Source organism: Pseudophryne corroboree, chromosome 6 (genome assembly GCF_028390025.1).
Source record: "Pseudophryne corroboree isolate aPseCor3 chromosome 6, aPseCor3.hap2, whole genome shotgun sequence".
Taxonomy (NCBI): domain Eukaryota; kingdom Metazoa; phylum Chordata; class Amphibia; order Anura; family Myobatrachidae; genus Pseudophryne; species Pseudophryne corroboree.
The window spans coordinates 538,127,727-538,269,401 of record NC_086449.1 but is presented as its reverse complement, the minus strand read 5'-3'; the positions used below and the strand labels follow the sequence as shown (position 1 = coordinate 538,269,401).

The 141,675-nt window shown below is 42.6% G+C and overlaps 1 protein-coding gene and 2 pseudogenes across 1 annotated transcript; 1 reads left to right on the top strand and 2 right to left on the bottom strand.

Annotated features, from left to right (window-relative positions):
• Window positions 1–38,641: 38,641 nt before the first annotated feature.
• Window positions 38,642–110,337, bottom strand: KERA (keratocan). The gene is made up of 3 exons (XM_063930499.1): window positions 110,282–110,337; window positions 107,894–108,783; window positions 38,642–39,971 (listed from the first exon to the last, which is right to left on the bottom strand). The coding sequence occupies exons 2-3, from the start codon at window positions 108,774–108,776 to the stop codon at window positions 39,802–39,804; spliced, it is 1,053 nt and encodes a 350-aa protein (XP_063786569.1). The 5' UTR covers window positions 108,777–108,783; window positions 110,282–110,337; the 3' UTR covers window positions 38,642–39,801.
• LOC134939067 (5S ribosomal RNA) lies at window positions 83,335–83,453 on the bottom strand (annotated as a pseudogene).
• Window positions 84,301–84,419, top strand: LOC134937593 (5S ribosomal RNA; annotated as a pseudogene).
• Window positions 110,338–141,675: the final 31,338 nt, after the last annotated feature.

The following is a 141,675-nucleotide window of genomic DNA, read 5'->3' as shown; positions in this document are numbered from 1 at the left end:
TATATTATAGTAAAAGAGGATCTATTTGCCTCATACTGTAGCTTCCCTTGTACTGTATTTGGGTAAATAACATGTGACGAGGTATCTCATAGAATGACACGTCTCTTGAAGACACAAGCTGGTGCTTAGTACTGCACACTTATCCTATTCATCTTCAATTCCTAGTACTTCTAGTTCAGACATTATCAATTCATGTGCCAGTATGCACTGACACACAAACTCAATTTCAGTAGCTTTAAAGAAAGAAAGTCTTTATGAAGCAGCTTTAGGCATGAGGATATGAAATTCCTCTGGGAAGAGAGAACAGTACAAAGCTCTCATTTATGTCAGATTCCCAAAGATATTTATGCAGTGCACCCATCAAGAGTAGGCTGCTGGAATTACCTATTTCCATTGCAAAACAACCTATGCTGTAATAAAATATCTGGGCTAAAAGACTTATGCAGTATGTCAAAATGTAAAATAAAAACACTTCATTTAAAATAAATATCTATCAATACATATTCATCAGCTATCATTTATGTATATATATATATATGTATATATATACATATATATATATATATATATATATATATACGCATACATTTACATTATATACAGTTTATACATTTATTTAGTGTATTTTTATGAATGAAATCACTTATCACCAATAGACATAACTACAAGCAAATCTGTTTCAAGGGTAATATCAATAACATTAATGACTAAAGTTTGCTATGTTTTCACAATTAACTAGCAGAAATCAGCAGATGGATAAATGATTTTCCAGCTTTTTTGATAATAGGTACTTTGTTTCTGTGCCTAAAGGCAAAAAGATATTCAGAGTTTACACAAATATATTTTTCTATTTCAATATCACGTAAATATTCTAATACATTTCAAGAGCACAAATTATGTACACAAATTAAAGTAGGATTCAAATATTATCTAGGTTTAACAATTTAAAATAAAAATTATATTTGTTTTCTAAACATTGGTGCACTTGATTAGGTGCCACCAAGTATTTAATATGCGAAAATAAATGACTGAACAAAATATGCCAGTAACAGTAATTCATATAATGAGACAGCAGGAGTGAAACTTACCTTGGCTCCTGCCTTTTGGAATGGCAGCAGGTTAGTTAGAATGCAGTGCAAGTGATATGTAACCTGACCAATTGCAAGTCATATCTCAGTCTAAAGGAGGGTGGTACATCGACCTATGTAAGTATCACATGGGAAGTTATACTATAGGAGACCTCTTTGGATTTATGCATGCTGGAATTAGTAGTATTAATGGTCTAATGTTTAGCTTGAAATGTGATGTCCACTCTCGTAGGTATTGAAATTGTTTTTAAAGCACCAGATGTCTCAGTTTATATTGACACATGAATACCCTCATTGTGGCTGTTTAACCAGAGATGCTTGTATAGATGTAATTTAGTTATAACAAGATTGTATGAAAAAATAGCAGCAAATGTGATCTTGGTTCAGTAAGATACTGTAGATGTTTCAACATTAAAGACTCGTAAATTGCAATTTTGTTGTGTTATATTGAGAATTGTAAACATGCTATACATAAATATAACTGATAAAGGGATTCCATTTTAAAATGTTATATTCACTATTTATTTAAAAACGTTTCAGTTACACTGAGATCTGTGCTGTAACAGTGGTTGCTTAACAATGATGCGCCTTTAAGTCATAGAAACTACGCTGTGATTCAATAATTTGTTAATTCAGATTAATCACAGATCTGCACACTAGGAAGATAACTATTCACAGGTAAAGATTGCCAATAACAAAAACCTAGACTGCCCTGAAAAAGACAGAGCCATGCACATACAATAGACAGTCACACATTTTGGGCATATTTATCACAATCTGCATTTTTAATGTGGATGTGATAATTTTTTTCACCTAATTAAGCAATGTGAAAATTCATATTTTCATACAAATTTACCATGTGTCTCCGATAAGAGCCCATCCCAGCGAAGAGCTGGAAGCAGAATGATAGCTTACACTATCATTCTGCTTCCTGCTCGGGTCCCACACAGCCAATGCCCATGTGATATAGTAGCCATAGGCTCAGTGGCGGAACTAGCGAGCGGTGGGCCCATGTGAGACAAAATGCTTTGCCCCCCCCCCCCCCCATCCCATCCAAGTCCACCCCTCACCCCTGGAGAGGATCTGGTGAGGGGGACCTGCTCAGGGCCAGAGAAATGGATACCTAGCAACAGTGCCGTAACTAGACATTTTAGCACTGTGTGCAAGAAATGGTATCGGAGCCCCCCTACTACATGCAAAACAAGGGCAGTGCACGCCGAAGGCGCGCCCAAAAAATAGGGGCATGGCTTTGTGGGGAAGGGGTGTGGCCACAAAATAATACCAATTCAAATAACGATGCACAGTAGTCTCCATTATTAAAATTACACCACACGGTAGCACCACTACACTAGGTAGAGCCCCTTTTACACCTTACGGCAGACAGATTCCCCTTTTTACACATTGCGGTAGACTTCATCAACCTTTTACACATTACGGCAGACAGCGTCAACCTTTTACACATTACGGCAGACAGCGTCAACCTTTTACACATTATGGCAGACAGCGTCCCCTTTTCATTACGGCAGACATCGTCCCCTTTTTACACATTACGGCAGACAGCGTCGCATTTTTACACATTAAGGCAGACAGTGTCCCATTTTTACACATTACGACAGACAGCGTCCCCCTTTTTAACACATTATGGCAGACAGTGTCCCATTTTTACACATTACGACAGACAGCGTCCCCATTTTTACACATTACGACAGACAGAGTCCCCATTTTTACACATTACGGGAGACAGTGTCCCATTTTTACACATTACGACAGACAGAGTCCCCATTTTTACACATTACGGCAGACAGTGTCCCATTTTTACACATTACGGCAGACAGTGTCCCCATTTTTACACATTACGGCAGACAGTGTCCCCATTTTTGCACATTACGGCAGACAGTGTCCCATTTTTACACATTACGGCAGACAGCGTCCCCATTTTTAACACATTACGACAGACAGTGTCCCTTTTTTACACATTACGGCAGGCAGCGTCCCCATTTTTACACATTACGGCAGACAGCATCCCCATTTTTACACATTACGGCAGACAGCGTCCCCATTTTTACACATTACGGCAGACAGTGTCCCATTTTTACAAGACAAGAGATGCAAACTCAATATAAAAATAAATAAATAAAATAAATAAATTAATAAATATATATATATATAATTATACATATGCAACACAATTAAAGACATTTAAAATAACGAATTCCTACCAGGGGCTGTTGCTGCACATAGGGAATGACCAGCAGCTCCTGCAGCACCAGCATTTTATTACAATGCAGGAGTACGTGTGGAGGAGGAGGCGCTGGAAAGAGGAGGAGATAGGAGAGCATTCCCTCCTTTCAGAAGCAGCCAGTGAGACCAGTAGGGTTTGTATGAGGGAGGGACGGCCCCTCCTCCCTCTCCGGCCGGGACCCCTCCTCCCCCTTCAGCCGAGCTGCCGCAGGCGCTGACTGTGATAACACAGGCGGCGGGCGGCAGCGTAGCTGGTGCCCCTGGTCTATGTGTGACACGGGCGGTGGGCGGGAGGGTAGCTCGCGGCCGCGGCGGCATGATACAATGAGTCATTGTGACTCATTGTAATGCCGGCGGCAGTGGGCCCCTTGAGTGCGGCGGGGCCCCAGTGCAATGCACTGGCTGCACTGCCAGTAGTTCCGCCCCTGCATAGGCTACTATAGACTAACATCATCTGCAGACGGCGTTAGCGGTTGGGACCATGCACCAGGAATGCAAAACTTGGTAAATCTGACTGCATAGCAACCCCAAGGGACACCTAGGAGGGCTATATTTGTGGTCAACAATGGAGGGATCGCATCTGTGGGATCCCTAATAATTGCGGGTGTCTCCCCAACATGGCTGTTTTTGTGGTTTATCCATCAAATATGGATTAATAAATATGTTGCTGTGCAAGATAATATTGTCACTGGTTGAGCAGATCTGTGATCAATATGGAGGACCAGACTATACTGTACATATCTAATAATCACTCTTGGCTGGATTTAGATTTCACACACTTTATAACTTTGTTATGTTAAATGAGTTTGGTCAAAAAGATTGCAGGGCTAAAATGTATTAAATTCTATCACAGGTTTAATGCCGCCCAAACAGCAGAAAGACCCGGACGGAGTCTCCCCCCCCCCCCCCCCAGTCAATTTCTTTAAACCGCACTCTCCCACGCGTACGACTAAAAGCACCTCTTCTACCGAAAAACCTCATAAGCTATCTGCTTTGAGCTCTCCCTTTGAGCCCTCTCCTACAGCTCCGACTACTCAAGGCAGTATTGGAGATGATGCTCCGCTAACGGTCGGATCAATGAAACAGCTGTTGGCTTCCTTTAAATCGGACATCTCAGCAGATTTCAGATCAGCGTTGCAGGTTTGTCAGCAATCCATAGATGAAGTAGGTCAATGCACTGACCGGTTGGAAACCAAATTGGAAGAAGTAGTTTCATCCCACAATGGGCTTATTGCCCTCCATGATGATATGCAGTCGGAAATCACTGAACTCTGCGCTAAACTTGGAGACCTTGAGGATAGATCGCGCAGGACAACAATATCAAAATACGGGGCATCCCGGAATCTGTTGCGGCAACTGACCTGCTTGAGTTCGTTACGGATGTGTTCACTAAATTGCTTCCGACAGTTACAATAACAGACTTTCTACTGGATCGGATTCACCGTCTCCCTAAATCCAAAAATGCCCCAAGAGACACTATAATGCGGTTTCACTATTACCATATCAAAGAGATGGTACTTCGTGCAGCCCACCAGTCACACTCTGCCCATCAGACTCCTCCGAAGACATCCTTGGTGATCTCCAGATATTCTGTGATTTATCGGCTGCCACGTTGGCGTCTCGTCGTTCCTTTTACCTGGTGACCAAAGCTTTGAGGAAGGCTGACATTCCCTATCGCTGGGGATTCCCAACCAAACTAATCTTCAGGAAGAATGGGGCCACGCATGTAGTCTCCATGCCTGCGGCAGGCTCCCAACTTCTCTGTTCCAGGAATTTGGAGAACGATTCTTCTGTAAAGGCCACAGATCATATAATCTCCCCCGATTGGGCTACCAAGACTCATCCTCCGTGATGGCAGAATGCGACATGTGTATTAGTGTCGATGTAGCTCAACCCTGATGTCCATTACGGTCGTATGTTTTGCTACCTTACTTCATATTCTGCACATCCTACTCGCATATATTATCTACATATGTTATGTGTTTATTTTAATTTCATTATGCTGATAGGTGTGTGTTCGGCCACAAGGCTGATTTACCGGTCTCTACCTATTAGGTATGTGTTCACTGGTGTTTCTTATGTTTTTTTCTTTCTTATTTTTCTGGAGTGTTCTATGTTACTGTTTGCTATATTGTTGACTATATTAGACCCGCGGTCTCAGTTATGTTGCTCAATTAATATTCAATCAGCCCGACAGGTGCGGGCGCTATAGTTATAGCCTGATTTGGACCACGGAATCTTTCTGATTTCGGAGTGTAGGGGGTGGCTGTTCTGGCCACCACCTTCTATGTGTCGCTATGTTAGGCGGCCCCAAGTTGCGCCCGCGAGGCACTCAACCTATTTTTCCCTTCCTTTTGCTTTTGTTTTTGCCATTTGCCGTCCCTTATGTCCCCCCCACATTGCAATGTGTATAGCAAATGTTTACCATTAGACATGTTCTTCAGTCCACATCTTCAAATCAGTCCATTGTCCCAGCATTCTCTCCTCTACCCACAAAATGGTTAATGTAATATCCCTTAAAGTTAAAGGCCTCAACTCCCGAATAAATGGAGGCTTGCTTTAGCTCATTTTGCCAAACTTAAGGCACAAGTGATTGCCTTGTAGGAAACTCACTTTATGGCATCCTCCCCCCCTCGGTTTTTGAACCACAATTTCCCAAGCTGTTACACGTCTAACGGGCCTAAGAAAAAGGCTGGAGTGGCGTTTTTATTCTCCCGCTCGTGTAATTTTGTGTTGGATAAAAAATTTGCTTATGCTGACGGCTGCTACCTGATGCTTACTGGGATGTTGAATGACGAACCGGTAACATTGGCGGTGGTTTATGTCCCTAATGTCAAGCAAACCGCATTTATTAGGAAATTCTGTACTACCCTTCAATCTTACCTCAGTGGAGCATTATTGCTGGCCGGAGATTTTAATTTGGTCCTAGACCCACGTTTAGGTAAGTCATCTACCCGACGACCCCTGCAAACCCTTCCAACTCGGGATCACTCGCAAACATTTAGACGCATACTACAAGAGTATGGCCTGTATGATGTTTGGAGGGCACAGAATCCTAACTGTAGAGATTACACCTTCTATTACCAAGTTCATAGATCATTCTCCAGGATTGACTTGGCGCTGTCAGACAAATGGACGTTACAACAAATAAAGCGGGCCGATATATTGCCAATCCCTTGGTCGGACCATTCAGCCTTAAAATTACATTGGGTTGTGACTTCCCTTCAGACTTCCCCTCGACCGTGGCGCCTTGGGGAGTACCTACTCAAGGATAAAGAGGCCAAATCTGGTATTTCTCAAGCCTTATCCTCCTACCTAGAATGCAATGATCCAGCTGACACATCTGTGCTTAACAACTGATGTGCACTAAAGGCAGTAGTTAGGGGCTTAGTTATCCAAGCGGCAGCTCGACATCGAAAGTTGTTGCGAAAGCAACAAGATGATGTAGAAGCGCGCTTAGCAGACCTGGAACATAGACTCAAATCCTCCCCCGATAATAAATCACTCTATCGAGAGCTGCTCCGCGTTAGGGAAGAATGGAATATCCTAACCCTAAAAGAGGTGCATAAGAACCTCTTTCGGCTGAAACAAAAGTTCTATACCCACAGGGATAAGGCGGGACGAATGTTAGCCAGAAAGCTGAGAGGCAAAATGGCAGCTGAGAGAGTTAAGGAGGTTTTTAATGCTAAAGGCTTGAAAGTCTCTGATGCCAGTAGATAAATAGTAGCTCCCTGCGCACAGCTCCACAATGAATGCAATGCAATCAACTCAGTATAATAAATAAAAGTATTTTATTTAAATAATTGTCTTCGTTAGGCTTTTATATGGTACACTGAATTATACAGCTCCTATGTCATATATATGTGTATTGATTAATATCATAAATACTCCTACTGTTAATATCTATAACCTAGTACCGGTACACTAAACAAGGACATACATACATATATAACGTAGACAAAAACGTTATATATGTATGTATGTCCTTGTTTAGTGTACCGGTACTAGGTTATAGATATTAACAGTAGGAGTATTTATGATATTAATCAATACACATATATATGACATAGGAGCTGCATAATTCAGTGTACCATATAAAAGCCTAACGAAGACAATTATTTAAATAAAATACTTTTATTTATTATACTGAGTTGATTGCATTGCATTCATTGTGGAACTGTGCGCAGGGAGCTACTATTTATCTACTGGCATTTCCTAATTGGGCTGACTTAGTGCAGCCGTGCCCCCAGCTGCATTCTTTCCACAGGTGTCCATCACACAGAGAGCACAGTATCACTTTTTCTTTATCCAGTTTTGAAAGTCTCTGACCCTTCGGACATAGCCAATGCCTTTGCAGAGTACTATTCAGCCCTATATAATCTCCGCTCTCACCCTTCTACCCCGCAACCGACTAGTTCTGAGATTGACGCTTTTTTGAGTACACTGAATTTACCCAGCTTAGATCCCCAATCCCTTCAATTGATGGAACGCCCCTGGACCTTAGAGGAGATTAGTCGAGTAATTGATGGCCTCCCGTCAGATAAAGCCCCTGGCCCAGATGGCTTTACGAACGGGCTTTTTAAATGTTTTAGAGATACCCTGGCCCCAGTCCTGAGGACGGTTTTTGATGAGGCTACATCAACTGGCTTGTTTCCATTGGAAATGCTGGAAGCCAGAATAGTAGTTTTCTCCAAACCTGGTAAGAATCCAGTTATGCTATCCATCTATCGCCCTATAGCCCTCTTAAATTCAGATGTTAAAATTTATGCAAAATTAATAGCTAATAGATTAAACCCGCTATTATCATCCCTTATTAACCAAGACCAAGTGGGCTTTGTTCAGAACCGCCAAGCCCCCGACAACACCAGGAGGATTATAGATCTGTTGGACGCCTTCTCCGAGTCGGTGGATCCTCTTTTGTTACTCTCATTGGATGCAGAGAAGGCGTTCAACAGATTACACTGGGGCTATCTGAAAGCAGTTTTGGTAAAATTTGGTATCTCTGGTAGGGCCCTATCCTCAATTACTGCACTCTACTCTGTTCCTTCGGCTACAGTATTTATAAATGGTATGCTCTCTCCCATATTTACAATTTCAAATGGTACTCACCAGGGTTGCCCGCTATCCCCTTTGGTTTTTGTATTGGCCATAGAACCCTTGGCGGAGGCTATCCGCATTAACCCCAGGGTGAGAGGTCCGGCTCTGTATGGTCATATGTACAAGATATGTCTCTTTGCGGATGATGTCCTTCTCACCATTGCCGACCCTCACAATTCTCTCCGGGCCCTCCTTGACGTCTTGCAGGCCTAGACTTTGGTCTCTTATTACAAACTCAATGCATCTAAAACAGAAGCGCTCCCGATTAACTTCTCCGCTGCTCTTCTCGACCAATTGAAGTCTCAGTATTCTTATGCCTGGCAAGTAGATTGCCTGAACTATTTAGGCATCCATATTTCCCCTAAAGTTTTGGATATTATTGGCTGTAATTACCCCCCTCTTTTGACTAAACTAACAATGTTAACGAAAGACTGGATGTTATATAACATATCGTGGTTGGGTCGCATAGCAGCTTTGAAGATGGTCCTGCTCCCCAAACTGCTCTATCTATTTAGGACTATCCCCATCCTATTATCTAATGCCCTATTGACCAAATTTAATTCTGTACTAATCCGATATGTGTGGAGAGGCAAAAAAAACGAGACTAGCTCATAAAATTTTGTCCTTACCGAAATCGAGGGGTGGTTTAGCTTTTCCCGATTTACATTTATACCAGATAGCGTGTATTTTGGCCCCATTGGGAGCATGGACTGAGATGGATGCTCCTAAAATATGGGTCTCCTTAGAAAGGGGCCTCTTATCTCCTCTCACTTTATCTAGTGTTTTGGGAATGCCCGTTACTGAGAGGTCGAATCTATTTTTGAGATCGGCTGTGGTGCAATCCACACGTAAATCTTGGCTGACCTTGGTAGGGATATTACCGGAAATCTCTCTCCCCACACTAGATTTCCCTCTGGAAGGAGTGGCAGGTCTAGTTCCGGATTTATAATTTCGCTTGTGGGTTTCCCAGGGGATTAGGACTCTTCAAGATGTAACGGAAGGGGGTATTTTAATGTCATATGCCCAACTGCAATCTAGGTTTTCTCTCCCCAAGGGAGATTTCTATAAATATCTTTAGCTTCGACACTGGTTGCAGAGTGTACCTACGCCACATGACAGATTAATGCCGATCCCCAAATATGTTCACTCCCTGATTGTGAGAACTGACCGCAAAGGTACAGTCTCCAGATGGTATGCCCTTCTCAACTGCCCCCCCTCCTTGACTAAAGTCACAGGTGAAGTGGAGACAGAGGATGAATGGCGTTTGATATTTGCCTCATGTGCTCATTTGTCTTAATGTGTGTCACACATAGAACAGTTTTATAAATTAATACATCGCCAATATTTCACACCGGCCCTCCTCCTTTCCATATGGCCAACTACCTCTAATGGTTGCTGGCGCTTATGTGGTAATGTTGGGACGCTCATACATGTGTTTTGGTTATGCTCTTCGGTCTCGACCCTCTGGTATCATGTTTTGACCTCATCTCTAAGATTGTGGGCTTTCCAATATCTCCCCAACCTACATTTGCCCTACTACACCTCTTTCCCGGGTATATCCCTCCTCACACTAGATATGTCTTGGGCCACATTCTATCCACCACAAAGTCGCTATTGGCACGCAAGTGGCGCTCCATGGTGACACCTATGGTTTCTGCTATTGAAGCCGCTGTTCAGTCTCATTTTGAGTTTGAGATGGCAGGCGTAACTTTTACTTCAGGAAACGCCAAGCAAACTGCAAAATGGGCAGTATGGTGTGAATATAGGAAGACACGGCCCCCTTGATACCGTTTACCCTACCTTGATAGTATACTTCCAATCTGGAAGTTGTAGGACCCTGGTCATACCATCCATGTTTATGGTAGCATTACACTTCGGAGAGACCCTTTTGATTCGCCAATTTTGGGACAGTTAGCCTTTGTTACTCCCAGATGAGGTATCTCCGCTAGGAGATGATATCTGTTGTATATTGTACACAATTACCCCTTGTGGTGTAGACTGATATGAAGTATCGAATTATTGCTAAGAACTCTATTTGTCTGTTTTGTCATACCGCAATGTCTGCTCCCTTTCCCCTCCCTACTTTATTTCTGTAATCCTATTCCCCCCCCCCCCAATTTATTTGAAAACGAATAAAAATGAATCTTGAAAAAAAAAATTCTATCACAGGTTGAGTCTTCCATATAAAAAATTCTGAAATAGTGGCACCTTTGCTTTCTAATGGTTCAATGTACACAAACATTTTTTATGCACAAAAAATATTATATAATGTTATCGACAATCTATGTGTATAAGGTGTATATGAAAAATAAATTCATTCAATGGGGTCCCATCCCCAAGATATCTAATTATGGCTCGCAAATATTCCAAAATATGGAAAAGTCCGATATCCAAAATAATTCTGTTCCCAAACATTTTCTATATGGGAGACTCAACCTGTATTATTTACACATTAATGCCAGATCAGAAAGAAAATATCTAAAAAATAAAAGGCACTTTTCCTTCTATTTCAACTGTAGTGTTGTACTTTACAATACATGTTTCTTCATCATCTACACAGGGTTATGAGTTCACTCTGCAAAGGCCTCGGGTATGGGTCGTTGGGTCCACACAACTTAGGTCGACATTCATTAGGTCGACCACTATTGGTCGACATGCATTAGGTTGACAGGGTCACTAGAAAAGAAAGAGATCACAAAACGGAGACCGTTTGTGATAACCCGGTGCTGTAATAGTGTAAATAGTTATATATTTGAGATGTTTCAGCAGCTAAGCATAAACAACTTGCCAGGTTGCAACGTTAAAATCTAGAGAGAAAAAAAGGAGGGGAGTATGCTTTGCGCTTGAAACAATATATCAAAAATTAGATGTGCAGTCGGACAAAGAAGATAGACTCAGTACAACTTCAAAATGATAATAAAAAAACACTTTTATGGTATCAATTAAAGCAGAGTATGCCACATATAGAATGAATTAAAATAATACCCGGCTGTACAAACACTGGTCGGGTGAGTTCTGTGTGACCCCCGCTGTGGGGCCTAACAACCGTTCCCAGTAGTTTGTTCACGGCGGCTAAATCCATCTAAATTGAACATTGCTGCTATATTTATAATTAACAAAACCTTACCGGGAAAGACGGCAACTACCAGCTGTAATTATAACAGGAAATAAAGCACACATTATTACTCCTCGTGTATTTCATTTAATGAGGACCCTGTTTCTACACTAACGCAGGAACCAGCACGGGAGCATTAATTACAGATTGCACCTTTCCTTTAAAGAACTATATTAATATCTGAGACTGTGAGACTGTCAATTATCCCTGCGGGAATTACAAACCCAAAATAATACACTGGGACGCCAGTGTTGTGATTTTTTTATTATCACCATTTGAATATAATCATTTAACTGTTTTATTTTTATTCTTATGTTTATTTTTATTTTCAGTTTAGTTTATCTAACAAATTGTAAAACTGTCATTATTTTAATTCATTCTATATGTGGCATACTCTGCTTTAATTGATACCATAAAAGTGTTTTTTTATTATCATTTTGAAGTTGTACTGAGTCTATCTTCTTTGTCCGACTGCACATCTAATTTTTGATATATTGTTTCAAGCGCAAAGCATACTCCCCTCCTTTTTTTCTCTGACAGGGTCACTAGGTCGACATGGTCATTAGGTCACCATGTACTAGGTTGACAGGTCAAAAGGTCGACCTGAGTTTTTTAACTTTTTTTGGTGTAGTTTTCTTCGTAAAGTAACCGTGAACCCCAATTAGTGCACCATGTCCCCTCGCATGGCTGGCTTAGCTCACAATGCTTCGGGCAAGGTGCCTCACTCCACTACCACTATGCTCGGCACAGGTTACCATTCCCAATCATAGTCCACGTGGATCATAAAGTATGAAAAATTCCCAAAATTTGAAAACATTTAGAAAAACTAATGTCGACCTTTTGGACTGTCAACCTAGTACATATCGACCTAATGGCCATGTCGACCTAGTGACCCTGTTGACCTAATGACTGTTGACCTAAGTGGTGTTGACCTAATGACTGTATCCCAAGGCCTCATGCATACATTTTTAATTTATTGAACTGCTTAATAAAGTTTAATGTCAAAATGTAAATGATCATTTGTTAGCCTATCCCTTGCAATAAAGGAATGTCTTACTTTCATAAATATTTGCTCTTTGATACCATAGGTGACTTTGTGCATGATTTATACTGCGCAACATATAAATAATTAAAATGGGAACCTGAGACTACTGGAAAAAAAACTCAAATTAGTAATATTTTCCTTCAAACAAATCAGTTCCACAAGAGCTTAAGTGTGCATGTTGGAAACAGATATCAAGATTTTATATCTTAAAATGTTATGTTAATTTTCAAATAAATTGATTATTTTGCCTTACAGGGGTCTCAGGGTATGGATGTTTCTCCTGGCTTCTGACAACATTGTCGCTTCCTGATAGTCCTGCAGAGCGCAAGTATAATAACACATGTAAATCCACTCGCTCTGTGATAGAACATACATTTGGGCGATTAAAATCTAGTTTCCATTGTCTTGAAAGTTCGGGGGGGGGACTATGTTGTATAGTATTAATAAAATTTTAGACATTATGGGTTGCTGCGTGTTGCTTAATCTGTGCCTAAATCAACCACCTTATCACCCACATCACACAGAGATAAAGTACAGTATGTGACTGTATTTGGCCTGTATACTTTCACTAATATGTCAGTGGATTAACACATTTGTAAGTTATGGCAGCTCCAGATGTGGGACTGCAGCACAGTCCAAAGTTCATATGTGGAAGCCACACCAACTGCCAGTGAGTTAGTTTGGGCTGACAGTTGGTGGCAGTTGGTGTGGCTCCCCTGCAGATGTGTCCTCATACATCTAGTCTTGCCATGCCATGGCATGACTCTGTAGGGTGAGTGTCTTTTTTGTGACATTTTCCCATAAAGTGCTTCTTATTTACAAAATGACTGCGGCTGCATGTGACTGCACCTGTGTGTGACTGCAGCTATATCTGTATACAAAATGTGATGCTACGTAGCATTTCATATGCAGTTACAGCCACAGACACACACAAAATATAGTCATGCTGCATATCATATTAATGTGTGTAGTGATGCAAATTATGCATTTTGGGCACAAAAAGATGCCTGACACTAACAGAGTTGCATGGGACTTGTCAGCTCACTCACACCAGGCATCTCTTGCTGCGTGGCATATTAAGGCAAGATGTATGAGGACACATCCGTGTGTTGGCATTGCGGCAGAGCAGGTGTTCCGGTGGTGTACTCTGTGTGGAGATACTGACTGTATTGGCAGTGTGGGAATGCCAAAGGTGTCCTCTGTGTGGGTGTGCCGGTGGTGTTAGCAGTGCAGGGATGCTGGTGGTCTTCTCTGTGTGGGAGTGCCAGTGGTGACAGCAGTGTGGGGGCACCGGTGGTGACCTCTTTGTGGGAGCGCTGGTGATGTTGGCAGTGCAGGGGTGCTGGTGCTGTCCTCTGCACAGAGGTGCCAGCAGTATCCTCTGTGCAGGGCTGCCGGCAGTGTTAGCAGTGCGGGGATATTGGCGGTGTCCTATGTGTGGAGGTGATGGTGGTGTCAACAGTACAGGGGTGCTGGCGGTGTCCTGTGTGCAGGGGGGTAGCAGTGTCTGGTATCTTTACCGCTGGGCCCATTGAACTCTATGGGCAAACACTAATTGGCTGAGAGCCATGACATATGGCTCTCTCACACAATCAGTGGTAAGCCCATTGAATTCAAAGGGACTGGCATGCAAGATAAAAACACACGATCTGACAGTGGGATCTCTAGGTTTTGCCTTGATTTGTGACCCAAGGCAGGCAGGAAGATCCGAGCCAAAGCTTGTATTGCCTCATATCCCGGAAGTTCTGGTGTGTTTGGTGTTCATGGAAACCAAACTGCTTATCTGTAACTTTTATTATACTGAATGTGCAATAATCAGGCCAACGTAATATTAAATGCTACAAAATTAGCACAAGACAAAGCTTTGTATTTAGCATAGTTTTACTATTGTTTTTGGTCATCCTAACAATTTTTCTAATTATTATTAAAGAATAACAAAATACGAAATAATTAATTGATTTTATTAAAGCATATAAAATAATGCTAATGTAGTTTATTTGCAAACATAATAATGTAATGTACAGTATCATATTGACACAAAGTTTATTGATTGCCTTTTTTTTATGTGGATAGCTAGGGGAGGATGAGGGGTGGCAAGGAATAGTACTATCACATCTACTATAGGTTTAGGGCTGTGGTGGTGTTCCATCCTTTTCTGCTTCCAAAAGGGTCAATTCTTGGGAATTGAGGCTCATTACACTGTGAGGCAAAAGAAAAATATGAAGTCAGTTTGAGTGAATAGTAGAAATACAAGAGGACACATAGCAGAATGACCAATTGTGGTGTCTGGATCTAAAAAACAAAGTTGGTAAAACAGCAAGGGCACCCCCAAAACACAAAAAAATTAAGTTTAACATTGCAATATGCAGTAGATATGTTTTGTGGCACAAGTGGAAACAGGATGAAGTATGATGTTTGTTTTATCATCCAAAAGACAGACATTTGTGGAGTTGAGCACTAGGGATGAGCGGGTTCGGTTCCTCGGAATCCGAACCCGCCCGAACTTCACGTTTTTTTACACGGGTCCGAGCGACTCGGATCTTCCCACCTTGCTCGGTTAACCCGAGCGCGCCCGAACGTCATCATCCCGCTGTCGGATTCTCGCGAGGCTCGGATTCTATCGCGAGACTCGGATTCTATATAAGGAGCCGCGCGTCGCCGCCATTTTCACACGTGCATTGAGATTCATAGGGAGAGGACGTGGCTGGCGTCCTCTCCGTTTATAGAGAAGAGAGTGAGACAGTAGAGAGAGACACAGTAGTAATTTTGGGGAGCATTAGGAGGAGTACTAGTTACTTGCTGAAGTGATAGATAGTGTGACTGTATATTATCTGACTTGTGGGGGAGACACTGACAGTGGGGAGCAGTTAGAGTCTGAGAGCAGGACTCAGGAGTACATATAACGTACAGTGCACACTTTTGCTGCCAGAGTGCCACACTGCCATTGTGACCACACTGACCACCAGTATAATATATATTGTGATTGTCTGCTTAGGAGTACTACTTGCAAGTTGCTGATAGTGTGACCAGTGACCTGACCACCAGTCACCGCCAGTTTAATATATATATATATATATATATATATATATATATAATTGTATATAATATATATATAATATTGTATACCACCTACCCGTGGTTTTTTCTTTTCTTTCTTCTTTATACATACTACTATAGTAGCTTACTGTAGCAGTCTGCGGTGCTGCTGAGCTGACAGTGTCAAGCAGGTCCGTCATCAGTCATTACATAATAAATATATATACCTGTCCGGCTGCAGTACTAGTGATATTATATATATATATATTGATTTCATCTCATTATCATCCAGTCTATATTAGCAGCAGACACAGTACGGTAGTCCACGGCTGTAGCTACCTCTGTGTCGGCAGTCGCTCGTCCATCCATAATTGTATACCACCTACCCGTGGTTTTTTTTTTCTTTCTTCTTTATACATACTACTATAGTAGCTTACTGTAGCAGTCTGCGGTGCTGCTGAGCTGACAGTGTCCAGCAGGTCCGTCATCAGTCATTACATAATAAATATATATACCTGTCCGGCTGCAGTACTAGTGATATTATATATATATATATATATATATATATATATTGATTTCATCTCATTATCATCCAGTCTATATTAGCAGCAGACACAGTACGGTAGTCCACGGCTGTAGCTACCTCTGTGTCGGCAGTCGCTCGTCCATCCATAATTGTATACCACCTACCCGTGGTTTTTTTTTTCTTTCTTCTTTATACATACTACTATAGTAGCTTACTGTAGCAGTCTGCGGTGCTGCTGAGCTGACTGTGTCCAGCAGGTCCGTCATCAGTCATTACATAATAAATATATCTACCTGTCCGGCTGCAGTACTAGTGTGATATAATATTTATTGATTTCATCTCATTATCATCCAGTCTATATTAGCAGCAGACACAATACGGTAGTCCACGGCTGTAGCTACCTCTGTGTCGGCAGTCGCTCGTCCATCCATAATTGTATACCACCTACCCGTGGTTTTTTTTTTTCTTTCTTCTTTATACATACTACTATAGTAGCTTACTGTAGCAGTCTGCGGTGCTGCTGAGCTGACAGTGTCCAGCAGGTCCGTCATCAGTCATTACATAATAAATATATCTACCTGTCCGGCTGCAGTACTAGTGTGATATAATATATATTGATTTCATCTCATTATCATCCAGTCTATATTAGCAGCAGACACAGTACGGTAGTCCACGGCTGTAGCTACCTCTGTGTCGGCAGTCGCTCGTCCATCCATAAGTATACTAGTATCCATCCATCTCCATTGTTTACCTGAGGTGCCTTTTAGTTGTGCCTATTAAAATATGGAGAACAAAAATGTTGAGGTTCCAAAATTAGGGAAAGATCAAGATCCACTTCCACCTCGTGCTGAAGCTGCTGCCACTAGTCATGGCCGAGACGATGAAATGCCAGCAACGTCGTCTGCCAAGGCCGATGCCCAATGTCATAGTACAGAGCATGTAAAATCCAAAACACCAAATATCAGTAAAAAAAGGACTCCAAAATCTAAAATAAAATTGTCGGAGGAGAAGCGTAAACTTGCCAATATGCCATTTACCACACGGAGTGGCAAGGAACGGCTGAGGCCCTGGCCTATGTTCATGGCTAGTGGTTCAGCTTCACATGAGGATGGAAGCACTCAGCCTCTCGCTAGAAAAATGAAAAGACTCAAGCTGGCAAAAGCACCGCAAAGAACTGTGCGTTCTTCGAAATCCCAAATCCACAAGGAGAGTCCAATTGTGTCGGTTGCGATGCCTGACCTTCCCAACACTGGACGTGAAGAGCATGCGCCTTCCACCATTTGCACGCCCCCTGCAAGTGCTGGAAGGAGCACCCGCAGTCCAGTTCCTGATAGTCAGATTGAAGATGTCAGTGTTGAAGTACACCAGGATGAGGAGGATATGGGTGTTGCTGGCGCTGGGCAGGAAATTGACAAGGAGGATTCTGATGGTGAGGTGGTTTGTTTAAGTCAGGCACCCGGGGAGACACCTGTTGTCCGTGGGAGGAATATGGCCGTTGACATGCCTGGTGAAAATACCAAAAAAATCAGCTCTTCGGTGTGGAAGTATTTCAACAGAAATGCGGACAACATTTGTCAAGCCGTGTGTTGCCTTTGTCAAGCTGTAATAAGTAGGGGTAAGGACGTTAACCACCTCGGAACATCCTCCCTTATACGTCACCTGCAGCGCATTCATAATAAGTCAGTGACAAGTTCAAAAACTTTGGGCGACAGCGGAAGCAGTCCACTGACCAGTAAATCCCTTCCTCTTGTAACCAAGCTCACGCAAACCACCCCACCAACTCCCTCAGTGTCAATTTCCTCCTTCCCCAGGAATGCCAATAGTCCTGCAGGCCATGTCACTGGCAATTCTGACGATTCCTCTCCTGCCTGGGATTCCTCCGATGCATCCTTGCGTATAACGCCTACTGCTGCTGGCGCTGCTGTTGTTGCTGCTGGGAGTCGATGGTCATCCCAGAGGGGAAATCGTAAGACCACTTTTACTACTTCCACCAAGCAATTGACTGTCCAACAGTCCTTTGCGAGGAAGATGAAATATCACAGCAGTCATCCTGCTGCAAAGCGGATAACTGAGGCCTTGGCATCCTGGGTGGTGAGAAACGTGGTTCCGGTATCCATCATTACTGCAGAGCCAACTAGAGACTTGTTGGAGGTACTGTGTCCCCGGTACCAAATACCATCTAGGTTCCATTTCTCTAGGCAGGCGATACCGAAAATGTACACAGACCTCAGAAAAAGAGTCACCAGTGTCCTAAAAAATGCAGCTGTACCCAATGTCCACTTAACCACGGACATGTGGACAAGTGGAGCAGGGCAGGGTCAGGACTATATGACTGTGACAGCCCACTGGGTAGATGTATGGACTCCCGCCGCAAGAACAGCAGCGGCGGCACCAGTAGCAGCATCTCGCAAACGCCAACTCTTTCCTAGGCAGGCTACGCTTTGTATCACCAGTTTCCAGAATACGCACACAGCTGAAAACCTCTTACGGCAACTGAGGAAGATCATCGCGGAATGGCTTACCCCAATTGGACTCTCCTGTGGATTTGTGGCATCGGACAACGCCAGCAATATTGTGTGTGCATTAAATCTGGGCAAATTCCAGCACGTCCCATGTTTTGCACATACCTTGAATTTGGTGGTGCAGAATTTTTAAAAAACGACAGGGGCGTGCAAGAGATGCTGTCGGTGGCCAGAAGAATTGCGGGACACTTTCGGCGTACAGGCACCACGTACAGAAGACTGGAGCAACACCAAAAACGCCTGAACCTGCCCTGCCATCATCTGAAGCAAGAAGTGGTAACGAGGTGGAATTCAACCCTATATATGCTTCAGAGGTTGGAGGAGCAGCAAAAGGCCATTCAAGCCTATACAATTCAGCACGATATAGGAGGTGGAATGCACCTGACTCAAGCGCAGTGGAGAATGATTTCAACGTTGTGCAAGGTTCTGCTGCCCTTTGAACTTGCCACACGTGAAGTCAGTTCAGACACTGCCAGCCTGAGTCAGGTCATTCCCCTCATCAGGCTTTTGCAGAAGAAGCTGGAGACATTTAAGGAGGAGCTAACACGGAGCGATTCCGCTAGGCATGTGGGACTTGTGGATGGAGCCCTTAATTCGCTTAACAAGCATTCACGGGTGGTCAATCTGTTGAAATCAGAGCACTACATTTTGGCCACCGTGCTCGATCCTAGATTTAAAACCTACCTTGGATCTCTCTTTCCGGCAGACACAAGTCTGCTGGGGCTCAAAGACCTGCTGGTGAGAAAATTGTCAAGTCAAGCGGAACGCGACCTGTCAACATCTCCTCCTTCACATTCTCCCGCAACTGGGGGTGCGAGGAAAAGGCTCAGAATTCCGAGCCCACCCGCTGGCGGTGATGCAGGGCAGTCTGGAGCGACTGCTGATGCTGACATCTGGTCCGGACCTGTCAACGATTACGGACATGTCGTCTACTGTCACTGCATATGATTCTCTCCCCATTGAAAGAATGGTGGAGGATTATATGAGTGACCGCATCCAAGTAGGCACGTCACACAGTCCGTACTTATACTGGCAGGAAAAAGAGGCAATTTGGAGGCCCTTGCACAAACTGGCTTTATTCTACCTAAGTTGCCCTCCCACAAGTGTGTACTCCGAAAGAGTGTTTAGTGCCGCCGCTCACCTTGTCAGCAATCGGCGTACAAGGTTACTTCCAGAAAATGTGGAGAAGATGATGTTCATTAAAATGAATTATAATCAATTCCTCCGTGGAGACATTGACCAGCAGCAATTGCCTCCACAAAGTACACAGGGAGCTGAGATGGTGGATTCCAGTGGGGACGAATTGATAATCTGTGAGGAGGGGGATGTACACGGTGATATATCGGAGGATGATGATGAGGTGGACATCTTGCCTCTGTAGAGCCAGTTTGTGCAAGGAGAGATTAATTGCTTCTTTTTCGGTGGGGGTCCAAACCAACCCGTCATTTCAGTCACAGTCGTGTGGCAGACCCTGTCACTGAAATGATGGGTTGGTTAAAGTGTGCATGTCCTGTTTATACAACATAAGGGTGGGTGGGAGGGCCCAAGGACAATTCCATCTTGCACCTCTTTTTTCTTTAATTTTTCTTTGCGTCATGTGCTGTTTGGGGAGTGTTTTTTGGAAGGGCCATCCTGCGTGACACTGCAGTGCCACTCCTAGATGGGCCAGGTGTTTGTGTCGGCCACTAGGGTCGCTTATCTTACTCACACAGCTACCTCATTGCGCCTCTTTTTTTCTTTGCGTCATGTGCTGTTTGGGGAGTGTTTTTTGGAAGGGCCATCCTGCGTGACACTGCAGTGCCACTCCTAGATGGGCCAGGTGTTTGTGTCGGCCACTAGGGTCGCTTATCTTACTCACACAGCTACCTCATTGCGCCTCTTTTTTTCTTTGCGTCATGTGCTGTTTGGGGAGTGTTTTTTGGAAGGGCCATCCTGCGTGACACTGCAGTGCCACTCCTAGATGGGCCCGGTGTTTGTGTCGGCCACTAGGGTCGCTTATCTTACTCACACAGCTACCTCATTGCGCCTCTTTTTTTCTTTGCGTCATGTGCTGTTTGGGGAGTGTTTTTTGAAGGGCCATCCTGCGTGACACTGCAGTGCCACTCCTAGATGGGCCCGGTGTTTGTGTCGGCCACTAGGGTCGCTTATCTTACTCACACAGCTACCTCATTGCGCCTCTTTTTTTCTTTGCGTCATGTGCTGTTTGGGGAGTGTTTTTTGGAAGGGCCATCCTGCGTGACACTGCAGTGCCACTCCTAGATGGGCCCGGTGTTTGTGTCGGCCACTAGGGTCGCTTAGCTTACTCACACAGCTACCTCATTGCGCCTCTTTTTTTCTTTGCGTCATGTGCTGTTTGGGGAGTGTTTTTTGGAAGGGCCATCCTGCGTGACACTGCAGTGCCACTCCTAGATGGGCCCGGTGTTTGTGTCGGCCACTAGGGTCGCTTATCTTACTCACACAGCTACCTCATTGCGCCTCTTTTTTTCTTTGCGTCATGTGCTGTTTGGGGAGTGTTTTTTGGAAGGGCCATCCTGCGTGACACTGCAGTGACACTCCTAGATGGGCCCGGTGTTTGTGTCGGCCACTAGGGTCGCTTATCTTACTCACACAGCTACCTCATTGCGCCTCTTTTTTTCTTTGCGTCATGTGCTGTTTGGGGAGTGTTTTTTGGAAGGGCCATCCTGCGTGACACTGCAGTGCCACTCCTAGATGGGCCCGGTGTTTGTGTCGGCCACTAGGGTCGCTTATCTTACTCACACAGCTACCTCGGTGCAAATTTTAGGACTAAAAATAATATTGTGAGGTGTGAGGTATTCAGAATAGACTGAAAATGAGTGGAAATTATGGTTTTTGAGGTTAATAATACTTTGGGATCAAAATGACCCCCAAATTCTATGATTTATGCTGTTTTTTAGGGTTTTTTGAAAAAAACACCCGAATCCAAAACACACCCGAATCCGACAAAAAAAATTCGGTGAGGTTTTGACAAAACGCGGTCGAACCCAAAACACGGCCGCGGAACCGAACCCAAAACCAAAACACAAAACCCGAAAAATTTCAAGTGCACATCTCTATTGAGCACCCCAGACATACAGTATAGCTTAGTACAGGCATTTTTCATGAAGACTGTAAAACATTATTTGAAGATTTTCACCTAAGATAAACTACTTACCTGTGCAACTTTGGAAATGTATTAATAACTATACATTTGTAAAATTAAAAATGTATAAAACACATTTCTCTGATAGAGAACATGCTAACCCTTTTCATAAATTTTTGTAGATACTCACCAAGTGGCTGCACACATAGAGCTGTGTGACCCTTTCGGTTGGTGCTCCACCCCACTCCTCACAGAAGAATGCAGTGGTACTTACCTGGCTGATGGTGAACCTACTTTTGAGGTGGTTGGGACACTTTGCTCTTCCCTTGATCACTTTTCCCTGTTATGATATACAGATGGAGCCACACTAATTGTGTGTGAGGCAGACTCCCGTGCACGAATGGTACGTCGTAGATGTGCACGTGCCCCATTCAAAGTGAATGGGAGCGTCTCTGTGTGCTCGCCAGCATACCTGGGCGCAGGTGTGCCCAGGCACACCGGGGGCGCTCCCGCCTGTTGTGTAGCAACACTGAGCATAGCTCCATCTGTATTTGGAGTGAGTTTATTTTTGAAAAAAATAAAATGCTTTCCTGGAAAAAAAATTGATTTTTAAACTTTTTTTTTAAACATGTTTTTTTTGAAGCATCCCATGTATACAAAGTATACATTACAATAGTGCAATAACAATGGGCAATGACACCAGCAGAAAATGAAATCATAAAAATACTATCTCAACATATACAATTCACTAGTACAATAACAATAGGCCATGTCCCCCAGTGAATAATAAAGACAATAAAATGCCATCTGTAAATATAACAGAATCTTTACAGGAGACATGTAGCTACAATTATAAATACAGCAGCTGGTGGAGTAAGATTTCTCCATCAAAGTAAAGCATCATACAGTATATCAGGTTCAAATAATGAATATCAAGTATATATACATATATATTTATTGAGGGTTCCATCTCTCATCTCTCCTCACACATCCTTTTGGGGGCCCCCTTCTCATTAGCACAAAAAGTAGCCAAAATAGAATAGGGGGTCACCAGTCACTTCCCAAGAAGGTACCATGAGGTATAGTTTAGGCTTCTATACATTTGACCTTTGATTTTGGGAGATAGTGTGTCTATAAAGCTCTCCCACATGTCAAAAAAACTTTTCTGTTTTAGATTCTTTGTCTAGAACCACCTCCACCCAGTGCATTCTGAAAAGATAAAAGAAAAAAAGTTGCCTTAAAGTTGAGAATGCATGTGCAACTGTATGGTTCCATGTTTGAAGGATGGCCTTACGGGCTGCTGCTACCACTGCCATCAGCAATCATCTACCCCCAGGGGTAATACAGGGATGAGCATGGATAATCCCAAGGACTGACCATTTAGGTGTAAGTTGTAGAAAGTTTACTAGGAAAAGCCTCTGCATATGCCTTTACCTGCAGCCAAAACCTCATATTGAAGGGTCATTGCCAAAAACAATGATAAAGTCTGCCATTGGCTCCGCACACCTGTAACAATTATGTGTAGATAACTAACCCATGACAAAACCCCTATGAGGTGATAAATAAGTTCTATATAGGATATTTAAAGACATTTCTGAGTACATTGTAGACGGCATCAATTTACAGGTGTGTACGTAGGCTTTAATCAAATTTTCTAAAGTTAAATGTGGAAAATTAGTGAGTCAGTGTGATAATCACTGTGATGAGAGTGAATAGTATAATTTCTCTTGGAGATGGGAATATTATATAGAGATTGCCTTTCCGATCAAATGTAGGATTAATAGCAAAGTGTCCATGGGGTTCTGCCAGTCTGCTTCTGAGAAAAGGACTGTGGTACTAATATAATGTTGAGCCTGAAGGTAAGACATGGGATAGGCCTCCAGCTAAACTTAGCCACCACCTCCTGAAATGATAGAGACTTCTTTAGGGTATCATGCACAAAATCTCCTATTGTAGCAATACCATTCACTCTCAAATATTAAAGGGGAAATAGGCTTGACCATTTTAAAAATCAGGATTAGCTAGAAATGGGAGAAACAAGAACCTACAGCATGTGCATCAACCTATACTTACTGCAAATTTATGGGGTACTCCAGAGTAACAGGCTATCTCTCAGGTGCACTGGAATGTCCTAATCATACAGATGTAGGAAGCTGATGAGGTCCCTCTTCCTCCAAGAATTCCCTTTCCAGGAAAAGATTAGTATATCCATCTTGGTTGTGCAACCAATCCAGGAGGTATCATTATATTGAAGCATAGGAATATAGTGTAAGATAAGGGAAGTTAATACCCCCATTCACAGCAGGCTGAGGTAATTTAATTAGACTAATCCTAGGTCACTTGCCATGACAGATACATTTATGGTAGACATAATTAATATGTTGCTAATCTTTCTGGGGTATAATGAAATGTAAAGCTTGAATTAAATATAAAAGTCTTGGGAAATAAATCATTTTAATAAGACTACTGTAGCTCTCCCTTTGTATGACAATGGGAGATGTCGCTATCCCTCCAGCTCAATTAACATGGCCCGTATAGCAGGGGTAAAATTAAGGATATACAGATGATGAGGCAGTACGGATGGTGTAATGGTTAGCATTACTGCCTCACAGCACTGAGGTCATGGGTTCGATTCCCACCATGGCTCTAACTGTGTGGAGTTTGTATATTCTCCCCGTACTTGCGTGGGTTTCCTCCGGGTACTCTGGTTTCCTCCCACAATCCAAAAATATACTGGTAGGTTAATTGGCTCCCTACAAAATTAACCCTAGCGTGAATGTGTGTGTGTGTACATGTGGTAGGGAATATAGATTGTAAGTTCCACTGGGGCAGGGACTGATGTGAATGGCCAAAATATTCTCTGTAAAGCGCTGCGGAATATGTGTGCGCTATATAAATAACTGGTAATAAAATAAATAAATAAATAATAAATGAGGATTACCGGGAATCTTTACTCCCAAATAAGTGAAGTGATTCGACATCCAGGAAATGGAAACATCTAGTGCACAATATCCAGGAGAACTAGAGGATCCCAACCAAAGTGCAGTAGATTTAGAAAGATTAACTGATAATTCATAAACCTCTTCAAAGAACGTTGCAAACAAATGGTAACAAAAAAGGTAATATACAGGTGCTGATATGGTTTGTAATTTTTAGCAGCTACTTAATATGAAGGTAGTCAATCTATTATATACAAAGGAAAGCAACAAAATGAAGTAGCACTCGTATGTAAGATAAATATAATTTTAAAATGACATACACTTGGATGAATGTGATGAATATTTAATTATTAAAAAACATTAAAATTCATACATCACATTTCTTACTCCACACAAAATTATAAAATGCTGTAGTTAAAAACGTATGTGACAATCACCTCACCCATATACTTTACGTGTTTATATAAGTAAGTAGTCAAAAAGCAAGGGTTCATGATATATGCCTGTTACTATGGATGCTTCTGTTTCCATTGAAACTTTTTCATCTCAACTAATAGTCCCACCACACTGTTTGGATCAATCCATAATAAACTCCATTGGAATTGGAAGCATCCATAGAAACAGGCATATATCAGGAACCCTTGCTTTTGGGACTATTGACTTATATGAACACATATATGGGTGAGGTAATTGCTCTCAATTGTGACAAATACATAGAGAAGAACATTGTCTGCAAATGCAGAAATTTTAATTTCCTTGGTGTCAATCATAATACTCCAAAAGTGGACAGAGTTTTGCAGTAATCAATATAAATGATCAATAGCCAAATTAAATAATAGGGGGGACAGTGGACACCCCTGATGGGTACCAAGATACATAGAAATTTGAGAGCCTTTACCTCCGTTAATAAGAAGGAAAGTGAAGGGGGAATTGTATACATTTTTAACCACGTTGGGTATGTTATGCCGGGTGCTGGGATCCCTGCAGTCAGCATACCGACACCAGGATCCCGGCAGCAGAATGCCAGCGAGAGGCAAACGCAACAAAACCCCTTGCGGGCTCAGTGGCTTGCTGCGCTTGCCACAGGTTCTATTCCCACTCTATGGGTATCGTGGACACCCACGAGTGGGAATAGACCCTGTGGGTGGGTATTCCAAGTGCCGGCATTATTAGCATTCTGGATCTCGGCATCATCATGCTGACCGCCGGGATCCCGAGTGCTAGTAATATAACTGCATCCCATTTAACCAGTCCAATGAACTCAGGTGCAAAATTCCTTATTGTGAATTACCCGAAGGGTAGATTCAGGTGCATATGGGTGGGTTTTTCTAATGCTGCTGCTGAAGCGTAGGCATTAGTCAGACCTACCAACCATAGACAAATATACAAAAGAACTAGCAGCGCTTAGATAGACATACTGAAAATTGAATGAATGGATGGATGAGGGAATGAACAGATAAAAAAGTATTTATTACAATGATCTAAAAACATGCATGAAAAATGCTGCCACAATCACCACTGATAAAGTTTACACCCTCCCCTATTCGGTGTAAATTGGAAACAGACAATATGGGAACTTTAGAGCACAGTTCAGCCTGGACGGATATTACCACACTTTCACCACTGGAGGTGCAATCCAAGAAGATGCAGAAGAGACTTTACATAGGTTCCAAGAGTCCTCACCAGTCACACGGTGCCTTTTAGATGGAAGTGGAGTCCTGTCCTGATATGGAAGTGCAATGTCCAAAAAAGTCTTTTAGTTCCTTAGATCCAAGTATAGAGGGAGGGTGGAATGGCAGTTGAGATGGTCAGGGTGAAGTAGCAGGTACCTCCAACGCGTTTTGCTGCTCCTGGACAGCTTTTTCAAGGTCCTTGAAAAAGCTGCCCAGGAGCAGCGAAACGCGCTGTCTGCTTCCATATCAGGATGCGACTCCACTTCAATCTAAAATGCACCGTGTGACTGGTGAGGACTCTTGGAACCTATGTAAAGGCTCTTCTGCATCTTCTTGGATTGCACCTCCAGCAGTGAAAGTGTGGTAATATCCGCCCAGGCTGAACTGTTCTCTAAAGTTCCCATATTGTCTGTTTCCAACTTACACTGAATAGGGGAGGGTGTAAACTTTATCAGTGGTGATTGTGGCAGCATTTTTCATGCATGTTTTTAGATAATTTTAATAAATACATTTTAATAAATTTAAGTTCTTTTGCAAAATTCCTTATATTTTAAATAAATGGGGCCAAAGGACTTTGTCAAAGGCCTTGTTAGTATCTAAGCTTAATATGGTATTCTGTGAGTGGGCAGCATTGGAAGATACCAAGGTTGCTGCAATGGCAGCATGGATCCCTTTCAACTAGTGTTGATTCTCCACAAATCCTAACTGGTGATTAGTAAGCAATTGAGGAATAAAAGATTGTAGCCTATCTGCCATATTCTTAGCTAGCAGTTTAATATCTCTATTTAATAGTGTCACAGGACTATAGCAATCTACTGTACTAGTTCTGGATCCCTGTCAGGCTTGGGCTAAAAAATTGTTTGGGCCTCATTTAAATAAGGGAACGAGGTGGCATTACGTACTATATCATTAAACAACTCTACAAGAGTCTGGGAAACTTGAGGGGCTAATATTTTATAATATTAATTTGTCAGGCCATCAGGAACTGGAGATTTATATAGTTTTAGCTAAGACATTGCAGCTTGAACTTCCTCGAGTGATATGACCTGAGCTGGGATCTCATTTTAAAGCTCAGTGAGAGGAGGAAGAGCAGCATCTCAGAGAATCTGCACATGGTTATCAGAGTCAAATGGTAGCGCCCCATACAGCCTAGAGTAATAGGATTCTAACTGGGTTAAAATATTAGACATAGTGGAATCATAGGGCTGTATTAAGGCTGGTGGGGACCCAGGAGCAAAACATTTGTGGGGGGCCCCACTAGTACTAGTGATGGCAATTCATGAGAGTGCCCACACCGCATTGCACCATGGCAGTCTTACCTGGATGCTGCAGCATTGACAGGGACAGCGTACCACCGCACCACCGTACCAACAACAGATGTGGCTGGCTCACAGGTCACTGTCTCATGGGATTTTACATCCCTATTCCACAAGACTCACTCTACACTTAGGACACCCTATGTGGCCAAACATCCCAGCCACCGGATGGGACTCTTTCAGAATGTGCTGCCTGACTGACTTCACACAGCACTGTGTGGAGGCCCATAATGTGTGGGGGCTCTGGGACAACTGCCTTGTTGCCCCTCCCTTAATCTAGCTCTGGGAATTTACCACCTGAGTGTTAGGGTCTCTAATGCCAGGACGTAGACATAGTGGCCAAGAGACAACCTACCTTATTTCCCCAATGATAATACTTACAATTGGAGAAGACCATGTCTTGTTTAGCCTGAGAAAGTAGAAAGTCATCTAACATTTGCTGAGCATGAGTATAGGCTGCTACATGTTCCGCAAAAAGGGGTAGCATTATATTCCTTTAGGGACTTCGTTAACTCTCCGGGTAGGAAGGAATATTATGCCGCCTTATTTATTTTTTAAAAGCCTGCATGCACAGTTGGCAAGAACAATGAGAGGCAGCCAGTGTACATTGGCCTAACCATTACCAGAGCAGACAAGAAATGTTGCTATGTATAGGACTAATGTAAAACCGTTTACAGATTGCAACTTACAGTATTTGTATTGCATTTACTGATGGAACAAAAATATAAACCTGCCTTTTTCTTTAACACTAATAAAGGTAATGCTTTCTTTCAAAACCAACCAAATACAAGATGGGCTACAAAAAAACAAAATGGCTTTGTGGATATATTTTCAAATGAGACTATTTGTCATTTCCAGGCCAACACAAAATACACATTACTATTATTAAAGCACTATGCAGATTTGGGGTTAAATACAGATTTGTTCCAAGATAAATTTGCAAACACACAGGGCACACTAATCGAACACAAGAAAGGATAGCATTAGCTGTTCTTGTGGGGCAATTGTGTCCTGCACATGAAGCACCTGAATCTCTTCTGGAGAAAAAAAAGGCCTGCAGTGGCTCTAAGCACTGTAGCCAGTCCTGCTGGTTGGGGGTGCGGGGCAGCTCCACTCTGCTAATTTGGCCTAGACTCTGTGGCCATTTTACGCTTCACATGATGGTTTATGCCATTGAAGCGCTTTTTGGCCACCTCCACAGTGTGCTTCAGTGTGCTGGAGCAGTTGACCTTCTCCATGATCTGGTGCCACAGAGAAGACTTCTTCAGACTACTGGTCCTGGATAAATAGCAACCAAAGAGGAAGTCATAATGGCGCATGACTCCCTTGACCAAGGCTACACTCTTTTCATATGTAATGCGCACATTGCATCTACGTTTTGTCTTGCCCACAGACATCTCATCATCATCCTCATCCTCCTCCTTCCCTTCTGTGTCAGCCACAGGCTGCTGCACAGATAACTCCTGCACATTCGACTGCATCTCCTCAGCCCTCCTGCTCCCACTCTACTCTTCCGTCACCAAAAAAACTTAACACTTATAAATGAAGGAATATAATTAACCCCTCCACCACCACCTCTTTCCTACACACTCCCACACCACAGACACTCACAAATAATGACAAGAAAAAACTTAAAAAGACAAAGGACAAAAACAAGACACACTTTCAAAATGACAAAGACCACATAAAAAAAGACACCTTATGATCCCAGGTGCATTTTGAATGTCAGGGGGTGGCGCATTTTTTACATTTTGCACTGAGAGTCAAAATGTCTAGAAACGGCCCTGTGGCCAGCAATACTCGTCCCTGCTTGTCTAAGGAAGAACATCAGTATCGGAAGGACCACCAACTCTGTCTATACTGTGGAGGTCCTGTACATTTAATTCAGACATGTCCTGTCTGTAAACCCAGGAATGATGTCCAACACCTTACAGAGGGTCTGGCTTCAGTTCACTCTGGTCCTCTTTGAGTCCCTGTTGCCAGTGCCAGGGTACAATCCCAAATCCTGTGTGTTATCAGCCAGATAATTCATGTATCCACCCCAGGGGGGTGCACTGAATTTATATATATGTTTTGTCTGTTGAGGTAGGTTATTCTTGATTAAGGCACTGAAATATAATGCTCACTTAGCCTAAAAATACCCTTTAGTTATATTCAACCCAAATATATTCACCTCTATAATGATAGCGCTTCCTACAGTTTACTGTATTACATTGGAATAATGAGTTTAATTAGAATATTATCATGAATATACAGCACCATGATTTAGGGTTAACAAATTAAATATGTGCTTACTATGGTTACAGAGCTGTTTATAGGATGAATGGAGCTGACCATAATACCATACTATTCTCCCCTCTTCCCCTAAGCAAAATAAAGCATATCATCATATTTAATAATCCCAACTGAATCATCTATACAAACTATATTCATCAGCAATAGAGTGTTTTACACTTAGTAACACTGATAAATATTAACATAAGTAACATAATGAGGTACAGTTATAGGTTGAAGTTACCTTGATGAGGGGGGATCTTCTAGTTCACTTTCTTCTGACAGCAGCTCCGGATTCTGATTATATCCCAACAGAGAGATAAAGGTTGCCACTCCCCAAACACAGTAAATAAACACTTTTCTGAAAAGTTTTATTTTCTTTATTGAATATTATTTGCTCCTCACTGATTCCTGACACCAACTCTCTCAATTAACCAAGCATACAGTATAGTAATATCATACAATTTTATTCAAGAATATAGTGCTAAACTAGCAATAAACACCCTGTGGTGCATTCACAAAGCCATACTTTTATATATTAGCAACGTTTCTTTTACCCTAGAATAGTCACCTGGTCTCTCTAATTACCGTTATCTAAACCTAACCTTAATTCAGGCTCTTTAGTGGAAAAACAATTGGGTTATTTCTTAGTAATGGCCATCTTAGTTATTGTTAGGACTATGACCTTATTTTGTATCTGGCCTTCAGTACCTCTGTGCTACCAGAGATGCTACTGTGACATTTGGACATTTCCTCCTAAATGCAGGAGTTATTTGTCTTCCCTTTTAATCACTTGCACCTGCTTCACTGCTGTTTCCTGCCCTTTACCATGCACCTGGAGGGTCATTAATTGTTGCTGGATTGGGTGTAGTATGGTATGCCAGCTGTCGGGGTCCCGGTGCACAGCATACCGGTGCCGGAATCCCGGCCGCCGGCATACCAACAGCGTGGCGAGTGCAACTGAGCCCCTTGCAAGCTCGCTGCACTCGCCACGCTGCGGGCACGGTGGCGCGCTCTGCGCACCACGCTATCTATTCTCCCTCCAGGGGGGGTCATGAACCCCCAAGAGGGAGAAACGGTGTCGGTATACTGTGCGCCGGGACCCAACAGCCGGCAAACTGATTATATCCTCTATGTTCCATCAAGCAGCCTGTACAGTCTTTCTGATCTATGTTGACTGTTAATGTTTTTTGGATCTGCCATTAATGTATCTGTTTGCAATACCGTGACACTTCTGTCTGAATTTATGTTATTGTCTGCAAGAGTTTTGGACTCCCATGCATGTTCCTGCAGGCTTCCATTTGTGCTAAGGTAATGTACTTCTGCAAGTCCCCTGATATTCCTCCATTTGGATGTTTCTGAATCTATGTACTATACCTGTGAACCACTGCTTCTGTCAATTTAAAGAAATTTGCTCATTTATCAGATTATCAGCCTGCTGTATGTTCTGGATTCTGTTTTTGCCATTCACTACATTATCATTTTGATATTGTTTCCCTACTACTTTCTGTGGCTTGTGGTTCTGCTGCACTCCATGGATTTTCATAACAATTATCCTGCAGGTATGCCAATGTGTGGTACGGTTCTCCAGAAATCTGAATCCACCCAAATTTTGTGGATCCAAATCGAACTGAAACCCAGTCCAGATCTCCCGAGGAGATCTGATCAGAATCAAGTCTCAATTTTGGACTCTAAATCAGAAATTTGGGTTTGGATTGCAAAAAGGACATTACATTTTAGCTGATTTTTTGCTGCAACTAACTCTACTAAACATGTTCCTCACTGGCACATTTAAATCTACTCCTAAAACGTATTTAGTACTGTACTTCTGTTTTTGTAGAACCAGAGGTCTGTATTTTCTATTCTGTAGGTCTAGTGCAGTGGTCGGGGAACAGGAGTAAATTACCCCAAATGGGGTAAAAATGAAATTCCTGGGGGTAATGGACGGTCGCGCTGGTGAGACACAGCCCCGTCCAGCACCGGCTGGCTCGCGATGTGACGTACTGATGTCACACCGCGCTCCCTCCTGCCCATCCTGCGCTGTGCTCCTGGCCACCCTGTGCTGTGTTCCTGGCGATGGTGTGACATTCTGACATCCCTTCACGCCCCCTCACACCCGCACGCCCGTCCTGTGGTGTCCTGTCCTCCCGCCCGTGGCTTGCCAACCCACACACAGAACTTGAAGTGTTCTGTGGCTGACCACTGAGTGAGTATCGCAGGATCAGACAGTGGCCCACATAACAGTGGGAAATTCCCACTGACATTACTGAGGTGAGGACATGACCATCTGTCTCCTAAAATTTGTGTCCTCCCCCTTCCACCCTCATCCATCTTTCTTATATTCATTCTGGTGTTTTGAGGAGAAAGTGTTAATGAACCCATTCATTGCCAAAAAATAATTGGCAGAATTTTTTTTAAAATAATTATATATATATATATATATATATATATATACTGTATATACACACAGTATCTCAGAAATGCCATATAAACAGTGATAACCAGTATTTATGCACATAATATATGATTTCCTTCCTTTGAAATCAAGGGGGTAACGTTGGCGTATATAAATATATTTTGGGGTAAAAGGTAAAAAAGTTCCCTGACCCCTGGTCTAGTGCTTCATCAAAAAAAATCTTGTAATACTTATCTATGAACTGCAGCAGATCATCCGTTGGTACCATGTTTTTTAAGAATGTTAACAACTCCGATGCTTCCAAAATAGATCCAAGTTTTATTGTCCCTACTACAATTTCTTGTTACCCTAGTTGGAGTTAGTTTGCAAATAGTTAACTACTGTAGGTAGACTTTTAGTAGATTAGATTTTGAAATTAAACAGGAAAAAAGGCTGTGATAGACTTGCCAGTCTTGAATACAGTACCTGAAGCTTCTCATTGTCCCCAGGATCTTGAAAGGCTCCCTAGAAGGCTTCTGTACTTACGTGCAGGCTCTGGACCATGAGGCAGGATGATCAGCTGCTGTGCCATTCACAGTGATTTTCCAAGAAGACTCCTAATTTTGTGTCTAAAAAGGAATATCCCTAACAAGAGCTAGAGACACGTCCACTGGCCACATGTATGACATAACAGTAAAATAAAATGTATCAATGGTCAAAAATGTGATCACAATTGGATGCGCTTTAGATACAGTATGCAGCCAGACCGTAATATCCTATTTGAAGGGTTCCCCGTCACCTTCACCAAACACCAAACCAAAAGTACAAAGAAGGATAAACTTATCTGGCGCTACTGATAGGTTAAAGGTCCATACGAATAATCCTTCAGTGCATATCAATCATGAGGATTTGTATCCACCCAAAAGTAAAACAAAGTTACATATAGTGAAGTACAGTTTTTAATTCTGGTTTCAGGTAAATAACAGTTAAAATGAATTATATATAAAAGCTCCACACACAACTACATGAATAAAATGAAAGTCTTAATGACTGTGATTGAATGAATTACCAGAAGCAAAGAACTGACAAATCAGTTCAATATCAGCATATGTGTAGTGGGTTCCGGATTCCCACAGATCTTATATCACCGCTGAAACCGCTTGCCTGGACTTCACCTCGTCACTGTCACCTCGACCACCAAGTATCGATGTCCCTGCTCCAACGCGTTTCCACCTCTCAACGCACGTGCATGTGAGACCTAGCCTGGAAGTACTTTCAGGCAGCTCCAACCTTACCTTGCCTTGTCTTGCTTTGTCCTGCCTTGCTTGGAATCCAGAGGTCTCCTGTAGCTAAGTACTCTTGTTATCTGTACCTTGCCTTGTCTTGCTTTGTCCTGCCTTGCCTGGAATCCAGAGGTCTCCTGCAGCTAAATACTCTTGTTATCTGTACCTTGCCTTGTCTTGCATTGTCCTGCCTTGCCTGGAATCCAGAGGTCTCCTGCAGCCCGGAATCTCCTTGAAAAAGACCTCAGTTTGAGAGGTGGAAACGCGTTGGAGCAGGGACATCGATACTTGGTGGTCGAGGTGACAGTGACGAGGTGAAGTCCAGGCAAGCGGTTTCAGCGGTGATATAAGATCTGTGGGAATCCGGAACCCACTACACATATGCTGATATTGAACTGATTTGTCAGTTCTTTGCTTCTGGTAATTCATTCAATCACAGTCATTAAGACTTTCATTTTATTCATGTAGTTGTGTGTGGAGCTTTTATATATAATTAATTTTAACTGTTATTTACCTGAAACCAGAATTAAAAACTGTACTTCACTATATGTAACTTTGTTTTACTTTTGGGTGGATACAAATCCTCATGATTGATATGCACTGAAGGATTATTCGTATGGACCTTTAACCTATCAGTAGCGCCAGATAAGTTTATCCTTCTTTGTACTTTTGGTTTAGTAAAATAAAATACTTATGCATTCAGATCTGTGTTGTCTAACATTGTTACTTTAAAGATGAGTTAAAGTACTTTTTTGAAAAGAGATTGATTAATAAGTCAGTTTCATTATAGTATGAACCTAAAAAAAAGACGAGGAATAATTCATGACTACAACCATGCATTGGATCAACAGTCATTTTCTTCTAGCACACCTCCTCCTTTTAGATACCATAGAGACAACAAAGTACAAGAAAATGGCTACTGAGCTCCAGTAAACAGATGTAATAATTAATCAGAGTTCCCCCTAGTGTTTCCTCTGTGGTTGGCAGAGAGTGGTGATACCATCACTTTGGGCCTAATTCAGATTTGATTGCAGCAGCAAATTTGATAGCAGTTGGGCAAAACCATGTGCACTGCAGGGAGGGCTAGTATAACATGTGCAGACAGAGTTAAATTTGGGTGGGGTGTGTTCAAACTGAAATCTAAATTGCAGTGCAAAAATAAAGCAGCCAGTATTTACCTTGCACAGAAACAAAATAACCCACCCAAATCTAACTCTCTCTGCAAATTTTATATATGCCCCCCCCCCCCCTGCAGTGCACATGGTTTTGCCCAACTGCTAACAAATTTGCTGCTGCGATCAACTCTGAATTACCCCCCTATGTTCTGTGCACCCGGCCTTGCTTCAGGAAGAGTGTCTGCATCTCTCAGTCTAGAACAGAGGTTTTCAAACTCGGTCCTCGGGAGCCCACACAGTGCATGTTTTGCAGGTCTCCTCACAGAATCGCAAGTGAAATAATTAGCTCCACCTGTGGACCTTTTAAAATGTGTCAGTGAGTAATTAATACACCTGTGCACCTGCTGGGTTACCTGCAAAACATGCACTGTGTGGGCTCCCGAGGACCGAGTTTGAGAACCTCTGGTCTAGAAGATAATGCAGTATTTAAGGAGTTACCCAGATAATTGGCAAGTATGATTAAGCTTCTCTGAATTTACCTGTTAATTCTCAGTTTTGTGCAATTTTTGTTGTGAATAATATGCTGATTTAAGGAGATAATGTAGACAGAGATAAAGTACCAGTAAATCAGCTCCTATCTGCCATATAACAGGTTGAGTTTGAAAAATGACAGATAGGAGCTGGTTGGCTGGTACTTTATCTCCATCCATCCATCCATCCATCCATCCATCCATCCATCCATCCAAAGCTTAGTAAATAGACCCCATAAATTAAGTGTTATCTACGAATATCTACATCTTACTTTCCAATATAAATTATCATTAGTACTAAATTCACATATAGCTGCAGCCCTAGCTGAAAATGTTTTTATTTATAAGACCACTATTTTCTTAGTACTTTTCTCCCATATAAATTTGTTATGTGTATTGGACCAAATATTGTAAAATTTTAAATAAATCATATACACCACACTACCAATTTAATTAATTTAGAATGAGCAGTCATTTATTCTGTGCTGACATGTTTATTTTTTTAAATAATTTTTCTGAAAAGTTTCTTAAATTTACTTTTGTGTTACACACAACTGGAATCAGGCTATGGTTCTATTTAAAAGTATTGGTTCCACATTTGTTTTTCACCAGTTTTGTGTTATAAGGTTTATAGTGGTCTGTTTATTAATAGTCTTAATGCATAAAAACACATGTATAGGTGACATTGTAACCTTATTATTTATCAATCTTAACTTTGTCTTCTTGCAACTATATACTGTTTATTTAGATTATAGAAACCTCATTTTAAAAAAGCAATTCGATCATTTAGGAACTACCAGTCAGCTGGGTTAAGTCTGGTGTCAAAGCAGTCATAGAGCAGTAACTGAGACAACTCCCTTCGACAAAATATCTTAAACGGTGCATGTTTTGGGTAGACCCAAAATGGATCAAATTTATGAAAATTGCCCTTGAGACATTTAGAATGTTGACTGATCACAGGTTCATTTATTGAAAGAAAAGTATGTATTCAGCATAGTGTAATATAACATAGGCATCCCATGAATAATATAACATAGATACAGTACTGCACCCAATACTTAATATAGCTCTTTTCTTCAGCTTACAATTTAGGGATGTATTACATATGCCATTATTTCTCTGTAAAGGTGTATATATGTGGCTGTCATATATAAGCCTTTACAGACAAATAATGGCATATGTAATACATACCCAAATTTCAGCTTATATAGTAAAACAAAAAAGTGGAGTACATAATAAAATTGGTTGAGACTGAGAGACACACGGGGTATAAAAGACTGGGAGACATAGGGGTGGGTGAGGAAGGGAGACAAAGGGGGTAAAAGACTGAGAGACACAGTGCATAGATGAGGCGGAAAGACACTGGGGGAACTAAGGTTGAGATACATGGAAGATGAGGTTGAGAGACACAGGGGGATGAGTCGATAGCTGACCAGCCTGTACTTACCGGGGAGAGATGAGTGGCCCCAAAAACATGAGTGTGACATACCCCAAGATTTCTGTTACCAGCCCTGCGTAGCACACACAGGCTCCAGTGTCTATGGCGGTCCACACCATATACACTGTATTAATGGAATTTGCGTTAATGTCGTTAATCATGAATTGCTTCGAACGCCTAATGTTAAGTCATATCAAATCTATTTTTTCTGCTAATTTTGATCCTTTTCAATTTGCCTATAGGCAGAACAGGTCTACGGATGATGCAGCTTTGACTGTTTTACATCAGGCGCAGAACCACTTAGAGAAGAACGGGACATATGTTAGAATTTTATTTGTGGATGTTGGTTCTGCTTTTTATACAATAGTACCGGCATCTTTGGTTCTTAAGCTTTTTAATTTAGGCTTAAATGAGTTTATGTGCAATTGGATTTAAACATTTTTGACTGATAGACCTCAGGTAGTGAAGTTAGGCAAATTTGTGTCTGGCAAAGTTCAGATAGGAACTGGTGTTCCACAGGGGTGTGTCTTGAGCCCACTATTATACTCGTTATTTACGTATGATTGTTTTTCAGTTTCTGAGTCTGTTAAAGTGGTGAAATTCACAGATGACACAGCTGTTGTTGGCCTGATAAGTAAAAATGATGAGGTAGCCTATAGATACAAAATTGTATGTTTATTAGAATGGAGTAAAGAAAATTGTTTGATTTTAAATACATCTAAAACAAAGGAAATGCCAGTAGTAGACCGTTACTTCCTGTATTTTTAGATGGTAAGCCAATTGAGGAGGTGGCTTCATTTAAATTCTTTTGCATGTATATTGCTAATGACCTAACTTGGTCTTTAAATTGCACTTTGTTGATTAAGAAGGCACAGCAGTATCTTTTCTTTCTAAGGAGACTTAAGGCCGTCTGTCTGAGTACGAATACGTCAGTTAGGTTTTATCAAAGTATCAAGGAGAGTGTTCTGACATATGGGATTACAGTGTGGTTTGGGAACTGTACAGTATCTGAACGAATTGCCCTAGAACGTGTGGTTACAACTGTTAGTAGGATTATTGGGGTGTCATTGCCCTTTATGAAGGATTTTTATGTAAATAGAGTGTTAAGAAAAGCCAGATGCATATTAGCTGATGCTAGTCATCCAAATTATTTGGTCTTTGAAAGATTGCCAACCCTAAAACGTTTTAGAAGTGTACATGCACACACAAAGCGCATGTTTAACAGTTTTTTTTTCCAACAGCTGTTCGTTTGTTAAACGAACAAAAGGATTAGGGACAATTTTTAAATGAAATATGTTTATTGCTTGTTCCATTGTACAGAGTGTTCATACAGAAATGTCATTGACATTTCATTGCTGTTTTGTTAATGACAAATAAAGTATATTATTATTATTATTATTATTATTATTTACTCTCCTTGTGGCCATGGGCAACATTTTCTGAAGACATTGTGCATAGACGGCAGACTCTGGCACAGTGACAGAGTCTGCAGCTCATGCATCTGCATAATATCTTCCAGCAAGGAAGGGGCCCACAAAAACTGTACAGGGCCCCATTCTGTGTTAAAATGCTCCTGGTTTTATTTTTTTCACACTAGCCACACTATTTTGAGTTACCTCCTAATAACCAGGTAAAATTATTTGATCCATGTAACTGTGCTCAACTTTAAATATCTATTGATGTTGCCAGTGAAGGAGATCTTCCTTTATATTGAAATGTTGCAATGTGATCTATAATAGTTACAACATATCAAGATACTTTACATCATCTTTTTAAATGTATTGTATTAATCAGAACATGCACTCAATATATTTTTGTATATTTTTATGACATTTTTACAGATTTACATTACAATTGTGGTGATAAATATATATATATATATATATATATCTCACAAATTATACAGAGTACGTATACTTTGACATTATTCTACTGTTAAATTAAATGTGGTACTGCATAGTATCCATGTAAACCAAGACTAAGAACACCTAGTCAATTAGTTTCAAGTTGCATTAACAGTATACGTTTTATTTTATTCCTTTTTTAAATATAAGAACATGGTAAGTAGTACCCTAAAGAAATTCTACAAAGATTTTACAAAAATGCAATAAAAAATCCTATACAGGTTAAGTATCCCACATCCAAATATTCCAAAATACGGAATATTCCGAAATACAGACTTTTTTTAGTGAGAGTGAGATAATGAAACCTTTGTTTTTTGATGGCTCAATGTACACAAACTTTGTTTAATACACAAAGTTATTAAAAATATTGTATTAAATGACCTTCAGGCTGTGTGCATAAGGTGTATATGAAACATAAATGAATTGTGTGAATGTAGACACACTTTGTTTAATGCACAAAGTTATAAAAAATATTGGCTAAAATGACCTTCAGGCTCTGTGTATAAGGTGTATATGTAACATAAATGCATTCTGTGCTTAGATTTAGGTCCCATCACCATGATATCTCATTATGGTATGCAATTATTCCAAAATACGGAAAAATCCCACATCCAAAATACCTCTGGTCCCAAGCATTTTGGATAAGGGAGACTCAACCTGTATTAATATATGAAAGTCATAATACTGTATATTGTTAAGAGAATTGAGAGGTTTCTATGTTTAATTAGGTTTAAATGAGATCTAATTTTAAAGGAGAACTCTAAACATAAATTTTTCAGTTAAATGTATCACTAACATCCCAACTAGTATAGGGATCCCATCATCCAAAATAGTGCTGTTCACGGGTTAGTCATTTACTTTGGTCCTACACCTGCTCTGTTATTAGAGCGTTAGAGTATGTTTTTTGGACACTGATTGAACACATCATCAAGCTCAACCAAAGCTATCCAGGTGCTGCAGTAGTGTAACAGCAGTGGCTCCATTTGTGAGCATGTAGAGGATATCCATGGTTTGTGGCCTCACATTTTTACTAGTGGGGGGAAACTGAACTTTGCAAAAAAGTATTAGAGTTCACCTTTAAAATTTATACAAAAAAAGTCACCTGAGTAAATGGTAAAAGTTTAAGTTGATCTAATTCTATTTTGCTTGAAGTAGCTCAAATACCTAAATGACTACAGCTTGAAGAAGTCTAAAGCAAATGATAAGGTCAAGTGGGATTGGAGGCTGAATTTCATTTCCGTCCAGGCGCAAATAACGGAGACGAGGTCCATGTGGAAAATGTGGGTCAAATGGTTCTTTAACTTCATTAGGGCAGATAATTGTTCCACTTATGTCTGCAAAACATAAGTAATTTTGATAAATGCAAAGTTTCACAAATAAGAATTGTCTGATTAACATTTGCTGTGTATCACAACAAGCCATTTTTTCCAGTGGAAATTGTGCTCCCAAATTTATGCAAATACAGAATACCATTACACTTATGTGAGCAGCAAAACCTTTATGATTGTTATCCTATCGTGATAAAGTAGTAATACTGTATATTCAGCAGCACCATACAGAAGGGAAATACTGTAAATGTACATTAATAGCAAAGCAAGTTCTACTTTGAGAGAAAAGGTGAAATTACTTCAGTCTCTAGAGATTCTTGAAAAAATGAAATTGATACAAAAGACACAAGTGCTTGTTTTGTTCAGTGCATAAGCCGCACAAATCACTATCATCCATACATTTTCTATAAGTACTTAGCAATGCTGAATGGTTCTGCTCCAAAGAAATAAAACTCTTTGAACAAGAGTATTGTACGTTTTTTTGTAATTTGAGTTCTGGTAGTGAAGATTAGGTCCTCTGTTTATCATTTATGAACAGGAAAATAAGTCATAGGCACTGTTCAAAAGTTATTATTCTATCTTTTGTGACGTTATTCACATATATTTTTCACAGATGTGCTTGTTTTTACAGACACAAACAGAGACTAACACTACAGTATAATATATTGAACATTTTTGGCCCTTTGATAGAAGAAAGTCGCTTGATATAGACAGAACAACAACAGTTTATCAAGAATGCTATACAGGTCGAGCCTAACATATCCAAAATTTTGAAATGCAGAATATTCCGAAATACAGATTTTTTGTGCGTGGCTAAAATAGTTATACCTTTTTTTTTATGATGGTTCAGTATAGACTTTTTGTAATGTATACATTTATTAAAATGCTGTGTAATATTATCTTCAGGCTTTGTGTATAAGGTATATATGAAACATAAATGCATTTTGTGTTTAGCATTAGGTCCCATCTCCAAGATATCTCATTAGGGTAAGCAAATATTTCAAAACACAGAAAAATTCAATATCCAAAATACTTCTGTTTCCAAGCATTTTGGGTATGGGAGACTCAACTTATATTTAAATTTACATACATTAATACCACCTTAGAAGTTATAGTACCCCAACCAGTAGTTTCAATGGGATGTATTTTATGCCATCAAGGTATATTTTATAGTGGCACACTTTAACAGTAATTGTCACACAAGCAACAAAGAATATCCCAAACTCCCCTTTCTAACACCATTAGAGGAAATATGAATAAGGTTTTACGTGAACTGATAAAATGTATTGGAAAAATGTATTACATAATGGTGTCCATGCATATACAGTGTTTGCAGTTATGGTTTTACTCTTGCAGATATGCACATTATGTTATGGAGAACAAAGACTCAAAATATTCTCTTAAACAACTATACAAACTCAGAGTACAATATTGATATGGTCCTTAAAAACTTTTGGCAAATAGACAATTTGCACAAGAATGTCCTATCTCTGCATTCTTTCCGACTCACATGCCATCGCTAGACATTGCTAATGAAAGCATTACCCTTTTAAATATTGGGCCAGAAACTCCGGTTTTTACAACCAAACAGTTCATAAATAAACCCCATGATCCCGTCATATAGAAAACAAAGTAATGGTCACACACTACTAATAATTTAATAAATAGTTCCTCGTAATGCCTCAATTAAATAATGAGAAAATGAGACAGAGAAAAAATACTGTCCACATAAAAAAAATTAGGCAAGCCAAACTTGTAAAATTAATAAAAGAAACAAAAACAATATTTTCTCAAAGGACAAAATAATCCCATTCAGTATAAAAACATTTAAAACAAGAACATGAACAAGGACAGGATGAAGGGAGCAGTATGGTGAAATAAAGAATTGGTAAGGTATGGCAGGAGAAGAAACAAATTGAAAGCTGAATCAATTTTTATGGATATTACATACAGTAAGAGTGGGCAATCTATTCAGGAGCTTGTAAGTATCACTTCATCTAGGTCCCATGCTAGGCACACAAATCTTGTCATTTAAGTTCCTTGTAAAGAACCAGAAAGCAGATGTTGAAAGTACTGATTTTATTATTAACTTCTGTGTATGAGAATATGGACTTCCATCAAATCCAGTATACGGTAGTAGGGGTTTTGGATTTTCAGAGATTCTAAAAAAGATCCGTAATGAGAGGATATCTCTTTTGACGGGATCAATACGAAATCCCGGCGGTCGGAATCCCAGCACAATCCCGACAGGGAGGCGAGCGCAACGCAGCCCCTTGCGGGCACGGTGCATTACTACGCTCGGCACACTAATTTATTCTCCCTCTATGGGTGTCGTGGAAACCCACAGAGGGAGAATATGTTGGGATTGTGCCGGTCGGGATTCCGGTGTCGGTATTTCAACTGCCGGGATTCCGTCCTGCGGGATCTTGACCGCATCCCCTTTTGACTGTTATTTCATTTTGTCCTCTACAGTATATGTAGGGGTGAAGTGTCCGTTCTTGTTTTTTAGTTTTGTTATTGATTTAACAAAGAAATATACCTCTCCTGTTGGAGAGATGGAAGGTCAGATGAATCCTCCTTCTACAGTAGGTTCTCCATAATATTCTCCTGGCTTGAACAGAGTGCAACTTCTACAAAGGGAATGTAAAGGTTCCAGAAAAAGGTCAATCTTATGGCCTCCAGGTTTTGAGGTGGAAGAACTTCTGCTTCTTGTTTGAAACTCATCAAAGAAGACTGCACCGTAAGGAGGAAGAATAATGCTGAAAGCATTTGATGACAATGGGCCTGATTTAGAGATGTACAGTATAAATGTTGAAAGCAGATGCAGTGGAGCGATGTTTTGCTTCTGCGCATGTGCCAAAACCGTATTTGGCACTGGGATTGATTAGAATTAGCACAAGCAGATAGGATTTATTCACATAATCAGTGACAAGTAGTCAACATTTGGGAAGGTAACGTGAGGTGGTTAAAAACCGCAGGTGTATCGGGACAATTGTGTGTGTGTGTGTGTGTGTGTGTGTTTATATCTTTTTGATGGAGTGGCTATTGTAGGGGAATCAGAAAAATGAGGGAGAACTGTATCCAGATGGGAAAAGATCAAAGCAAGCTACAGTATCTCCCATATTGTCAATGATATCTCATCTACAGTGTCAGCCCTAGAAGTATCTTCATGTTGAATTCCTTCTGGCTTCTGCTCCTAAACTTAACTTGAATCCTTCTGTAAAGTTCTTTTGGGACTGCAGAGACTTTTACATTGTATTTTAAAATAAGACCATAGTTAGAGGATCAATAAATAGGAAAATGTATTTCACTTTTTCAAGGAGATTTGTTTCAATTGTTCATTCTTTGAGGTTTTGGACCTTCTGTATTATAAATGGAATATAACAAAATGTAAATTGCTCATATCAATTAGAAAATAAATTTCAGGTGCGTGAAAGGGAGGAAGTAGTCTAAGTTAGAAATACATTGGGAATTAACCCCTGGTGTCCCCCAGCATACCAAGCTGTACCTGTACCTGTACCAAGACATGAAAGACTATATATATAATAGAAATTCAAAGGTCTTAGGGCCTAATTCAGACCTGATCACTAGCAGGCGATTTTTGTACTGCTGCGATCAGATAGTCCCCGCCTACAGGGGTAGTGTACTTTAGCTGTGCAAGTGTGCGAACACATGTGTAGCAGAGCTGTACAAACCGATTTTGTGCAGTGTCTGCACTGCCCAGGACTTACTCAGCCGCTGTGATCGCTTCAGCCTGTTCAGGACCGGAATTGACATCAGACACCCACTCTGCAAACGCTTGGATATGCCTGTGTTTTTCCAAACACTCCCAGAAAATGGTCAGTTGCCACCCACAAACGCCTTCTCCCTGTCAATCTCCTTGCAAACGCCCATGCAAATGGATCCTTCGCACAAACCCATCGCTAGGCGGCGATCCACTTTGTACCCATGTGATGTGCCTGTGCATTGTGGTGCATACGCATGCGCAGTTTAAACCTGATCACCAGCTGTACAAAAATACAGCCTAGTGATCAAGTCTGAATTACCCCCTTAGTTACATACATTTGCAAATAGATGATAAAGCGACCAGGTCACGACAATGCTCCCCTGATGCTGGTTGTCCCTAACTCTAGGTCTGGGCCCGTGATGCAGAACCTCACAAACCGTACAAAGGCCAGCTACGCCAGGGCAGCACAATACGAGAAGGTAAAGTGTTAGTACGTGTATCATCTTTTTAACATTTTGAGGAAGTAGCCTGCTACGCCGATCGCGTACAAGGATCCTGCCTGTGCTGAAAACTCTCTTCGAGTACACACTGGTGTATGGGCAGCTTAATTAATGCAAAGCCAGTTTGTATACGGGCCTCCAAGTTGCCTTTTTTTTCTTCTGGTAATCAAAGGGACTCTAAGACATGCCTATTTGTACAGTGTCATGAAAATAATCCTCCAGCATTCCTTGGTTGGTGACTGTATCAGATGGAGTTACAGTAGAGGTGTCACTAATGTTGGGCAATTCTTTTAGAACTGATCAGATGTCAAAATGTTGGGTTGACTTATCTGCATCACCACTGGGTCTTTTGGGAAAGTTGATTTTTTTCTGGCTGCTTCTGAAGAAATTGAATGAGGAGACATTGTTGTGCAATGCGACACTTGAGCTGCCAACTAACTCACCGGGAGCTCTTTGCATCTCTTAAGATCTCGATTTGTTGGAAAGAAAAACACAGTGTACGACTTAAACCTAGTATCAAGCATGGTTGCTAAAATGTAGTGATAAGATTTAAGGATATAATAATAATAATAATTTTATTTTTATAGCGCTCTTTCTCCAACAGGACTCAAGGTGCTATTGGCAACCCATGAATCCTGGTGAAGCAAATAATGGACTTGAGCTGCAAGTTGGCATACTTTGCGGATTCGCTTTGTTTTATCACCTCTTTCAATTTCTCCAGCTGATTTTCCAAAATCCTAATTAGGAGAATACATTTATTCAAGATAGCAGTGTCAGCACTCACTTCACAGGTGGCTGCTTCAAAGGATTTGAGCACTTTGCATAAGACAGAAAGTACTATCCAGTGTGCTGGGCTACGGTACATTCCCCCTACTCTCCCAATGTCATGGCTTGTTTTATAGCTATGGATGGCTTTTTGTTGTTCCTCCATCCGCTGGAGCATATAAAGGGTGGAGTTCCACCTTGTTACCACCTCTTGCTTCAGTTGATGACAGGGAAAATTAAACTGTTCTTGCAACTGCTGCAACATCTTTCATGCTGTTGTTGAATGCTGAAAATGTTCCAAAATTGTTCGGGCCACAGACAGCATCTCATGCACACCCCTGTCATTTTATAAAAAGCCCTGCACCACTAAGTTGATCATGTGAGCAAAACAGGGGATGTGTTGGATTTCACCCAATTGTAATGCTCTCAAAATAATTGTGGCATTATCAGATATCACAAATCCTTAGGAGAGTCCAAGTGGGGTAAGCCATGTTTCTATGACATTCCTTAGTTTTTCTAAGAGGTTGTCAGTGGTATGCCTCTCATTGAATCCAGTGATAAACAGAGTATCCTGCCTCTGAATGCACTGGCGTTGTTTGTTAGACACTTCTTCTGCAGAAGGCAATGCACCCACCCAGTGGGCTGTCACAGTCATGTAATCTTTAGTTTGCCACTACCGCTTGTCAACATATCTGTGGTAAAGTGGACAGTGGGTACAATGGCATTTTGTAGGCTAATAATTAAGTTTTTTTTAATGTCCTAGTACAGTCGAGGAATGGCTTTTCAGCTAAAATGGAACCGAGATGGAATTTGGTACCGGGAACTCAGGACCTCAATTAACAAAAAATCTGCTGCATTAATGGCAGATATTGGACACAGATCTAATACTAGTATAGCTGTGATGGCGTAAGTGATCCGCTGTGTGACTGGGTGAGAGCTGCCATACTTGCTTCCACTTGCAAAGGATAGTTCACAGTCAATTTATTTTTTACAAAACTACTAGTAGTCTTCTTGGTCCCCTTCTGGGATGAAGAACCACCCCCAGCAGCAGCAGCAGCAGGCCTAGCGCTCATGGATTCTTCTGAAGAATCCAAGAATGAGGAGGAGTTCCTAGCCTTAACAAATTGGATGCAGGACCACGTCTGATGATCACTGAGGATATAGAGGATGAAGGTATTGGCGGCGGAGATTGCAGGTGCTGGGATCTAATTTAAAGAAGGGAGCCAGCTAATGCTGGACTGCTTTTTTAGCATCAGCTTTTGATGTTATCAATAACTTGTCATGAGCTTGCTGCAGAAGAAATCACAGGGTGGAGATTCCAAGATGCTTAACGTCCCTACCTCTACTTAATGTGGTTCCATAAAGGGTACATATGGCTTGACAAACGTTGTCAGGATTTGGGTATAAATAATTCCACACACCCGAGGTGGATTTGTTGGAGTGTGATGTAAGGTTGGCATCGCGATTTCACCTCCTGACAACCTTTGCTGGTCCTCCTGTACCTCATTCATGTTTGAGAGGGGAATGCCCCCTTGCCTCCCATACTCCGGCACCACTGGACTGTGTAATACTGTGGGTGTCATTGTGGGGAGGGGGTGGGGGTGGCGTAATATAAGAGATGCTATTGCAGAGGGGGGTGTAACATGCGGGTAGAGATCACAGAAGGTTGAATATGCAGGGGGATGCTGTCAGTCATGGGGGTGTGAATCTGAATGAAAAGAAGGAGCTCGGCTCTGGATTAATAGAGGAAGCCATTATTTGGCAGCGTGCAGTGCCTTCCATTGGCCAGCGACCCTAGGCAGCTGCCTAAAGCTAGCTAACGGTGGCATCGACCCTGTGAATCTTTTCACTGGAGAGTTGAGTATACAGATGGGTCCATGTTTATATTGACCTTTAATAGGATTAACTGAGACTGGTCACTCAGACTTAATCCCCTGCTGTAATGATTTAATCCCCTGCTGTATTGTTCTCTGTATTGTATTGCAGCTGAGAACAATAGATGAAGTGTTTATGTTAAGAAACCATGTTGTGCCTAGGCGCAGCAAACTAGCCAAGATAACCATGGACCCATCTGTACATAAATTATACATGAATGGACCCCACATCTAGTAACCTGGCAGTTAGGAGCTGAAAGGCTAGTACTATATTTCTCTCCACTTTATCACTCTTCATGGCTTAGTACATCTCTCCCTTTAGTGTACATCTTATTGCAAGAAATGGAAACCATAATCCTCAAGACAGTTTTCTATAAAAGTTATAAGGCTCCATGGAAGGGCATAACTTTGTCATAGTCACCTGGAGGCAAGATAGAAAACTTCTCCTCTTCCGGGTCCACCCATGCCACGGCGGCAAGAGTAGGGAGTACATTGAGAAAGCTGTACCAGAAGCTTAGCCAGGGCTGTAATGAGACATTTTGTATCTATCTCCAAGCCTTAATACATCTGCCCCCAGCAAGATAGTACAATTGGTTCCGTTGCGCTTGGCCTTTGAAGTACCACATAATCTTTCATCCACAATGTTTTTATTTACATATATTACAAAATGTAAAGTTAACATTATCTACTTGAATACTGATCTCATTATTGTAAACACTGGCATTTTTATAGGATGAGGGCACAACTAATATTTTGGCATGTCACATTAAAGTAGAAAGTCTGCTGCATTTATTCTGTATATCTGAGATGTGTCTTCACTGTTAAGTTGATCATGTATGGAGAAGTGAGTAGCAGAGACACAGACAAACTGTTAGTGCGGACCCAGCTTTAAATATTGCAGGGAGAGGGAGATTTCTCAAAGCTTTTAGAGAAATAAAGTGGAGAGAGATAACGTACCAACTAATCAGCCCTATCTGTAATTTTTTTTTAAACACAGCCTGTAACATGGTAGTTAAGAGCTGATTGGCTGTTACTTTATCCATTTACACTTTAGGTCTCTCAACGTATTCAGAAATCTTTCCATATGTCATCCACCAGATTTACTCCTCTCCAAATATCTCATACCTCTTACCCATTCATTAGCGCTGTACACGGTACCTCTTCCTCTCTACTACTGACAAATAACATCCCTCAAAAATGTACAGTAGTACCCCTCACTCACCACCACACATGACCCACAGAAATACTTATGATTCACCAGACCTCTCTTTGAAATATCCCTCACCAGCCACTACTACCTGATACCATACCCCATCTACAGAAATAGCCATTACTCTCCACCTCTCCCTATCAACAAACCTCTCCCAGAGAAATACCCATTATTCACACCCACTCCCTGACACCATATTAAAGCTCACCCACACCACTCCTTGACACAATACCTCACCCACAGAAATAACCATTTCTCATCAGGCCTCTCTGACACCATTCCCCAATTATTGAAGTACCCCTCACTCAAAACCATTTGCTGATACCATACCATACCGTTTGATATATATTTCCCCCTCACTCACCTCCCCTCCCTGTCACCATACCATACCATTTGATATATATTTACACACCACAACTCTCTGGCATAACACCTCAAACACAGAAAAACCCTTACCAAAAAATAAAATAAAAATAAAAATGTATAAAATTTTTATCTCCTAAATTAATTAGTCTTATTATTCTAATCTCTGCGAGTCAGTCCTCCCTGAGACACCGATGAGTTACAGAAGGGGACGTAATTTGCGCGATTTGCTGGTGCACACCGATATTTCCAAGTTTCCCAAGCCTACAGATTTCCCAGGAGTGATACATTTATTTCTAAAAAAACCTGGTTGTTATCGGTGTTTGGGTTGCACTACTTGCACCCACATGCTGACAGGTTCAGTGTTTACGTTGCCGTTAACCAACAGAAAAATCTACATCCGACACACAGTGACCTGTACTTCCACATTCATCATTTATTTGATCATTTGCCCGTGTGGCCTTTGCTACGTGGGCAAAACTATCAGGACCCTAAGAGAACGCATGGCCCTCCACCGTTCCGCGATTAAGGCTGCACTGTCTGGAAAAGCCTCTGATCAACCTGTAGCCAGACATTTTTTTGAAGCTCAACATACTTTGTCTGGGCTTAAACACATCATCATTGACGAGGTTCCCAAATCTTTACGGGGAGGCGATAGAGAGGGTCAGCTTCTAAAGAAGGAATCAACTTGGATTTTCAAGTTGGGCACCATGCACCCCACGGGTTTGAATGAAAGAATCGTGTGGAGCACCTTCGGCTAAGTGACATTTGTAATGTTCACTATGTGGGCATCAGTATTATCGGCATACTATAGATCTGCACTTTGGGGACAACATTGATTGTATGTTTCAATCACAGTGAAGTATTCCACACTTGCCACACCTGTATACATGTCTTATGGTGTGCGCTGTTCCGTTCTATCCCTCTATACTTTGATTACCCTCCACACAGGGCGACCTATCCTGTACAACCTCTGGGCATAACTGCTTTACTCCTATTTTCAATATACAGTCTGGAGTATTTAAATTTACTTTTATATGCTTGCACCCTGCCTATCCACTGTGACATTATTCACTCATTTGGTTTCTACTTCACAGCGGTTCTTCTCCGGGTGTTTACTGTCTCCTTGACGTCGCATAGCAACCTGTCTATGTGACGTCTTTCAGACGCGCTGACGCGTCATCACTCGGCACGGTCCGGCGTCCACGGCAGGTTCCGGAGCGGCTGCACTTTCCTTGGGTCGGTGGGTCTCCCTCTATTTAAGGTGAGTTTTTCATACTTCTCCACACGCTTCCACACATCTTGAAAAAGGGGTTAAAATCCCCGAAACGTCGATGTATTGGCTTTGATGTTTCAATAACAACCAGCTTTTTGACAAGACCTCGAGTGCCGCAGACTCTTTTATTTATTATATATATATATATATATATATATATATTTTATCGCTGGTGTAGGCCTAGGTCTACAAAAATTGCAAAGAAATTAACGTAGTTAAGAACATAATTATATATATTGTAATTATAATATACTCTACAGAATGTGAATGTGTTCTGTTTACTCCTACTGTTCAGGCCTTAAAGTAAGAATTGTATTAGAACTGCACAAATATTGCTGCACAGTTGATCATTCCACTTCCCCCCAAAACTTTTACCATGCAGGACTAATTTTGCATATAGCGCACAAAGGGGGACATTTACTAAGCAGTGATAAGAGCGGAGAAGTGAGCCAGTGGAGATGTTGCCCCATCAACCAATCAGCAGCTCTGTATAATTTTATAATATGCAAATTACAGATGTTACTTCAGTGCTGATTGGTTGCCATGGGCACTTCTCCACTGGCTCATTTCTCTGCTCTTATCACTGCTTAGTAAATGTCCCCATAATACCCTGTGTGTTTCTGATGGCTTTCCAGGCACCACTGCCAGCCACTTAACTTAAATTAAAGTTATTTTTTTTAAATTAGACCCTTATTAGCAGGTAGAACCTGGATACAGAGTGAGATGGGGTATGTGAATTCTGATTGCACCTAAAGGGTTAATGGCAGTGTGAAGATGCTGGCCTCATATGCTGCAGTATAATGAGAGTGCAGCAAGAGCTGTTTTTCTCATTACAGTGTCTATAGGCTCAGCCTCAATCACAGGGGGTCAGAGGATGGTGTGCTGAGCCCTGATTGGAGGGATATTACCGCTGTAGTTTTGATAAAATAGTTCTAAGAACTCCACAGATTTGGAGTTTACTACAGTTGAGCACAAATTGTTTTTAGAACTGCACAATATATTAGTCCCTTGTCCTACATAATTCCCACAACAGCATGATGGGAGCCACACGCAATATTACTCTGTTGTGCTGATTGAAGAGCATGCTCTTTCCATTATAATAAAATGTATATTTTATTTCTTACTTGCCTCTGTTTCAATATAGTAACTTTGGGGGAGCTTTAAAAGAGTGCAAGTGGAGGTGTTGCCCATAGCAACAAATCAGATGCTAGCTATCATTTGTCTAGTACATGTTATAAAATGATAGCTGGATTCTGATTTGTTGCTATGGGAAGCATCTCCAAGTTTATTTTTTGTAGAAGGTTAGATATATCTCCTCCTTATTTATTTGATGCAGGCTAAGGGGAAATAATTAAACAATCTGATTGACAGTTGCGCATTCTTAAAATCTCTGGACACACGAACATGCAAAATATGAAGATCAATTTCAAAAAGTTGCTCAAACATACATTAATAATCTGCAAGGAAGCTCCACTGAGATATGTCTAAAAGGAACCTTAAAAATTCAATTCTTTTGATATTTGCAAAATAATGTGGTTACTATTCATACCATGAAACATACTACAACAATGATTGCTCCAGATTAACTACAATATGAATTAAAACTTCTAAATTATTCCTAAGAATGCAAATTCTTTCTCTTACACACAACATCCTCAGTGGTTCCCAAATCTTTTTGAATATGTAGAGTATGAGAATTTTTTTCATGGCACCCTTAAGCCTAATGTTTCTTATTGTATAATTCAGAAAAACATATTAAATCAAGTAGATTGAGTTTATATGTCATCCTTAGGTTCAGCCATGTGGTAAGGGACAGGATTTGCTTCTGTTTGTCCACATATTTTATGATTGGAAGCCACAAGTTCTGGTGCTGCTTATTACATTTATTACATTTTCATTTGTCCTGGACCATCAACCCAGGCTACTGCCTTAGAAATAAAATATGTATAAAAATATTTAAACATTATCAAACATGTAGATTAAATCAGTACTGTTCAATTCTACAACTAAATCCTAAAGCAGTAACCCTTGAACATGCCTTGACTAGGTTTACGACAGTTATTATTCATTATGAATAATTTTACTTGCTTGTGTGACGTCCATACACTTTGTTTTTAGTATTTTTTTCCCTCTATTCTTTTTATTCAATCTGACCAGGTGTTGTTTTCATAAAAGAAAGTATGAAAGGAGCCTGGGGCACAAAGGATATCAAAGAGAACATCTCCCGTTGAGCCCTGTCAGACATGAAAAGATGTATATAAGAGGAGAAAATGACACATTTTTTTCTTACTTGTATCTGACAGATGTTAATGCTGATGGACTACTAGAAATATCTTCTTTTACCCCGTGGGATATGTTAGCAGGTGGTTATGTTAAAGACTTGTTGAAAGGTGTAAATTAAAAAAAAAAGAAAAAATATTAGCCTACAGTACTAGTTAGAAATACTTTATCACACAAGATATTTACAAGCATTGCAAAGAATGAGGCCACAAACATTTGATAACTCAGTTTGTGCCAGGAATTGCTTACAGAGAGCTGTAATAAGATGGATGCAAGATCTCATAAATGGTTCATCAAGAGATTGAATCCTGATATCTATTTATTGAAGTGAGGATATTTGAATAAAGCATTTTTTATTTTATCATTATAATAGTTAGATGTTAGTTTGGGCTTACTATAAAATTATATACAAGTTGAGTATCCATTATCCAAAATTCAAAATCCCACATTTTTGTAATTAGATTTACGTGCTGTCCTGTAACCAGTATTTGCATCTAGTTTAAAAATGTCCCGTCCATTGGCAAATGGCAAATGAGACATCATAAGAGATGTGTACTATTCTTGTCCTCTGAGTAGATAACACCACAGTAGGTGTAATGAGACTTTATGTTGATGTGACGGGGACAAAGTTCAATTGCATCATGTTTGTGCACCTCTATGAATACAGTAGGTAGTAAATACTATACCACCATTAACTGATTTCTGTAGAGGCTGATTTAGAGTTGAACGTACAGTATGCCTGTTTGTGGAGTGTATCTTGAATTCCTACTCTGCGTGCTCAATGCAGTCGTATGTATATCAGTTGCATCTCACTTTCTACCAAAGAGGAGGCATGGGGACCTTCTCACAAGTGCAAAGTTCAATGAAGGCATGTTTATGCAGCAGGCCATATTGGTCTGCATGTAAGCAAAAATACATATCTTGGCACCTTGTATAGTGCACATTGTTGATGATGATGACTAGTAGCAAACTACAGGTTGATGCGGTGGCATTGCATAGGTGCCCCCTGTATTTACAGGACTAGCACCAGGCTCATATTAGTAGGGGGGGGGGGGGTAAGGCCACAGCCAGGGGACTCACTGATGGTGTTCCCTAACCAAAGCATCCATCCCACCCAACTAGTCACCCCAGCCCTGGGATACCTAAAACTGGAGACCCCCCCAATAAAGGGTTCCCTCCTCCTGACGATCCCACAAGGCTAGGATGAAGTTAGAGTAAAATAAAATTGTCTTATACAGGAGAACTAAAGGTCCCAGCAAGCCTCCCCTGCGTGACATTACTTGGAAAACCACATGTACCATCATGCAGGGCATTAAGGGCCCACAGGTACCTATAGTCTGTGTCATTTCTAGTGGCGGGCAATGAGCATTACGCAACCCTGGGAATGAGCATGACACCCAGAGCCATTACCCCTGGCAACAAGCATTACTCCTTGCAATGAGCATTACACACCCCAGGTAATGAACATGACACCTAGAGCAGGAGCATGGAACCCCTGGCAACAAGCATGGAACCTAGAGCATGAAACGATTATGAGTAGGTAATTTAAAAGTAATTAGAAGCCCTAGTGCATAATGTATCATGGGCATTGTGGTGTGTGGCATAATATGGTGCAGGGGTCAAAATATGGGCCCTCATTCCGAGTTGATCGGTCGCAAGGCGAATTTTGCAGAGTTACACACGCTAAGCCGCCGCCTACTGGGAGTGAATCTTAGCTTCTTAAAATTGCGACCGATGTATTCGCAATAATGCGATTACTAACTACTTAGCAGTTTCAGAGTAGCTCCAGACTTACTCTGCCTGTGCGATCATTTCAGTGCTTGTCGTTCCTGGTTGACGTCACAAACACACCCAGCGTTCGCCCAGGCACTCCCACCGTTTCTCCGACCACTCCTGCGTTTTTTCCGGAAACGGTAGCGTTTTCAGCCACACACCCCTGAAACGCCGTGTTTCCGCCCAGTAACACCCATTTCCTGTCAATCACATTACGTTCGCCGGAGCGAAGAAAAAGCCGTGAGTAAAAATACTTTCTTCATAGTAAAGTTACTTGGCGCAGTCGCAGTGCGAACATTGCGCATGCGTACTAAGCGGATTTTCACTGCGATGCGATGAAAAATACCGAGCGAACAACTCGGAATGAGGGCCATGGTGCAAAGGGCATTACTGTGTGGTGCTTAATATGGTGGAGATCTGTTGGTGCAGGGTCAAACACTGGGGTGTAAGGTAATCTTTTCCTGAGAGGCCACACCAATTTTGGTGAGACCACACCCATTACAGTGAAATCTCACCCCCATTGCTGGGAGCACTTGTTTTTTTTTCACTTTTCACTATACCCTCTGAGGAAACGACTGCATCTACAGAGCCGAGAAACGCGTCAGAGAACAGTGATCATCTCCAGGTCTGCGGCAACCATGTTTGGGTAGTTACCCTGAGTACCAGTGGAATACATCGATCTTACCATTGACTCCATTGCTGCACGGATCCCAGACGTCACACATTATACAGATTGCTATTCAGACTATGAGTCAGCAGCCGGCCGGCTGGACGAAATATTCAGCGCATTCCAAATGCAGACAGGATAATGAGGACTAAGACTGAGGGCCAGATGCATCATCGCTTGGAAAGTGATAAAATGGAGAGTGAAAAAGTACCAGCCAATCAGCTCCAAACTGCCATTTTTCAAACACAGCCCGTGACATGGTAGTTAGCACCCTATTGGCTGGTGCTTTTTCACTCTCCATTTTATCACTCTCCAAGCGATGATGCATCTAGCCCTGATTCCCTTCATCACCATTATTATACAAACGCCTTGTTTACAGCACTGTGAGTAATTCAGGCTCCCAGAGCCCGTGGTAAAGTCGATACTGTGTTGCCGTCTTACCAGGTGATTCATTACCATTTATATCTTCCAAAGAGAAGAGACAATGTTTTCAATGTAACATTCCCTTGGAAACCTACTAATCACATGTAATGACTCTGGTCCTGCACCAATTCTTGTCAGGAAGGAATGTTCAAAAGTGGTCTTTTGTCAGAGACATCAGTTTGACATTAAGCAAATCTTTGCCACTGGATATCCCACTTTTTTTTAATCTATTTTAATTTTATTTTTATTGCAATTTTATGGGCCTTTTTTGTGTGTGTTATGCATATGCAATTTGTTTTAAACAGGTTATAGGATTAAATATTGTGGTTATATATCTTTTACACTCTTTTCTTCTCTTTCCTCTTTTTCATAATTGACATAATTGGGTAACAGCAACCCTCTTTCTGAAAGGAGCCGCAGCAGGTTCATTTAACCCATTAACAGAGCCACCAGATTTTTTTATATATTTTTCCAGGAACACGCGTGCCTTTGGCGCGTGCAAAATAGTCTGCTGTATGTACTGTATATCAGGGGCACATTTTAGATTGTCTATTGAGGGGGCACATTTTTATACTGTTCGCACTGGGAGTGAAATTGTCTAGAAACAGCCCAACATATAGTCCCCCTGTAAAAGAGTTATTAATGTAACAACAGTATACACACACCTTAGTGAACTTTAATACATACACTCACTCTCATATACTGTGTACTCAACTTGCACCCACTGCCGTTCGGTCCTCTTCTCCAGTAGAATCCAGCTACATGTAAAACAAAAAACATACTCGCCTAACATTTGCGTAGGTTAGACCTCTTCACCAGCAGCATCCCATGGCCACTAAAAATAAAAAAAAGGATCTCCTGATCCATGCCGGACACAGAGGAGCTATATGTGATGGTTTCCATCACTTGTATAGTCATTGCCATTACAGGCCCTGATTGGCTGTGTGTGGCTGTCTCTCAGTCAATTTGCACTTCTCCATAGACTTCAATAGGCCCATTGAAGTCTACAGGGAAGAGTGGATTGGCTGAGAGTCAGCCACTTACAGCCAAACAGTGCCCTGTTACCATGGTATCGACAGCTGGTGGATCCTGTCACTTGCAAGGGTCCCATCACTTGCAGAGAAAAGCTTTATGTGTATACACATATAGTTCTTCTATGTTCAGCATGCATCAGGAGATTTGTTTTATTTTTACTTTTAATTGCCCTGGGATGCTACTGGAGAAGGGGATCAGCTGGTGGCAGGGGCAAGGTGAGTGTATGTATTAAAATGTTACTTTCTGTACTGTTGATATTTTAATATTTCTTTTACAAGGAAACCTTACACATTTTTCCACCATAATTTAAGAATGAGGTCTAGTTCCAAGAATCTGGTGCTGGTTCATTAAATAAGGGGGGCCTCTATGCATTATGGGACTAATTCTGAATTGATCGCAGCAGCAAATTTGTTAGCAGTTGGGCAAAACCATGTGCACTGCAGGGGGGCAGGTATAACATGTGCAGAGAGAGTTAGATTTAAGTGGGGTGTGTTCAAACTGAAATCTAAATTGCAGTGTAAAAATAAAGCAGCCAGTATTTACCCTGCACAGAGACAAAATAACCCACCCAAATCTATCTCTCTCTGCACATGTTATATCTGCCCCCCCTGCAGTGCACATGGTTTTGCCCAATTGCTAACAAACTTGCTGCTGCGATCAACTCAGAATTACCCCCTTTGTCCTATGTATTTTTTGAACCAGAGCTGGGTCAAAGAGCCTGGGGCTGGTTATGCAGAGAAGCACTGCACAGATCTCACTGATCACAACGATCACACGGATCTCACTGATCATACTGATCACACTGATCTGTGCAGGCTTTTCAAAACATGCTGCTCAGGGGGACAACTATTTGTAAAGTGTACTTTGGCCTGAGTCTGCCTACTTCTCAGGTGTGTTTGCAAACTCGATTCTTGGTTACATTTATACCCCTTTCACACCAGAAATGCAGGGCCTAAACCCGGGAATTCTGCCACGGGCTCATGCAGGGACATTCCCTGATTGGGTCCGTTTATACCAGCATTTGGAGCCGAGACATCCCGGGGCTGCACCTTTCATACTGAACCCGGGATGGCCCTTCATTTTCTGAAAATGGGCGTCTCAGAAAAAAACATAAGACCAAGAAGTGCCCTGAATAGACAATCAGCATCAGCAGAGGCAACCCGGGAAGGTGGGACATGTCCCTGCACCATTCACACTGTCCAGATTCCAGGGAAGATCCCGGGACCAACCCTGGTCGATTGCAGGGTTGAAATGCGGGGACAGAAATCCCGGGATTTTGTCCCTGTACCCTTTCACACTGAGTAATTTCCCGGTTGATGCGCGTTCATGTGTTTTAACCCGGGAAATTTTGGGCTGTGTGAAAGGGGTATAAGTGTACTGTGGGTTCCTATGGAAAGTACTTTCGATATTGGTCGATGGTATATTTGATTGTATTTCACAAGTGTTATGAAGTTTGAATCAATGCAACACTCCCATATTTGGCTTTCGTATCTGTCCATGTTTTAAAAAATTAGCAAATACTGTATACGATTACCAAATACGATTCTTAAGTTCAGTATGAACTTTGTGATGTGTGTATCCAGCGGCATCATGCACGATGGGACCTGGCGGGGGCAGAGATGGAGCGACCTCAGCAGCCATGCTGCATTCGGTACCATGGCCCTCACTAATGACATCACTCATCAGCCAAGCATGTAGGACCGACAGAGGATGTTGCTGACGATCTGTGGGAGCGCATATTTTCAGTGACATAGTGGGTACACACTAGACGATGCACTCCAATTTGCTGCATCGGACCACATATCGTCTAGTGTGCACCCAGCTTTAGTAAATCTAGCCCCTGTGGTGTGGGATTGGAGACGTACATAATAGCACTGCTGCTGTTTAACATTTTCATATCTAACCTTAGGGTACTGTATCTACCTCTGTCATATACACAGCTTCTTGCCATGCGCCTATAATTTCTATTATTGCATTATCAGTTCAGTATAATTGTTATTTACAATTGTAATTATTGATTCCTGCATATAATAAAGAGTACATTTTGTGGTAATTACTGAGTGCTAGCAGGTCCATAAACCCATGCAGATAACGCATGTAGTGTTACTATATAGGTTCTGATGCCTGATTGTTAATTTATAAAAGCACATACACAAATAGTGTACTGTATATCTGTCACTGTGTATAACTCCAGATTGGCAGGATATGAGCTGGTTTACACCGAATCTTCCTCATTAGCATGTATTTATACCTGCCCTCTGGCAGATGTAAAATAAACACTTGAGTTACATTATCATGACCACCAGCTAATATACAGACTAACCGATTCAGAGCCCCATGCGCAGCAGAGTACACTGAACTGTCATTTTAGACACACGTCTAGTAGCCCCCAGGTTCATTTTGACAGTGTTACAAGAGAGGGGGGGTTCCGCACTTACCCACTTTTCTAAATTAGTGTTATTTAAATATCAGGTACCATATAAAGAACCAACGTTATACAGTTATACTCCAAATGGGTTAGTCTAATAACTCTGTTGGTGGTGCACCCCGACGTTATAAATGTAACTGGCAACAAGGAAAGAAAAGGAAAAATGAAGAATTTATGTAGTTAAAACATCAGAAAAATCTGTTATTGGTATGCATTAAAAACAGGTGTGGTTTCTATACATCACGACACTTGATGCTTTATACAGGTACACAAAATCAAGACATACTGTACGTTGTGATACTGTAAACAAAACATGAATGTTGCACAGCAAGCAATCTTTTTGATATATAATGATATACAAAAATTATTTGGTATGTAACAGCCAATTTTGTGGGTGGCTCTCAGTAAAAGTGTAAATCACTCTTTTTTATGGCTGTATTTTTTTGTCATGTGCAGAAAAAACATATAGTAATAATGGACAAAATTACATAAACTTTTAAAATGAGGCGAAATTTCTTTTGGTTTTGGATATCTGAGTAGTTTTAATAATTATTATATAATTCCTAGATATATACGGTATCCCAAATATATATTAGAGATGTGCGGCGGGCACTTTTCGTGTTTTGTGTTTTGGTTTTGGATCTGGATTCTCGCTCATGTTTTGGATCTGTATTGGTTTTGCCAAAACCATCCTTTCGAGTTTTGGTTTTGGTTTTGGATCTGAATGATTTTTAAAAAAAACATAATAACAGCTAAAATCACAGAATTTGGGAGTAATTTTGGTCCTACGGTATTATTAACTTCAATGACATTCATATCCACTCATTTCCAGTCTATTCTGAACCCCTCACTCCTCACAATATTGTTTTTAGGCCAAAAGGTTGCACCGAGGTCGCTGGATAACTAAGCTAAGCGACCCAAACGGGCGGCACAAACACATAGCCCATCTAGGGGGGTAATTAACTAAGACGGGAGTTCTATGTAAGATGGGATGTTGCCCATAGCAACCAATAAGATTTTATTTCTCATTTATCTAGCTCCTTCTAGAATATAATACCTGGAATTTGATTGGTTGCTATGGGCAACATCCCATCTTAAACAGAACTCCAATCTTAGTAAATTTACCCCAAGGAGTGAACACCAGTGAACAAGCCTACATTTGGTGAAACGGTCCGTCTAGTAAAGGAATTGGGCAGCGCGCAGCCCCTACCCACTCTATGTGGTATCCTGATTACGTAAGCGCCCACTTGGGCTGTCAAATATTTATTTAAGCTTACTATTCTTATATACTGGTAATATGCTAGAAAACCTGCTTATTGGGGATTTTTTTACTTATTACTGTGCTGAATTTATTTAACACACAAACAAGATATATTGAAACACTTTTATATCTATATTAGCTGGAGGTTCATGTGCCTCCCCTAAAGGGAATTGCCCCTTTGTACTTTTTCTTTGCAATATGTGATGTCAGTTATTGGTTTACCATAGTAAGATCTTGATATTATTTTTTTGTAGTTTGCTGCCAAGTTTCTTGCAAGGGCCATGAATGGTAACCCATTTACCCATTTGTATGTGATTTGCTGAACTACATCTATCTGCAAGGACTACGAATGGTTACCTATCTTATGTGATTTGCTAAACTACAAATCTGCAAACTGGTCAAACAGTTAAGGGGGGTACTCACGGAGCGATATTCTAAGCAATCTGACTAGATTGCTTAGAATATCGGCAGGATCGCTCCGTGTGTAGCCCCCTCGGCGATAGCGATGCGCGGCCCCGCACATCGCTATCGCCGCTGCTAGATTGGCCTGCATGCAGGCCAATCTAGCGGGTCGCTCACTTCACCCGCTGGGTGAAGTGAGCGGCCCCCCCCGTCTCCCCCCGCACGCTCAGCACAGATCGCGCTGTGCTGAGCGGCAGGAGAGATGTGTGCTGAGCGGTTCGCTCAGCACGCATCTCTCCTTGATCGGCCCGTGGGTACTGGGCTTATGACTATTCCTTTCTTAATCCAATAGATTAAGATCACCAGGGTATCAATCCCCTTCTTTCCATTATTTCTTATACTTACTACTCTTACACATCTGTGCATGTGTGCTCTCTCATCCAGTAGAGACAGACAGGTACACAGGCTTCCCTGGACAGCAGAAGTACACTTTCCTTTTTCAAGGAACAAGTACTCTCTCATTCAGCAGATTACTGCCACACTCCACTGGATACGCCCAATCTTGTTTGATTTTGGAAGCAAATCTTTGGTAGGCCTGGTTAGTACTTGCCCGGGAGACTACCAAGGAATACCAGGTGCAGTAAACACACTTGCTAAACAGCATAAGGAAGAGTTCCTCTTCTTCTACATTTTTCTATATCATAACTAAAAAATAATTTTGTTTCTGATATCTGTGAATACTAATTATAACCTGTGTTCTATCTGTCTACTTCTGAAATTGCAAAGCGTCAATACCCTTTCTAAGCAGAATAGCGGTCATTACATATTCTGCTGAATAAAAAGCCTATGGGGACACCTTTGTAACTATTTAAGAACAGATGGTGATTAAGAACCACATAAGGCAACTAAATCATATTTTATCTTTTTTTATTTAACAGTATATAGATCATTTTACAGGATACCATTTTGGGAATAAGAAGCCAGGAAAAGCACACAGACTGATAGGCTTTCTTTCCCACAATACTGAAAATTTATAAAGAAAACAAGATAAATATACATTTTCACCAACGCAAGCTATTCTTGTATATTGTTTATTGAACATAGTTTAAAGATTGTCACAATTTATTTTAACAGAAACTCATTGAAAGTTAAATTTTATCGTCATTTAACTTTACAAGCACAGAGTGCCCCAACATAGGGGGTAATTCCAAGTTGATCGCAACAGGAATTTTGTTAGCAGTTGGGCAAATACATGTGCACTGCAGGAGGAGCAGATATAACATGTGCAGAGAGAGTTAGATTTGGGTGTGGTGTGTTCAATCTGCAATCTAATTTGCAGTGTAAAAATAAAGCAGCCAGTATTTACCCTGCACAGAAATAAAATAACCCACCCAAACCTAACTCTTTCTGCACATGTTATATCTGCCTCCCCTGCAGTGCACATGGTTTTGCCCAACTGATAACAAAATTCCTGCTGCGATCAACTTGGAATTACCCCCATAGAGTCTATCTTTTTTCTTTTTTTTCCATGTAACCTTTACTGACTCTGGGAGCACCACCGACCTTATATTTACACATTGGGGTATATTTACTATAATTCATATTTTTCTGAATTAGGTTAAAGTTCAAACACGAATGACATAGAATGTGTGAATTTGCAACTTTCTGAATATTTTACGCCTCATTTACTATGCTGTCGTATTCTGCATTTTCGAGTTTTCCGATGTCGATGTCATTCGTATTTTCGGCCAGTGTTTTACGGGAGTGAATAGTAAAACACTGCCGACATTAACACAATGAATCTCTTCCGGATCTGTGAGATCCGTGCAGGGCTTCATTGTGCACCTTTAAAAAAAAGATAACGCCACAGCCGGGGGACACTTTATCTTGGTCCCTACGGCCCTGGCATTAAATCACTAACTAGTCACCCCTGGCCCGGGTACCCTGGAGGAGTGGGAACCCCTTAAATCAAGGGGTCCCCCCCTCCAGCCACCCAAGGGCCAGGGGTGAAGCCCCCGATCCAAGGGTGGCGGATGGGGGGCTGATAGCCAAGTGTAAAAATAAAGAATATTGTTTTTTGTAGTAGAACTACAAGTCCCAGCAAGCCTCCCCCGCAAGCTGGTACTTGGAGAACCACAAGTACCAGCATGCGGGGGAAGAAATGGACCCGCTGGTACCTGTAGTTCTACTGCAAAAAAAATACCCAAATAAAAACAGTACACACACACCGTGAGAGTAAAACTTTATTACATACATGCATACCGACACACACATACTTACCTATGTTGACACAAAGCAGTCGGTCCCCTTCTCCAAGTAGAATCCATGGGTTACCTGTCAATAAAATTATACTCACAACAATCCAGTGTAGATCTGTCCTCTTCTACATGTAATCCTCGTACTTGGCAAAACAATAAAATGCTAAACCCGGACCACGCACTGAAAGAGGTCCCATGTTTACACATGGAACCCCTTTCCCCGACTGCCGGAACCCCCCATGACTCCTGTCAAAGAGGGTCCCTTCAGCCAATCAGGGAGCGCCACCTCTTGGCACTCTCCTGATTGGCTGTGCGCTCCTGAGCTGACAGTCAGGCTGTGCACTGAAGATACAATGTAGCGCATAGGCGCTCCATTGTATCCAATGGTGGGAACTTTGCTGTCAGCGGTTGACCACGAGTAACCTCAACCGCTGATCGCAAAGTTTCCACCATTGGATACAATGGAGCGCCTATGCGCTACATTGTATCCTCAGTGCGCATCCTGACTGTCAGCTCAGGAGCGCACAGCCAATCAGGAGAGTGCCAAGACGTGGCGCTCCCTAATTGGCTGAAGGGACCCTCTTTGACAGGAGTCACGGGGGGTCCTGGCAGTCGGGGAAAGGGGTCCCATGTGTAAACATAGGACCCCTTTCAGTGCATGGTCCTGGTTTAGCGTTTTATTGTTTTGCCAAGTACGAGGATTACAAGTAGAAGAGGACAGAGCTACACTGGATTGTTGTGAGTATAATTTTATTGACAGGTAACCCGTGGATTCTACTTGGAGAATGGGACCCACTGCTTCGTGTCAACATAGGTAAGTATGTGTGTGTCGGTATGCATGTATGTAATAAAGTTTTACTATCACGGTGTGTGTGTGTAATGTTTTCATTTGGGTATTTTTTTTGCAGTAGAACTACAGGTACCAGCGAGCCTGTTTCTTCCCTCGCATGCTGGTACTTGTGGTTCTCCAAGTACCAGCTTGCGGGGGAGGCATGCTGGGACTTGTAGTTCTACTCATAAAACAATATTCTTTATTTTTACACTTGGCTATCAGCCCCCTATCCGCCACCCTTGGATGCGGGGGACAGCCTCAGGCTGTACCCCTGGCCCTTGGGTGGCCGGAGGGGGGGACCCCTTGATTTAAGGGGTTCCCACTCCTCCAGGGTACCCCGGCCAGGGGTGACTAGTTGGTGATTTAATGCCAGGGCCGCAGGGACCAAGATAAAAGTGTCCCCCGGCTGTGGCATTATCTCTCTGACTAGTGGAGCCCGGTGCTGGTTCAAAAAATATGGGGGACCCCTACGCTTTTTTCCCCCCGTATTTTTTGCACCAGGACCGGGCGCATAGCCCGGTGCTGGTTGTATAAATATGGGGGAACCCCTGTCAAATTTTTTCCCATATTTTTTCAACCAGGACCGGCTCAAAGAGCCCGAGGCTAGTTTTGCTTAGGAGGGGGGACCCCACACAAAAAAAAATTCAGATTTTAAACACTTTCCCACCCCTTCCCACTGATAAACATGCACGGATCTCATGGATCCGTGCATGACTATCAGAACACGGTAAAAAAAAGCAGGTCTTTTTTAAAACTGCTTTTTTTACGATTTGTATTTTTTCACAGCAGTGTTTGGCTATTGGGGGTAATTCCAAGTTGATCGCAGCAGGAAATTTTTTAGCAGTTGGGCAAAACCATGTGCACTGCAGGTGTGGCAGATATAATGTGCAGAGAGAGTTAGATTTGGGTGGGTTATTTTGTTTCTGTGCAGGGTAAATACGGGCTGCTTTATGTTTACACTGCAATTTAGATTGCAGATGGAACACACCACACCCAAATCTATCTCTCTCTGCACATGTTATATCTGCCTCCCCTGCAGTGCACATGGTTTTGCCCAATTGCTAAAAAAATTCCTGCTGCGATCAACTTGGAATTACCCCCATTGCCGGCAGTGTTTGTGAAATAGAATTTTTAGTAAATTACCGAATTCTATACCTAAACAGCCGCGTTTGACCGATGGTGTGTTCTTTCGTATTTTTTTTCTTTGACTACCAAAAAAATACGAATGCCCTCATCACTGACAAGATTTGAGTTTAGTAAATTCCCGAGATGACACTTTGATGAAAAAACATCAAATCGGTCAAAATCGAGAGCTTAGTAAATATACCCCATAGTGTGAAATTAACCCTCTATATAGTCGGTACCAGATAAATATCCTCACTGAGGTTTTGTCTGTATCATTCAACCTGTGCGGGACATCTCTTTCGTGTACTAATTACTGCAGTGGCCAGTGGCGTAACTAGAAATTTATCTCCCCCAAGCCAAAAAATTCTTCGGCGCCCCCCCCATCCCCCATAATTGGGAGCAATAAAGGGGTAAATATGCGCGCGCCTTCGGCGCGCGCTGCAAAAAGGGCGTGTGGCTTCGTTGGAATGGGCGTGGCTTCGTTGGGATGGGCGTGGCATTGCAGGAAAAGACTACCTTATACCCCAGTTTTGCAACCTGCACGCTCAGACGTTAGCCACCACAGGAAAGAAAAATAATCCTGATTCATGACCCTTACATTATTTGTCATTTTTCCTCCTTATAGTAATGCGCAGTATACATTATTCCACATACTGCAATGGCCCTTAGACATTATGCCGCACACAATAATGCACATGACACAATATGCACACACCATAATGCCCCCGACACATTATGCCACACACTATAATGCCTGTGACACATTATGACAGGAATCGCAATGCCCGTTATACATTATGCTACACACTGCACTGCCCTTGATACATTATAGCACATACAATGTCTGTGACACATTATGACACACACTGCAATGTCCGGGATACATTATACCACACACTGGTCTGCAATGCCCGATACATTATAGAACATACAATGCCTGTGACACATTATGCCACACACTGCAATGACCTTGAGACATTATACCACAATGCCCGTGATATAGTATACCATACACCGTAATGCCTGTGACACATATCGCAATGCCCGTTATACCCTATGCCACACACCGCAATGCCCGTTATATATTATACCACACTGCAATGACCCTGAGACATTATACCACATACCACAATGCCCGTGATATAGTATACCACACACCGTAATGCCTGACACATTATGACACACACCGCAATGTCCGTGATACATTATGCCACACACTGCAATGACCCTGAGACATTATACCACATATCACAATGCCCGCGATATAGTATACCATACACCGTAATGCCTGTGACACATTATGACACACACCGCAATGTCCGTGATACATTATGCCACACACCGTAATGCCCATTACACATTAAGTCCTACAGTAAGGCTTCTAATTACTTTTCAATTACCTGCTCGTTGTCAGGGGTTTCATGCGCTGGGTGTCATGCTCGTTGCCAGGGGTTTCATGCTCTTGGTTCTATGCACGGTGCCAGGGGTTTTCATGCTCAGGGTGTCATGCTCGTTGCCAGGGGTTTCATGCACTGGGTGTCATGCTCGTTGCCAGGGGTTTCATGCACTGGGTGTCATGCTCGTTGCCAGGAGGTAGTCCTTGTTGCTAGGGCTGTGCTCCCAGTGCCACATATGTCCCCAGTGCCAGATATTCCCCCACGGTGCCAGGTACTCACATGCCCCCAGTGCCAAATATAGCCCCCCCCCATGTGCCAGGTACACATATACCCCCCCAGTGCCACATATGCCCCCAGTGCCAGATATTCCCCCACAGTGCCACATATGCCCCCAGTGCCAGATATCCCCCCCCCAGTGCTATATATGCCCCCAGTGCCACATATGCCCCAGTGCCAGATATCCCCCCCAGTGCCACATATGCCCCCAGTGCCAGATATTCCCCCCCAGTGCCACATATTCCCCCCCCCCAGTGCCATATATGCCCCCAGTGCCAGATATTCCCCCCCAGTGCCACATATGCCCCAGTGCCAGATATTCCCCCCCCCTGCCACATATGTCCCCAGTGCCAGATATTCCCCGCAGTGCCAGATAATAACCCCCCCCCCTCCCTGCCAAATTTGCCCCCAGTGCCAGATATTCCCCCCAGTGCCATATATGCCCCCAGTGCCAGATATGCCCCCCCAGTGCCACATATTCCCCCCCCTGCCACATATGTCCCCAGTGCCAGATGTTCCCCCCAGTGCCATATATGTCCCCAGTGCCAGATATTAACACCCCCCCCCTCCTTGCCAAATTTGCCCCCAGTGCCAGATATGCCCCCTCAGTGCGTCCCCCCCCCCCGCTTCCTCCGCCGCCGCCGCTCCCCTGCTGTTAGGAGGGACACGGAGGGCACAGTGCGCGCCTCTCCTGTGTCCCTCCTGGGTCTCCGGCGGCCTCGGGTCACTGTAATAAAGGAAGTGCTCACGAACGGCACTTCCTTTATGAGACCCGCAGCCGCCGGAGACCCAGGAGGGACACAGGGAGGCGTGCGCTGTGCCCTCCATGTCCCTCCTAACAGCAGGGGAGAGAACAAGACCGCAGACTGACATGCGGACGCTCGTCCGCATGTCAGTCTGCACTAAATCAGTGGCGCCCCCGCAGCCCCTCGCCCCCAAGCCACCGCGAGGACTGCGGGGGCAGTAGTTACGCCACTGGCAGTGGCAGAAAGCATGGCAGTTTTAAAGACTAGGAACCAAAGAACACATAATGCAAAGAAAAAAAAGAGATGCACCAATGTCGCTGGGTGACTAAGCTAAGCAACAAAAGTGGGTGGCACAAACACCTGACCCATCTAGGAGTGGCACTGCAGTGGCAGACAGGATGGCACTTTTAAAAACTAGGCCCCAAAGAGCACATTATGCAAAGAAAAAAAAAGAGGAGCACCAAGGTCGCTGGGTGACTAAGCTAAGTGACACAAGTGTGCGGCACAAACACCTGGCCCATCTAGGTGTGGCACTGCAGTGTCAGACAGGATGGCACTTTTAAAAACTACGACCCAAACAGCACATGATGCAAAGAAAAAAATAAGAGGTGCAAGACGGAATTGTCCTTGGGCCCTCTCACCCACCCTTATGTTGTATAAACAGGACATGCACACTTTAACAAACTAATAATTTCAGCGACAGGGTCTGCCACACAACTGTAGCTGAAATTATTGGTTTGTTTGGGGCCCCACAAAAAAGAAGCAATTAATCCCCCCCACAAAAAAGAAGCAATTCATCTCTCCTTGCACAAACTGGCTCTACAGAGGCAATATGTCATCCTCATCCGCCGATTCCTCACCCCTTTCAGCATGTACATCCTCCTCCTCCTCACAGATTATTAATTTGTCCCCACTGGAATCCACCATCACAGGTCCCTGTGTACTTTCTGGAGGCAATTGCTGGTATTTGTATTAAATGAGGAATTTATAATTAATTTTTATGAACATCATCTTCTCCACATTTTCTGGAAGAAACCTCCTACGCCGATCGCTGACAAGGTGACCGGCTGCACTAAACACTCTTTCTGAGTACACACTGGAGGGGAAGGGGAGGGGGGCAACTTAGGTAAAATAAAGCCAGTTTGTGCAAGGGCCTTCAAATTGCCTCTTTTTCCTGCCAGTATACATACTTGGATGCTGTCACCCATATAATCATCCACCATTCTTTCAATGGTGACAGTATCATATGGAGTGACAGTAGACATGTCAGTAATCATTGGCAGGTCCTTCAGTCTGAACCAGACGTCAGCACTTGCTCCTGACTGCCCTGCATCACCGCCAGTGGGTGGGCTCGGAAATTTTATCCTTTTCCTCACAGCCCAAGTTGTGGGAGAAAATGAAGTAGGAGCTGTTGACGGGTCACGTTCCACTGAGTTGAGAGCTGTCTCACCAGCAGGACTGTAAACCTCTGCAGACTTGTTTCTGCCAGAAAGAGAGATACAATGTAGACTTTAAATCTAGGATTGAGCATGGTGGCCAAAATGTAGTGCTCTGATTTCAACAGATTGACCACCCTTGAATCCTGGCAAAGCGAATGAAGGGCTCCATCCACAAGTCCCACATACCTAGCAGAATTGCTCCATCTTAGCTACTCCTTCAGTTTCTTCAGCTGCTTCTGCAAAAGCCTCATGAGGGGAATAACCTGACTCAAGCTGGCATTGTCTGAACTGACTTCACGTGTGGAAAGTTCGAAGGGTTCGAGAGCCTTGCACAAGACGGAAATCATTCTCCACTGCGCTTGAGTCAGGTGCATTCCCCTGCCTTTGCCTATATTGTAGGTGAATGTATAGGCTTGAATGGCCTTTTGCTGCTCCTCCATCATCTGAAACATATAGAGTGTTGAATTCCACCTCGTTACCACCTCTTGCTTCAGCTGATGATAAGGAAGGTTCAGGAGTGTTTGATGGTGCTCCAGTCTTCGGCATGCGGTGGCTGAATTCCAAAAGTGGCCCGCAATTTTTTTGGCCACTGACAGCATCTCCTACACACCCCTGTCATTTTGCAAAAAAATTTGCACCACCAAATTAATTGTATGTGCAAAACATGGGATGTGCTGGAATTTGCCCCTATGTAATGCACGCACAATATTGGTGGCGTTGTCCGATATCACAAATCCCCAGGAGAGTCTAATTGGGGTAAGCCATTGTGCAATGATGTCCCCTAGTTTCCATAAGAGGTTGTCAGCGGTGTGCCTCTTATGGAAAGCGGTGATACATAGCGTAGCCTGCCTAGGAATGAGTTGGCATTTATGAGATACTGCTACTGGTGCCGCTGCTGATGTTGCTGCAGGAGGCAATATGTCTACCCAATGGGCTGTCTCAGTCATGTAGTTCTTAGTTTGTCCTGCTCCACTTGTCCACATGTCCGTGGTTAAGTGGACAGTGGGTACAACTGCATTTTACAGGACATTAAGGACACTTTTCTTAATGTCTCTGTACAGTCCAGGAATAGCTTTCCTAGTGAAGTGGAATCTAGATGGGATTTGGTACCAGGGACACACTATCTCCAACAATTGTCTAAATCCCACTGCACCAATGGCGGATACCAGATTCACGCCTAACACCAACATAGCTGTCAAGGCTTCAGTTATCCGCTTTGCAACACGATGACTGCTGACATATTTCATCTTCCTCGCAAAGGACTGTTGGACAGTCAATTGCTTAGTTGAAGTAGTACAAGTGGTCTACCGACTTCCCCTCTGGGATGACGATCGACTCCCAGCAGCAACAACAGCAGTGTCAGCAGCCGCAGCAGCAGTAGGCATACCACTCAAGGATCATCCGGAGGAATCCCGATTAGGAGAGGACTCGTCAGTCATGCCAGTGACATGGCCTGCAGGACTACTGATGTTCCTGACTGAAGAGGAAATTTACGTTGATGGAGTTGGTGGTGTGGCTTGCAGAAGCTTGGGTACAAGAGGAAGAAGGGATTTAGGTGTCGGTGGACTGCTTACGCTCTTACCCAAAGTTTCTGAATTTGACAATGACTTCTGATGAATGTGCTGCTGGTGACGTATAAGGGAGGATGTTCCTAGGTGGTTAATGTCCTTACCCCTACCTATTACGGATTGACAAAGGCAACACAAGGCTTGACACCTGTTGTCTGGATTTGTAGAGAAATAATTCCACATCGAAGAGGTGGCTTTTTTGGTATTTTGCCCAGGCATTACAATGGGCTTATTCATCCCATGGACAACAACTGTCTCGCCCGGTGCCTTATTTAAACAAACCACATCACCATCAGAATACTTGTCGTCAACTTCCTCCTCAGCGCAAGCAGCACCCATATCCTCATCCTGGTGTACTTCAACAGTGACATCTTCAATTTCAATATCAGAAACTGGACTGTGGGTGCTACTTCCAGCACTTGCAGAGGGTATTCAAATGGTGGAAGGAGCCACCTCTTCCCGTCCGGTTTTGGGAAGGTCAGGCATCGCAACCGCCGACACACTTGGACTCTCCTTGGGGTTTTGTGATATCATCTTAGAATGCACAGTTCTTTGCCTTGCTTTTGCCAGCTTAACTCTTAACATTTTTCTAGTGGAATGAGGACTTCCATTGTCAGGTGAAGCCGAACCACTAGTCATGAACATAGGCCAGGGCCTTAGCCATTCCTTGCCACTCTGTGTCGTAAATGGCATATTGGCAAGTTTACGTTTCTCCTCAGATCATTTAAATTAATTTTTTTGGGTCAATTTACTGAACTTTGGCTTTTTGGATTTTACATGCCCTCTACTATGACATTGGGCATCGGCCTTGGCAGACGGCGTTGATGGCATTTCATCATCTATGTCAAGACCAATGGCAGCAGCTTCAGCACTAGGAGGACATGGTTCTTGATCTTTCCCTATTTTAGCCTCCAAATGCGGCACAGGAGAGCTTACCTCTACACCACACAGTGCAAACTCTGTAAAAATTATTTGTATTACATAATAATAGCCCCTTTATTTGGAGTAATAATATATACAGTATAGGACAGCACCACTGAACTTATACGGCAGTACCACTGGACTTATACAGCAGTATCACTGAAATTATATGGCAGTACCGCTAGACTAATATGGCAGTACCACTGGACTGGATTTATATGGCAGTTTCACTGGACTGGATTTTTGCGGCAGTTTCACTGGACATATACGGCAGTATTACTTTACTTATACGGCAGTATCACTGGACTGGAAAAATACGGCAGTACCACTGGACTTTTATGGCAGTATCACTGAAATTATATGGCAGTATCACTGGACTTACTGTATATGACAGTACCACTGGACTGTATTTATATGGCAGTACCACTGGATTTATATGGCAGTATCACTGGAATTATATGGCAGTACCACTGAACATATATGGCAGTACCACTGGACATATACCATATACGGCAGTACCACTGGACTAAATCTATACGGCAGTACCAATGGACTTATACGGCAGTACCACTGGACATATACAGTAGTATCACTAGAATTATATGGCAGTACCACTGGACTGATATGGCAGTACCACTGGACTGGATTTATATGGCAGTACCACTGAATTTATATGGTAGTACCACTGGGCATATATGGCAGTATCACTGAAATTATATGGCAGTACCACTGGACTTATATGGCAGTACCTCTGGACTGGATTTATACGGCAGTTTCACTGGACTGGATTTATACGACAGTTTCACTGGACATATACAGCAGTATTACTGTACTTATACGCCAGTCACTGGACTGGAAAAATACGGCAGTACCACTGGACTTATATGGCAGTATCACTGAAAATATATGACAGTATCACTGGACTTATATGGCAGTACCACTGGACTGGATTTATAGGGTAGTATCACTGGATTTATACGACAGTACCACTGGACATATACGGCAGTATCACTGGAATTATAAGTCAGTACCACTTGATTTTTATGGCTGTACCACTGGACTTATACGGCAGTACCACTGGACTGGATTTATATGGCAGTATCACTGGATTTATACAGCAGTACCACTGGACATATACGGCAGTATCGCTGGAATTATATGGCTGTACCACTGTACATATACGCCAGTACCACTGGACTAAATTTATACGGCAGTACCACTGGACTTATACGGCAGTACCACTGGACATATACGGCAGTATTACTGGAATTATATGGCAGTACCACTGGATTTATATGTCAGTACCACGGGACTTATACGGCAGTACCACTGGACTGGATTTATATGACAGAATAACTGAATTTATACAGCCGTACCACTGGACATATACGGCAGTATCACTGGAATTATATGGCAGTACCAGTGGACATATATGGCAGTACCACTGGACATATACGGCAGTACCACTGGACTTATACGGCAGTACCACTGGACATATACAGCAGTATCACTGGAATTATATGGCAGTACCACTGGACTGATATGGCAGTACCACTGGACTGGATTTATATGGCAGTACCACTGGATTTATACGGCAGTACCACTGGACATATATGGCAGTATCACTGGAATTATATGGCAGTACCACTGGAATTATATGGCAGTACCACTGGACTGGATTTATACGGCAGTACCACTGGACTTATACGGCAGTACCACTAGACTGGACTTAAACGGCAGTAACACTGGACTTATATAGCAGTACCAGTGGATATACAGCAGTTTCACTGGACTTATACGGCAGTACCACTGGACTGGATTTATACAGCAGTACCACTGGATTTATATGGCAGTACCACTGGTCGTATATGGCAGTATCACTGGAATTAAATGGCAGTACTACTGGACTTACATGGCAGTACCATTTAACTAGATTTATATGGCAGTACCACTGGACTTATACTGCAGTATCACTGGAATTATATGGCAGTACCACTGGACATATACGGCAGTATCATTTGAAATTATATAACAGTACCAGTGGACTTATATGGCAGTACCACTGGACTGGATTTATATGGCAGTACCACTGGACTTATACAGTAGTACCACTGGAATGGATTTATATGGCAGTATCACTGGACTAATACGGCAGTACCACTGGATTGGACTTATATGGCAGTACCATTGTGTTTTTATGGCAGTACCACTGCACATATACGGCAGTGTCACTGGAATTATATGGCAGTACCACTGGACATATACGGCAGTATCACTGGACATATATGGCATAACGACTGGACTGGATTTATATGGCAGTATCACTGGATTTATACAGCAGTATCACTGGAATTATATGGCAGTACCACTGGACATATACGGCAGTATCACTGGAGTTATACGGCAGTACCACTGGACATATACGGCAGTATCACTGGACTTATATGGCAGTACCACTGGACTGGATTTATATGGCAGTATCACTGGATTTATACGGCTTTACCACTGGACATATATAGCAGTATCACTGGACATATACTGCAGTATCACTGGAATTATATGGCAGTACCACTGAATTTATATGGCAGTACCACTGGACTTATATGGCAAGACCACTGAACTGAATTTATACGGCTGTATCATTGGACTTATACGGCAGTACCACTGCACATATACGGCAGTAATCATTGGACTTATAAGGCAGTATAACTATACTGGATTTATATGGAAGTACCACTGGATTTATACGACGGCACCACTGGATATATATGGCAGTATCACTGGAATTATATGACAGTACCAGTGGTCATATATGGCAGTATCACTGGACATAATCGGCAGTACCACTGGACTGGATTTATACAGCAGTACCACTGGATTTATATGGCAGTACCACTGGTCATATATGGCAGTGTCACTGGAATTATATGGCAGTACCACTGGACTTACATGGCAGTACCATTTAACTAGATTTATATGGCAGTACCACTGGACTTATACTGCAGTATCACTGGAATTATATGGCAGTACCACTGGACTTATACGGCAGTACCACTGGACATATACGGCAGTATCATTTGAAATTATATGACAGTACCAGTGGACTTCTATGGCAGTACCACTGGACTGGATTTATACGGCAGTACCACTGGACTTATACAGTAGTACCACTGGACTGGATTTATATGGCAGTATCACTGGACTAATATGGCAGTACCACTGGTTTGGACTTATATGGCAGTACCATTGTATTTTTACGGCAGTACCACTGGACATATACGGCAGTGTCACTGGAATTATATGGCAGTATCACTGGACATATACGGCAGTATCACTGGACATATATGGCATAACGACTGGACTGGATTTATATGGCAGTACCACTGGATTTATACGGCAGTATCACTGGAATTATATGGCAGTACCACTGGACATATACGGCAGTATCACTGGAGTTATACAGCAGTACCACTGGACATATACGGCAGTATCACTGGACTTATATGGCAGTACCACTGGACTGTATTTATATGGCAGTATCACCGGATTTATACGGCAGTATCACTGGACTTACACAGCAGCACAGGGACACTACCACTGGACTTATACAGGACAACACAGCACCACTGCAATGGATTGGACTTATACAGCAGCACTGGACATATGGCAGCAGAGGACACCACCACTGTGGCTGGACTGATGCAGCACAAGACACCACCACTGAACTGATGCAGCACAACACAGCACCATTTACTGGACTTATACAGCAGCAATGGATATATGGCACCAGAGGATACTACCACTGTGACTGGACTGATGCACACAAGACACCACCACTGGACTGATGCAGCACAAGACAGCACTGGAATAACACACATATGACAGAGCAGGTCGCCACACCACTTTCCCGCACAGACAGACACTGAGGAGAGAGACACGTCCTCTCGCTACACTCTCCAGGACTGGAGTGAAAATGGCGGTGACGCGCGGCTTCTTATATGGAATCCAACACCCCCCCCCCCCCCCCCCCGAGAATCCGTCAGCAGGATGATGACGTTTTGCCTAGTTCTGGTTTCCGAGTCAGGCAGAAAAACCAGAGCCATACTCGGATCCTGGCTCGGGACATGATGTTTGGTAGGGTTCGGTTCTCAGAGAACCGAACCCACTCGTCTCTAATATATATATACTAGTATATTGCACAGGCAAGTCTCGATTACTGATAAACAGTGATCTGATAGTAACTTATAGATACAAGTATTATACCATATCTGCTTTTAGTGTAAAGTTGATATTTCAGTATAGTTTTCCCTTAAATGGGTAGTAATTATCAAAGACTCACTCCCAATTGCCTCTGCATCTACTGCTCATTCATGTGTTACAAATGAACAGTGAACAAGTGGGTGATTACAAGAGGATAGTGCCGGAGTAGAGTGAAAGATAGATGAAGTGCAGAGGATCTGCTTTTGAGATCTAACACCGGTCACCCCCCCTGGTGGAGAAACCAGTGCAGGGGGTGTGTGCCAGCACACTCCCAATGAGAGTCCCCCTGAATTGGAGTTTGAAGTTATGAGGTACAAATAAGATGGATACACAGTAAATATGGTAATTCACAGATAAAAAGTAAAGCAATACTTATCAGAGACTTGTGTAATGTGCTGGATCTAGTCCTGTCCACGGGATCTGGAACCTCCAACCTTCAACACGTGTTTCGCTGGGGAATTGGCTTATTCACCAAGTGTAGTTTGTATATCTGTCAATGTGTATAACTCCATATTGGCAGGATATGGGCAGGTTTACACCAAATCTTCCTCATTAGCATGTATTTATACCTACCCTCTGGCAGATGTAAAATACCCACTCGAGTTACTTTCTTATGACCACCAGCTAATAGACAGAGTAACCGATTCGGAGCCCCATGTGCAGCGTAGTACAGTAAAATGTCATTTTAGACACACGTCTGGTAGCCCCCAGGTTCATTTTGACAGTGAGCTGCTCCACTGTAGTGTGTCGGTCGGCTCTCACACACCTTTGTAGCCAAGGTTCACCTCTCACATCAATGGCATGTGGTGCTCCGCAGTTTCCACATTGGTTATTCACAATGGTGCCATTTGTATAGTTATGAAACACATTCTCCACAGCAGCACGTGAACAGTTCACAAACTGCGCTGTTTCAGAAATACTGCCACCCTCGCCTCGAAAGACAATAATCATCCCTTTTTGAAGCTCAGATAAATTGCCCCTTTTAGCCATGACAGCAATGAGTGATATGTGTGCAGACGGCATATCGCACACCTTATATACACATTAAGCTGAAGCATGACATGTGACGCACGTCATGGTCTACGGGCTGATGACGTCAAATGTAGGAGGTGGTCATAATAATGTGACTCAGCCATGTATATGTCTCCTAACTGTGATTTATGTATGTCTCTACAGGTCTGTATGAGCCACACTTATGCACTGTAAACACACCAATACTTTGCTCAGCCTGTCGATCTGCCCCTTCCCTTCAGGGTTATGCATTTCCAGTAATAAATAGAGATATGTGGTTTGATTTTTAAAAATCTGAACCCTCCAAACTTAGTGGTTCTGAGTTAAACCAAGACTCAGTTTTGAATCTTCATGTAGTGTTGGATCTCTCGAATTTGTTTTTATGATTGTATTACGGAATTTTTCAGGTGCCATTTCAGTGGGCAAAACTGACTGGAAATGACTGGAAATTAGAGATGAGCGGGTTCGGTTTGTCGAGATCCGAACCCCCCCGAACTTCACCTATTTTACACTGGTGCGAGGCAGCCTCGGATCTTCCCGCTTTGCTCGGTTAACCCGAACGCAGCCGAACGTCATCATCCCGCTGTCGGATTCTTGCGAGATTCGTATTCTATATAAAGAGCTGCGCGTCACCGCCATTTTCACTAGTGCATTGGAGATTGAACGGAGAGGACATGGCTACGTTCTCTGCCTGAAAAGCTCCATATCTGTGCTCAGTGTGCTGCAAATATCTGTGCTCAGTGGTGCTGCAAATATCTGTGCTCAGTGTGCCGCAAATATCTACGTTCTCTGCCTGAAAAGCTCCATATCTGTGCTCAGTGTGCTGCAAATATCTGTTCTCAGTGTGTTGCATTTTGGTGACCAACAGTATATAGTTGTACAGTACAGTAGGCCATTGCTGTATCTTGCAGCTCTGTGTCACTGCAAGTATCCATTCCATATCTGTGGTGAATTTTTGTGAGCAGTATATATAGTAGTATAGTGCAGCATTTTGGTGACCAACAGTATATAGTTGTATAGTACAGTAGGCCATTGCTGTATCTTGCAGCTCTGTGTCACTGCAAGTATCCATTCCATATATATGCTGCTTTTTTGTGAGCAGTATATATAGTAGTACAGTGCAGCATTTTGGTGACCAACAGTATATAGTTGTACAGTACAGTAGGCCATTGCTGTATCTTGCAGCTCTGTGTCACTGCAAGTATCTATTCCATATCTGTGATGCATTTTTGTGAGCAGTATATATAGTAGTACAGTGCAGCATTTTGGTGACCAACAGTATATAGTTGTACAGTACAGTAGGCCATTGCTGTATCTTGCACCTCTGTGTCACTGCAAGTATCCATTCCATATCTGTGCTGCATTTTTGTGAGCAGTATACATAGTAGTACAGTGCAGCATTTTGGTGACCAACAGTATATGATTGTACAGTACAGTAGGCCATTGCTGTATCTTGCAGCTCTGTGTCACTGCAAGTATCCATTCCATATCTGTGGTGAATATTTGTGAGCAGTATATATAGTAGTATAGTGCAGCATTTTGGTGACCAACAGTATATAGTTGTACAGTACAGTAGGCCATTGCTGTATCTTGCAGCTCTGTGTCACTGCAAGTATCCATTCCATATATGTGCTGCATTTTTGTGAGCAGTATATATAGTAGTATAGTGCAGCATTTTGGTGACCAACAGTATATAGTTGTACAGTACAGTAGGCCATTGCTGTATCTTGCAGCTCTGTGTCACTGCAAGTATCTATTCCATATCTGTGATGCATTTTTGTGAGCAGTATATATAGTAGTACAGTGCAGCATTTTGGTGACCAACAGTATATAGTTGTACAGTACAGTAGGCCATTGCTGTATCTTGCACCTCTGTGTCACTGCAAGTATCCATTCCATATCTGTGCTACATTTTTGTGAGCAGTATATATAGTAGTACAGTGCAGCATTTTGGTGACCAACAGTATATAGTTGTACAGTACAATAGGCCATTGCTGTATCTTGCTGCTCTGTGTCACTGCAAGTATCCATTCCATATATGTGCTGCATTTTTGTGAGCAGTATATATAGTAGTAAAGTGCAGCATTTTGGAGACCAACAGTATATAGTTGTACAGTACAGTAGGCCCTTACTGTTAATATAATAATATTACTGGCATATAATTCCACTCATCAAAAAATGGAAAACAAAAATGAGGAGGGTGAAATAGGGAAAGATCAAGATCCACTTCCACCTAGTGCTGAAGCTGCTGCCACTAGTCATGGCAGAGACAATTCAATGCCACAACGTCATCTGCCAAGGCTGATGCCCAATGTTATAGTAGAGAGCATGTAAAATCCAAAAAACTAAAGTTCAGTAAAATGACCCAAAAATCTAAATTAAAAAGTGTCTGAGGAGAAGCGTAAACTTGCCAATATGCCATTTACGACACGGAGTGGCAAGGAATGGCTGAGGCCCTGGCCTATGTTCATGGCTAGTGATTCAGCTTCACATGAGGATGGAAGCACTCATCCTCTCGCTAGAAAACTGAAAAGAGTTAAGATGGCAAAAGCACAGCAAAGAACTGTGCGTTCTTCTAAATTACAAATCCCCAAGGAGAGTCCAATTGTGTCGGTTGCGATGCCTGACCTTCCCAACACTGGATGGGAAGAGGTGGCTCCTTCCACCATTTGCACGCCCCCTGGAAGTGCAGGAAGGAGCACCCACAGTCCAGTTCCTGATAGTCAAATTGAAGATGTCACTGTTGAAGTACACCAGGATGAGGATCAGAGGCAGAACTCTGGGAGGCAGCGGAGTCATCTGCCGCCGGGCTCCTGCTCTGAAGGGGGGCACCTCTCCTCCCATTCTGTGACACCAGTGAATTAAGTTAATTGATAGCTGCCGCTATCTTTTCAGTGGCCGACTTCCTCACTGGTCCCTGCACCTTACAAATCACACCCTCTTTATTATACACATTTTACTAGTGTCACACCCAGGATTAGAATCCACAACCTGGAAGCAGACACCTTACTGATGAAGCTGTTTGCGCCTGTATAGGAAATATGAGAATTTTAACTATATGAAAATACTTCTCTGACAATTACACGTAACTTCATATAGATAGCATTCTCATGCTTCCTCTACAGGAGCAAATAGCTCCATCAGTAAAGTGTCTGCTGTTACACACACACACACACACACACACACACACACACACACACACACACACACACACACACACACACTTATCTTGATATAAGAAATAGGGGGGCACCAATATTTATCTTGCCTCCGGACAACTGGGATGAACTTACGCCACTGATGAGGATATGGGTGTTGCTGGCACTGAGGAGGAAATTGACAAGGAAGATTCTGATGGTGAGGTGGTTTGTTTAAGGCAGGCACCCGGGGAGACACCTGTTGTCCGTGGGATGAATATGGCCATTGACATGCCTGGACAAATTACAAAAAAAATCACCTCTTCGGTGTGGAATTATTTTAACAGAAATGCGGACAACAGGTGTCAAGCCGTGTGTTGCCTTTGTCAAATTGTAATAAGTAGGGGTAAGGACGTTAACTACCTAGGAACATTCTCCCTTATATGTCACCTGGAGCGCATTCATCAGAGTAATTGACAAGTTCAAAAACTTTGGGTGACAGAGGAAGCAGTCCACTGACAACTAAATCCCTTCTTCCTCTTGTACCCATGCTCCCAGGGCAAACCACACCACCAACTCCCTCAGTGTCAATTTCCTCCTTAGACAGGAATGCCAATAGTCCTGCAGGCCATGTCACTGGCAAGTCTGACGAGTCCTCTCCTGACAGGGATTCCTCCGATGCATCCTTGAGTGTAATGCCTACTGCTGCTGGCGCTGCTGCTGTTGCTGCTGGGAGTGGATCATCATCCCAGAGGGGAAGTCGGAAGACCACTTGTAATACTTCTAGTAAGCAATTGACTGTCCAACAGTCCTTTGCGAGGAAGATGAAATATCACAGCAGTCATCCTGTTGCAAAGCGGATAACTCAGGCCTTGGCAGCTGTGTTGGTGTCAGACGTGCGTCCGGTATCTGGCGTTTGTTCACGTGGACTTAGAGAATTTCTTGAGGTAGTGTTTTCCCGGTACCAAATACCATCTAGGTTCCAATTCTCTAGGCAGGCGATACCGAGAATGTACACAGATGTCAGAAAAAAAGTCACCAGTGTCCTAAAAAATGCAGTTGTACCCAATGTCCACTTAACCACGGATATGTGGACAAGTGGAGCAGGGCAGACTCAGGACTATATGACTGTGACAGCCCACTGGGTAGATGTATTGCCTCCCGCAGCAAGAACAGCAGCGGCGGCACCAGTAGCAGCATCTCGCAAATGCCAACTCATTCCTAGGCAGGCTACGCTTTGTATCATCGCTTTCCATAAGAGGCACACAGCTGACAACCTCTTACGGAAACTGTGGAACATCATTGCAGAATGGCTTACCCCAATTGGACTCTCCTGGGGATTTGTGGCAGTGGACAATGCCACCAATATTGTGCGTGCATTACATGTGATCAAATTCCAGCATGTCCTATGTTTTGCACATAGATTGATTTTGGTGGAGCAGAATTTTTTTTAAAACGACAGGGGCATGCAAGAGATGCTGTCGGTGTCCCGAAGAATTGCGGGCCACTTTCGGCATTCAGCCACCGCGTGCCGAAGACTGGAGCACCAGCAAATACTCCTGAACCTGCCCCGCCTTCATCTGAAGCAAGAGGTGGTAACGAGGTGGAATTCAACCCTCTATATGCTTTAGAGGATGGAGGAGCAGCAAAAGGCCATTCAAGCCTATACATCTGCCTACGATATAGGCAAAGGAGGGGGAATGCACCTGACTCAAGCGCAGTGGAGAATGATTTCAATGTTGTGCAAGATTCTGCGACCCTTTGAACTTGCCACACGTGAAGTCAGTTCAGACACTGCCAGCCTGAGTCAGGTCATTCCCCTCATCAGGCTTTTGCAGAAGCAGCTGGAGAGATTGAAGGAGGAGCTAAAATGGAGCGATTCCGCTAGGCATGTGGGACTTGTGGATGGAGCCCTTAATTCGCTTAACCAGGATTCAAGGGTGTTCAATCTGGTGAAATCAGAGCACTACATTTTGGCCACCGTGCTCGATCCTAGGTTTAAAGCCTACGTTGTATCTCTCTTTCTGGCAGACACAAGTCTGCAGAGGTTCAAATACCTGCTGGTGAGACAATTGTCAACTCAAGCGGAACGTGACCCGTCAACAGCTCCTCCTTCACATTCTCCCGCAACTGGGACTGCGAGGAAAAGGCTAAGAATTCCGAGCCCACCCGCTGGCAGTGATGCAGAGCAGTCTGGAGCGAGTGCTGACATCTGGTCTGGACTGAAGGACCTGCCAACGATTACTGACATGTCGTCTACTGTCACTGCATATGATTCTGTCACCATTGAAAGAATGGTGGAGGATTATATGAGTGACAGCATCCAAGTAGGCACGTCAGACAGTCCATACATATACTGGCAGGAAAAAGAGGCAATTTGGAGGCCCTTGCTAAAACTGGCTTTATTTTACCTAAGATGCCCCCCCTCCAGTGTGTACTCCGAAAGAGTGTTTAGTGCAGCCGGTCACCTTGTCAGCGATCGGTGTATTAGTTTACTCCCAGAAAATGTGGAGAAGATGATGTTCATCAAAATGAATTATAATCAATTCCTCCGTGGAGACATTCCCCATCAATTGCCTCCAGAAAGTACACAGGGACCTGAGATGGTGGATTCCAGTGGGGACGAATTAATACTCTGTGAGGAGGGGGATGTACACAGTGAAAGGGGTGAGGAATCAGAGGATGATGATGAGGTGGACATCTTGCCTCTGTAGAGCCAGTTTGAGCAAAGAGAGATTGATTGCTTCTTTTTTTGGTGGGGGCCCAAACCAACCTGTCATTTTAGCCACAGTCGTGTGGCAGACCCTGTCGCTGAAATGATGGGTTTGTTAAAGTGTGCATGTCCTGTTTATACAAAATAAGGGTGGGTGGGAGGGCCCAAGGACAATTACATCTTGCACCCCTTTTTTTATCTTTGCATCATGTGATGTTTGGGGCCAATTTTTTTAAGTGCTATCCTGTCTGACACTGCAGTGCCACTCCTAGATGGGCCAGGTGTTTGTGCCACCCACTTGGGTCACTTAGCTTAGTCATCCAGCGACCTCGGTGCAAATTTTAGGACTAAAAATAATATTGTGAGGTGTGAGGTGTTCAAAATAGACTGGAAATGAGTGGAAATTATGGTTATTGAGGTTAATAATACTATAGGATCAAAATTACCCCCAAATTCTATGATTTAAGCTATTTTTGAGGGTTTTTTGGAAAAAAAACACCCAAATCAAAACACATCTGAATCCGACAAAAAAATTTCAGGGAGGTTTTGCCAAAACGCGTCCGGATCCAAAACACGGCCGCGGAACCGAATCCAAAACCAAAACCCAAAAAATTTCCGGTGCACATCTCTACTGGAAATAAATGTTATTTTTTAATAATACTATAGGAACTAAAAACAGGTCTACATTACATGACTTTAGCTGTATTTCAAAAAGGTAAAAAAAAAGCCCAAACCTAATCTGAAACAAAACACTAAAGGTGGATTTGATCAAACCAAAACACGAGGGTCAGCGCAGCTCTCTAGTAATAAGTTGCATGTATGCACAGGTTTCTAAGCAACCAAATGTGTGCATTAACTTTGTGAACATGCGCAGAGTGATTTCACACAAATGACACTATGAAGTCTGGCAAAGTACTGTACTCACTCCACTGCAGTCTCATGGTATTCACCATAAATGCTAAGATCAGTATGTGTGCTATCTCCGTAGGTACAAATGAATTCTTTGTGTGCACCATGCCATGAAACCAACTCAGATAGGAGTGCGTGGTTATTGCTAGGCATACTGAATGGCAATGTTGGCATCCTTATTAGACTGCTTCATACTAAATTGCATCTAAACACCTTTATGTTAATGGCAAATAGACTGACATGCTGTACATATCTTCAGGCAAAGCCTTTCTTGCTTAAATGTAATTAGTGGTAATTTTGAAAGGAAAAAGAAAGACTCTGTGATGGGGCACACTTTGGAAATATGAAATATGTTAAAACTTAACATTTATTAAAGTTAATCATAAGAAAATGGATCGACATAGACTTTAGTATAAAAACAAACACCTATAGGACACTTAACTTATGTAAATATTAGGGTTAAAATACCCTCTATTGACACAAATCATATTCCATAGTGGACAGTGTCAATTTGAGATTTATGCCTAGGGTGAAAAATATTTCAAAACAGAGATACTGTATATATGATATCTAAGTGTATCAGGAGTACATTTACTACTGTTATAAAATTAAATGAGTGTCGTGTAAACTCCTTGATAATTGCTCTCTTGGTGCTGTGGGTAATCAGCTGAGCAAAGTTACATTTTTTGGTATTTGAATATGTATCATTAGGTTTCTATTCCTAACAAGATGATGTAGATATAGAGGTAAAGCCAATGTTTCCTCCACCACTTCTGCTGTTTGCTGGGAAATAGTGCTACTGCACCTGATATTCCAAGGTAGTCACCTAACCTTGTACTAATCAGGCCTATCACTGCTTTGCTTCCAAGATCAGACGGATTTGGGCGTGGCCAGTGAAGTGTGGCAGTAGTATTGTGAGCCAACAAATGAGAGAGTGTATGGTTTTGGCATGTATACCAAAAGTGAGAACTTCTACTGTCCCGCTAGTCTGCCCCAAGTTCCTGTTACAGTGTGCATTGCAGAAAACTTGATGTCTGGCAATGGATGAGAGAGTTCTCATATAGGTAGGGATAGAGAGGGTGCACCCCTACTTCTGCTGTCCAATGTCATATATGGTTATGGAGGACATTGGATGAGAGAGATGGGGTGCTGAGAGAAAATTTTTTATAGAAATGTATGACAGATATTTCTACCAGGTGGTTTGTAAACATCATAACCTTTTTTGCCAGAAATGTGTGGTAAAACTGTCATCTTTTTCCAAACAATGGTTTTTATTAGGTATTGGTGGACATTATAACCTCTTTTGTCAGAAATGCATGACAAGTACTTAGTCGAAATAAGCGCAAGCACTTTAAGCAATAGGTGATAATTCATGAGCAATGGGTTAACACATATCAGTAATTTATATATTCAAAATGTGCCCTCAAATTCCTATGGCTTTTTAAATAAAGTCCAAAGCATATGTTGGTGCATCAAATTGGGAAAACAATAATGACCCCTTATAAAGAAAATGGATTGATTACCGGCACATGTATACTGACTGTTTTTAATAGGTTCTATGTAAGCTTATTCAAAAAATAAGCTTACATAGAACCCTCTCTATTCCTACTTATGCGAGAACTCTCTCATCCATTGCCAGACATCAAGTTCCCTGCAATGCACACTGTGTCAGTGACTTGGGGCAGACTAGCGGGACAGTAGAAGTTCTCACTTTTGGTATACATGCCAAAATCATACACTGTCATTTGTTGGGTCACAATACTACTGCCACACTTCACTGGCCACGCCCAAATCCATCTGATCTTGGAAGCAAAGCAGTGACAGGCCTTTTCAGTACAAGGTTAGGTGACTACCTTGGAATATCAGGTGCAGTAGCACTATTTCCCAGCAAACAGCAGAAGTGGTGGAGGAAACATTGGCTTTACCTCTATATCTACATCATCTTGTTAGGAATAGAAATGTAATGACACATATTCAAATACCAAAAAATTTAACTTTGCTCAGCTGATTACCCACAGCACCAAGGGAGCAATTATCAAGGAGTTTACACGATACTCATTTGATTTTATAACAGTAGTAAATGTACTCCTGATACACTTAGATATCATATATATCTCTGTTTTGAAATATTTTTCACCTTAGGTGTAAATCTCAAATTGACACTGTCCACTATGGAATATGATTAGTGTAATTTTTTAACCCTAATATTTACATAACTTAAGTATCCTGTAGGTGTTTGTTTTTATACTAAAGTCTATGTCGATCCTTTTTCTTATGATTAACTTTAATAAACGTTAAGTTTTAACATATTCATATTTCCAACACAGAGTCTTTCTTTTTCCTTCCAAAACTACCACTTGTATTACTGATATAAAGCGAGAGATTTTGAATACACCTTAGGCGCTACCACCATGTAAACAGATATCACAAGACATTACTGATGAAATGTCCCAAAAAAAATCTTTCAATAATTGTCACGCTTCTTCAGGAATTCTCACAGTTCTCCACGTTTTAAATCTTCCTCATGGGTAAACGGAGACAATATGTAAGCAAGAAGAAAATATTGTATATAGTGTAGTGAGGAGCAATGAAAAGAGTGTAAGTAGAAGGTTTTGGAATCCCTCCCTTCTCCCTCCACGCTATCCGCTGGCCACTGGATTTGGTAAGTCCCTCTGTGGATGCAGGTATATGGACCAAAGTATGCCGCCAACGCGTTTCGAGTTATCCTTAACTCTTCCTCAGGGCAGTTAAGGATAACTCGAAACGCGTTGGTGGCATACTTTGGTCCATCTACCTGCATCCACAGAGGGACTTACCAAATCCAGTGGCCAGCGGATAGCGTGGAGGGAGAAGGGAGGGATTCCGGAACCTTCCACTTACACTCTTTTCATTGCTCCTTGCCGGGAGCTGGGCACGGTACGGTTCCAATTTTTACTTGAGAGTGAAGCTATCACTTTTAATTGGACAAAACAATGTTCTTATCTCTTATATGTTATATATGAAAATAAATTGTAAATTTTTTAAAAAATCACTACACTATATACGATATTTTCTTCTTGCTTACATATTGTCTCCGTTTACCCATGAGGAAGATTTAAAACTAGTGATGTGCACCGGAAATTTTTCGGGTTTTGTGTTTTGGTTTTGGATTCGGTTCCACGGCCGTGTTTTGGATTCGGACGCATTTTGGCAAAACCTCACCGAACATTTTTTGTCGGATTCGGGTGTGTTTTGGATTCGGGTGTTTTTTTTCAAAAACTCCTAAAAAACAGCTTAAATCATAGAATTCGGGGGTCATTTTGATCCCATAGTATTATTAACCTCAATTACCATAATTTCCACTCATTTCCAGTCTATTCTGAACACCTCACACATCACAATATTATTTTTAGTCCTACAATTTGCACCAAGGTCGCTGGATGACTAAGCTAAGGGACCCAAGTGGCCGACACAAACACCTGGCCCATCTAGGAGTGGCACTGCAGTGTCAGACAGGATGGCCGATTTAAAAAATAGTCCCCAAACAGCACATGATGCAAAGAAAAAAAGAGGCGCACCAAGGTGGCTGTGTGACTAAGCTAAGCGACACAAGTGTCCGACACAAACACCTGGCCCATCTAGGAGTGGCACTGCAGTGTCAATCAAGACAGGATGGCACTTCCAAAAAATTGTCCCCAAACAGCACATGATGCAAAGAAAAAAAGAGGCGCACCAAGGTGGCTGTGTGACTAAGCTAAGCGACACAAGTGGCCGACACAAACACCTGGCCCATCTAGGAGTGGCACTGCAGTGTCAGGCAGGATGGCACTTCCCAAAAATTGTCCCCAAACAGCACATGATGCAAAGAAAAAAAGAGGCGCACCAAGGTGGCTGTGTGACTAAGCTAAGCGACACAAGTGGCCGACACAAACACCTGGCCCATCTAGGAGTGGCACTGCAGTGTCAATCAAGACAGGATGGCACTTCCAAAAAATTGTCCCCAAACAGCACATGATGCAAAGAAAAAAAGAGGCGCACCAAGGTGGCTGTGTGACTAAGCTAAGCGACACAAGTGGCCGACACAAACACCTGGCTCATCTAGGAGTGGCACTGCAGTGTCAGGCAGGATGGCACTTCCAAAAAATTGTCCCCAAACAGCACATGATGCAAAGAAAAATGAAAGAAAAAAGAGGTGCAAGATGGAATTGTCCTTAGGCCCTCCCACCAACCCTTATGTTGTATAAACAGGACATGCACACTTTAACGAACCCATCATTTCAGCGACAGGGTCTGCCACATGACTGTGACTGAAATGACTGGTTGGTTTGTGCCCCCACCAAAAAAGAAGCAATCAATCTCTCCTTGCACAAACTGGCTCTACAGAGGCAAGATGTCCACCTCATCATCATCCTCCGATTCCTCACCCCTTTCACTGTGTACATCCCCCTCCTCACAGATTATTAATTCGTCCCCACTGGAATCCACCATCTCAGGTCCCCGTGTACTTTCTGGAGGCAATTGCTGCTGGTGAATGTCTCCACGGAGGAATTGATTATAATTCATTTTGATGAACATCATCTTCTCCACATTTTCTGGAAGTAACCTCGTACGCCGATTGCTGACGAGGTGAGCGGCTGCACTAAACACTCTTTCGGAGTACACACTGGAGGGAGGGCAACTAAGGATAGAATAAAGCCAGTTTGTGCAAGGGCCTCCAAATTGCCTCTTTTTCCTGCCAGTATACGTACGGACTGTCTGACGTGCCTACTTGGATGCGGTCACTCATATAATCCTCCACCATTCTTTCCATGGTGAGAGAATCATATGCAGTGACAGTAGACGACATGTCAGTAATCATTGGCAGGTCCTTCAGTCCGGGCCAAATGTCAGCACTCGCTCCAGACTGCCCTGCATCACCGCCAGCGGGTGGGCTCGGAATTCTTAGCCTTTTCCTCGCACCCCCAGTTGCGGGAGAATGTGAAGGAGGAGATGTTGACGGGTCACGTTCCGCTTGACTTGACAATTTTCTCACCAGCAGGTCTTTGAACCTCTGCAGACTTGTGTCTGCCGGAAAGAGAGATACAACGTAGGTTTTAAATCTAGGATCGAGCACGGTGGCCAAAATGTAGTGCTCTGATTTCAACAGATTGACCACCCGTGAATCCTTGTTAAGCGAATTAAGGGCTCCATCCACAAGTCCGACATGCCTAGCGGAATCGCTCTGTTTTAGCTCCTCCTTCAATGTCTCCAGCTTCTTCTGCAAAAGCCTGATGAGGGGAATGACCTGACTCAGGCTGGCAGTGTCTGAACTGACTTCACGTGTGGCAAGTTAAAAGGGTTGCAGAACCTTGCACAACGTTGAAATCATTCTCCACTGCGCTTGAGTCAGGTGCATTCCCCCTCCTTTGCCTATATCGTGTGCAGATGTATAGGCTTGAATGGCCTTTTGCTGCTCCTCCATCCTCTGAAGCATATAGAGGGTTGAATTCCACCTCGTTACCATCTCTTGCTTCAGATAATGGCAGGGCAGGTTCAGGAATGTTTGGTGGTGCTCCAGTCTTCTGTACGCAGTGCCAGAATGCCGAAAGTGGCCCGCAATTCTTCGGGCCACCGACAGCATCTCTTGCACGCCCCTGTCATTTTTTAAATAATTCTGCACCCCCAAATTCAATGTATGTGCAAAACATGGGACGTGCTGGAATTTGCCCAGATGTAATGCACACACAATATTGCTGGCGTTGTCCGATGTCACAAATCCCCAGGAGAGTCCAATTGGGGTAAGCCATTCTGCGATGATCTTCCTCAGTTGCCGTAAGAGGTTGTCAGCTGTGTGCCTATTCTGGAAAGCGGTGATACAAAGTGTAGCCTGCCTAGGAACGAGTTGGCGTTTGCGAGATGCTGCTACTGGTGCCGCCGCTGCTGTTCTTGCTGCGGGAGGCAATACATCTACCCAGTGGGCTGTCACAGTCATATAGTCCTGAGTCTGCCCTGCTCCACTTGTCCACATGTCCGTGGTTAAGTGGACATTGGGTACAACTGCATTTTATAGGACACGTGAGTCTTTTTCTGAGGTCTGTGTACATTTTCGGTATCGCCTGCATAGAGAAATGGAACCTAGATGGTATTTGGTACCGGGGACACAGTACCTCAATCAAGTTTATAGTTGCCTCTGAATTAACAATGGATACCGGAACCACGTTTCTCAATGCCCAGGCTGCCAAGGCCTGAGTTATCTGCTTTGCAGCAGGATGACTGCTGTGATATTTCATCTTCCTCGCAAAGGACTGTTGGACAGTCAATTGCTTACTGGAAGCAGTACAAGTGGTCTTCCGACTTCCCCTCTTGGATGACGATCGACTCCCAGCAGCAACAACAGCAGTGACAGCAGCAGTAGGCGTTACACTCAAGGAAGCATCTGAGGAATCCCAGGCAGGAGAGAACTCGTCAGACTTGACAGTGACATGGCCTGCAGGACTATTGGCTTTCCTGGGTAAGGAGGAAATTGACACTGAGGGAGTTGGTGGTGTGGTTTGCAGGAGCTTGGTTACAAGAGGAAGGGATTTAGTGGTCAGTGGACTGCTTCCGCTGTCACCCAAAGTTTTTGAACTTGTCACTGACTTATGATGAATGCGCTGCAGGTGACGTATAAGGGAGGATGTTCCGAGGTGGTTAAAGTTCTTACCCCTACTTATTACAGCTTGACAAAGGCAACACACGGCTTGACACCTGTTGTCCGCATTTGTGTTGAAATAATTCCACACCGAAGAGCTGATTTTTTTTGTATTTTGACCAGGCATGTCAATGGCCATATTGGTACCACGGACAACAGGTGTCTCCCCGGGTGCCTGACTTAAACAAACCACCTCACCATAAGAATCCTCCTTGTCAATTTCCTCCCCAGCGCCAGCAACACCCATATCCTCATCCTGGTGTACTTCAACAGTGACATCTTCAATTTGACTATCAGGAACTGGACTGCGGGTGCTTCTTCCAGCACTTGCAGGGGGCGTGCAAATGGTGGAAGGCGCAAGCTCTTCCCGTCCAGTGTTGGGAAGGTCAGGCATCGCAACCGACACAATTGGACTCTTCTTGGGGATTTGTGATTTAGAAGAATGCACAGTTCTTTGCTGTGCTTTTGCCAGCTTAAGTCTTTTCTTTTTTCTAGCGAGAGGATGAGTGCTTCCATCCTCATGTGAAGCTGAACCACTAGCCATGAACATATGCCAGGGCCTCAGCCGTTCCTTGCCACTCCGTGTCGTAAATGGCATATTGGCAAGTTTACGCTTCTCCTCAGACGCTTTTAATTTTGATTTTTGGGTCATTTTACTGAACTTTTGTGTTTTGGATTTTACATGCTATCTACTGTGACATTGGGCATCGGCCTTGGCAGACGACGTTGATGGCATTTCATCGTCTCGCCCATGACTAGTGGCAGCAGCTTCAGCACGAGGTGGAAGTGGATCTTGATCTTTCCCTATTTTAACCTCCACATTTTTGTTCTCCATTTTTTAATGTGTGGAATTATATGCCAGTATCAATAGCAATGGCCTACTACTATATTTACTGCGCACAACTAAAATGAACCACAGGTATAGAATGTAGATGGATAGTATACTTAATGGATGACGAGTGACGACACAGAGGTAGGTACAGCAGTGGCCTACCGTACTGCTATAAGTATGTATATATAGTATACTGGTGGACACTGTCAGCAAACTGCAAAACTAAAATGCACCACAGGTATAGAATGTAGATGGATAGTATACTTAATGGATGACGAGTGACGACACAGAGGTAGGTACAGCAGTGGCCTACCGTACTGCTATAAGTATATATATAGTATACTGGTGGACACTGTCAGCAAACTGCAAAACTAAAATGCACCACAGGTAGATGGATAGTATACTTAATGGATGACGAGTGACGACACAGAGGTAGGTACAGCAGTGGCCTACCGTACTGCTATAAGTATATATATAGTATACTGGTGGACACTGTCAGCAAACTGCAAAACTAAAATGCAACACAGGTAGATGGATAGTATACTTAATGGATGACGAGTGACGACACAGAGGTAGGTACAGCAGTGGCCTACCGTACTGCTATAAGTATATATATAGTATACTGGTGGACACTGTCAGCAAACTGCAAAACTAAAATGCACCACAGGTAGATGGATAGTATACTTAATGGATGACGAGTGACGACACAGAGGTAGGTACAGCAGTGGCCTACCGTACTGCTATAAGTATATATATATATAGTATACTGGTGGACACTGTCAGCAAACTGCAAAACTAAAATGCACCACAGGTAGATGGATAGTATACTTAATGGATGACGAGTGACGACACAGAGGTAGGTACAGCAGTGGCCTACTATACTGTTATAAGTATATATATATAGTATACTGGTGGACACTGTCAGCAAACTGCAAAACTAAAATGCACCACAGGTAGATGGATAGTATACTTAATGGATGACGAGTGACGACACAGAGGTAGGTACAGCAGTTGCCTACCGTACTGCTATAAGTATATATATAGTATACTGGTGGACACTGTCAGCAAACTGCAAAACTAAAATGCACCACAGGTAGATGGATAGTATACTTAATGGATGACGAGTGACGACACACAGGTAGGTACAGCAGTGGCCTACCATACTGCTATAAGTATATATATATAGTATACTGGTGGACACTGTCAGCAAACTGCAAAACTAAAATGCACCACAGGTATAGAATGTAGATGGATAGTATACTTAATGGATGACGAGTGACGACACACAGGTAGGTACAGCAGTGGCCTACCGTACTGCTATAAGTATATATATAGTATACTGGTGGACACTGTCAGCAAACTGCAAAACTAAAATGCACCACAGGTAGATGGATAGTATACTTAATGGATGACGAGTGACGACACAGAGGTAGGTACAGCAGTGGCCTACCGTACTGCTATAAGTATATATATAGTATACTGGTGGACACTGTCAGCAAACTGCAAAACTAAAATGCACCACAGGTAGATGGATAGTATACTTAATGGATGACGAGTGACGACACAGAGGTAGGTACAGCAGTGGCCTACCGTACTGCTATAAGTATATATATAGTATACTGTGGACACTGTCAGCAAACTGCAAAACTAAAATGCACCACAGGTAGATGGATAGTATACTTAATGGATGATGAGTGACGACACAGAGGTAGGTACAGCAGTGGCCTACCGTACTGCTATAAGTATATATATAGTATACTGGTGGACACTGTCAGCAAACTGCAAAACTAAAATGCACCACAGGTAGATGGATAGTATACTTAATGGATGACGAGTGACGACACACAGGTAGGTACAGCAGTGGCCTACCGTACTGCTATAAGTATATATATATAGTATACTGGTGGACACTGTCAGCAAACTGCAAAACTAAAATGCACCACAGGTATAGAATGTAGATGGATAGTATACTTAATGGATGACGAGTGACGACACACAGGCAGGTACAGCAGTGGCCTACCGTACTGCTATAAGTATATATATAGTATACTGGTGGACACTGTCAGCAAACTGCAAAACTAAAATGCACCACAGGTAGATGGATAGTATACTTAATGGATGACGAGTGACGACACAGAGGTAGGTACAGCAGTGGCCTACCGTACTGCTATAAGTATATATATAGTATACTGGTGGACACTGTCAGCAAACTGCAAAACTAAAATGCACCACAGGTAGATGAATAGTATACTTAATGGATGACGAGTGACGACACAGAGGTAGGTACAGCAGTGGCCTACCGTACTACTATAAGTATATATTTATAGTATACTGGTGGACACTGTCAGCAAACTGCAAAATTAAAATGCACCACAGGTGTAGAATGTAAATGGATAGTATACTTAATGGATGACGAGTGACGACACAGAGGTAGATACAGCAGTGGCCTACCGTACTGCTATAAGTATATATATATATAGTATACTGGTGGACACTGTCAGCAAACTGCAAAACTAAAATGCACCACAGGTAAAGAATGTAGATGGATAGTATACTTAATGGATGACGAGTGACGACACAAGGTAGGTACAGCAGAGGCCTACCGTACTGCTATAAGTATATATATATATATATATATATATAGTATACTGGTGGACACTGTCAGCAAACTGCAAAACTAAAATGCACCACAGGTATAGAATGTAGATGGATAGTATACTTAATGGATGACGAGTGACGACACAGAGGTAGGTACAGCAGTGGCCTACCGTACTGCTATAAGTATATATATAGTATACTGGTGGACACTGTCAGCAAACTGCAAAACTAAAATGCACCACAGGTAGATGGATAGTATACTTAATAGATGACGAGTGACGACACAGAGGTAGGTACAGCAGTGGCCTACCGTACTGCTATAAGTATATATATAGTATACTGTGGACACTGTCAGCAAACTGCAAAACTAAAATGCACCACAGGTAGATGGATAGTATACTTAATGGATGACGAGTGACGACACAGAGGTAGGTACAGCAGTGGCCTACCGTACTGCTATAAGTATATATATAGTATACTGGTGGACACTGTCAGCAAGCTGCAAAACTAAAATGCACCACAGGTAGATGGATAGTATACTTAATGGATGACGAGTGACGACACACAGGTAGGTACAGCAGTGGCCTACCGTACTGCTATAAGTATATATATATATATATATAGTATACTGGTGGACACTGTCAGCAAACTGCAAAACTAAAATGCACCACAGGTATAGAATGTAGATGGATAGTATACTTAATGGATGACGAGTGACGACACACAGGTAGGTACAGCAGTGGCCTACCGTACTGCTATAAGTATATATATAGTATACTGGTGGACACTGTCAGCAAACTGCAAAACTAAAATGCACCACAGGTAGATGGATAGTATACTTAATGGATGACGAGTGACGACACAGAGGTAGGTACAGCAGTGGCCTACCGTACTGCTATAAGTATATATATAGTATACTGGTGGACACTGTCAGCAAACTGCAAAACTAAAATGCACCACAGGTAGATAAATAGTATACTTAATGGATGACGAGTGACGACACAGAGGTAGGTACAGCAGTGGCCTACCGTACTACTATAAGTATATATTTATAGTATACTGGTGGACACTGTCAGCAAACTGCAAAATTAAAATGCACCACAGGTGTAGAATGTAGATGGATAGTATACTTAATGGATGATGAGTGACGACACAGAGGTAGATACAGCAGTGGCCTACCGTACTGCTATTAGTATATATATATAGTATACTGGTGGACACTGTCAGCAAACTGCAAAACTAAAATGCACCACAGGTATAGAATGTAGATGGATAGTATACTTAATGGATGATGAGTGACGACACAGAGGTAGGTACAGCAGTGGCCTACCGTACTGCTATAAGTATATATATATATATATATATATATATAGTATACTGGTGGACACTGTCAGCAAACTGCAAAACTAAAATGCACCACAGGTATAGAATGTAGATGGATAGTATACTTAATGGATGACGAGTGACGACACAGAGGTAGGTACAGCAGTGGCCTACCGTACTGCTATAAGTATATATATAGTATACTGGTGGACACTGTCAGCAAACTGCAAAACTAAAATGCACCACAGGTAGATGGATAGTATACTTAATGGATGACGAGTGACAACACAGAGGTAGGTACAGCAGTGGCCTACGGTACTGCTATATATAGTATACTGGTGGACACTGTCAGCAAACTGCAAAACTAAAATGCACCACAGGTATAGAATGTAGATGGATAGTATACTTAATGGATAACGAGTGACGACACAGAGGTAGGTACAGCAGTGGCCTACCGTACTGCTATAGTATATATAGTATACTGGTGGACACTGTGTCAGCAAACTGCAAAACTAAAATGCACCACAGGTATAGAATGTAGATGGATAGTATACTTAATGGATGACGACACAGAGGTAGGTACAGCAGTGCACTCTGCACTGTACTCCTCCTATATAATATTAATTATACTGGTGGTCCCCAGTCCCCACAATAAAGCAGCACACTGAGCACAGATATGGAGTGTTTTTCAGGCAGACAACGTATACTGGTGGTCACTGTCAGCAAAACTCTGCACTGTACTCCTGCTATAGCTGCTCCCCAGTCCCCACAATTAAGCAGTGTGAGCACTCAGCACAGATATATTATGCAGCACACTGAGCACAGATTTGGTATGGAGCGTTTTTTTCAGGCAGAGAACGGATAAAAAAACTGGTGGTCACTTATCAGCAAAACTCTGCACTGTACTCCTCCTAACAGCTGCTCCCCAATCCTCCCCACAAATAAGAAATAAACCAATCAACTTCTACAATAAACGGAGAGGACGCCAGCCACGTCCTCTCCCTATCATCTCCAATGCACGAGTGAAAATGGCGGCGACGCGCGGCTGCTTATATAGAATCCGAATCTCGCGAGAATCCGACAGCGGGATGATGACGTTCGGGCGCGCTCGGGTTAGCCGAGCAAGGCGGAAGGTTCTAACCTGCCTCGGACCCGTATATAAAAGGTGAAGTTCGGGGGGGTTCGGTTTCCGAGAAACCGAACCCACTCATCGCTATTTAAAACGTGGAGAACTGTGAGAAATCCTGAAGAAGCGTGACAATTATTGAAAGTCTTTTTTTGGGACATTTCATCAGTAATGTCTTGTGATATCTGTTTACATGGTGGTAGCGCCTAAGGTGTATTCAAAATCTCTCGCTTTATATCAGTTTCTATTGGTGATTGGGAATCACTAAAATTCATCTGGGCAGCTTCTTTCCACTAAGCGCTATTTTCTGTTCCATCAATACATTCTTTGCACTTGTATTACTGACTCTGGGAGCACCACCAACATACACATACATATACACAATAGATACCCATAATAGGGATCATTTATTTGTTACATATTGTTGGTCTCTGTGAAGGCATATGAAAAACCCTCCGCAAACAGAAATCCAATGCGGGCTCCAACCCCACTAAGCCTATATTTAAATGTAGTTAGTAGAGATATATAGTAATACAGGTTGAGTATCCCATATCCAAAATGCTTGGGACCAGAAGTATTTTGGATATCGGATTTTTCCGTGTTTTGGAATAATTGCATACCATAATGAGATATCATGGTGATGGGACCTAAGTCTAAGCACAGAATGCATTTATGTTTCATATACACCTTATACACACGGCCTGAAGGTCATTCTAGACAATATTTTTTTATAACTTTGTGCATTAAACAAAGTTTGTGTACGTACACACAATTCATTTATGTTTCATATACACCTTATACACACAGCCTGATGGTCATTTAATACAATATTTTTAATAACGTTGTGTATTACACAAAGTTTGTGTACATTTAGCCATCAGAAAACAAAGGTTTCACTATCTCTGTCTCGCTAAAAAAACACGTATTTCGGAATATTCCGTATTTCGGAATATTTGGATATGGGATACTCAACCTGTAGTATAGATGCATATAGCAGAAAAAGGTTTGCAGCTTTAAAAAAAGTGGAAAACAATTTAAAATTTCACTACTGCTTAGATACTAAAGTTTTACCGAGCTGCACCTTTTTATATAGTGGTGACCTGAGAATTGCACACTGATCTCCAGGGATCGGTATGGGATCCCAGCGGTTGGGATCCCGGAGGTCAGGAGACCAATGCCGGGAACAGCTAGAATCCCGGCAGCATGTCCCCTTCCTTGCCTGTTTGCTGCGCTCACCATGCTTCAGGCCCGGTGGCGACCTTTGGTCACCACACTATTATATTCCTCCTTAGATGGTGGCTTGGACCACCACCTGAGTGGGAATACCGGGGCTGGGTTGGGATTCCAACCACCGGCATTTCCCCAGCTGTCGGGATTCCAGCATCGGTATCTTGACCGCCGGGATCCTGACAGCCGGTAATTTAACTGCATACCGATCTCCAGTATTGCTATCGAAATCTTAAAAGCTGCATTAGTGCCAATCCAAAATAGCCACTGAAATTGTAACTGTAGGTTTATAGGTAGCTGCATTCTTCATTTTTGTGGATTGAGATTGATCCACCCTGTCACAATGCATACTTACCAACTTTTTGTTTGAACCCTTCTGTAGAGTTTCTGGAGGGGAGATGCAGGAGGCCACTGTGGGGGATGTAACTGAACTGTTTGCTCAATTTGGCCACAATGCAATGTCTTGATATGTGGGAAAACACAAAGGGAGTGGGACCATGATGAAATATTTAGCGTCTTTGTCCCGTTCTAGTGTATTTCACCAGAAAATGGGCAGATGCAGGAGGAGGCTCTACTGTAGTCTTCTAGACTGTGGATACTCCCAAAATTCATGAGTTTCCTGGAGGTACCAGGAGACTAGTCAAGTACCTTACAATCCCACTGTCACAAAATGCTCTAGAGACCCCTGTCACAGACCCCATTACTTACCTATCTGGATGCTGTCAGGTCTTCTCCATGATGTGTTGTGGGTCTGCCTTTTCACTGATGGGAGATGCAAGTGGCTCCTGTGTCTTCTGTGATGGGCTTCCCACCAGTGTCAGTGTATGAGTGCCGCCCTGTGTGTCGGAGTCAGCTGACTGCTGCACTACCAAATGCAGATACTGGATCTACTCACCTGACTCTCCCAACCAATCCAAAGCCAGCAGGATCTATAAAGGGACTCCCTGAATTGCCAGTGGCCAGACTGTTTGTGCTTCTCAGTGTTAATTTCTGAGTATCTCTTGAGAAAAGCTAGCTCCTGTCTTTTATCCAGCCAGGTTCACTGCAATTCCACTTCCAACCTGTTTCAATACAGTTCCAGTTGCAGCCCAGTGCAGTACAATTCTGGTGTCACGATCCGGGTATCTGGACGCCATTTCTTACCCATCAGATGCCTCCTAAGGTTGGCTCAGCGCTCCAGGACCGGATCCCATCTGTTATCCTGATGTTTACATTCCTGTATCCTCTCCTGTCACTCTGAGACGCGGTCACAGTAAACGCCATATTACACCTGGCATGGCGTCTCCCGCGGCCTCCGCCGCCGTCCCTGAGCTTCTGCATGCAGAGTGTCTGAGTGGCGATTACGTCAGCCGCGGCCTCCGCTGTGTCCGCGTGGTTGGATGTGCACCTGTCAGCTTGGCGCCTCCTGTCTCCGGTGGCCGGCGCCGCCATTACTGTTTTCATTACCACATGGATTACAAACCAAACCTCCCTCCAAGTGTCTGCATGGGCGCAGCCATCTTGGATTCTGTCAGCTGATCATTTCCACCAATCTGTTCTCAGTATTGATAATCTGCATAATTGCCTAGCCAACCCCTTCCTTGCTGCAGGTATAAATACACTGTGCCTGAGCAAGGAAGGCGTCAGTGCTTTGGTTGTCAAACCTAGTTCCTGTTTGTCTCTCTCCTGTGATTGTCTTCCAGGTTCCAGCTCCTGTCTCAAGACTTCCACCATAGAGACCCGCACCAGCATTCCACCTGCGGTGTAGCCTGACTCTCCGATCCATTTTGGATTCATCTGTTTCCAGCTACAACATTACCTGCTTCCAGCCCAGCTTCCAGCAGAGTACAGCTTCTCTTAAAGGGCCGGTGTCCTTTCTACAGTTTACCACTCTCCACCGGTATTATAATTTCACCGCTCTCAAACTCCTAACTTCAGCTCATATTTCATCGCTCCCAAGTTCATTTATTATTTAACTGGTTCCAGCCAGTATCCACTCCGTGCCAACAACAGTCTGGTTCCAGCCAGTATCCACAGCAGCCGTTTTATCTACAGCAGCCCAGCTTTTCCTGGAACACCAGCTGGTACAATCCTGGGTTATCTCCATTGCTACAGTCGGGCCTGGTAAGGACTTCCATCTAGAAGATTATAAGAACTATCTCACACTACCAGTGCCCTGTGGCTCCTGCCACCCTGTAGTTCCCAGGAACTGTATTTAATCTTTGCTGACTTTTATGTTTCTTTTACTGCTACTGTGATGCATGGAGTTTGTCATAAATAAACATCAATGACTTTTATTCAAGTTGTCGTGGTCACGCCTTCGGGCGGTTCTTCTTCATGTTACTTACATGTCCAGGGGTCTGATACAACCTCCCAGGTTCCGGTACATCTCAGCCCCTACAACTGAGGCTGCCTCCCGTCAGCTCAGGCCCTCAGTTGTGACATCTGGTTTCAGTCCAGTTCACAGCAAATCTGGTTTCAACCCGGTTCAATGTAAATCTGGTTCCAGCCTGCTTCAGAGCAATTTTGGTTGTGCCTGGTTCACAGAAAAACCAGTTCTATCCCTGTTCACAGCAATTCCAGTTCCAGCATGGTTCAGCGCAGTTCTGGTTACAGCTCAATTCAGTGCAATTCCGGTTACTGCTCAGTTCATTGCAATTCCGGTTCCAGCTCAGTTCACAACTAGTTCAGTGAAATTCCAGTTCCAGTCTGTTTCAGAGCAAAACTGGTTCCAGCCTGGTTCAGTGCAATTGTGTTTCCAGCCTGGTTAAGAGCAATTCCAGTTCCAGCCCAGTGCATATCAAATCCAGTTCCAGCCCATTTCACAACAAATTTGGTTTCAGCTTGGTTCAGTGCAATTTTGGTTCCAGCTTGTTTCAATGTAATTTCGGTTCCATCCCAGGTCAGAGCAATTCCGGCTCCAGCCCAGTTTAATATATTTATGGTTCCAACCTGGTCTACTACAATTCCAGTTCCAGCATGGTTCAGAGCAATTCTGGTTCCAGCCTGGTTCAGTGCAATTCTTGTTCCAGCCCAGTTCAGTACAATTCTGGTTCCAGCCCTGTTCACAACAAATATGGTTCCAACCCAGTTGAATGTAAATCTGGTTCCAGCCCAGTTCAATGTAAATCCAGTTCCAGTCCAGTCCAGTACAATTCTGTTTCTAGCCTGGTTCAGAGCAATTTTGGTTCCAACCTGGTTCACAGCAAATCTACTTTCAGCCCAGCTCACAGCAAATCTGGTTGTAGCATGGTTCAGTGCAATTATTTTTCCAGCCCATGCCAGTGCAATACCAGTTCCAGCCCAGCTGCCAGCAATTACAGTTCTAGCCTGGTTCAGCACAATTCTGGTTCTAGCACAGTTTAGTGCAATTACAGTTCCAGCCCGGTTCACAGCAAATCCAGTTACAGCCCAGTTCAGTGCAATTCCGATGCCAGTCTGGTTCACATCAAAACTGGTATCAGCCCAGTTCAGTGAAATTCTGGTTACAACGTGGTCCACTGCAATACAAACTTCTGGTTCTAGACCGGTTCACAGTAATTCTAGTTCCAGCCTGGTTTTGCACAATTCTGGTTCAAGTCTGGTTCACTGTAAATCCAGTTCTAGCTCAGTTCACAGCAATTCTGGTTTCAGTCCAGTTCACAACATATCTGGTTCCAACACAGTTTAGTGCAATTCCGGTACCAGTCCAGTCCAGTGCAATTTTGGTTTTGGCCCAGTCCAGTGCAATTCTAGTTCCAGTCCAGTTCACAGCAAATCTGGATCAAGCCTAGTCCACAGCAGATCTGGTTCCAGCCCAGTCCAGTGCAATTCTGGTTCTAGAGTGGTCCAGAGCAATTCGAGTCAAAGCCTAGTTCAGTGCAATTTTGGTTCCAGTCTGGTTCAGTGGAATTCTTTTCAGCCCAGTACTAAGTACTACTGGTCCCAAGTCCAGTCTAAAGACTATTTTCCCAACCCTACTTCTACAGACTCTGTGTACTCCAAGTTATGAACCTTGGTCACTCAAGTCTTCCACTGGTCCCAGACCTCTCGTCTGACCAAAACCTGACACACCTAGTCAGTTTCCCACTGCTGCTTCTCGATTTGTTCTCGTTCTTACACAGTGTTAATGTTCTCCTCAGGAGTGCCATCTAACTTTTCACTATCTCCACCTGGGTTCCACTCCATGAGTAGGAACTTTATCAAGCCACCAAGCTTCTTTCATACAGTCTATCATTCCATTATAACCCCAGACTCCAGACCAGGAACACAAACTCATACGGACATGAAACCCACTGGGCATACGCGCAGAATAGGCATGTGCCACTGCCTAGTTCCTATGGCTTCTTTAAGAGGAATAATTACCTTGTTAAATTTTGAGTGCAGTCTTGGAAAAAAGTAAAGCCAAACCACACCAAACCAAACCAAACCAAACCAAACCAAACCATTGCACTCAGTAGCAATTAAGGAAAAATAAGCATCTATTGAAACCAATATACAGTACTGTATTTCGCCAACGATATCATAGTAAAAACTAAAGATCTGCACTGGCCCAAATCTGGGTTTTGGGTTTGGTTTTGGATCTGTATCTCCTTCGTGTTTTGGATCTGTATTGGTTTTGCCCCAACTGCCCTTGTGGGATTTGGTTTTGCATCTGTATTTTTTTTAAATCATAAAAACAGCTAAAATCACAGATTTTTTTCCTGTTTTTATTCCTACAGTATTATTAACCTCAATGACATTCATTTCCACTCATTTACAGTCAATTTTCACCATGTCACAGCTCACAATATTGTTTTCATCAATTTTAGCCCAAAGACTGCAGTGAGCTGGCTGGTTACTTACTGACAGAGCAGCAGTGCAAACATACAGACATTGCGATACAGCAGTGCAAAAATTAAAAGTGGTCTAAGATAGAATTGTCCTTGAGTCCTCCCTCCCACCCTTATGTTGGATATTAAAAATGACCTGTACAATGTAACAAACCAAGCACTTCAGTGACATGGACTGACACTTTTGTGGCTGAAGTGCTTGTTTTGTTCTTTTTTGGTCTTATGCCCAGGCATCACAATGGCTTTCTTTTTATCATGGGTAAGAACTGCACTGGTGGATGACTTACACACACAACATCATCAACATTCTCAGTGTCAGATAGTAGTAGTATACACATATCCCCCTCATCCTGTTCCACTTCCACACATGAATTTGTATTGTGCCCTCATCACCATCTTTACGTGTACTGCTCCCCACATGTATAGATGGCGGAGACATGATGGAACGAGGTGAAAGAGGCTTCTCTATGAGGACAGCGTGAGAAATTTAAGACTCACACATAGCTTACATGGATACCCCTAAACGTTCCTCAGGAATGTGTGATGGTTCTGAATGCACAGTTTGTTCTACTGCTTTAGTTGTTTTAATTTTTTGACACCTTTTCTAGACTCTGAGTGAAATGTTCTTGTCTCATCATGAGAATCAAAAGAAGATGCCTCATTGACAGTTGCAGAACCACCACTTTTGTCTTTCTTTCCTTGTCACTTCATATCTATTAAGTATCAATAAACACGAGCAAAGTGGGGTACAGCACACACCACACATTGTCCAAAAAGTTTACCACCTAGAGTGTCACAATAGGTTTATTAGTCAGAAATAGTAATCAAACACTGAGGTTTGCTTTCACCAACACTGTCGCACAATACCTGTATGAGTATGAAAATATATTACTGTGGTGCCACGTTTGCTAACAGTGTCGCAAAATACGTGTGTGAGTCAGAAATAGTAATTGAACACTATGGTTTCATTTCACCAACAGTGTTAGAATTACAGTGTATTTTAGGCTTTTTAGCTTTTATTAAATTCATTTTACGCTGGGGCGGAGTCAGATCATCCCAGGGTGGACAGAGAGCCCCTTGTCAGATGCACCAGATGACAGACAAAGCACCCCTGGACTGATACTGATAGGACATACCAGTCACTGGATGTACACACAGTATACTGGGTTTTTAATTAAGACTGGGGCAGAACCCTTGGATGTATAGACAGAGCACCCCTAGGTGGACAGAGCACCCCTTGTCACATACAACAAACAACAGGCAGAGCACTCGTGGACTGATACACCAGCCCTACAACAGCCACCAGCCCCACGCCCCATGCCAGACAACACAGCACTGAGACCAACATGTCCGTTCAGTACACTCTCCACAGCAGGAGTGAAAATGGTGCCGGTCACTGGGTCCTTTGTAGAATCCAAAACTCCCGCGAGAATTCGACAGCAGGATGAAGATGTTTTGCCTCATTTAGGGATCCAAGTCTGGCGGGAAATCCAGAGATGGACTTGGATCCAGACTTGGATTGAGATTGGAGTAGGAGGGTTAAAAATTGAAAAATAAACAATCTTTTCCATTATACAGTAGGTGACAGTCATTTCAATTATCTTAAAAGAGAAAGAAATGCAGTTGCAACTTAATATTTATTGTAATGAAGTCAGGGGACTTGAGAGCAGCAAGATTTACCTGGTACTACTTTTATTTCCCAGTCACCTGGATGCATTGCATTGCAATTGGGCCTAATCCACAGATGTATGGTTATGCATTTTCTGACTCTATGGGGTATATTTACTAAGCTCCCGATTTTGACCGAGATGCCGTTTTTTCTTCAAAGTGTCATCTCGGTTAATCTCGGTCATTTACTAAACACTAATCACGGCAGTGATGAGGGCATTCGTAATTTTTTGCTAGTTCAGGTAAAAAATTACGAATGAATACACCATCGGTCAAATTACGCCTGTTTAGATATGAATCTCGGTCATTTACTAAGAAGTGCAAAGCAAAAAAACACAAAACACTGCCGTGAAAAATTACAACTCGTAAAAAAGTCCTAAAAAAAACAGACCTGCTTTTTTTTCCCGTGATTTGAGATGCATGCAGGGATCCATGAGATCCGTGCATGTATATCAGTGGGAAGGGGTGGGAAAGTGCTTATTTTTGCCAAAAAAATTGCGTGGGGTCCCCCCTCCTAAGCATAACCAGCCTCGGGCTCTTTGAGCCGATCCTGGTTGCAGAAATATGGGGAAAAAAATGACAGGGGTTCCCCCATATTTAAGCAACCAGCATCGGGCTCTGCGCCTGGTCCTGGTCCCAAAAATACGGGGGACAAAAAGAGTAGGGGTCCCCCGTATTTTTAAAACCAGCACCGGGCTCCACTAGCTGGACAGATAATGCCACAGCCGGGGGTCACTTTTATACAGCGCCCTGCGGCCGTGGCATCAAAAATCCAACTAGTCACCCCTGGCCGGGGTACCCTGGGGGAGTGGGGACCCCTTCAATCAAGGGGTCCCCCCCCCCCAGCCACCCAAGGGCCAGGGGTGAAGCCCGAGGCTGTCCCCCCCCATCCAATGGGCTGCGGATGGGGAGGCTGATAGCCATTTGTGATAATGAAAAGATATTGTTTTTAGTAGCAGTACTACAAGTCCCAGCAAGCCTCCCCCGCATGCTGGTACTTGGAGAACCACAAGTACCAGCATGCGGCGGAAAAACGGGCCCGCTGGTACCTGTAGTACTACCACTAAAAAAATACCCAAAAAAACACAAGACACACACACCGTGAAAGTATAATTTTATTACATACATACACACATACATACATACTTACCTTATGTTCTCACGCAGGTCGGTCCTCTTCTCCAGTAGAATCCAAGGGCTACCTGTTGAAGAAATTCTACTCACCAGATCCATGGGTCCAGGCTCCTCGGCAAATCCAGGGTTAATCCACGTACTTGAATAAATAAAAAAAAACGGTGTCCCGACCACGAACTGAAAGGGGACCCATGTTTGCACATGGGTCACCTTCCCACGAATGCCAGAAACCCACTTTGACTTCTGTCTAAGTGGGTTTCTTCAGCCAATCAGGGAGTGCCACGTTGTAGCACTCTCCTGATCAGCTGTGTGCTGCTGTCCTCACTGACAGGCGGCACACGGCAGTGTTACAATGTAGCGCCTATGCGCTCCATTGTAACCAATGCTGGGAACTTTCTGCTCAGCGGTGACGTCACTTTAGGTCAACCGCAGGGCAGAAAGTTCCCATCATTGGTTACAATGTAGCGCATAGGCGCTACATTGTAACACTGCCGTGTGCTGCCTGTCAGTGAGGACAGGAGCACACAGCTGATCAGGAGAGTGCTACAACGTGGCACTCCCTGATTGGCTGAAGAAACCCACTTAGTCAGAAGGCAAAGTGGGTTTCTGGCATTCGTGGAAAGGTGACCCATGTGCAAACATGGGTCACCTTTCAGTTCGAGGTCGGGCAACCGTTTTTTTGTTTTATTCAAGTACGTGGATTATCCCTGGATTTGCCGAGGAGCCTGGACCACTGGATCTGGTGAGTAGAATTTCTTCAACAGGTAGCCCTTGGATTCTACTGGAGAAGAGGACCGACCTGCGTGAGAACATAAGGTAAGTATGTATGTATGTATGTGTGTATGTATGTAATAAAATTATACTTTCACGGTGTGTGTGTCTTGTGTTTTTTTGGGTATTTTTTTAGTGGTAGTACTACAGGTACCAGCGGGCCCGTTTTTCCGCCGCATGCTGGTACTTGTGGTTCTCCAAGTACCAGAATGCGGGGGAGGCTTGCTGGGACTTGTAGTACTGCTACTAAAAACAATATCTTTTCATTATCACAAATGGCTATCAGCCTCCCCATCCGCAGCCCATTGGATGGGGGGGGACAGCCTCGGGCTTCACCCCTGGCCCTTGGGTGGCTGGGGGGGGGACCCCTTGATTGAAGGGGTCCCCACTCCCCCAGGGTACCCCGGCCAGGGGTGACTAGTTGGATTTTTGATGCCACGGCCGCAGGGCACTGTATAAAAGTGACCCCCGGCTGTGGCATTATCTGTCCAGCTAGTGGAGCCCGGTGCTGGTTTTAAAAATACGGGGGACCCCTACTCTTTTTGTCCCCCGTATTTTTGGAACCAGGACCAGGCGCAGAGCCCGATGCTGGTTGCTTAAATATGGGGGAACCCCTGTCAATTTTGTCCCCATATTTCTGCAACCAGGATCGGCTCAAAGAGCCCGAGGCTGGTTATGCTTAGGAGGGGGGACCCCACGCATTTTTTTTTGGGGATTTTACATTGTTTAATTAAAAAAAAAAAAAATAAGAACCCCAGCACGGATCACACAGATCCGGCCGAGATTGATTGTAAAAAAAAACGGCAGTGTTTTGCTAATCACTGCCGTAAAAATAGGTAAAAAAAAACGAATGACATCGACATCGGAAGAAAAGAAAAACCCGAATACGACAGCTTAGTAAATCCATCGTAATCAATTCAAAAAGTTGCAGTTTTACACTGTCGATGTCATTCGTGATTGAACTTTGACCTTTTTTCGGAAATTACGAATCTTAGTAAATTTACCCCTATGTACGCAGACTGAGAAAATCTGTAAATGTCGCAGCCGCCGAGATTTGTATTGAGACCTACACTGGTATCTCTGCAAATCTCAGCAGCGATGTAATAGAAGCAACATCCGTTGCAGATATAGCAAGTCAATTATCAAAGTTCTGAGCTGTCCTATGGTTGTACAGCATGGCCACAGGAAGAAAGACACCAGAGCCACTGCAGATGCATACAGGATTGCAGTCGCTGTCTCAAAATGCCCCAAAGTGGTTTTGACACACCTGTGTATATGCCCCAAATGTCCGCTGCCTATAACTCACTTTGGGAAAAGATCCGCACTGTGACCGTCATCACAAAACCATCACAGCACATGCACAATGCAACCTAGAGGCATGCTCTGATAATCGCTCACCTGCAAAATAATTCAGTTTGCGTACATCCCTGAATCAGGCCCATTGTGTCTAGCAGCCAGAAATTTCCTTTTTTATCTTTAATGAAGGAAGAAAGCAGTACAGCCTCTTGTCTATTCATTATAGGGATTAATGCTCCTCCTTTGATGCAATGTGTTTACCATAATATAATATACTATAACAAACTGATCAACAAGAATCAACACAATTATTATTCAAAAGTTAATTCATGTATAAAATGAACAGGTTCCTGCATTGTATACTCACATGGTTAATGTCACTACTGCTGATGTCTTCCACTCATGATAATGTTTTGCTAAGAATCTATATCAAAGGATAGGCCTATGTAATTGTGCAAATGAAACAGGAGCTCTATTACTAATCCTGCAAGTATAGATGCAGTCAGTTATCCTAAAGTGATACTGCATGGTACAAATGGATGTGGTTCATAAAATAGACAGTCAATACGCCAACCCCAAATGGTCAACAAGTTAAAGGTCGACAGGGTCAAAAGGTCAACAAGTACAAAAGGTCGACCGGTATAAAAGGTTGACAGGGTCAAAAGGTCGATATACAAATGGTCGATGCAAGTTTTATTTTGTTTTTTAGGTATCATTTTGTATGTTTCACCATATAGGAGACAAACTAGTGGAAACAATGTACACCTGTGCAGGTTCGCTTTGCTCGCCACACTTTGGGCAAGGTGCCTCACTTTGATTCTGCTGTGCTCAGCACAGGTTACAATTCCCAATTGTAGTCCACATGGATGGTAAATGATGAAAAAGTAAAAAAAAGTTATTTAAAAAAAGCTTATGTCGACCATATGTGGGTCAACCATTGTCATGTCAAACTTTAGGACCTGTCTGCCATTTGAACCTGTCAACCTTAAGCACTGTATACCTTTTACTTGTAAACCTTTTGATCCTGTCAACTTTTTGCATGTTGACCATTTGGGGTCAACCGATTGATTGTCCATCTTTTTACTTTAGATCTATCAACCGGAAACCATTAGAAATCCAATATAGTGATTTGTAAATCAATTAGTAAATGTATAATCCAAAATGTGATTAGAAGGAGAAGAAACAAGACAATGCAAAGTATTTTAAACATATTAATAATGGTGTTTGCTTCTGTGTACTCATAAAAAATCATTAATGTGTCATGGAAGAAGGTATCTATATGAGAAGCATGGATACTATACATATTTGGGATTTAAATATTTATAATCCCTTTATTCATATACTTTGGATTTTTTTTAAGTTGTACAGTTAAACATAATGAGGGAAGACCGTATTTTAACTTATTAACATTGTATAAACAGAATAACACCTCTTGTGTAGTTGTGATTCATGACCTAATAAGGAGCAGGAAGTGACAAAGTGGACTACATGGTAGTCATCAGACTCAAATTAATTACAATTGAATTCCTCATTTGATAGTCTAAAGTAGGCTGAATGTTTGCATTATCATTATTTACTTGAATATATTATTGATGTATATAGTTCCTTTACTATATTCAAATTCCATACAGAAAATGAACTTGTTGTATTGACACATTCTTGTTCCGTGCTGTCAGTCATGTGATAAGCAACAATACATAAGGCATCCCCTAGATTGCCTGTTTACCATTGTATTTTTAAATCTATCTTTATTGAATGCCAACAAAACACTACTAATGCTACCTTATAGCAACATTTATTTGTTGTGTTCAAGCACCTTATTCCTCACTGCTCGAGACAAGTGGAGAGTAAAGGAAGGACACATCTATAGTAAACTCCTTGTGCTATTATAGCTTTAACCTCAAGTAATTGTTACTATACTGTAGGAATTTGACTTACTTTTTATCTTGTTGTGATCAAGATGAAGACGCTCCAGGTGACCATTAACAGCGGGCACAGATGTCAGTTCATTGTATGACAATTGTAAGTCTAACATAGACGTTATGTTAAATACATTAGTTGGTATGCCAGCATCTGATAATTTGTTGTAGTTCAGCCTAAGAAAAGCGATTTTGGGTATTTTATTAAAGTAGTCATTAGGGATTGACTCAATGTTATTGTTGTCCAAGTACAACTGTACAGTGTTAGATGGAAGGCCTGAAGGCATTTTCTTGAGTGAATTCTTTGCTACATTGAGCTGCATCAGGCTCTTGAGTCCTGTTAATGCATCAGCTTGAAAGGAACCATCTGTGAGCTTGTTGTGGTGCATGTCCAGTAAAGTGAGGTTTTCTAAATTGCTAAAAACACCTTCAGGAATCTTTGAGATTTTGTTCCTTACCAAACGAAGCTGCTCCAGGCTGCTTGGGAATGGTCCGGGAACTCCTTCTAAATCATTATCCTCTAAAAATAGGTAAAGCAAATTTTTCATACTCTTAAAAACATTCTTATCAATATTTTGATTGGTGATCTTGTTCTTGTTTAGAGTAATCCATCTTAGTTCAGTAGCATTTGCAAATGATTTTTCTTTGAGTGACTCAATAGCATTATTATGCAGGTATAGGTACCAAATTCTTGATGGGATAAGCGGTACTTCCTTCAGACCTTTGTTTTCACAATACAAAGCACGTGGGAAATTATGAGGACAAAAGCATTCTTTTGGACAATCATTGGCAATTAAATGATAAGGTTCCACATCAAAATAATCATATCCCTGAGTCTCCACAAGAGGAACAAAAATGGCCAAATAAAAAATCAAAGTTCCATAAATTGCATGTGTATCCATTGCCGACCTTAAAGAATGATAATAAGTAATGTTATTTAGCTTGTTATGACAATGACGAAAAGTATCCAGCTCTAATGAAGTCTGCAGCTTTAATATCAGGTTTCTTGAAGTCATACTTTGTTATAGTATTACATGTAGGCCTTACTACAATATGTTTCTGTCACATTGCATTGTGAAATGACTTCAGTGTATCTGTATAGACTATAGTCCATTCAGAGGACCAGCCAGATGTTTTACTCTTTTACATCATAGTCAAAGAGCTGCTTGAGTGAACCAGCTACATCATCTTTATTTACTTTTCCATTATCCCAAAAGGCTAACCAAACAAAGTTATTTTATTGCATCTTTCCACGAACTAGTGTGATGAGTGGGCAGTAAATTAGTCTAATGGGAACATAGAGAACATAGATTGAGTTGTTCAAATCAGATTATATTTAAAAATGTTTTCACATGTTATAGCTTTCTATTTCCCAGTATAAAAAGTCATCTGGATAAAATTGTCTATGAATATACTGTATTATGCACTAGCATAAAGGATCAAAGGGCATTTAAACAGCTGTTCCTTTTGTATGACTAAAACCTGGAGAAGTCTATGCAGATCCTTGCCCTCCAGCACTTTGAATACCCTTAGATAAACAATCATTTAGAATCATCTCTTAAAACATATTGCTTTAATTTCATTAACATTTTAGCAAAGAAAGCTATAAACAATGTATTATATTTATAAAAATGACTTTCAATAAAACATATTTCATATTTTTGTAGATATAACTTAGAAATAATAAATAATTTATCATACCAATAAAATAATACAGTGTATATTTAAATAGAAAGGACCTTAAGTGAAAATGACACATTTTACCTAAATATATACAGTATAAGCGCAGAATGTTATCGTCACATACTCAGTGCCTGAATGGCTGAATATGGTTTATTCTTATAAATGATGTAAAGTTCAAAGCCTCATTGGTAGAATTTAATTTGACTGTTGTTACATAACATTTGCAAAGCTATTACAATTATACAATGTGAATTACAGAATTTTGTACAATAAGTCACATGAATGACAGTTCTACATATCATTTTACAGCATAAACCTGGACTCGCTCCAAAAACATTCTGTACATTAGAGAATACTAGAACAACAAAAAAAGAATCAACAATTAGCATGATTACAATATAAAGATTTTACCTGAAAATGTCATCCTACTGTAGTAATAATGTAAAAAGTGTTGAATATACCTTACAATAGTGAGATGTAAAATTATTCCTCAAAATACTGTATCTGATTCCTGTTAGAATTCACCTTAAAGTGGAAACTCCTGGCTCTAAGCAAAATGTTTTGATTCTGTCCTTTGAGATTTAACTGCCTATTACATCAACTCTGTACTCTCCTTACACCCAGTCACAAGGTGATTCTGATGCTTCTAGAATAATATAGTACACAATAATCATAACCATTAGCCAGAATTTCCAATTTGCTGATGCTTTAGAGTTTAGCTTACCTCTGATTTCCTGACTGCTGATTTGGGCTGAACTCTGGTCAGACTATGACTGAAGTAAAATGCCTTAGTTTATGAATGCTGCCTGCCTGATATATATGCACCAGTGACTACAACAGTTAACCCATAAAGCTACTTAAGATACTTCAGCACATCACAAATACATTGCTGGAGGGCATTGTGTGCTAATCTGCCTTCTCATTTCAGTAAATGCCACACACAATGTTAAGCATTGGCAATATTTTATGTGCAATAGGTGTATTGTTGCTGCGCATTATTTGTAAAGTAACTCATAGTTATTCTGACAAGGTATAGTGATGCAACAAATCTACCTCATAGGTAATGCAGACATTAAACCAGTAACACGAATGTAGTTTTAGATATCAGAGAAATGAAGATGTTACTGAAATGCAAATACTGTAGACAAAAAAAAAATAACAGAAATAAAATGTGTATATAATAATCATTTTCTTAACAATTTTATCATGATATCATCACAGCAATATCTGACTGGGTGTCTGTGGCTTATGTTCATGTAGCATATGTATAAGTAAAATGCATATAAACACATTGAGGTTTAGTACTATGAGATGCACATGGGAATTAAGTACAGAAGAGCAGGCTCGGTTCTCAGATAACAAAGCCCACCCGAACTGCCTGGATCCAATTGAACCCGAGCTGGGACTTGGATTTCCCCCGTAGATCCCAAAATGAGGCAAAACATCATAATCCACCTGTCTGATCTCTTGGGTTTTGGAATCGGAAGCCAAATTTAAAAGTTCCATTGAAATCAATGGGCTGACCACTGATTGAATGAGAGAGTTGTTCTCATGGTTCTCAGCCAATAGGTTCCCTGCACTATAGCCAATCCGCACAGTATCTGACAAGCACTGTAAACTGCACTGTATCCGACCTGCATTGTATCTAACCCACACACTATACAACCTGAACTGTTTCGAACCCACACTGTATCTGATATCATTGTATGGAACTCACACTGTATTTGACCTGCACTGTAATCCGCACTGTGTCCGACCTGCACTGTATCCAACCCGCACTGTAAACTCTAATCTGCTCTGTATCTGACCCACACTGTATCCAACCCAGAGTATATCCGACCCGCACTGTAAACTGCATTGCACTTTATCTAACCTGTACTGTATCTGACTTGCACTGTAACCTTCCCTGTGTACAGAATGCTGTTTTTATGGTTGGGCAAATTTTGTGGTAGCTGCTCAACAAAAAGGCTGATTGATCTGGGCATTACATAGGTACAGGGTGCCAGTCATCAGTGGCTCAAGACCCCCAGGAGAGAAGTACAGATTAGGCATTGAGAATAGGCATGTGCACTTGTGGATTTTTTTTCTTTGCTGTTTGTTAACTACTGTATTACTCCTTTTGAGCAAGGATATTCCACTTACAATTTTTAGTACATTTCTGTGTTGTATTGTTTTCTATTGATAGTACTTGCAACTTGGTTCAATTGGTAATTGCTAATACATTGAAAAACATTTTTAAACAGAAATAACTGCCATGTGTTTGTGCCGCTACTCTGTTGCTTAGTATAGCCAGCCAGCCTTTGGCCTATATTGGTGAACAATATTGTGAGTTTGTGGTTGTCAAAATTTACTGGAAATGACTGGAAATTAATGTTATTGAGGTTAATAATACTTTAGGAACAAAAAAAAGACCCAAATATTAGAGACCTAATCTTTCTGAAGTCATTCATGTGTAGTCATTGCTAGAGATGTGCGCAGACTCCCGTGTTTTCTAACTCATTGTCATGTTTTGGTTTTACAAAACCACCCTCAACTGTTTTGGGTTTGATTTTGCATCTGGGTTTCTTTAAAAAGCAATAAAAATCAATAAAAACAGCTAAAATCATGTAACCTGGACCTGTTTTCTTTCTTATGGTGTTATTATTATCAATATCATGAAATTTCCAGTCCTTTCCAGCCAATTTTGACCACCTCACCATAAACCCTCCTCAGTGAAATAGCACCTGAAATCATGAGGGATTACATGCAATTCAATACCCAAGATTTGGTTTTTAAATCTGAGTTCCTAACTTGATGGAAGACCCAACTTGGGATTCGGTCCACTCAGATCCACAAAATTGATCCAAGTCAGACTCTGTTCTACTCGGATCAACAAATGTCAGGGGTGTTGGGTTTTAAACATAACCAAACTGCTAAGCTCTAGTTATTGTATATAAAAAAGAAATGGAAAGTGGAAAACAGGGGAATCTGCTTCTCCAGGAGCATGGGATAGCTTTACTGCTTCCACACAGTGGGTGGATTTATGCAAACAACAGACATAGAACCCACTATGAATGAAGAATACTAACAGTAAGTAGTATAAGGACTGCTGTTTCTTGTGTTGCAGTGTTTGTTTGTTTTTTGGCTTTAATTTTACACTGCAATTTAGTTTTCAGTTTGAACACACCACACCCAAATCTAACTCTCTCTGCACATGTTATATCTGCCCCCCATGCAGTGCACATGGTTTTGCCCAACTGCTAACAAATTTGCTGCTGCGAACAACTCTGAATTAGGCCCTAAATCTCACTTACAGCTGCATTAGCGTACTTCTCTGAATCTGGTCCTTACTCAGAACATGGGGGGGGGGTCTTTCCGACCCGTTCTCACACAGCTGTTCTTCGCTGCAGTGTGAATGGGTTGGAACTGTGGCTGAGTGGTGCCCTCATTGCACACGTGCGTCATTGCCCAGTGACGGCAGTCACCGGGCAACAACGCCAGGACCGAAGAAAGCGAACGCAGGCCCGATAGCAAGAAGATTGACAGCGGGATGGAGGATCGGGCCATCTACTCACTGTTTCCCGGGCATGGTAAGGCGAATTCAGGCATGTCCAGGCGTTTAAAAGGTGGATGTCTGACGTCACAGCCGGTACCTTCATCGCTGGATCCGTCGCACTGGGTAAATAGGTGCAGGGCTGGTCTTGTTTTGCAGGAAACTTTTTTAGCATAGCAGGGCTGCACAAGCGATCGCAGCCCTGCTATGCTAAAATGCACTCCCCCATAGGTGGCGTCAAGTTGATCGCACGAGCAGCAAAAAGTAGCTACGTGCGATCAACTCGGAATGACCCACATGGCTCAATGGGTCTGCTTATATAAGGCCTTAACTTCTACAGGTAACAACCATATTTTTGTGAATGCACTAACTGTCTAAGAAGTGATGGGAAGATTCAGGACACAACACCTAACTGGAAATTCCAGTACTGATCGGTCATGGTACTATAGGGAGAAATCTGAAATGGATAAAAGAAATTATACATCTCATTCACGGGAAAGCCTAAAGATTCTTCCTGATACTTCTGAGACACTTGGAAAGACGTTCCCTTTTTCTTCTCTTTCCTGTTTCATGCAAAAAGAGGAGGAAGCGGAGGTGCGATAACATGGAACGGGTATCGCAAAAGACGCTAGGGGGTAAATTTTCTAAAGATCGATTTCCATCTAATCTAAGTCAATGTTGTGTTTCAGGGGCTAAATCGCACATTTATTAACACTTAAAAATCGCTACCAAAAATTGTCTTTTAGTAAATGTGCGATGTAGCCCTCCTTGTTGATTAACTTAGATTACTTTCTCCCACTGGAGAGGTTCTAGAGTGGGTTTTACTGTGTGATGGTGATACACTGAAGAGGCAAAAGTTATAGGATAGCAGTATATAAAGGTGGAACCACTGTACTGTGATATCTTAGAAATGGCAAGACCCCATCAGTTGTAATCTGACTGACTCTCATGAGTCAGTTTGAACACCAGCTAAGCTGGCAAAGCGTGAGATTTATCAGAGTTCATGGTAGTGAGTGCCTGATAGATGGGACATTCCATTTCCAAAGTTGTGTTGACATTTAATATTCCTGGATCTATGTTGTCACGTGTGTATCAGGAATACCTTATGGGAGACATTACCATCCACCATGGACAGTGCAGTGGCCGATCACGGTGCTTAATGATCATGACCAGTGGAGTGTAGCCAGAATTGCCCATGGTAACAGATAAGCAACACTGGCTCAAATCACATCCACATTCAATGCAGGAGGTACTAGATACAAATCCAGCATGTCAGTACAGTGTCCTTTAGCTCCCATGGAATATGGGAGCAGAAGACCCACCAGAGTGTATCTGTTAACACTATGACACAGGACAGAGCACCTCACCAAGTCTTGTGACATCACTAAGTGGACTCTGGAGGACATGTGGCATGGTCTGATGAGTCATGGTTCCTTTTTTTTTGGGGGGGGGGGCGGGTTGGATTCAGGTGTGGTGCAGATCCCATGAGGCCATGGACCCTAGTTGTCAACAAGGCAGTATGCAGTCTGGTGGTGGTTCCCTAATGTTGTCAAGTGTGTTAACATGACATAGGTTGGGTCTGCTAGTCTGTCTGAACACATCATTGACCGGTAACCACTATATTGCAATTTTTTGTGACCATTTGCAGCACTTCATGTACCCCCACAATGGTGGAATATTTCCAGCTGAATAATGCACCATGTCATCTGTACCAGGTTGTTCAAAATTGATTTGAGGACCATTCTGGAGAGTTTCGATGAATGATGTAGCTACCACATTCACCCAACATGAACCCAATCAAGCATTTATGGGATGTTGTGAAGAGGTCCATTTACATCCAAGATTCTGCACATACATATACAGTATCAGGGAGCTGTGGGAAACTATCCAGATGGCAGGATCAACATCTCTCCAGAGGTCTTCTGTTCACTCGTGGAATTGATGCCATGTCCTACATGATACCAGGCACTTATCCCATGACTTTCGGCACTTCAATGTAATAAGGGACATGCAATGTGTTAACAGCCTTCCTTGCTCCTTTCTCAGATCTCCCAGTGGCTCAAGAGAGTCAATCCAGTTTTGGTTAAAAATGTGGTTGGGGTGAATGTTCAGTCATTATTAGGTATGGAAAATCCGAGGTACCCTTACTTTATTTTACAAAATAATATTTTGTATATCAAAGACTAGATAAAATATGTGAGCGGTTCCTCAGCAGGTGGTCAGCAATACCTACTTAAGGGACAGGATTTACTCCATGTCTATATTTTGAAGATAATGACCACTTGAGAAGAGAAAAAACCCTTGACAGAATAACACTACTATTTTTGACCTGGGGTTTATGCTGAGTTTGTTAGCTTTTGTGCTTTGTATTCTGTCAATGCCCAGAAGCAACCTCCAGCATCTCTTATTACCTTCCCCTTAGTAAGGTTTCTATTGAAAGAAATATGGGTATACTTAGTTAATTTTTTTCTGTCGGTAGCCAATTAACCTATAGTACCAGTATATTTTATGGACTGTGGGAGAAAACCAAAGTGGTGCGAATCAAACCCACAACCTTAGTGCTATGAGTCTCTAATGCTAACCATTATACCACCCATACTGCCCATATAACATGACATCTACACACATAGTTCCAGCAATAGTTAGAATATTTATTGAAACTGAGACAAATATGGGATCACCTCTTCTCCTTTCTCTTCTTTCTTGTCTGTGAGATACCATAGGCCTCAACTGGGTTTTTGTTATTTCAGGTATCATGTGAATAAAAGACAATTGGTTCATTTTACCTTTTGAATAGAATCATGGGAGGAGTAATCTATTAGGGAGGCCAGTCAGTTGGCTTGGGTAAAACTAATGGTCTGTGCTGATACTACTCTACAGTGGATCAGTGACACCACTCTGCCTGGTAGGTCCAACTATTTAAAGTATTTTAAAGGAAGGTGTGCACCAGAATTTGTGTGCATGGAATAACTGCTCCTGCTATTGCATGCCTATACTTTGTCACCATACATGTATTTTGTCTTATCAACAAATGATAACCTTTTCACAGCAAGCCTCTGTGTCTGTCATTTGTCAATGTTATTTACACTATTTAAGGCTCTGCTTAGTAAAGGTAAGACATAATACTGTAAGTCTACAACAATAGGCAATGCTTTTCAACTGTGCCAGTAATATGGCATTAAATCTATCATACATTAGTAGAGACAATATTTTAAAGCAGTGTAGCAAATATATTGTCAGCTCACAGCAGGGCAATGTCATAACATCACAGGCCAATACTGTATGAATAGCTGCAAATCTTTCTATTTGGAAAGGTTGTTTATTTACAATCTGTTTATATTGCTTGATCCTTTCTTTCCCCATAATTATTTTAAGATAAATTGCTTTTATGTTTTGGGTTACATTGGATTTTAGTAAGAAAAGTGATTTTCACTGCAAGAATAATTTGACATGTGTAGCTTTTACATCTCCAAAGTTTACTAGCTCTAAAGGGGGGTACACACGGAGCGATATTCTAAGCAATCTGACTAGATTGCTTAGAATATCAGCATGATCGCTCCGTGTGTAGCCCCCTCAGCGATAGCGATGCGCGGCCCCGTACATCGCTATCGCTGCTGCTAGATTGGCCTGCATGCAGGCCAATCTAGCGGGTCGCTCACTTCACCCGCTGGGTGAAGTGACCGCCCCCCCGTCTCCCCCCGCACGCTCAGCACAGATAGCACTGTGCTGAGCGGCAGGAGAGATGTGTACTGAGCAGTTCGCTCAGCACACATCTCTCCTGCATCGACCCGTGGGTACTGGGCTTAAGAATAGTTCCTGGCCCCGTAAGTCACCACTACATTTACAAGTATTTTATTCATGAGGCTGATTGTGCCATTCAGTGCATTATCAGATTCAATTAATTACAGATCATTTTTTATGCTTCTGTTGTTTTCATGATATCTGTGATAGTGCACCTGGAGAGAAGTCTGCAAAATTATAGGTTGAAAAACAGAAAAATATTTCCTAATGATCTAAGATTGCAACTGTAAATTCATATAATTGAGATAACAGAGTATGATGTTACTGGTGCTAAAATGAAACTAGAATTTTAACTGGTTAAACAGGTGAATTAACATATCAATACATGTGGCCCTGAAAATACTGGCTTTTGTTTAACATGCTGACCACTCCCTACCTGAGACTGGGATGAACAGCTGACATATACCTATCTGCACCTGTATACAATAGCTTTCATCCACATCCTCTGGAAGACATACCCACCTACAAGACATATATACCATCTGAATCACAGAGCTCACATTCTCTCAGAAGCACGGGCCTCAACAAACCGGGATGCTTGGAGGCTTCTCCTCATTATGGCTAAGTATCAATCTCTCCATACAAATGGATAAGGGGTCTATTTACTAAGCCTTAGAGAGAGAGATAAAGTGGATGGAGATAAAGTACCAGCCAATCAGCTCCTAACTACCATGTTGCATGCTTAGTTTGAAAAATGACAGGAGCTGGTTGGTTGGGACTTTATCTCCGTCCATTTTATCTCTATCCAAGGCTTTAGTAAATAGACCCCTAAATAACAATCTCTCTCCCTTATTAATGGCATAGTATAGCTAAATATCATTTGTGGTAGTTTTAGGATGTGAAATTGTAACATGTTTGTTGTAGATCTGGGAATCTGTAAATAATAATAATAATAATAATAATAATAATAATAATTTTATTTATATAGCGCTCTTTCTCCAACAGGACTCAAGGAGCTTTACAGACAACAAAACAATGCACATAATACAGCGGATCTAAGTAATACAGCAATAGATAAGTAACACAGACATAATAAAAGAAAACCTTAAGCACACAGAAAGCATAATGCAGGATTGGTGTAGGCATTTTGAGTAAAATCTTCCAAGGGTTGTGTATTCCACCCTCACAAGGTACCAAGTGCAGCAGCCATCTTGGGCGCACAGCGTAGGATTACCCAGAGTGGAATAGTCCACCCTTAGAAGAGATGACAAAAAATGGGGGTGATTTCAGAGTCCTAAAGTTCAGAGTAGGGTTCCAACAAAACCACCAGGTCCATGTATTTTTCATCCCATCCACAAGTGTACCATATGGGGCAGCCATGTTGGGCATACTTCGAAGGTTACACTGTGGGAGGTGAGCCATACAAGGGCCCAGTGCATATATGGGAAAACTGACACGTGTAGTGTATGATGTACCCTGTATGTAGGGCGCAATGGCTGGGTGTGCAATCAGTGGAGGTAAACATTCAGGAAAAGCACACGGTGGGGTGGAAGAGAGAAGAAAAAAAAAGGGGGGGGAGAAAATCAATTTCAGGTAACCAGTGGCAGAAGGAAAATTGGGTTAACATTATTTTGATAAGATCATAGTACCGGTGGGTATGAGAATGTAGGGGGCACACTCAGGAGCAATGGGGATGTCCCTGATGAGCCTGGTCCTGGTGCTGTGCCCCCACAGTTCCCTGCTCATCTTGATGGTTAGGCCCAGGGGTAGACTTGATGTTCTCAGCCAGAGAGGTGGTAAGCCTGATCCTGTAGTTCTCATGGTAGAGCTGAGGAGAGGCCACATAATGATCCTGAGTTTTGTGGTTGTAATGCAGTCCTTCTGTTATCCTGTTAGTTTTTTTGCCTTCTGTTTTCCTTCGGTTTAACACAGATATAACACTGCTATTGATTTTAGCTGCCACTTTATAACTAGCCACTTCATATACTAGGCAGTGCAGCATCCTATAGTACTGGCGTCCTGACCTATACTGAATAAATAAGTCTACAGACACATGTTCAACCTGATTATAACCCCCTCCCCCACACAGCAACCCTCCACCTTCAGCAAAAGGTGTTAATCAAATCTAACAAATGTAAGGTCAGTAAACCACACTCCATCGCTATAAGTTCTTTGCATAGTACAGTTATCAATCCACTTAGAACAGCTTTCTAAAGTTTTAACCATGCAATGTAAGTTGGAATAGTCTGCGATATATTGTTTACCTCATAATACTTCAGTAAAAACAGTTGGAATAGTCTGCAATATATTGTTTACCTAGAAATACTTCAGTAAAAACAGTTGGAATAGTCTGCAATATATTGTTTACCTAGTAATACTTCAATAAAAACAGTTAGAATAGTCTGTAATATATTGTTTACCTAGTAATACTTCAGTAAAAAGAGTTGGCATAGTCTGCAATATATTGTTTACCTAGTAATACTTCAGTAAAAACAATTGGAATAGTCTGCAATATATTGTTTACCTAGTAATACTTCAGTAAAAACAGTTGGAATAGTCTGCAATATATTGTTTACCTAGTAATACTTCAGTAAAAACAGTTGAAATAGTCTGTAATATATTGTTTACCTGTTGACGAGAAGGGGAGAGGAGTCAATATGCAATCAAAATCAGTTGAAGATGTAACTAATGACATTCAGGTATAACACTGCTATTGATTTTAGCTGCCACTTTATAACTAGGACTGGCATCCTGACCTAAAGGTAGCTTGTGACTTAGACACATCTCTAGTATAGTGTCTTGTATTTGTGGATGGTGGTTTATATACTGATTTATCCGTGGCTGGTTTGTAGTGGTGAATCTTGCAGAAATATGGATGTCGTCGACATGTACTTCCTTTGTTACTGTGGTCATGTGCTTGTAGCAATGGCATGCTGGGCAGGGCTGTTTCTAGCCAATTTGGCTCCCAGTGCGAGATTTAAAAATGCGCCCCCCCATGACATAAAAAATGTGCCCCCCCCACACACCTAGATAAAAAAAAACTTGCGCGCGCACCCGGCAAGGGGGCGTGGCCTCACCCAAATGGGTGTGGTCTCATTTAAATGGGCATGGCCTCGTCTGAAAAGACTACCTCACAATCCAGTTTTTGACCCTGCTCCAATAGATCACGACCACCACGGGGAAAAAAAATTCTACCATATTAAGCACCACACAGTAATGCCCCCTGCACCATATTATGCCACATACCGCAATGCCCTTGATACATTAAATCCCCACACTACGGCAGGCAAGAGTCCCCATTTCACACATTACGGCAGGTGTCCCCATTTTACACATTGAGAGAGAGAGAGAGAGAATACTTATAGAGGCGATTACCGCTCTTCGGCCCGCCTCACCAGTCGCTCCTCACGCCGGCCTTTCCCTCTTCCTAACTTGGATCCCCCTCTGTACTCCGCTCGGGGGGGGGGGAGTTTTGCGTCGTGACGGGGTTGCGTCGTGACGTAACGACGCAACCGCGTCATTCCATGAAACTCCGCCCCCCGAGCGGGTTACTCGGGGAGAAATAGGAGGGGGAAGCAGAGAGCCACAGTTAGTGCCGCGGCAGGCGCCCAGTGCGGTTGCACTGCTCGCCTGCCCCAAGAAACGGCCCTGATGCTGGGATGTGTATTTCAACAACAGTTGAAGGGCTGCTTGTTGCCCACACCTGCCTTCTAGGCATGGCATTGTGAATTGCTGGTTACATTGTGATCTGGTACTATGATGGTTTGTATAGCATGGACATCATGTGATATGTGCTGTTTTTTGAGGTACTGTGTTGGTGCTTGGAATGTGAAATATACTTGAATAAGTTGGATTGGAATGTGAAATATACTTGAATAAGTTGGATTGAATGTGAAATATACTTGAATATGTTCTATTGGAATGTGAAATATATTTGAATAAGTTGGATTGGAATGTGAAATAAACTTGAATAAGTTGGTGCTAGGAATGTGAAATATACTTTAATACATTGGTACAGACCGAGATTGGGAATTACTGGCTACATTGTGATAAGGACTGTGATAGTTTATATTACATAGACAGCAAACAAAAGTTTGTGGAGATATAGATGTAATAGTGGAATCAGTTGATATATTTTACACTTTGCAGACTGTAGAATCATGGGAGTTTCCTTCATTTCCAAAATGGAGTCTAACTTGTGGACAGTGTGGTTTGTAATGTGGTATTCCATCTTCAAACACGCACCTCCACACTAACTCTATCTCTATATATCTCTCTTACACATACACACACATTACCCAAAATCTATATTCCCCGTAGATGTTTTTTCAGATAAATGTTCTCCAGCAGTATTGTTAAAAAAATCTAAGTTACAGTTCCCCAGTAATAAATAATTGTGTGTGTGTATATATATATGTATATATGTGTATATATATATATATATATACACATACGCACATACATACATACATACATACATACATACATACATACATACATACACTTCTCACACTTGCCTTTCATACTTTCTTGCATTGCTTTCTTATATAGCTTAAACTTATGAAGATATTGTATGGTGATTTACAATGTGCAAATACTGTTTTATTACATATGTGAACTTTATGAGTATCAATTGTTTATGTAAATACACTCTTACTCTATATATGTGCAGTCTTTCTTGAACAGAATTATCCTCATAAATTAGAGGTAACCTTGCAAATACCTTTACTTTAGGAATAAGAGATTAATAGGAGGAGGGAAAATAAACTCCCCTTTACAGTTGTGTACAGATTGTTTATGCAGAGACATAGATGCAAGAGACATAGACTATTTTGTTAAACCTCATTTTTAATATTGCTTTAGCATTCAGATTACAAACTTTATTATTAGAATTTATAATTAAATCAAATACTTCAATGGACATAGTCCACTACTTTATTGTAAATAATACCTGCATACTCATTGTGCTGCTCATTAATTTGACGCTCAATGTCCACTTCTAGCTACTTTCTGGTAGTCAGCAATGTTAAGGCCTTGATTTAGAGGTGGATACAGAAGTTCCCACAGCTGCATCTATTGGCAGTAGCCCATCTGCGACTTTATACAAATGCTGTTACAAAGTCTTTTCCTTGTGTATATCCATCCATCTAAATGTGCAAGGAATGATATGTACAATGCCAGAATCCATATATGCAGTAATACCAATTGGTGCCTCATTAGATGCCACCATCTAATGATCCACTGTAACTTGCAGTTTCTTCATATAAGTATGGCCTCCTACTGTATGTGACTGGTTGAGAGTTTGTGTACCTAACAACTTTCACCAACACATCTGTGACATTCCCATGACATACTTAATAATACAGACCATCTTCCTGCATGCGCTAAGACATCTCCCTATCATGACCCGGAATGCCCGCTATATAGTAAATACATTTCTCCCTGCTTGTGCGTGAAATATTGGGGGCAATTCCCTTGCTGGGCATCTATATGAATGTGCATCTATTAGAGCAATTCAACTGTTGCTCTGATCAGACGCCCATTAGTAGTTAATGCAAAGCATCTAAACCCATTTAAAGATCTTGATTGGGGGTCTAAAATCCTTTCTGGTTTGAGCATATTGGGTGCCCAAACTACAGACTTTTCACACATCTGTAATATACCTGTTTTCAGCAGGTTTTGTGTTCTGAGGTTGCTAGGAAAATGCTTTCCACTCTGGCTCAGCAGTAATTAAGCAGTACCTGCCCTGAATGATCATTCTCAGAACTGTTATTTCATAACTGCTTAAATTAATAGTTTGCTTGTGTTTGATGATCACATGATCTCATTGCAGCAGCTGATTGGTTGTTACCCACATAAATGCATATAGTTCCTTCACTGCCTTGTCAGTGTTAGGCTTTACCTGGACAAGCTTTTGTCCTTGCCGTTACTCAGGATATTGCTATCCTGTGTGTTGTATTCCAGCCAACTCCTTAACTTTTTGCCTGCATTTGTTCAGTTTACTCCTCCTGCCTTCTCAACTGATTCTGTGTTTGTATTGTTTGCCTTTTATGAGTCACCATAACTGTGAGTCTCCCAGGCACTTCCTCACTCTCAACATCTATGTACCACTGATAGCAAGTCCAGGCAATATCTATGTACAATTGAACAGTGTGGTTCCAGGAAAGACTACTGTTATTGTTGAAAAATCTCTCACCATTGTTCTGCATATGGGTTAACAGCCACTGAGAGAGGGATCATAACAATTCTTAAATTTATATATCATTCATATCACATTTTTAAAGTAATGATGTTCTTATGCTTTTTATGATTGAGATGATTGCACGTGTATATTTTTGTTAACTGTTCATGTATATGAATTGTTGATGACAATAAAGTCTGATTGATTCGAGGACAATTTGAGTAGTAAAAAATAATTTTGTCCACTTCCTCCATGAATAAGCTGATCAGCAAGAAAGCCAATGCAGACTAATGTATTGATTGCATATATTTGTAAATCATTGTCACTCAACTCTTCTTAGACTTACAGTCCTCAAATCCTTTGACTATTACACCTCTGTTAAATGTTACTTCGGTGTCAGTGTATACTGTATTTCAAATGACTAAAGTTTACTGTTTCTCTCTGAGACATTACACAATATTTGTCTCCTAGTGGAGGAAAGTCTGGGTCATCTTTGGCAGTGAAGACCAGCAGTAAATAATCCACAATTTTATAAATTAGACTACCAATAGTTATTATAATGGAGACTAATATGAGAAGACTAGACAGATTTGAAATCAGCTTCACACCCAGTTTTTGCTACACAATATTAAGTGTACTTTCACTGTTTCATGTATATGTATGTATATATATATATATATATATATATATATATATATATAAAACAGTCCTGTTATATGTATATATATATATATATATATATATATATCACCCCAATTCATGCAGTGTGTTAACTCACCCCAATTCATGCAGTGTATGCGTCCTGGTGCCCTCCATGATATATGTATGCCTTGTACAGCAATTCCAATATATATATATATATATATATATTTAGAGATGTGCACCGGAAATTTTTCGGGTTTTGTGTTTTGGTTTTGGATTCGGACGCGTTTTGCCAAAACCTCCCTGAAAATTTTTTGTCGGATTCGGGTGTGTTTTGGATTCGGGTGTTTTTTTACAAAAAACCCTCAAAAACAGCTTAAATCATAGAATTTGGGGGTAATTTTGATCCCATAGTATTATTAACCTCAATAACCATAATTTACACTCATTTTCAGTCTATTCTGAACACCTGACACCTCACAATATTATTTTTAGTCCTAAAATTTGCACCGAGGTCGCTGGATGGCTAAGCTAAGCGACACAAGTGGCCGACACAAACACCTGGCCCATCTAGGAGTGAAACTGCAGTGTCAGGCAGGATGGCACTTCAAAAAAATAGTCCCCAAACAGCACATGATGCAAAGAAAAAAAGAGGCGCACCAAGGTCGCTGTGTGACTAAGCTAAGCGACACAAGTGGCCGACACAAACACCTGGCCCATCTAGGAGTGGCACTGCAGTGTCAGATAGGATGGCACTTCAAAAAAATAGTCCCCAAACAGCACATGATGCAAAGAAAAAAAAGAGGCGCACCAAGGTCGCTGTGTGACTAAGCTAAGCGACACAAGTGGCCGACACAAACACCTGGCCCATCTAGGAGTGGCACTGCAGTGTCAGACAGGATGGCACTTCAAAAAAATAGTCCCCAAACAGCACATGATGCAAAGAAAAAAAGAGACGCACCAAGGTCGCTGTGTGACTAAGCTAAGCGACACAAGTGGCCGACACAAACACCTGGCCCATCTAGGAGTGGCACTGCAGTGTCAGACAGGATGGCACTTCAAAAAAATAGACCCCAAACAGCACATGATGCAAAGAAAAAAAGAGACGAACCAAGGTCGCTGTGTGACTAAGCTAAGCGACACAAGTGGCCGACACAAACACCTAGCCCATCTAGGAGTGGCACTGCAGTGTCAGACAGGATGGCAGATTTAAAAAATAGTCCCCAAACAGCACATGATGCAAAGAAAAAAAGAGGTGCAATGAGGTAGCTGTGTGACTAAGCTAAGCGACCCAAGTGGCCGACACAAACACCTGGCCCATCTAGGAGTGGCACTGCAGTTTTCTAGCAAGAGGATGAGTGCTTCCATCCTCATGTAAATCTGAACCACTAGCCATGAACATAGGCCAAGGCCTCAGCCGTTCCTTGCCACTCCGTGTCGTAAGTGGCATATTGGTAAGTTTACGCTTCTCATAAGACGCTTTTAATTTTGATTTTTGGGTCATTTAACTGAACTTTTGTTTTTTGGATTTTACATGCTCTCTACTATGACATTGGGCATCGGCCTTGGCAGACGACGTTGATGGCATTTCATCGTCTCGGCCATGACTAGTGGCAGCAGCTTCATCACGAGGTGGAGGTGGATCTTGATCTTTCCCTATTTTAACCTTAACATTTTTGTTCTCCATTTTTTAATGTGTGGAATTATATGCCAGTATCAATAGCAATGGCCTACTACTATATATACTGCGCACAACTGATATGCACCACAGGTATGGATGGATAGTATACTTGACGACACAGAGGTAGGTAGAGCAGTGGCCTTCCGTACCGTACTGCTATATATACTGGTGGTCACTGTCAGCAAACTGCAAAACTAAAATGCACCACAGGTATAGAATCTAGATGGATAGTATACTTGACGACACAGAGGTAGGTAGAGCAGTGGCCTTCCGTACCGTACTGCTATATATACTGGTGGTCACTGTCAGCAAACTGCAAAACTAAAATGCACCACAGGTATAGAATCTAGATGGATAGTATACTTGACGACACAGAGGTAGGTAGAGCAGTGGCCTTCCGTACCGTACTGCTATATATACTGGTGGTCACTGTCAGCAAACTGCAAAACTAAAATGCACCACAGGTATAGAATCTAGATGGATAGTATACTTGACGACACAGAGGTAGGTAGAACAGTGGCCTTCCGTACCGTACTGGTATATATACTGGTGGTCACTGTCAGCAAACTGCAAAACTAAAATGCACCACAGGTATAGAATCTAGATTGATAGTATACTTGACGACACAGAGGTAGGTAGAGCAGTGGCCTTCCGTACCGTACTGCTATATATACTGGTGGTCACTGTCAGCAAAACTCTGCACTGTACTCCTCCTATATAATACTGCTGGTCCCCAGTCCCCACAATAAAGCAGTGTGAGCACAGATATATGCAGCACACTGAGCACAGATATGGAGCATTTTTCAGGCAGAGAACGTATAATACTGGTGGTCACTGGTCAGCAAAACTCTGCACTGTACTCCTCCTATATAATTCTGCTGGTCCCCAGTCCCCACAATAAAGCAGTGTGAGCACAGATATATGCAGCACACTGAGCACAGATATGGAGCGTTTTTCAGGCAGACAACGTATAATACTGGTGGTCACTGGTCAGCAAAACTCTGCACTGTACTCCTCCTATATAATACTGCTGGTCCCCAGTCCCCACAATAAAGCAGTGTGAGCACAGATATATGCAGTATGCCTCGGACCTGTGTAAAATGGGTGAAGTTCGGGGGGGTTCGGTTTCCGAGGAACCGAACCCGCTCATCACTAATATATATATATATATATATATACACAATGCAAAAATGGAAGCACTCACCAGTCTTTATATTTAGAGAATTTCTTGATCAGACCATCAGCAAAGAACAGGTACCATCAACGTTTCGGTCCCATGAGGGACCTTTGTGAAGATGTAAAGATCTGAATATGAAGACTTGTGAGTTCTCCCATTCTTACATGGTTTATATTGGAGTGGAATGACTCACGGGATCTCTTTCACATTGGATGTCACCCCAGCGTGTGATTACAAAATGTGAGCATGGACTAGATTGGAAATAAATAGATATATAAGAGAGACAGACAGACAGACAGACAGACAGAGAGAGACAGAGATAGGGAAAACAAAGCCTTTATCTTGTGCTAGATAAATAGATGTAAAAATACTGCACCTCTTAGTTAATTCTCTGTTGGTAATGATCAGACAATAATAAACAAATACAAAAACCAAAGGTAGCTAAACAGATTAAATAATTAGATATAAGAGCAATAAAATCATATGATAATGTTATTGGGTCATCTGTACTGTGCCTAGAAGTCCTTACCACTAGGATCCCCCAAGATGTAGAATCATGGTGGCTGATATATCCAGGATGTTGCTAAAAATACCCTCTCACCAAAGATCACCCAACAAGAAAAGGCTCAATGGCTGATTTTTTTATTATTTTTGAGAAATCAAAAAATACCTTATTCATAAAAATTACTTACAGACATAGGCGTGCGCAGAACATTTTATTAGAGGGTGCACCGTCAGAGGTGTGTGTTTGGCACCACCTACTGGGAGTGTCTAGCACCGCCTATTGGGTGTGTCTAGCACTGCCTATTGGCACTCAAAGCAATATAAACATATGCCGCCAGCGGTGCACCTTACTCAATACCCCCAGTGGTGCCAGATACACACTTACCCCCAGCGGTGCCAGATACACACTTGCCCCCAGCAGTGCCAGATACACAAATGCCCCCAGAGGTGCCAGATACACAAAAGCCCCCAGCGGTGCCAGATACGTATGCCCCCAGCGGTGCCAGATACATAAATGCCCCCAGCGGTGCCAGATACATATGCCCCCAGCGGTGCACCTTACTCAATACCACCAGCGGTGCCAGATACACACTTGCCCCCAGCAGTGCCAGATACACACATGACCCAGAGGTGCCAGATACACAAATGCCACCAGCAGTGCCTGATACATAAATGCCCCCAGCGGTGCCAGATACATAAATGCCCCCAGTGGTGCCAGATACATAAATGCCCCCAGTGGTGCCAGATACATATGCCCCCAGTGGTACCAGATACATATGCCCCCAGTGGTGCCAGATACATAAGTACCCCCAGTGGTGCCAGATACATAAATGCCTCCAGTGGTGCCAGATACATATGCCCTCATTTGTGCTCATCCTCCTCTGTTGCCAGTGCCGCTGATTTCCATCTCTGCCACTGAGGGGAGGAGAGCGCAGCACGCATCTCTCCTCTGCTTCACTTCACTGAGTCCCTGGCTGTCTCTGGTGGCCATTTGAAATATGGCGCCGGCTTGCGAGTCAATAAAGCTCACAAGCTGGCAGCCAATCAAGAGCCAGTCCGCGAGCTCTGATTGGCTGACAGCCGAGAGACATTGTAAATGACTGCCGGAGATGGGATCACACAGTGAAGGGCAGGAGAGATGCGCACAGCGCTCTCCTCCCTTTAAGTTCAGCGTCAGACTGAGATGGGAATCTGTGGTAGCAGCAACAGAAGTGCACATGTGTGCGGGGGGTGCTGGACATTAGGGGGTGCTTGTGCACACCAGGCACCCCCTGTGCGCATGCCTATGCTTACAGAAGGTGACAAAGTATCCACAATCACTATACATTTGAGGTGATGGTATATTCCTGCCACTATGCTTACAGATGCAAGCTCAATTGGCAGGATCCTCCCACTTAGTGTATGTACTCGGCACCAGAATGCAATGCATTTCATCCATAAATAGACTTCTTCATTGGTAAGAAATAAAAAAAACTACAGCATAATGCAATGTCATAATTGATGTACTGGAAATCATTCATAGATCATTCATAGCAATTAATCCAAATATGAAACTTGGTTGGTTGCTCAATCACTTAAACCTGGGAATTTAAATCCAGTCAATAAGTGGATTCCAAAAATTACCTGTATTCAAGGCTTTTGAACAGTGTGAAAGTGCACTCCAAACACATGTCTGTTCTCCAAGTGCACTTATCATATCAGCCTCTACAATTCTACACCTTCAGGTAAAACATTGGAAAGGACTTGTAGACACAGTAAAGACGATCCACTGATGTTATCATAGGATTTTATTGCTCTTATATCTAATTATTTTATATGTTTAGCACCCTCTGTTTTTAATATAGATAGATAGATAGATAGATAGATAGATGTTCTATAGTGATAAAGATGCCGTGTATAGAAGGTACACGCTGACTCCGTACTTCTTCACCACTTTTTATTTTGTCAGGATGACTACAAATCAGTAATTTCCGGAGAGCACATGTTCATAGCTCTGCCACTTACTAATAAAGACCTACTCCCTAGTCACTGGCCACTAGCTGGCATCTGTCATACAGACAAATGGTATAAACAGTTTTTTTTTTTTTTATTTTACCTTAGATTCCTCCTTCCTCTCCCAGATTGAAAGGTAAACCACACTCCCACCTTGCCTTTAAAATGGAGCCCTTCACAGGTTCTCTGATTTGGTCAGCCAGGCAGCCAAACTACAGGGAGAGACACTGGGAAACCAACAAGCAGGTAAACAACAAATTTTATCCTTCAAATGCATGGCTCAGCTGGGCCTACTAGCTAAACACCCCTTTGCCACTATATATTAGTGATGAGCGGATTCGGTTTTACTCGGTTTTACTCGGTTCTCAAAACCGAATCTTATTGGCTATCCAAAACACGTGACATCAGTGAGCCAATAAGATTCGGTTTTGAGAACCGAGTAAAACCGAGTAAAACCGAATCCGCTCATCACTACTATATATATATATATATATATATACATACCTATATAGTGGTGAGAGGGATTGTGTCTCACCACAATTGCCCACATTCTGGTGGGATCAGCTCCCTCCAAGGGAGAAGAAAAGATGGCCTGCACATTCTGCACCTGTAGTGGAGGTTTATAATTCCGGGCTTTCTAAATTGCACAGCTGCAGCTGAAGAAACAGAGGTCTGGGTTTTCCAACTCACCCAGAGACAGCAGGAAGTCGGCTGCAGGAGAACAGTTTAAAACTCCCAAACACTCACAGTGCATGCCACTGATGCCTATTAGGGGCAAGTGAGCAGGGGACAGTTTGCAGCACCAGGGACTATGGACATTGGCTGTGATGGAAAGCATGGCATGTGTGTGGCTACAAGCCACTACAGAGGACTGATGATGGAGCACAAGAAGTGTTAGGACTTTTTTTGTTTGTGTTTTTATTTTTCTCTTTGTACCTGTGTGACCAAGCCCAAGCCTGAATATACTCTGCACAGTGTCTGCTACCAGTGAAGATGCTGTGTTGTAACCAGAATACCTGCCTGTGAGTCAGTACCATGTTACATTATATATATATATATATATATATATATATACATACACACACACACACACACACACACACACACACACACACACACACACACACACACACACACAGTAAATTATTTTCCAGGTAAGTTTGCATTGATATGCATTTTATATGTCACCAGGCAGCGGTGTCTCAAATTCAGGACAATAAGGGCCTAATTAAGACCTGGTCACACACAGGCTAATTTTTGCACTGCTGCGACCAGGTAATCTCCGCCCACAGGGGAGGGGAGATTCGCTGTGCAGGGCTGCAAACGCTTGTGCAGAGAGCTGGACACTCCCTGAAAATGGTCAGTTGACGCCCATGAGCAGCCTCTTCCTATCAATCTTCTAGCAATCACCGGCGCAATCGCTTTCTTTGTCAGATACGTCGCTCCCTGGTGACAGCCGTCGCCAGGGAGCAACGCGCCTGCACATTGCGACCTATGCGCAGGGGCACTTCAGACCTAATCGCACCACTGCGAAAAACCGCAGAGTGCGATCAGGTCTGAATGACCCCTTAAATCTCTTTCATGAGAGCCTTCTGCAAATTCATTTGTCTTTTATTCATAGTGTTGAAAATAAATCTGCAAATCGTGAGAATAACTTGTAAAGCACAAAGAATTTTTACTAACACTGACTTAAAATGTACAGAATTGAGATGTACAGCAAGAAGATACCAGATGTTGAAGAAAAAGAAATCTGACTTTCTGCTTCTCAAAGAACAAATGTGTTCTATATGAGTACAAAAAAATGAATGTACTACATTATGGTATAAAGGGAATATTTATTGAAACAATGGGGGTCATTCCGACCCGATCGCTTGCTGCAGTTTCTCGGAACTGCGCATGCGCCGGCGCCGCAGTGCACTGGCACATGACAGTCATTGTTGCCCAGCGATCGCCTCTGAGGCAGAGGCGGTCATTGGGCGGGAGGGGGCTGGATGGCGGTGTTAACCCGCCATTTAGGGGGAGTGGTCCGGCCAATGCAGGCATGGCCGGACCATTGGGGAGGCAGGCCGCGGTGGCTGGTGATGTCACATGCAGCTGCACTGGTCGGGAGCTACTCTTGAAGTGCAAAGGCATCGCCGCTGTGCGATGCCTTTGCATTTCTGCAGGGGGGGGCGGCACTGACATGCTGGGCGTCCCCCCGCATGTCAGTGTGAATGATCATAGCTGTGCTAAATTTGGCACAGCTACAATCAACTCGGAATGACCCCCCATACAATGTGAAATGTGGGTAGAGGTCAGGAGTTAGTTGGGGCACATTGTCAAATACATGTACAAGGGGATAGTGCACATACTGGTAAGGGTAAGACAAGTCCAGTGCAGCAACTACGTGTGGGCCACTGTAGGCGCATCTGCTGACCCACACACGCCGCGCAAAAGAAACCGGCGTGCAGCCAACAAGCTGCAGCACCCAGAAATCTTGTCAGCATGTAATATAGACTGGCCGCCGGGCGCTGTAGCTTGTTGTCTGCATGCTGTCGTCACCCCGGCGCTGTTGTAGGACGGCGTAGCTGCTCTCCTGCTCCCCCCCGCCCCAGACGTTGTTATATTGCAGCGCCGGCGGCATCTAAGAGCAGAAAGGTGACTTCCTCCGTGCTGTGGGCTCCCAGGAAGAGTGGCGGCTCCCCCAACGGCAGGCAAGTCCCTCCATCCTTCCCTTTCTCTCTCTCTCTCTCTCTCTCTCACTTTCTCTCTTTCCCTCTCTCTCTCTCTCTCTCTCTCTCTCTCTCTCTCCCCCCCACTCTCTCCTCTCCCTCTGCCTGTGTAAAAAAATAAATAAATGGGGGACTGCCTGTTTAATGTCTAAAAATGGGGGATTGCCTGTCTAATGTGTAAAAATGGGGGACTGCCTGTCTAATGTGTAAAAATGGGGGACTGCCTGTCTAATGTGTAAAAAGGGGGACTGCCTGTCTAATGTGTAAAAATGGGGATTCTGTCTGTCTAATGTGTAAAAATGGGGATTCTGCGTGTCTAATGTGTAAATTGGGAGACTGCCTGTCTAATGTGTAAAAATGGGGATTCTGCCGGTCTAATGTGTAAAAATGAGGACTCTGCCTGTCTAATGTGTAAAAAGATGGACTCTGCCTGCCTACCGTGTAAAAAGGGGGACTCTGCCTGCCTACTGCGCCCACTGGCACCATTTTGTATAGGGGGGGGGTGCTGATGCTGTGTCTTGCACACAGCGCTAAAATGTCTAGTTACGGCACTGGACAAGACAGTATATAGCTGCTACCATTTGCTTATGATCCCTACTTATTCTTGTAGCACAAGATGTATAGAAGTCAATATTTCCTGCTGTGTTTGGACTGCTGACAAAAGCTGGCTATCCATATCAGTAACTGATAACAGTACAAAGATAAAAGGCCATTAAATCATTTTGTTGCCTTTACATTCATAATATAGTTTTAATGTTTTTTCTACTTCTGTATTACATGGAACTCCTGGTGACATCATCACTGGATATGGTTGCCAAACCATTTAATAAATGACACATCCAAATGACTCATATTCTGTGGCTGGCTGGATGAATTGAACCAAGTGAGAGGGTGAGATTTATGCTTGATGTAATCTTACACAGTTTTAAGCAGACAGTGTTTGTATTATTTGAGTTGACAACCATATCACTTTGTTGTGCCAGTGAAAGCCTTTAGGTTTATTAAGATTATCTCTCCTCACAATGCCCCTAGTGTTAAAGTACGTCATATTAGAAGACAATATCGAAGACTATGTTAGAGCATGTTAACACATATCTGTAGTCAAAAATATTTTTAGCCTCTTTTAAATGGAAAGAATAAATATACACGGTAAATTAATTCAAAAGACATTTTTTAATGCATGACCGAATATAGACATACCCTTTGTGATTTATGTACATGATGCCCCTTGGTGATAGATGGGGCAAGCCAGAATGGAGAGGAGTGATGAGACAAGGAATATGTCACGAGACAGAAAGCAATAGAATCTGAGTGAGAGTCAGGCACTTAGCCCTATATGAGATGGATATTCAATTATTATGGCTGTGAGTTGCAATAAGAGAGCCAGTAGTAAGGGAAACACATTCAGCTGCATAGAAAAGTTACCCTTATGCAAACTAGTATTATGGAGAATAGGAAGGGGTAAGTTGTGGCACCATGTGAAAATGGCATGCCTCTTTAAGAGAGTCTTGCTTGCAGCTCCGCAGCAGCAGGAGAAGCGCTGGCACATGAGGAGTTAAGTGCTGCCCATGTGGTCTCAGGGAGGAGAACTGATTGGACAGGGGCAGCTGGTCGATGCAGGGTCTGTTGGGAGGAAGAAGGTGAAGCAAGGAGGTGCTGGAAGGCAGGGGAACGCAGAGAAGAGCTGTAGCTGAGTTCAGGAAACATCTGCAGGACGCTGGTTGGTAAAAGCAGCACTGCTGAAGGAGAGCAGCAGGGTGTTGCTGGGGAGCCAAGTGCTGAAGAGCGGTCTTTAAGACACCGCAGATGGAGACCAGATACCGTCAGGCCTGGTGAGAGGCAAGGACACCGTGGCCATCTTTAGACAGCAAGTAGCCATTTGCAGAAGGTGCAGCTAGCATATACCTCCGTTCCCTGTGTCTGAGTGAGTACCGTAGAAAATTGACAGCCCAGCTACAGGCAAGCATGCCATTCAGCCTCCGCCAATCTTGTCACAGACTGAGCAGTGTTTGAAAGGGCGTAGCCAACAGCGGCATAGTTTGCAAGTTAAAAACCCACACAAGGGGTGCTAAAAGAGTTTAATGTATAATGCAGATCCAAGGGATTAATTTGTACTAAAAAGACTGAGTTTAATGCAAATCCAAGGGAGATATTTGTTCCGAAGGACTGAGTTTTATGCAAGAGCAGACAGACAGTTATTTCTGGAAGGACCCTGTAACTGAGAGAGACTGAGTTTGTTCTATCCCAAAACCCCTCATTGTGAGTGAGTTGCAGTTGTTAGCGGACCCTACCATTCAGAGGCGTTTCTAGAGAGGAGGAGGCCCGCATGCAGGCTCTGTCTGGAACCCCTCCTCTCTAGCCGGCAGCAGCGCTTAGCTGTGGGTGCTGTCCCACAGTCTACAGCACATGCACAGATTTCTGGAAAAATGTCACGGCAGTCATTTTCCCAGTTATTTTTCTACTGCGCAAGCGCGAAACACAGGGAAAATGGTGCAGCGCCATTTTCCCAGTGTTTATGGCAGTGCTGCTGCTGCGCCATGGGACTGTGGAGGGTTAGTTTAAAAATTATGTGTGCAGGGTGTGCGTGTGGGCCCCACCCTGGACCCCATGAGTCTGTGTGCACCACACACACTGCACCCATTATAAATATGCCAGCGCTACCATTCCTTCACTAGCTATAACCTCTTTGAATAAAGAACGGAGTATCATTGACATTTTACTAACCCTTTTACTAACCCTGGATTCCCCCAATATCTGTGTGCCCATTCCCCCATTGACACGTTGTGGTGCAGCAGATTTCAGCCAGAGCTCCAACAATATTTGCCATTGAAGATATTTGTTATCTTGGCTAGGGAAAGCTAGAAAGTTATTATTTGGTATTACTGAGTATATTGCTATTCTTCTTTTCTTGTTATCACATTAAAAAATGGAATGTACAGTGTCTGATATTATTTTATGATTTCAACGAATGCCTGTTAATTTGTGATTCCAATTACTGTATTCTTCAGCTGTGATTCCAAATACTTGTCTTTTGCAGGGACATACAGTCAGGGGAGGCTGTGCCTCCCCTGTCATTCATGATTAAAATAATACAAAGAAGATACTTATGACACATATTCTGTGTCATAAGTATCTGTTTTAGCCTCTATATTATTTTAATCAGTATTAGCTTTGTGAAAAAAAGTTTTAATAGTGTTTTAGAGGCACCGCTCTCTGTGCCTCCCGCTGTCAATAATAAAGGAACGGAGCGGGGGGTGGGGCCAAACATCGGGCAGTAAATATCACTGAAAGCGGCACTAGTATAAGTGCCTCTTTAATAGGGGCGTGCTTTCAGCCCATATGAAAGCACGCCCCTGTCACTAAGAAAGATGTGATTTGGCAGTGGCGGCTTTGGGGGAGACACCAAGACAGGTGTCCACCCTGTCATCTTGTTTTTTTTCATATTTACATTACAGTATGTACGAGCCGTCCCCACCTGCCCGCCCGCCCTCAAGTCCATTCCGCAGCTCGTCCCCGTGCACCGTGGTAGAGGAGGGCACTGCCGGCCAGAGAAGTAGTTGCAGAGAAATTTCCCTGTGTTCGGCCAGAGAACCTCCAGTCCCAAAGTCGGCCTGAGCCACTAGGTGGATATGCGGACCTGCTGAGAGGTGAGCAGGGAACGGGAGGGGGAGGTGGCCGGCTGTGCCTGTGCCGCTGGGAGTCCTCCCCTGATTTCCCTGTGATGGGAGGGGGAAGGAGAGGGGGCTGCCTCTGCCACTGAGATGGAGTCATCGTCTGTGACTCCGGGGGAGAGGGGATCTGCCTGTGTAGTGTGAGGCATCCCCTGTGACTTGTGGGGGTAGTAGGCTGTCTTTGCTGCTGGGATGCCCCCTGTGATGGGAAAGGGGGGTGCGTTGTTTGAGGAGCCTGGCTGTACACTGTCACCCACTACCTCCATCACCCGCTATCTCCCTGTCACCCTCACCATGTCACCCACTATCTCCCTGTCACCCTGTATCTCCCTGTCACCCTGAACATGTCACCCACTACCTCCATGACCCACTATCTCCCTGTAACCCTAACTATGTCACCCGCTATCTCCCTGTCACCCAATGTCTCCCTGTCACCCAATGTCTCCCTGTAACCTCACCATGTCACCCTCTATCTCCCTGTCACCCTCTATCTCCCTGTCACCCACTATGTCCCTGTCACCTTAACCATGTCACCCACTATCTCCCTGTCACCCGCTATCTCCATGTCACCCTGACCATGTCACCCACTATCTCCATCACCCGCTATCTCCCTGTCACCCAATGTCTCCCTGTCACCTAATGTCTCCCTGTCACCCTCAACATGTCTCCCACTATCTCCCTGTTACCCTCTATCTTCCTGTCACCCTAATCATGTCATCCGCTATCTCCCTGTCACCCAATGTCTCCTGTCACCATCACCATGTCACCCACTATCTCCATCACACTATCTCCCTGTCACCCTCACCATGTCACCCACTATCTCCCTGTCACCCAATGTCTCCCTGTCACCCTCACCATGTCACCCACTATCTCCCTGTCACCCAATATCTTCCTGTCACCATCACCATGTCACCCACTATCTCCCTGTCACCCACTTTCTCTCTGTCACCTTATTCCTATCACCCATTAACTTCCTGTCACCCTTTTCCTGTCACACACTTTCTCCGTCACCCTCTCTCTGTACCCAATGTCTCCCTGACACCTTCTACTTCCCTGCCACCCAATGACTCCCTGTCATCCTCTCCCTGTCATTCAATGACTCTCTGTCACCCACTATCTCCCTGTCACTCTCACCATGTCACCCACTATCTCTCTGTCATTCCTGCATCCGCAGTCACCCACTATCTCCCTGTCACCCACTATTTCCGGGGGGGGGGGGGAATCACCATCAAGAATATTGCCTAGGGCATCAACATAGTCGGGCCGACTCTGCCCAATCCCGTACCTTGCGCCCACCACCACCTCACTTTCACTGCCCATCTCTGGCCTACTCTGCTAGGCTCTGTGGAAGCCCTGTACAACAAAATTGCATTCATGACCTCCTTCCACTCCCTCCCCAGTCCCAAAGACTAGTTTTTATTTTATTTTATAAAAATTTACAATATATTAGCCACTTGCTCATCACAAGTTTGATGAGCAGGCAGGCTGCAGGCATTGATGGCGGTGGCATCGGACTGGTACTGTATGCGAATTAGTGGCGGGGGGGCCAGGGCATTCGATGGTGGGTGATTTTGTAAGACATTGGTGGGGGTGGTGGCCATTAGTGGCGGGGGTAGCGGGCATCAGGGAAGGTAACAGTAGTAGACATCGGCTCAGGGGCAGTAGTAAGCATTGGCTCAGTGGCAGTAGGGATCATCGGCGGGACTCGGTGGACATTATAGCTGTAGTGCCTCACCAGCCACTGACCTCGCCGCATGCCATTGGTCTTTTGCATACTGGATGATCTTTTGAGGAGTGAACTGCAGTGAATTGTATATTCCTGTTCTTCTTGTATGCCAAATTATTATTTTTGTGATATCCAACCAAAGTAACGTTCCATTAATCAACCAATCATCCCAAATCCAGAGTTCATTGCAGATCAATAAAAAGTTTTCCTGTTGGAAATGCTGACTCACTTCTGATTTGTATCAATCTTTACTATCTCTGTGAGCACGGGGCTATAAGACAAGGTACGGGAGCAACATTTCAGGGGAAAGGTCCATCACATAGCCACCAAATACCTGTGATACCTCTCTTAACCACTTAGACATACTCTGCCAACCTTGGGGGTGTTACAAAGTCTCCTATTGGGTGTTCATATATGAGATTACGCTCCAACACCCTGATGCTGGAGATTAATTATACACTACTTTCTGAACTGCATACATTTTGCTATTATTAAAGATCATCTGCAGGGACGTCTGTTTCTTTTTCACCCCTAGCAATAGGAACAGAGACCAAGTACTGTTTAGCTAATAGCTAGAAATAACCAAAACCAGAAAAACTGAATACACAAGGGGAGCCATAGGGAGAGAGACTGGCACAGACAAAGTGCAGGGAGAGGCGCTTGTATAGACATGGAATTTCCCAGAGACTGAAACAGACAATAGGAAGGGCAAAGATGGTGCTGCAGACAGAAGAAGGGCAGAGGGGCTGGCACAGACAGAACAAGGGAAGAGGTGTTCCGATGGGATTAGGGCAGAGAGGTTGGCTGGCACAGGAGAATGGCAGAGAAATTGGCATAAGCACAGTAAGAGAAGTACAGAATAACAATAAAAAAAAAGAAGAAATGTGTTCTCTTGGCGTGGTGCACATACAGTATATGAAGAAAGCTACTTTTATTAGTAGTACTGTAAAATTGAAACAGGGAGTAGTACATAAGAATACTAAAGCAAGAAGACCTGGCTCCCAGGTAAGTGCGCAAAACAATAAGGAGCAGCCTATATCCAAAACACAATAGGGGTGTTCCCTCCACCCCCAAAAATAATACAAAGGGAAAAAAGTGAGTAAATCGGACAATGGTGCCCTTCTATCTCCACATATAAGTAGATGTAATCTCAGTAATATATAAGAGAATAGATCAGCAATATACGTTCCTGTATGTAGCTTGTATCATCAGCATGTGATAGATCAATCTCCCCGTTTTCCACACAGTATTCTTCCTTTTGTTCCGTTTCCTCTCCAGATACCCATAAAATAGAGGGAATGGGCAGACAATAGTATAATACCGTTTTATTTTTTGACAAACATAAAAACTTCAATTCAATAATAAGATTAAAAAATTGACACACAAGTGACAAGGAAAATCCCAGAGAATAGAGGTAATGTAATTACCGGATAGTAAGAGAACCTGAATAAGTTCTCAAACTCGCATAGATGTAACAGCAATCGCAGGCAGCCACCCGGGTTAACAGCTCCCTGGAACCGGTAATCACTTTCGCCCACAGTCGTCTGGATGATCCCTCTCACAGCACCGACGCGTTTCAGGTCTATTCCAGACCCTTTTTCAAGGTAAGTGTGTCAGCATCTATTCAACCTGCCTATTTATATGAACATCCCCCAATCAGAAAAAATATACAAATTCCTAAAAGATAACACCTGTTGTAAAATGGCAGCTTCCATACAGTTTATATCTGTAACCCTGGTAACCTTCTCTATCCACCTATCATATGGTGCCACATATTCAGTCACATGACATTAAATCATGTGACTACCATATTTGTTATCCCAACACTAGTATCTGTAGAGTGGGTACTTCCGCCCTTAATTGACATCACATCCGCCCTCAAAACACCAAAATAAACCCGCAATCATAGCTGCTGCTTAGGAGTCCTCTCCATACATCAACAGTTTCCCCTCTGTGGCGGCCAGTCACCTGCGATTTCAATATAACACTGTCCCAATCGCGGCAATGCACTGGCACTTCCGCCCTTACTCGACGGTGGTCCGTGCGTCATATCCGGTCCCAGTTATCATCCTGTGTAGTCCCTTACAGCGGAGGGCTGGCACTTCCGCCCTTACTTCTTTCAGGCGAGTGTGTCATATCCGCCCACAGTCTTCTCTTGATTGCATAGTGACGGCGGGTTCGTACTTCCGCCCTCACTGAATCCTAATGTATGTGTCATATCCGCCCTGAGTTGATTATTAAAACGTCCTGATATCTTGACAGGGTAAAATCATAGCAGCATTCATATCTCTTTGGGTAGTCCTTTCTATACCACATGATGTTTCATAGGTTCATCACAAGTCCCCATTCTGATGTTGACATATCATATTTCTTCATGGTTAATACAGCTAAAATTAAAGAATAAAATGCCTTAAAAATGTGATAACAATTTCCACACGATCCCAATTTAGTGGGGATCATAACATATACACGGAACACTGCATCATATATAAAACACAAATATATAAAATAAATTAAAATTATTGACAGATAAAATGGGGCACAGAGGTAAATATAGAAAGGGAGTGGTAGGTGCATCTAATATCGATAATACAGTGCAAAAAATCCCTACAAAATCCACTTCAACTCAAAATCCGAGTTTAATCCATGGGGTATCAGTGTATTGTATTTATAAATTAATTCCATCTCAGTTTTAGCCTGGCACCTAGAAAGATCTTTGTGTCGACGGCCGCTCTCCACCCTCTTAATACCTACAAATCTAATGATTTGTTTAGGGTCGCAATTGTGACACTTTTTGAAATGACTGGATAATGCATGAGTGTCTAGCCCCCTTCTGATATTCCTAAGGTGCTCTCCTACCCGTTTCTTAACCTGTCTCGAGGTTCGTCCAATATAGAACAGGTGGCATGAACACTCGATGGCGTAAACCACATTTTTCACATTACACGTAATAAAGTCTCGTATTTCATGAATGGCCCCATTGATGTCGAGATTTTCTAATTTTTTCCCACTGTCTGTGGTAATTTCTCTACATCCCACACAGGATCCACATCTGTGAAATCCTTTAGTGCTTCTCATACCTTCCTTTTTAATTGGGGGCAAATCACTTCTCACCAAGGCATTCCTCAAGTTTGGGGCTTTTTTATAAATAAACAACGGTTGTTCTGGTAATACGCCCTTCAAAATGGGGTCTTTCTTAAGTACCCCCCAGTGCTTTTTAAAAGATTTCTCTAACATTTTATGTTGGACATTGTACTGTGTAATAAAAGCATATTCAAACTTATTGGATATTTCTGTCTTATTTTTATCCTCAAGAAGAGTTTTCCGTTCCAGATGGGTGACATTGTCCTTAACCTCTTTTAGTGAGGCTGCTTCATATCCACTACTTTTAAATCTATCTTCCAACTGCTTTAATTGTTCACTACAGACGGCTTCATCCGAACAGTTCCGTTTAACTCGTTTGAATTGGCTGTTGGGGATGGAATTGAGCCAATTTCTATGATGGCAACTGTTTCTGTCAATATAAGTCTGTGAATCAGTTGGTTTTGTAAATGTCTTAGTGCATAGAGTGCCATCCTTTATATATAGGCTAATGTCTAAGAAATTAACCTCAATGTTGCTCACATTAAAAGTGAATTCAATATGACAGGGATTATCATTGAGATAAGTACACAATTTCTCAAGATCTTCCCTCTCTCCTTTCCACAGAAAAAGGACATCGTCTATATAGCGCTTCCAGGACACCAGGTTCGCCCCAAATGGGTGGGAGCCCCATATAAAGTCGGTTTCCCATTTACCCATAAAAATATTAGCATAACTTGGGGCGAACCTGGTGCCCATGGCTGTACCCACTCTCTGTGCAAAAAAATCTCCATTAAACATGAAATAATTGTTTTCCAGAATAAAACGAACACTTTCAATAATGAAATCCTGAGTATTACTCTCAATGTTACTTCTACTCCTCCTCCCCTCCCATCCTCCCTCACTGCCACTGACTTTGCCTCCTTCTTCATCTCCAAAATTGAGGATATCCGACACGACATCTCCCACCGTCACCCCTCTGCTACCCCCCTGCCCCCTTTATCTCTCCATCTATCCCACCCTGTCCTCCTTCCATCCCACTTCAGAAAAGGAAGTCCACTCCCTCATCTTATCCTCCCCCCCCACCACCTGCCCCCTGGACCCCCTTCCCTCCCGTCTTCTCCGCTCCCTCTCCCCCACTGCCTGCTCCCACCTTGCTCACCTCTTTAACCTGTCCCTCTCCACCGGCATCTTCCCCTCACCATTCAAACATGCTCTGGTCTCGCCTATTCTCAAAAAACCCAACCTCGACCCCTCATCACCCACTAACTACCGCCCCATCTCTCTTCTCCCTTTCGCCTCCAAATTACTTGAACGACTAGTCTACAGCCGTCTCACAAGCTACCTCTCTGACAACTCCATCCTCGATCCACTACAATCTGGCTTTCGCCCACTCCACTCAACTGAGACTGCCCTGGTGAAAGTCACCAATGACCTGCTTTCGGCCAAATCCAGGGGCCACTTCTCTCTGCTCATCCT

Excerpts from the sequence above, each read along its gene's own strand:
- KERA (XM_063930499.1), bottom strand. The coding sequence starts at position 108,776 with ATGGATACACATGCAATTTATGGAACTTTGATTTTTTATTTGGCCATT. Across the intron at positions 39,972-107,893 it reads TGATCACAACAAGATAAAAA|ACATAAGTGGAACAATTATC; the intron begins GTAAGTCAAATT and ends TATGTTTTGCAG.